Raw genomic sequence first — 144,179 nt, 5'->3', positions numbered from 1 at the left:
CAATGCTTCCTCCTCCCACGGCGAGGCCACCGCCTCGTCTGCTGCAGAGACGGATATTCTGTGCGTGCCCTCTGTGCTCGCTGCAGAAACAAAACTATTTTGACTCGCTGACAAAGCGTGCATCCCGCACTTGTCCTCCTCTTCCTCCTTGGCTGCTGAGTCATCCGACTTACGGCAGTCCTTCTCATCTGTTGCAATGGCGCCGGACCAGCGCTTGCCCTTCAAGAGTGGCTGGTCCGGGTGGTTAGTTCGTGCTCGTCTTTTTCATTCAGCACTGCAGTGCCCGACCAACGTCCATTGTCCACCATGCCAGTTGCAGCACCACCCCCTGACTTTACCCCGCTGGTTGCAGGGACTCAGAGCCAAGGTCTGCGGTCATCGTCCCCACTTCCCCTCTGGTCTAACCAATGTTACCCTCACCTTCCTGATTGATTATCAGAAGACACACATGTCCCTGGTTCCTGGTTGTCAATCAGTTTTATTTACCTTTGATCTACTGCCTCAACCCCGTTGGGGCGTCGTTATTTCTTCTCGTTGATACATACTTTTACCTGCACATTACCTCCTGTCTATGCATCTTGGCTTTACGTCACCAGCCGCTATGCACTTTGTATTGTATCTGTTGGTCAATTTAGAGTCTGTAACAGTGTCTCGTTGTGTTTGTTTTTCAGCTCTATGTCTTGCATCCAGGGAGGTCATGAAGAGCCGAACTCTCCATCAACTGTTAGAGGTGGTTCTAGCCTTCGGGAACTACATGAACAAAGGGCAGCGAGGAAATGCTTATGGATTTAAAGTCTCTAGTCTGAACAAGATTGCTGACACCAAGTCAAGTACTCACAAGTATGGTTCACATTTGAAAGCATGTGCCAATAATCAACTGACTAACTGATTAAATCCTGATATTGCTCATGCTAATGTTATTTGTTGAAACTGATCATTTAACTACCAAGTTGAATCGTGTATAGGTCAGGGCTATTAAACTGTCGGCCCTGGGGCCTAATCTGGCCTGGGAACTAAAACAGCCCGCAAGTTCAGTTCAACAAACTTTGGCGAGAGTATTATTTTTGCAGCAGATTCGTAAATACATGAGAGCGTTATGTTGTATTCCGTCAAGTGACTTTTGAACAGACGTAAACAACGTGGTGTGCCCATCCATCCATCCATCCATCCATCTTCTTCCGCTTATCCGAGGTCGGGTCGCGGGGGCAGCAGCCTAAGCAGGGAAGCCCAGACTTCCCTCTCCCCAGCCACTTCGTCCAGCTCCTCCCGGGGGATCCCGAGGCGTTCCCAGGCCAGCCGGGAGACATAGTCTTCCCAACGTGTCCTGGGTCTTCCCAGTGACCTCCTATCGGTCGGACGTGCCCTAAACACCTCCCTAGGGAGGCGCTCGGGTGGCATCCTGACCAGATGCCCGAACCACCTCATCTGGCTCCTTTCGATGTGGAGGAGCAGTGGCTTTACTTTCAGCTCCCCCCGGATGACAGAGCTTCTCACCCTATCTCTAAGGGAGAGCCCCGCCACCCGGCGGAGGAAACTCATTTCGGCCGCTTGTACCCGTGATCTTGTCCTTTCGGTCATAACCCAAAGCTCATGACCATAGGTGAGGATGGGAACGTAGATCGACCGGTAAATTGAGAGCTTTGCCTTCCGGCTCAGCTCCTTCTTCACCACAACGGATCGATACAGCGTCCGCATTACTGAAGACGCTGCACCGATCCGCCTGTCGATCTCACGATCCACTCTTCCCTCTCTCGTGAACAAGACTCCGAGGTACTTGAACTCCTCCACTTGGGGCAAGATCTCCTCCCCAACCCGGAGATGGCACTCCACCCTTTTCCGGGCGAGAACCATGGACTCGGACTTGGAGGTGCTGATTCTCATCCCAGTCGCTTCACACTCAGCTGCGAACCGATCCAGTGAGAGCTGAAGATCCTGGCCAGATGAAGCCATCAGGACCACATCATCTGCAAAAAGCAGAGACCTAATCCTGCATTCACCAAACCAGAGCCCCTCAACGCCTTGACTGCGCCTAGAAATTCTGTCCATAAAAGTTATGAACAGAATGGGTGACAAAGGGCAGCCTTGGCGGAGTCCAACCCTCACTGGAAACGTGTCTGACTTACTGCCGGCAATGCGAACCAAGCTCTGACACTGATCATACAGGGAGCGGACCGCCACAATCAGACAGTCCGAAACCCCATACTCTCTGAGCACTCCCCACAGGACTTCCCGAGGGACACGGTCGAATGCCTTCTCCAAGTCCACAAAGCACATGTAGACTGGTTGGGCAAACTCCCATGCACCCTCAAGGACCCTGCCCAGAGTATAGAGCTGGTCCACAGTTCCACGACCAGGACGAAAACCACACTGTTCCTCCTGAATCCGAGGTTCGACTATCCGGCGTAGCCTCTTCTCCAGTACACCTGAATAGACCTTACCGGGAAGGCTGAGGAGTGTGATCCCACGATAGTTAGAACACACCCTCCGGTTCCGGGTGTGCCACTAAACCAAATGGCTACTGTGCAGCTAACAGAGTTCGAACTATGTGAGTAAGCAAGGAGCCTAGATCTTACCACTAAAAACAGATACCATCAAAAAAAATCAAACTATGCACTGGAAACTATCGCTAAACCTTTTCTAAAAAGATTTGTCGAGCGATATCTTGGATTATCTGTTGGCCGCGTTCCCAGACATGTCGAACTATCTGGCGCTCCAGACATCATTCCGCACGACAAAACAGATAGGAACTTGGAAAAGCATGGAGGTCTACAACTTCTTTGTGAGTGGCTGGGTCAAGGACATTGGTATCAAGGCTCCCCCGGATAAATCATGCATTGTTTCTGCTCGGGTAAGGTTGCATTTCATGATTTAACTTCACGTCTGAAGTTTCCCCGTCTTTATCGAAATATAACAACAGGTCTCAACATTGTGTATGTGCTGAAATCTGGGATTTCTGTCTTTAGGTTTTGCTCACAGTTGATTTCTCTTATTTAGGCTCGCCCAGTTGGTGGTTTACAGAATACTCGTAGCAAAAATGCGTTTTAAGAACTTTTAAACAAGATAAAATATATCAAGATATCGGGCGTTCTTGTGCGTTCTTCGATCTGCTCCCTTGGATTGGAGTGCGTGACACTTTTCTTCTTGTTTTTCGTAAAATCTCGACATTTTTCGCCCTACTTGGTTACCTCTCAAGGAACTCTGAGGAAACATCGATTCTTTTCGCGATTTGAACGGTTCCAACTGCCTAAAACAATGCAAGCATAAGGCGTTTTTCTCCAAGAAAGGTCAAATCCCGCCCAGAACGCTACCTACCAGACGCTGGCTGACCCACCACTTCGAATCTCAAATATTAAATGAGACAGACGTGACATCACGTGAATATAAACTATATCATAAGAATAATCTGTGACTGATTTGATTGCAGTAGGACCTTTTGTTTTGTCTGACAAAATAAGTAAACTAAAATCAAATCCGAACAATACAGGTTCTCGGGAATTTACACAATAAAAATGTAAGTGAAGAAAGAAGTCCTTAGCTTTCTTGAAATGTGACCACCAAAACCATTTACTTGAATGGTGTTGATCGTTGTAATAAACATACTTGCCAACCCTCCCGGATTTTCCGGGAGACTCCCGAAATTCAGCGCCTCTCCCGAAAACCTCCCGGGACAAATTTTCTCCCGAAAATCTCCCGAAATTCAGGCGGACCTGAGTGACGTGTTGACAACACACAACAACAGTGTCTACCGTAAAGCAGTTCGTCTGCCGTAAACAGCAATGTTGTGACACTTTTAAACAGGACAATACTGCCATCTACTGTGCATGCATATGTGACCCACCCATAATGTGTCACATTTTTGTGTTGATTTATTTATTGTACTTTGTGGTTTGAATTCGTTTTTGGAGCTGTCATTACACATTTATCAGTATTCACATTGGTCAGTAGGGGGCAGTAGGGCGTTTCTTCCCAATTGAATGCTATCACCTGCAGACCGGAAGTGTCTTGTCATTCTGATGAGAGCGACCAGTCTGTGAACAATTGAAACGTCCTGTGTGCTTTTTCCTCCTGTATAACAGGTTAGTTTTGGTGAATCAACTCACTGAATAATATCCATGTGATCTTTATAAGTTTAAGTACACATTCTGATGGTGGAGCCTAACTCTAAAGTGTTTGTGAGTTGTAGTTTGTAAATGAACACTGAAATTCAAGTATTTATTTTATGTGTATATATATATATATATATATATATATATATATATATATATATATATATATATATATATATATATATATATATAGCTAGAATTCACTGAAAGTCAAGTATTTCTTATATATATATATATATATCTTAACCACGTCCCCACACCCACCCCCGACCACGCCCCCACACCCACCCCCCACCTCCCGAAATCGGAGGTCTCAAGGTTGGCAAGTATGGTAATAAATGTGTGTAACTGTGCTTTTGCAGAAACTTCAGTCTGCTCAACTATATTGTGAATGTTCTGGAGAGAGCCTTTCCCATGGTGGTGGACCTCAGTGAAGAGTTGCAAAATGTGCCCGAGGCTGCGAAAGTGAAGTAAGTACATACATCAATTGGTGCATGGTTGATTAGTGACCTTTAAATACAGCAAGTTTGTAATATTGTTTTAATTCCTTATATGTGTTTATCAAAAAAAGGCTGTACTATTCAATAGGGACCATCTACTACTCAAGTCTCATTATTAATTTGTTTTATTTGTTTTCGATATTTTAGTATATTAGATACATATTATCTTCTTCCGCTTATCCGAGGTCGGGTCGCGGGGGCAGCAGCCTAAGCAGGGAAGCCTGGACTTCCCTCTCCCCAGCCACTTCGTCCAGCTCTTCCCGTGGGACCCCGAGGCGTTCCCAGGCCAGCCGGGAGACATAGTCTTCCCAACGTGTCCTGGGTCTTCCCCGCGGCCTCCTACCGGTCGGACGTGCCCTAAACACCTCCCTAGTGAGGCGCTCGGGTGGCATCCTGACCAGATGCCCGAACCACCTCATCTGGCTCCTCTCCATGTGGAGGAGCAGCGGCTTTACTTTGAGCTCCCCCCGGATGGCAGAGCTTCTCACCCTATCTCTAAGGGAGAGCCCCGCCACCCGGCGGAGGAAACTCATTTCGGCCGCTTGTACCCGTGATCTTGTCCTTTCGGTCATAACCCAAAGCTCATGACCATAGGTGAGGATGGGAACGTAGATCGACCGGTAAATTGAGAGCTTTGCCTTCCGGCTCAGCTCCTTCTTCACCACAACGGATCGATACAGCGTCCGCATTACTGAAGACGCCGCACCAATCCGCCTGTCGATCTCACCATCCACTCTTTCCTCACTCGTGAACAAGACTCCGAGGTACTTGAACTCCTCCACTTGGGGAAAGATCTCCTTCCCAACCCGGAGATGGCACTCCACCCTTTTCCGGGCGAGAACCATGGACTCGGACTTGGAGGTGCTGATTCTCATCCCAGTCGCTTCACACTCGGCTGCAAACCGATCCAGTGAGAGCTGAAGATCCTGGCCAGATGAAGCCATCAGGACCACATCATCTGCAAAAAGCAGAGACCTAATCCTGCAGCCACCAAACCAGATCCCCTCAACGCCTTGACTGCGCCTAGAAATTCTGTCCATAAAAGTTATGAACAGAATGGGTGACAAAGGGCAGCCTTGGCGGAGTCCAACCCTCACTGGAAACGTGTCCGACTTACTGCCGGCAATGCAAACCAAGCTCTGACACTGATCATACAGGGAGCGGACTGCCACAATCAGACAGTCCGATACCCCATACTCCCCGAGCACTCCCCACAGGACTTCCCGAGGGACACGGTCGAATGCCTTCTCCAAGTCCACAAAACACATGTAGACTGGTTGGGCAAACTCCCATGCACCCTCAAGGACCCTGCCCAGAGTATAGAGCTGGTCCACAGTTCCACGACCAGGACGAAAACCACACTGTTCCTCCTGGATCCGAGGTTCGACTATCCGGCGTAGCCTCCTCTCCAGTACACCTGAATAGACCTTACCGGGAAGGCTGAGGAGTGTGATCCCAGGATAGTTAGAACACACCCTCCGGTTCCCCTTCCGTCAGTCTACCCCAGGGCAGCTGTGGCTATGAAAGTAGCTTACCACCACCAGGTGTGAATGAATGATGGGTTCTACATGTAAAGCGACTTTGGGTACTTAGAAAAGCGCTATATAAATCCTAGGTATTATTATTAGGGACCGCAATGTCCCTTTGGGACAGAGGACCCTATTGTAATTGTAAGGTTTTATTATTATTATTCCGCCGCCTCTTTGAGCTGTAATTTGACACCCTTAACATGTTTCAATACTCACCAAATTAGACACACCCATCAGGACTGGCGAAAATTGCGATCTAATCAAAAAACCAAACCCCAAAACTCAAAATTGTGCTCTCGCGCCCTCTAGGAAGAAAACACAGACAAAACTGCCAGTAACTCCCAGTAGGAATGTCGTAGAGACATGAAACAAAAACCTCTATGTAGGTCTCACTTAGACCTATATTTCATACACTGAGAACCCCCAGCAAAAATCAACAGGAAGTTTGCAATTCCCCCTTCAAAACACAAGTTGTGTAAAAACAGTCACCTTTTTCAAACATTATCTCCTCTGAGCGCGTTTGTCGTATAGGCTTCAAATTAGCACAGGAGAGAGATTGAACCCTTCTGATTAAAATTTGATGAAAGAGTTTTAATTACTACACACACACATCAGGACTGGCGGAAATTGCCATCTAATAAAAAAATCAAACCCTAAAACTCAAAATTGCGCTCTAGCGCCCTCTAGGAAAAAACACAGACAAAACTGCTTGTAACTTCCGTTAGGAACAAAAACCTCTATGTAGGTCTGACTTAGACCTAGATTTCATACACTGACATTCTTCAGCAAAAATCAACAGGAAGTTGGCAATTCCCCCTCCAAAACAAAAAAGTTAGTAAAAACAGTCACTTTTGCCTCTTTGAGCTGTAATTTTACCCCCTTAACATGTTTCAATATTCAGCATATTTGACACACACATCAGGACTGGCGGAAATTGCCATCTAATAAAAAAACCAAACCCTAAAACTCAAAATTGCGCTCTAGCGCCCTCTAGGAAAACAACACAGACAAAACTGCTTGTAACTTGTCGTAGAGACATGAAACAAAAACCTCTATGTAGGTCTGACTTAGACCTAGATTTCATACACTGACATCCTTCAGCAAAAATCAACAGGAAGTTGGCAATTCCCCCTCCAAAACAAAAAAGTTAGTCAAAACAGTCACTTTTGCCTCTTTGAGCTGTAATTTGACCCCCTTAACATGCTTCAAAACTCACCAAACTGGACACACACATCAGGACTGGCAAAAAATTGCGCTCTAGCGCCTCCTAGGAAGAAAACACAGACACAACTGCTCCTAGGAAGAAAACTCACACAAAACTGCCTGTAACTTCCAGTAGGAATGTCTTAGAGACATGAAACAAAAACATCTATGTTGGTCTTCCTTAGACCTACATGTCATAAATTGACAACCCCCAGCAAAAATCAACAGAAAGTTTACAATTCCCCCTTCAAAACAAAAGTTTTGTAAAAACCGGTCACCTTTTTTCAAACATTATCTCCTCTGAGCGCGTTTGTCGTGTCGGCTTCAAACTAGCACAGGAGAGAGATTGAACCCTTCTGATTAAAAGTTGACCAAAGAGTTTTAATTACTGCTCCGGTTTGGATTTTATGTGCCGTCAAAGTCGGTCCCGTCCATCGCTGCTTGCAGCTTTAATTATTATTATTATTATAATTACTGGACATTGTCATTGCTCTCTAGAAGGCTCAAATATCAAACATGATCAGATAAGATAATGACTTCATTGCCTCATTTTACTCTTCTGTTTATTTGACCTTGCCAGTATGATGGAATTGGAGAAAGACATCAACAATCTGCGATCTGGCATCCAAAGTGTTGAAGCTGTGAGTACATTTGTCATTCCCCCATCAAAAAAAACAAATTGTTGGTGTGCATAAGGTTTGATGCATACTGTCCACTCCTTCACAGGAGCTCCAGTACCAGCGAGCCCAGCCTTCCCTGGGTCCAGATGACAGATTTGTCCCTGTGGTCAGTCAGTTCATGACTGTGGCCTCCCTCAACTTGTCCCATGTCCTCGAGTCTTTCGGTGAGGCAAAGGAACTGGTGAGCAAAACCCGGGTTGCTGTTATTTATACCTACTCAGTGGCCTAGTGGTTAGAGTGTCCGCCCTGAGATCGGTAGGTTGTGAGTTCAAACCCCCGGCCAAGTCATACCAAAGACTATAAAACTGGGACCCATTACCTCCCTGCTGCTGGAATTGGGGGTTAAATCACCAAAAATCACCAAAAATGATTCCCGGGCGCGGCACTGCTGCTGCTCACTGCTCCCCAGAATAAACCCACTACGCCATGCCGCCCCAATAATAGAACTCTTGATCTCCTGACTGTGCAGCCGTGCTAACATGCTAACCACTCGGCCATTAGAGTTATGTTGATTCAAAATGTCATTCCATGCATTTCTTATTCTGGTTTCTGTTATTATGGGATACCTAGTTAGGGACAGAGGACCCTATTGTACTTCTAGCGTTTTATTATTATTACTGCCGCCTCTTTGAGCTGTAATTTGACCCCCTTAACATGCTCCAAAACTCACCAAATTAGACACACACATCAGGACTGGCGAAAATTGAGATCTAATCAAAAAACCAAACCCCAAAATTCAAAATTGTGCTCTAGCGCCCCCTAGGAAGAAAACACAGACAAAACTGCCTGTAACTCCTAGTAGGAATGTCGTAGAGCAGGGGTGCTCACACTTTTTCTGCAGGCGAGCTACTTTTCAATTGATCAAGTCTTGGGGATCTACCTTATTCATATATATAATTTATATTTACTTATTTATTAAATATATGTTTTTGTTAACAAGTTAAAGGTGTTTAATGATAATGCAAGCATGTTTAACACATATAGTTAATATTGTTAATACATTAAAGGTGTTTAATGATAATACAAGTATGTTTAATACATATAGTTAATATTGTTAACAACTTAAAGGTGTTTAAAGATAATTCAAGCATGTTTAACACATATAGTTAATATTGTTAACAAGTTAAAGGTGGTTAAAAATAATACAAGCATGTTTAACACAAATAGTTAATATTGTTAACAACTTAAAGGTGGTTAAAGATAAAACAAGCATGTTTAACACATATAGTTAATATTGTTAACAAGTTAAAGGTGTTTAAAGATAATACAAGCATGTTTAACAAATATATATTCCTTTCTTTCATGAAGACAAGAATATAAGTTGGTGTATTACCTGATTCTGATGACTTGCATTGATTGGAATCAGACAGTGGTGATGATAACGTCCGCATTTTCGAATGGAGGAGAAAAAATTTTTTTTTAATATTTTAAATGTTTTAAATATTTTTAACTTTTTTTTAACTTTTTAAACTTTTTTTTAAAAAATTTTAAACTTTTTTTTAACTTTTTTAAAACTTTTTAAAGCTTTTTTTAAACATTTTTTTAACTGTTTTTTAACTTTTTTTTAACTTTTTAAAAAAAAATTTACCCTAACCCTAATCTTAACCCTAACCCTAACCCTAACCCTAATCTTAACCCTAACCCAACCCTAACCCTAATCTTAACCCTAACCCTAACCCTAACCCTAAAAAAAATGTTAATTGTTAAAATTGTTTAAAAAAATTAAAAACATTTAAAATTGTTTTAAATTGTTTTAAAAAAAATTACAAATTAAAAAAAAGTTGAAAACATTTTACAAATTAAAAAAAATAAAAGAAATAAAACAATTTAAAAACATTTTTTTTAAATTAAAAAACTTTGAAAATCATTTTTTACCTTGAAAAAAAAATTTTACCTTGAAAATTTTTTTGTACCTTGAAAATAATGTTTTACCTTGAAAAACAAATTTTACCTTGAAAAAAAAATTTTACCTTGAAAATTTTTTTGTACCTTGAAAATCATTTTTTACCTTGAAAAAAAATTTTTACCTTGAAAAAAAAATTTTACCTTGAAAATTTTTTTGTACCTTGAAAATCATTTTTTACCTTGAAAAAAAATTTTACCTTGAAAAAAAAATTGTACCTTGAAAAATTTTTTGTACCTTGAAAATCATTTTTTAGCTTGAAAAAAAAATTTTACCTTGAAAAAAAAATTTTACCTTGAAAATTTTTTTGTACCTTGAAAATCATTTTTTACCTTGAAAAAAAATTTTTACCTTGAAAAAAAAATTGTACCTTGAAAATTTTTTTGTACCTTGAAAATCATTTTTTACCTTGAAAAAAATTTTTTACCTTGAAAAAAAAATTGTACCTTGAAAATTTTTTTGTACCTTGAAAATCATTTTTTACCTTGAAAAAAAAATTGTACCTTGAAAATTTTTTTTACCTTGAAAATTATTTTTTACCTTGAAAATCATGTTTTAATTTAAACATATTTTTTTAATTTTTTAATTTTTTTTAATTTTTTTTAATTTTTTTTAATTTCTTTTAAAAATTTTTAATTTTTTTTAATTTTTTTTTAATTTTTTCAATTGTTTTTAATTTTTTTTAATTTTTTTTAATTTTTTTTTATTTATTTTTTATTTTTTTTAATTTTTTTTAATTTTTTTTAATTTTTTTAAATTTTTTTTAATTTTTTTAAATTTTTTTTAATTTTTTTAAAAAAAAATTTATTTTTTGTAAAAAAATTTAAAAAAATTTAATTTTTTAATTTTTTTTTAAATGTTTTAAAAAATTTTAATTTTTTTTAAATTTTTTAAATTTTTTAAATTTTTTAAATTTTTTAAATTTTTTAAATTTTTTAAATTTAAAAAATTTAAAAAATTAAAAAACTTTCTGTCCAATACCACATGAAAGTGGTTGGTTTTTGGCATCTTATTTGTCCAGCTTCCGTACTCCTTTGTAGACACTTTACAAGAAAAACATTGTCGGCAAACTCCGTAGATTGCTAGCTTGTGCACGCCAGCTTTCTGAGACTCTTATTTTGGTAGCGCAGGCAGGATGAAGCAGAGCTTTTATTGTGCAACTGTGCAGTCGGTCTTTGGAGTTTTGACGACAGGTACGGCGCCAGAGTCTGTTGAAATAAAGTGTTTCTCGCCTTCCAGTCGGTCATTTTAATGAGCTGGCAGCAGCCAGCGTCATCTCAGAAGACCCTCGGGTGCCGTGAATGTCAATCAAGTGACGAAAGTGACGTCATAGTGAAGATTTATGATCGCTCATTTTTAGGACTATTTTTTTAATGCCTGGCTAGTGATCGACTGACACACCCTCCGAGATCGACCGGTAGATCGCGATCGACGTAATGAGCACCCCTGTTGTAGAGACATGAAACAAAAACCTCCATGTAGGTCTCACTTAGACCTATATTTCATACACGGACAACCCCCAGCAAAAATCAACAGGAAGTTTGCAATTCCCCCTTCAAAACAAAAGTTGTGTAAAAACAGTCACCTTTTTTTCAAACATTATCTCCTCTGAGCGCGTTTGTCGCGTCGGCTTCAAATTAGCACAGGAGAGAGATTGAACCCTTCTGATTAAAATTTGATGAACGAGTTTTAATTACTACTCCGGTTTGGATTTTATGAGCCCTCAAAGTCGGGCCGCGTCCATCGCTGCTTGCAGCTTTAATTTCTTCTTGCTTTTACTCTGACATTTTTCCAAACAATTATTTTTTCTTTCTCCATTCTGGATCAGGAGTCAAACTCCAGTTCCGCACTGAAAAACGCCATCCTATGTTTTCAGTGCACCCTAACCTTTGCACTATGTGTCCATCCTTAATCTAATCCCTCTAGGGGAGACCGGATGCAATGGACGTCGAGTGGTTCTAGCATAATATTGTGAAAGCCCAGTCCATAGTGGATCTAACATAATAGTGAGAGTCCAGTCCATAGTGGATCTAACATATTAGTGAAAGTCCAGTCCATAGTGGATCTAACATAATAGTGTGAGAGTCCAGTCCATAGTGGATCTAACATAATAGTGTGAGAGTCCAGTCCATAGTGGATCTAACATAATAGTGAGAGTCCAGTCCATAGTGGATCTAACATAATAGTGAGAGTCCAGTCCATCAAATCAAATCAAATCAACTTTATTTATAAAGCACATTTAAAATTTACCACAGGGGTAGCCAAAGTGCTGTACAATGAGCAGGTTAAAAGATAAAACGAGTACCGAGCAAACACAACACAACACAAACAGAACATGATAAAAAATAAATAATTAAAATAGAATTAATAAAAACATAAAAACATAAAAACAGGATCACAGCAGGTGTATTATGGGGCGCCATTGCAGGATGGATATCACTCAGTGTTAAAAGCCATGGAATAAAAGTATGTTTTTAAGAGAGATTTAAAAACAGGAAGAGAGGAGGCTTGTCTAACACTCAGGGGTAGGTCGTTCCAGAGCTTGGGAGCAGCAACGGCGAAAGCTCTGTCACCTCTAAGCTTCAGCCTTGTGTCAGGGACCGTCAACAGCAGCTGATCGGCTGATCTTAAGGATCGGGTGGGGCAGTAAGGCTGAAGGAGGTCGGAGAGATAGGTTGGCGCGAGGTTGTTTAGACATTTAAAAACAAATAAAAGGAGTTTAAAATGTATTCGGTAACGCACAGGGAGCCAGTGAAGGGACGCTAAAATAGGGGTGATGTGCTCACGTCTGCGGGTCTGTGTTAGCAGACGAGCAGCAGAGTTCTGCACGAGCTGCAGGCGGGCGAGGGAGGCCTGGCTAATGCCAACATACAGGGCATTACAGTAATCAAGACGAGTCGAGATAAAAGCGTGGATTAATTTCTCAAGATCATGTCTTGATAAAAGCGGTTTCACTTTCGCTATTTGGCGTAATTGATAAAAGCTTTTTTGAACGACACTGCTGATTTGTTTTTCGAATTTAAAATCTGAGTCAAACTTTACCCCCAGGTTTGTGACACAGTCGCTGAGATACGGGGTCAGAGTGCCGAGGTCAACGTTGGGGGAGGGAGAGCGACTTGGACCGAACAACATAACTTCTGTTTTGTCTTCATTTAGGCTCAGGAAGTTAGCTGAAAGCCAGACTTTGATGTCGTGCAGGCAGTCAATAAGACTTTGAACCGTGTTATTTTGTGCCATGGGAAAATAAATCTGGCAATCATCGGCATAAAAATGAAATGCAATACTGTACTTCCTAAAAATAGAACCAAGGGGGAGAAGGTAAAGCGCAAATAAAATTGGGGCAAGGATTGAACCCTGGGGGACCCCATGTGGTAAAGGAGCTGTGGACGACATAAAACTGTCTACTTTTACACAAAAACTCCTGTCGGTTAGGTAGTCCATAGTGGATATAGCATAATAGTTAGAGTCCAGTCCATAGTGGATCTAACATAATAGTGTGAGAGTCCAGTCCATAGTGGATCTAACATAACAGTGAGAGTCCAGTCCATAGTGGATCTAACATAATAGTGTGAGAGTCCAGTCCATAGTGGATCTAACATAATAGTGAGAGTCCAGTCCATAGTGGATCTAACATAATAGTGAGAGTCCAGTCCATAGTGGATCTAACATAATAGTGTGAGAGTCCAGTCCATAGTGGATCTAACATAATAGTGAGAGTCCAGTCCATAGTGGATCTAACATATTAGTGAAAGTCCAGTCCATAGTGGATCTAACATAATAGTGTGAGAGTCCAGTCCATAGTGGATCTAACATAATAGTGTGAGAGTCCAGTCCATAGTGGATCTAACATAATAGTGAGAGTCCAGTCCATAGTGGATCTAACATAATAGTGAGAGTCCAGTCCATAGTGGATATAGCATAATAGTTAGAGTCCAGTCCATAGTGGATCTAACATATGAGTGAAAGTCCAGTCCATAGTGGATCTAACATAATAGTGTGAGAGTCCAGTCCATAGTGGATCTAACATAATAGTGAGAGTCCAGTCCATAGTGGATCTAGCATAATAGTGAGAGTCCAGTCCATAGTGGATCTAACATATTAGTGAAAGTCCAGTCCATAGTGGATCTAACATAATAGTGTGAGAGTCCAGTCCATAGTGGATCTAACATAATAGTGAGAGTCCAGTCCATAGTGGATCTAGCATAATAGTGAGAGTCCAGTCCATAGTGGATCTAACATAATAGTGAAAGTCCAGTCCGTAGTGGATCTAGCATAATAGTGAGAGTCCAGTCCATAGTGGATCTAACATATTAGTGAAAGTCCAGTCCATAGTGGATCTAACATATTAGTGAAAGTCCAGTCCATAGTGGGGCCAGCAGGAGACCATCCCGAGCGGAGACGGGTCAGCAGTGCAGAGATGTCCCTTGGGCAAGATGACCGCTTGCACAGGCAAGCGGTCCACCCCGAGTCCCGACTCTGGACAGCCAGCACTTCATCCATGGCCACTGGACCTGTGCCCCCCCTTCCACAAGGGAGAGGGGGGCAGAGCGGAAAAGAAAAGAAACGGCAGATCAACTGGTCTAAAAAGGGGGTGTATTTAAAGGCTAGAGTATACAAATGAGTTTTAAGATGGGACTTAAATACTTCTACTGAGGTAGCCTCTCTAACTGTTACCGGGAGGGCATTCCATAGTACTGGAGCCCCAATAGAAAACGCTCTATAGCCCGCAGACTTTTTTGGGGGGAGAAGAAACCACATAACTGAAACACAAAGGACATTAATGGTTTGACCGCCCAACGTGTCACGATAGCGTTCATGGAAGATATATTTCGCTACTTGGAGTTGTAGTCTTCAAGGCCCAAGATAACAGTGGTGGAGCAACTGCATTTGCATGTTCTTCTCCACAAAATCTGCTGCCTGTGCTAAGTTTTCAAACGTCTGGAGCAAAGATGGCTTATTTCCGAGCCACCATCAGGGTAATGTCGAGATCCTCTTGCCCATGTAAGAAAGCCGGCAAGCTTCACCAGCTCGGCATAGAAAATGGTTCAGGATTTGAAATAGATTAACCCGAACGACAAGTGGACAAGGCAGTTTGCCATTTTTTAGGCATAGCATGCGAAGGGCGGTAGGCGCAGTCCAAAAGGAGTTGGTCATGAAGTCATTGGGACGAGGGCCCTCAAAGCCCTGGAAGACCCTTACCAAACTAATATTGTTCCATCTTGAGCAGCTCTTTAGTTCCTCACATTTCTTCAAGAGGCAATCTGCAGTTACAGTTAGCTTGATAACGTTAGCACAGGGATCAGTTAGCTCACTATCACTAGTATCGTCTCACCATGACACACAAGTTGGGTTTTTAATGGCTCCAGAGCAACGGCTTTCTCCCTTTTAACTCTGTCGCAGATAATGAACTTGCATTGACTGATAATGTCCGTGCACATTTCTTATCCATCCATCCATCCATCTTCTTCCGCTTATCCGAGGTCGGGTCGCGAGGGCAGCAGCCTAAGCAGGGAAGCCCAGACTTTCCTCTCCCCAGCCACTTCGTCCAGCTCCTCCCGGGGGATCCCGAGGCGTTCCCAGGCCAGCCGGGAGACATAGTCTTCCCAACGTGTCCTGGGTCTTCCCCGTGGCCTCCTACCGGTTGGACGTGCCCTAAACACCTCCCTAGGGAGGCGTTCGGGTGGCATCCTGACCAGATGCCCGAACCACCTCATCTGGCTCCTCTCGATGTGGAGGAGCAGCGGCTTTACTTTGAGCTCCCCCCGGATGACAGAGCTTCTCACCCTATCTCTAAGGGAGAGCCCCGCCACCCGGCGGAGGAAACTCATTTCGGCCGCTTGTACCCGTGATCTTGTTAGGGTTAGGGTTAGGGTTAGGGTAAAAAAAAATTTTTAAAGTTTAAAAAAGTTAAAAAACTTACAAATATTTTAAAAAAAAGTCAAAAATATTTAAAAAATTTAAAAAAATTAAAAAAATTTTAAAAAAATTTAAAATTTAAAAAAAATTTAATTTTTTTTTTTTAAATTTAAAAAAAGTTACAATTTTTACAAAAATTAAAAAAAAATTAAAAAAATTAAAAAAAATTAAAGAAAATTAAAAAAAATTAAAAAAAATTAAAAAAAATAAAAAAAATAAAAAAAATTTAAAAAAGAAATAAATAAAAAATAAATAAAAAAAAAAAAAATTTAAAAAAAAAAAAAAAAAAATTTAAAAAAATTAAAAAAAATTAAAAAAAATTAAAAAAAATTAAAAAAATTTTAAAAATTAAAAAAAATTAAAAAAATTAAAACAAAAAAATGTTTTAAGTTAAAACATGATTTTCAAGGTAAAAAAAAATTTTCAAGGTAAAAAAAAATTTTCAAGGTACAATTTTTTTTTCAAGGTAAAAAATGATTTTCAAGGTACAAAAAAATTTTCAAGGTACAATTTTTTTTTCAAGGTAAAAAAATGTTTTCAAGGTAAAAAATGATTTTCAAGGTACAAAAAAATGTTCAAGGTAACATTTTTTTTTCAAGGTAAAAAATGATTTTCAAATTTTTTTAATTTTTAAAAAAAAATTTTTAATTTTTTTATTTCTTTTATTTTTTTTAATTTGTAAAATGTTTTCAACTTTTTTTTAATTTGTAAAATTTTTTAAAACAATTTTAAATGTTTTTAATTTTTTTAAACAATTTTAACAATTAACATTTTTTTAGGGTTAGGGTTAGGGTTAGGGTTAAGATTAGGGTTAGGGTTAGGGTTGGGTTAGGGTTAAGATTAGGGTTAGGGTTAGGGTTAGGATTAGGGTTAGGGTTAGGGTAAAAAAAAAATGTAAAAGTTAAAAAAAGTTAAAAAAAAAAGTTTAAAAAAGTTTAAAAAAAGTTTTTAAAAAAGTTAAAAAAAAGTTTTAAAAAAGTTTTAAAAAAGTTTTAAAAAAGTTTTAAAAAAGTTAAAAAAAAGTTAAAAATATTAAAAAAATTTAAAAAATTTAAAAAAAATTTACATTTTAAAAAAATTTAAAAAATTTAAAAAATTTAAAAAAGGTTAAAATTTTTACAAAAATTAAAAAAAAATTTAAAAAACTTAAAAAAAAATTAAAAATTAAAAAAAAATGTTTTAAGTTAAAACATGATTTTCAAGGTAAAAAAATAATTTTCAAGGTAAAAAAAAATTTTCAAGGTACAATTATTTTTCAAGGTAAAAAATGATTTTCAAGGTACAAAAAAATTTTCAAGGTAAAATTTTTTTTTCAAGGTAAAAAATTTTTTTCAAGGTAAAAAATGATTTTCAAGGTACAAAAAAATTTTCAAGGTAAAATTTTTTTTTCAAGGTAAAAAATGATTTTCAAGGTACAAACAAATTTTCAACGTAAAAATTTTTTTTCAAGGTGAAAAAATTTTTCAAGGTAAAAAATGATTTTCAAGGTACAAAAAAATTTTCAAGGTCAAATTTTTTTTTCAAGGTAAAAAATGATTTTCAAATTTTTTTAATTTTTAAAAAAAAAATTTAAATTTTTTATTTATTTTATTTTTTTTAATTTGTAAAATGTTTTCAACTTTTTTTTAATTTGTAATTTTTTTTAAAACAATTTAAAACAATTTTAAATGTTTTTAATTTTTTTAAACAATTTTAACAATTAACATTTTTTTTAGGGTTAGGGTTAGGGTTAGGGTTAAGATTAGGGTTAGGGTAAGGGTTAGGGTTAGGGTTAAGATTAGGGTTAGGGTTAGGGTAAAGATTAGGGTTAGGGTTAGGGTTAGGGTTAGGGTTAAGATTAGGGTTAGGGTTAGGGTAAACATTTTTTTAAAAAAGTTAAAAAAAGTTAAAAAAATGTTAAAAAACTTAAAAAAATTAAAAAAAATTAAAAATATTTAAAAATATTTAAAAATTAAAAAAAATTAAAAAAAATTAAAAAAAATTAAAAAAAATTAAAAAAAATTAAAAAAAATTAAAAAAAATTAAAAAAAATTAAAAAAAATTAAAATTTTTACAAAAATTAAAAAAAAAATAAAAAAAATTAAAAAAAATTAAAAAATTAAAAAAAAATGTTTTAAGTTAAAACATGATTTTCAAGGTAAAAAATAATTTTCAAGGTAAAAAAAAATTTTCAAGGTACAATTTTTTTTTCAAGGTAAAAAATGATTTTCAAGGTCCAAAAAAATTTTCAAGGTAAATTTTTTTTTTCAAGGTAAAAAGCTCATGACCATAGGTGAGGATGGGAACGTAGATCGACCGGTAAATTGAGAGCTTTGCCTTCCGGCTCAGCTCCTTCTTCACCACAACGGATTGATAAGGCGTCCGCATTACTGAAGATGCCGCACCGATCCGCCTGTCGATCTCACGATCCACTCTTCCCCCACTCGTGAACAAGACTCCTAGGTACTTGAACTCCTCCACTTGGGGCAGGGTCTCCTCCCCAACCCGGAGATGGCACTCCACCCTTTTCCGGGCGAGAACCATGGACTCGGACTTGGAGGTGCTGATTCTCATCCCAGTCGCTTCACACTCGGCTGCGAACCGATCCAGCGAGAGCTGAAGATCCTGGCCCGATGAAGCCATCAGGACCACATCATCCGCAAAAAGCAGAGACCTAATCCTGCAGCCACCAAACCGGATCCCCTCAACGCCTTGACATTTCTTATGTTCAGCAGTAAAGTTCAAAGTTTCTGGAGTGTCCGGAATTGTTGGTGACGAACCCCAAGATGCAGAGATGGCGGGCTTGATGCAGGAAAACATGACTTTTACTATCAAAAATAAAATGCAGGAAAACAGGAATCAGGAACCAGGAAACAGGCAAACTGGAAACAGCTAACAGCATACAGCAAACAGGAACCAGGAAACAGCTAACAATACTCCAGCCCTGACTGGAGGGCGAGGCAGGTATAAATAGTAGCTGGCTGATTGACACCAGGTGTGGCCAGGCTGCCATTCAGCCGCAGGTGAGGGGAAACAGCGCTCAGGGAGACTAGCAGGAAACTGAACCAAAATAAAAGCGCTGACAGGAATAAAACACAAACATAGAGGAAAAACTAAAACATAACCAACCTGTCAGTGACAAGCCTGACATGTCCCGGCCAAACCAGAATTGTCCATTCTTTGAAATGTTAAATAATCCTACTGTTTTCCTTGCCATCGTCTCACTTGTTCTCCTATTTCATTTCTCAAGCTTGGCAAAGCATTGCGGTACTTTGGTGAAGACGTGTCCACACTTCAACCGGACGACTTCTTCGGGGTCTTCGACGCGTTCCTCTCTGCATTCTCAGAGGCCAAACGGGCCAATGAAGACGTTGCCAGGCGTAAAGAAGAGGAGGAAAAACGGGCGCTGGTGCAAGAGAAGGTGAGAGGACACTCCCACTTCACCTGAGAACAGAACAATACCAAAGGTGCATGAACCCAGATCATGGTGATGATTAGTTGATGTATATTATTTGACACAGTACATACATAACAAATTGGATGCTTTTGTACTTACCTTTGAAACCCAGCATGACTAATACTTTCACAGATTCAATTGCTTGAATCCACATAAATAACGTCGAGAAAAGGACCGCACGCCATGGGTGCCAATGGTACTGAGTACCAGAAGAAATGTCCCCTTCAAGATCCATAGTGATACTAATCTGTTACCCCCAGTTTGTCTCCATAAGGTGACAAACATCACTGGTAAAACAGAGTAAGACGTAAGCATTTAGTACGCCACCAGTATGTGGAATTAATTGAGGAATGGTTTAAACCAGGGGTCCTGGAACTACGAATCCAGCCCGCCCGCAGTAGGTTTCCAAATTAAAATGAACTGCCTTCTTACTTCCTTCATTCGTATGAGACAGCTAGGCCATGTCGCTCAGCCGCTGTAGCCAGTTCACTGTGTCAGGGCTCAGATTATCGAGGTCCGGGTCATTGGGTGGGGGAAAGGTGGGGCACTCGTGGGTGATGTGGTGGGCGGTCTGTTCCTCGGCTCCGCATGGGCAGGCTGCTGATGGGCGCAGACCCCAGCGGTGCATGTTGGCGTTGAATTGGCCATGCGGATCCGGTTTAGTGTTGACCAGTTCTTGCGAGGAAGGTCAGCGCCCGGTGGTAGGCTTGTATTTGGGTTGACTAAGAGTTGGAAGGTCGGGGGGGTCTCCTGCCAGCTGGTTCTCCGTGCTTCAAGTGTGTTGAATTTGGGCCCACCAAGAGTTGCTGGGTGGCGGGAGGTTAGGCGTTGGCGACCAAGGTCTTGGGAGTCTGCTACAAGTTTGTGCAGGAGATGGGTTGGATCCTGTGAGGCCTTACTCACAAGTCTGTGTGTATGGTTTTCTCTGCTGGTGGATGCCAGATAGTACCGGGAGAAACTCCGTTGGGGTGGGTTTCAGGCAGCCGGTGACAATCCTCATGGTTTCGTTGAGGGTGATGTCGAGTTTCTTGGCATGTGTGCTGCGGAGGCATATTCTGCCACGCTGTACAACAGGGCAAGGGCGCCGGTTCTTAAGGTGGAGGCGCTTTCTCCCCAAGATGAGCCTGCTAGTCGGCGTAGGAGGTTATTCTTGAAGGAGACCGGCACGCAACGATTGAAGGTGTTGTTTGTACGTCAGCTGCCTATCCAGTTTCACTCCGAGGTATGTGGGAGTTGGGTCGTGCGGCAGGGGTGTCCCGTTGACGTTAACTGTGAGTTGGCGGTGGGCCTCCTTGCTGTGGAGGTTGTTTTCGCAACACTCAGTTTAAGAATTTACGTTTTCAGGTACCCTGCTACTTGTGACATGTCTGAGGTTAGGGTCTCCTCTACTGTTGACCAGTTTCTGTCTGAATGTAAGTATCCGTACTGCCTTGATGTTGTAGAGGGTAGATCGCTGATATGTAGGTTGAAGAGCAATGCTTGGGGGACCCCGTTTTTGAGGCGCCGTGGGCGGCTGGCCTGTCCATCGCAGTATGAAGCGCAGTTCCCCTTTAGATACAACTATTTGTTGCTCAACTTCTGGTTGGTTGTTGGTGTTGGCTGGTGGACAACAAGCCGGTCAAGGTTTCCACCGGTTTCCACGTCACACCATCCACCATCATGGGCAATAGAAATTTGCACTTTTTAGACACGATTGCTCACCTTTTCCACAAATTTTGTATTTCGAGAAACGCACGTCTTAAATCATGGATGTTTTGTCATCCCTCTACCCTCCAGATGAAGAAAGACAGGGAGCAGAAGGCAAGGAAAGCTCAAATAAACGTGGAAGGCGATGAGGACGGCGACTTTGACGACTTGGTGTCGGCACTTCGCTCTGGTAAAGTGTTTGACAAGGACCGCAAAAGAACTTTGGCGGTACGAAACCTTTGACCGGCAACAAGACTGACCGTAGCACCTCGATGGGACACTTGGTGTAAACAGTACAATACTACACAACAGCCCTTTTCTACCAACCATCCCAGAAACGTTTACCACCAGTATCTGTTTACCTAGGTAGTCATTTGGGTTTTCACTGGACCACACAATTCCGAGTCATTTATTGAAACCCGGGGAATGTGCACCTACAGCAAACATGTATCTAGATCAATTTGAGCTTCTCCTATTTGTCTCGTTCTGTGATCATTGAGACAAAGTTGAGTTGCGATAACCATTCGAGCAATATTTGAGAAGTGAGGAGCGATCAAATGCGTGTGCTACTGATCTCGATTATGTCTCACTTATTTTGAAGGAGTATTAAAGTAAAGAAAATGACATGTTTGAGACCAATTTTAAGAAATATCACCACTAAAATATACATATTTATCGTATGTCTTTCTCATGTCTTGATTATTTCTCTTAAATGTCTTACCAAAGCTCTCGTAGCTCAAATTTGGGAAATATGAGAACAAATTGAGAATGTAATTTCAATATTTGTTAACTGACTTTAGTAATTAGAAATAACAGTAAAAAAAATACTCCAATATTGAAAGGTGTATCACTTTATTTGGTTAAACATGATGTAAAATATACTATACTCTGGGCAGGGTCCTTGAGGGTGCATGGGAGTTTGCTCAACCAGTCTACATGTGCTTTGTGGACTTGGAGAAGGCATTCGACCGTGTCCCCCGGGAAATCCTGTGGGGAGTGCTCAGAGAGTATGGGGTAACGGACTGTCTTATTGTGGCGGTTCGCTCCCTGTATGATCAGTGCCAGAGCTTGGTCCGCATTGCCGGCAGTAAGTCGGACACGTTTCCAGTGAGGGTTGGACTCCGCCAAGGCTGCCCTTTGTCACCCATTCTGTTCATAACCTTTATGGACAGAATTTCTAGGCGCAGTCAGGGCGTTGAGGGTATCTGGTTTGGTGGCTGCAGGATTAGGTCTCTGCTTTTTGCAGATGATGTGGTCCTGATGGCTTCATCTGGCCAAGATCTTCAGCTCTCACTGGATCGGTTCGCAGCCGAGTGTGAAGCGACTGGGATGGGAATCAGCACCTCCAAATCCGAGTCCATGGTTCTCGCCCGGAAAAGGGTGGAGTGCCATCTCCGGGTTGGGGAGGAGATCTTGCCCCAAGTGGAGGAGTTCAAGTACCTGAGAGTCTTGTTCACGAGTGAGGGAAGAGTGGATGGTGAGATCGACAGGCGGATTGGTGCGGCGTCTTCAGTAATGCGGACGCTGTATCGATCAGTTGTGGTGAAGAAGGAGCTTAGCCAGAAGGCAAAGCTCTCGATTTACCGGTCGATCTACGTTCCCATCCTCACCTATGGTCATGAGCTTTGGGTCATGACCAAAAGGATAAGATCACGGGTACAAGCGGCCGAAATGAGTTTCCTCCGCCGGGTGGCGGGTCTCTCCCTTAGAGATAGGGTGAGAAGCTCTGTCATCCGGGAGGAACTCAAAGTAAAGCCGCTGCTCCTCCACATGGAGAGGAGCCAGATGAGGTGGTTCGGGCATCTGGTCAGGATGCCACCCGAACGCCTCCCTCGGGAGGTGTTTCGGACACGTCCGACCGGTAGGAAGCCACGGGGAAGACCCAGGACACGTTGGGAAGACTATGTCTCTCGGCTGGCCTGGGAACACCTCGGGATCCCCCGGGAGGAGCTGGATGAAGTGGCTGGGGAGAGGGAAGTCTGGGCTTCCCTGCTTAGGCTGCTGCCCCCGCGACCCGACCTCGGATAAGCGGAAGAAGATGGATGGATGATGTAAAATAGATTAAATACAATGTAGTTCTTAATTAGTACAGACATTCTGTACATATTGACATTAAAATGATAAAAACTAAATACAAATGCAGCCTTTGAAGAAGCTGTGAAGAAGTCAGGTGTAGTTTTTAGCTTATAATCGTGTTCTTTGGAACTGGTCTACATACAGACAATAAACACACATTGTAAACCAGGAACCTTTTTGACCTTGGGGCCCACTCAAATACTAACACTGAATTAGTCATCTTATCTCTTGATTTTAACGGCATTCAATAATTATATTTATCCTATTTACAGTTCATCAGTATAAACCTTGTCAAATGATACAACTGTTAATCAAATATTATTACTAAGGCTTAGGTCAGGCTGATTACCAAATAAATACTAATCAAATATACCGCTAAAGCATACTTGCCAACCTTGAGACCTCCGATTTCGGGAGGTGGGGGGAGGGGGGAACGGGTGGGCGTGGTCGAGTGGGACGGGGGCGTGGTTGGGAGCGTGGCTAAAAGGGGAGGAGTATATTTACAGCTAGAATTCACCAAGTCAAGTATTTCATATATATATATATATATATATATATATATATAGATATAGATATATATAGATATAGATATAGATATATATAGATATATATATAAGAAATACTTGACGTTCAGTGAATTCTAGCTATATATATATATATATATATATATATAAAATAAATACTTGAATTTCAGTGTTCATTTATTTACACATCTACACACACATAACACTCATCTACTCATTGTTGAGTTAAGGGTTGAATTGTCCATCCTTGTTCTATTCTCTGTCACTATTTTTCGAACCATGCTGAACACCCTCTCTGATGATGCATTGCTGTGTGGCACGCACAACAGTGCTTTCATCAAATGCACTAGATGGCAGTATTGTCCTGTTTAAGAGTATCACAACATTGCTGTTTACGGCAGACGAACTGCTTTACGGTATACAAAAACGTGACTGCTGCTGTTGTTGTGTGTTGTTGCCGCGCTGGGAGGACGTTAATGAAACTGCCTAACAATAAACCCACATAAGAAACCAAGAACTCGCCCTCCATCATTCTACAGTTATAACGTGATTGGGCAGGTATTCTGTTTATATTCTGGGTTAGCGGAGTCCGCCTGAATTTCGGCAGAAAATCTGTCCCGGGAGGTTTTCGGGAGAGGCGCTGAATTTCGGGAGTCTCCCGGAAAATCCGGGAGGGTTGGCAAGTATGCGCTAAAGAATACTTAGTCCTACTTTTTGCACTTAAACTTTTAAGACTTTAGCTCGAGACTTCTTCTGCTTGTTCGATGTGGTCATTACTGCCACAAGTGGTGGTAAAGTGTGTTACAACTGAGTACCACAGCTGAAAAACAGATGTTTTTCGGCGGCCCTCACGGCCGAACAGTCGGCCCCAGCCCTATGTTTTCTGGGGCGTGGTAACCTAGCACATTGATTAATGCCATGTAAACAGACAAGAATAGGTCAGACTTGATATTAGGTAAAAAAAAATAATTAAATAGAAAGCCAGGGAGATGAAAAAATATAAATTTTGAAGAAACCTTTGGGAATTTGCTAGGAAAATAGTGAAAGTGAAGTGTGTAAAAAGTCTAGTGTCCAGGGTGTATTCTACCTCTTGCTATTCAGCTCAAAAGGGCATTAGCTTGTGAAAAAGTCCTCCCAAGCTATTGTATATTTTTTTAGAGAACATTAGGGGTGTGGCGAATGTTTCTGATTTTAGCAGGAAAACAGGTTTTCAAAATTCCACTTAAATAAGAAAATGGGAATCTAGTTTTTGCATTGTCAGTACACCCAGCCGGACGTACAGTATGTCTTAAAGGGGAACATTATCACCAGACCTATGTAAGCGTCAATATATACCTTGTAGAGATGCGCGGATAGGCAATTATTTCATCCGCAACCGCATCACAAAAGTCGTCAACCATCCGCATCCACCCGAACTAACATTTAATCAAAACCGCACCCGCCCGTTGTTATATATCTAATATAGACGATGCAAGGCATTAGTGAGGTTATAAAGCTTTTGCCTGTTAAAGAAAGGAGACTGATCCAATGTAGCAGAGACATTCAATGCGTGCCACGCTGTCACGGCCCAGACGCACACCAGTGCGCAATCATCTGGGAGCCGCGCTGAGCGCACCTCCAAGCGCGCTCGCGCCACTCAAACTGCTGCGTTCTATCTTGTTTTAACATCCTGTGGCACTCTTCTGGGATCACGGCGGACGAAACTGCTCATGCTCAGGGTGTTTGTGGAGGTTCGGGGATTTGCACAAATGTGATGCACCATGTTAGATGTCCCGGTTTTGTGACTGTCGTAGACATAAACAGCGTCGCGGCTCTTGCAAATCACGTAGCCAGCATTACTATCATCCTGATTTACAACCTCATAAAAACGAGTCCACGCTGAACTTTTCTGGCCTTTTTTTCCCCTGGTCTTTAGTATTCCTTTTTTAGTTTGTCGCGTACCACGTTTGCTGCCGGCGTTGCCATCTCTTTTTTTTTCTTCTTCTTCTGTTGTGGCATATGCTGCAGGTGCCTGCTCGTTTTTCGTATGTGGGTAACAACATTTAACTATGTATATATATTGGTTTAACTGCCACCCGCCTGAATCTATTTAAAATCTAATTTTTTTTTATTTCAACCGCCCGACCCGACCCGACCCGACCCGACCCGCGGATAAAATCTTTTTTTATTTTTTTATTTCAACCGCCCGACCCGCGGACTCCGCAGTTGTGTCCGCAAACCGCGCATCTCTAATACCTTGATGTTGCAGAAAAAAGACCATATATTTTTTTAACCGATTTCCGAACTCTAAATGGGTGAATTTTGGCGAATTAAACGCCTTTTTAATATTCGCTCTCGGAGTGATGACGTCACAACGTGAACAGGGACGGATTCAAGTTGCACCAGTGGCCCAAAGATGCGAAAGTGGCAAGAAATTGGACGAAATGTGTTCAAAATACGAGGGTGTGGGGAAAGCCGACGAAATGGTCAGTCGTTTGTTCCGCACACTTTACCGACGAAAGCTATGCTACGACAGAGATGGCAACCGTCCCTTATGCCACCGAAGATGATCAAGAGAAGAATATCGACCCTAGCTTCCCTGGCCTGCTGACATCAACTCCAAAACTGGACAAATCAGCTTTCAGGAAAAGAGAACGGATGAGGGTGTGTCTACAGAATATATTAATTGATGAAAACTTTATTCATTACTCGCGGTTTTACGTAAATTATTATACATAAACTGTGTTTACCAATAATTTAGCTTAAAAAACTTTTTTTTTTTTCAATCATTCGAGTACATTCGGGTAGTCTTGTGTAATGCAGTATGTTGTGTCTATTTAGGTATGGTTAACCTGAGTGCTGAAATCGTGGAAAAAATATATGTTCTTAGCGCGCCTGAAATGGGCTGTCTGCACTCTCAAAGTGCACGTTGTTGCCAAATGTATTTCATATGCTGTAAACCTAGTTCATAGTTGTTAGTTTCAGGAAAAGAGCGCGGATGAGGGTATGTCTACAGAATATATTAATTGATGAAAATTGGGCTGTCTGCACTCTCAAAGTGCATGTTGTTGCCAAATGTATTTCATATGCTGTAAACCTAGTTCATAGTTGTTAGTTTCAGGAAAAGAGCGCGGATGAGGGTATGTCTACAGAATATATTAATTGATGAAAATTGGGCTGTCTGCACTCTCAAAGTGCATGTTGTTGCCAAATGTATTTCATATGCTGTAAACCTAGTTCATAGTTGTTAGTTTCCTTTAATGCCAAACAAACACATACCAATCGTTGGTTAGAAGGCGATCGCCCAATTCGTCCTCGCTTTCTCCCGTGTCGCTGGCTGTCGTGTCGTTTTCGTGGGTTTCGCTTGCATACGGTTCAAACCGATATGGCTCAATAGCTTCAGTTTCTTCTTCAATTTGGTTTTCGCTACCTGCCTCCACACTACAACCATCCGTTTCAATACATGCGTAATCTGTTGAATCGCTTAAGCCGCTGAAATCCGAGTCTGAATCCGAGCTAATGTCGCTATAGCTTGCTGTTCTATGCGCCATGTTTGTTTGTGTTGGCATCACTATGTGACGTCACAGGAAAATGGACGGGTGTATATAACGATGGTTAAAATCAGGCACTTTGAAGCTTTTTTTAGGGGTATTGCGTGATGGGTAAAATTTTGAAAAAAAACTTCGAAAAATAAAATAAGCCACTGGGAACTGATTTTTAATGGTTTTAACCCTTCTGAAATTGTGATAATGTTCCCCTTTAACAGTAAAAAAAATGCAGTGTTTAAAGAATTGTAATGTGATTTGAAATGTTATTATGTTATTGTGAACTCACCCCGATTGTTAGTGTAGATTGATGTGCTTATAACAAGCTAAATACAACAAATAAAAAATGGTGCTTCACACTAAGCTATTTCCACATACATGAAGTTGTGTAACCAATGTGTTAATAAAAAAAATGTTTGTTCCAAATATGTAAACATTATATGTATTGTATGAGCATTCTTTATTTTACAAACCCCATTTCCATATGAGTTGGGAATTTGTGTTAAATGTAAATATAAACGGAATACAATGATTTGCAAATCATTTTCAACCCATATTCAGTTGAATATGCTACAAAGACAACATATTTGATGTTCAAACTCATAAACTTTATTTATTTTTTTTTGCAAATAATCATTAACTTTAGAATTTGATGCCAGCAACACGTGACAAAGAAGTTGGGAAAGGTGGCAATAAATACTGATAAAGTTGAGGAATGCTCATCAAACACTAATTTGGAACATCCCACAGGTGTGCAGGCTAATTGGGAACAGGTGGGTGCCATCATTGGGTATAAAAACAGCTTCCCAAAAAATGCTCAGTCTTTCACAAGAAAGGATGGGGTGAGGGTCACCGCTTTGTCAACAAATGCCTGAGCAAATTGTTGAACAGTTTAAGAAAAACCTTTCTCAACCAGCTATTGCAAGGAATTTAGGGATTTCACCATCTACGCTCCGTAATATCATCAAAGGGTTCAGAGAATCTGGAGAAATCACTGCACGTAAGCAGCTAAGCCCGTGACCTTCCATCCCTCAGGCCGTACTGCACCAACAAGCGACATCAGTGTGTAAAGGATATCACCACATAGGCTTAGGAACACTTCAGAAACCCACTGTCAGTAACTACAGTCGGTCGCTACATCTGTAAGTGCAAGTTAAAACTCTCCTATGCAAGGCGGAAAACGTTTATCAACAACACCCAGAAACGCCGTCGGCTTCGCTGGGCCTGAGCTCATCTAAGATGGACTGATGCAAAGTGGAAAAGTGTTCTGTGGTCTGACGAGTCCACATTTCAAATTGTTTCTGAAAACTGTAGACGTTGTGTCCTCCGGACCAAAGAGGAAAAGAACCATCCGGACCGTTCTAGGGTCAAAGTGTAAAAGGCAGCATGTGTGATGGAATGGGGGTGTATTAGTGCCCAAGACATGGGTAACTTACACATCTGTGAAGGCACCATTTATGCTGAAAGGTACATACAGGTTTTGGAGCAACATCCAAGCAACGTTATCATGGACGCCCCTGCTTATTTCAGCAAGACAATGCCAAGCCACGTGTTACAACAGTGTGGCTTCATAGTAAAAGAGTGGGGGTACTAGACTGGCCTGCCTGTAGTCCAAACATTGAAAATGTGTGAAGGCTAAAATATGAGAAGGGAGACTGTTGAACAACTTAAGCTGTACATCAAGCAAGAATGGGAAAGAATTCCACTTCAAAAATGTGTCTCCTCAGTTCCCAAACCTTTACTGAGTGTTGGTAAAAGGAAAGGCCATGAAACACAGTTGTAAAAATGCTCCTGTGACAACTATTTTGCAATGAGTTGCTGCCATTACATTCTAAGTTCATCCATCCATCCATCCATCTTCTTCCGCTTATCCGAGGTCGGGTCGCGGGGGCAGCAGCTTAAGCAGGGAAGTCTGGGCTTCCCTCTCCCCAGCCACTTCGTCCAGCTCCTCCCGGGGGATCCCGAGGCGTTTCCAGGCCAGCCGGGAGACATAGTCTTCCCAACGTGTCCTGGGTCTTCCCCGTGGCCTCCTACCGGTCGGACGTGCCCGAAACACCTTCCTAGGAAGGCGTTCGGGTGGCATCCTGACCAGATGCCCGAACCACCTCATCTGGCTCCTCTCCATGTGGAGGAGCAGCAGCTTTACTTTGAGCTCCCCCCGGATGACAGAGCTTCTCACCCTATCTCTAAGGGAGAGCCCCGCCACTCGGCGGAGGAAACTCATTTCGGCCGCTTGTACCCGTGATCTTGTCCTTTCGGTCATGACCCAAACCTCATGACCATAGGTGAGGATGGGAACGTAGATCGACCAGTAAATCGAGAGCTTTGCCGTCCGGCTCAGCTCCTTCTTCACCACAACGGATCGATAGAGCGTCCGCATTACTGAAGACGCCGCACCGATCCGCCTGTCGATCTCACGATCCACTCTTCCCTCACTCGTGAACAAGACTCCGAGGTACTTGAACTCCTCCACTTGGGGCAAGATCTCCTCCCCAACCCGGAGATGGAACTCCACCCTTTTCCGGGAGAGAACCATGGACTCGGACTTGGAGGTGCTGATTCCCATCCCAGTCGCTTCACACTCGGCTGCGAACCGATCCAGTGAGAGCTGAAGATCTTGGCCGGAGGAAGCCATCAGGACCACATCATCTGCAAATAGCAGAGACCTAATCCTGCAGCCACCAAACCAGATACCCTCAACGCCTTGACTGCGCCTAGAAACTCTGTCTGTCATCTAAGTTCATGATTATTATTAAATGTCTTGTCTTTGCAGTCTATTCAATTGAATATAAGTTGAAAAGGATTTGTTGTATTCTCTTTTTATTTACCATTTACACAACGTGACAACTTCACTGCTTTTGGGTTTTGTATATAAGACAGATATCGGTCTATGGATGTTCTAACATGGAGAGGTATAGATAATAAAAACACAAAAACAATAGTAAAACTTTTTGAAGTTTTAGACAGTTGGCAGGATGGCAAAGCTCACTGACTTGTTTCCTCCCCATGCATCCATCTTCACTTTCCAATTGTGATGTCACGACCCGTCTGAGGCCATATGACCCCCAGCATGCATGAGCATTGTGACTCACTACAATCAAGGGAGTCAGCTTGAAAGCCCAAAGTCCGTTGGGGCCGGAGACATCTGGAGAAGCAGTCAAAACACCGCGGAGGGCACCATTGTTTTCTAGCCACAAACGGAAATAGTCAGCGGAGCAGAAAAGAAAGGAGCCATAACTGCAGCTAAACATTGTCCCAAACAGGATACAGCAACACGAACGGTACTTTCAGAGCCCCGCCAGCACAAAGGAACTCCAAACATTGCTCCCAGTCCACATGAAAACTCTCAGGACTCGTCAGTTTGAATTGCCGTGGTGAGTGCGACAATGCGGCCGACTGTTCTAGCCCTGCTGCTCATCGCCCGCTTTGGAGGATTTCTTGCCATTGGATATGAAACAATGTGCACTTCCGACGCCTGCTTCACGCTACACACGCAGAAGGTGAGCTTCGACAAGGCCAATCGAAGCTGTTTCGATAATGGAGGCTACCTGATGACAGTCAAAGACAAAGAAGAGGACCATCATCTCCTCTCTCTCCTCTCATTGATCCGGCAGGACAAGCATTTCAAGTTCTGGATCGGGTTGAAGCTGCATAAAGGGGATTGTGTGTTAGCCGACCAGCCGCTCAGAGGCTTCAAGTGGATCTCTGGGGGGGAAGACTCGCACTTCTCCAACTGGGAGAAAGAGCCCGTGGACACGTGCACTGAGCGATGTGTGCGGGTTAGCTACAATCCCACAGGTGAGAACCCTTTGAAATGGACCGCCGGACCTTGCAAAACTCCCGCCTTTTATGTGTGTAAGTTTTACTTCAAAGGAATGTGCGACGCGCTGCTTCTGTCGGGCTCCGGACGTATATCGTACACGGCTCCTTTCTCCGAGGAACCCCTGCGAGCTGAGATCAAATCCCTGCCGCTCGGAACATACGCCAAGGTCACGTGCGGTGCTCAGGAGTCACACTTTTCTGTGTGCATGCGGAGCAACGATGAGTATCAGTGGACTGTGCAAGGTCCGTTTTGTGAGACCGAGAAGGGGGAATGTGCGGTCAACAACGGCGGGTGTGAACATCTGTGCCTGCAGGACTCGGATCAGGTCCGATGCCTCTGTAACCAAGGTTTCACCATTGAGGAGGATGGACGTTCTTGTAAGAAACAAGACGTGTGCGCCGCGGACGCTTGTGAATACGAGTGCTCTGTGGGGGAGTCTGGACCGGTCTGCAAGTGTCCGGACGGGTTCAAACTGGAGGCAAACCTACGTAACTGCTCTGACTCTGATGAGTGCCAAGAACCGCACGCATGCCCTGATCATTCGTGTGTCAACACACATGGCAGCTACGTGTGTGCATGTAAGGATGGCTTCCATATGCTTCATGGCAAATGTCTGGATTTAGACGAGTGTGCACACTCCAAATGTGAACACAGCTGCTTGAACACACTCGGATCCTTCTTCTGCTACTGCCAAGATGGCTTCACATTGTCAGAGGACGGCTACTCGTGCACGGACGTCGACGAATGCACCGCCGAGCGCTGTCTCTTCGAATGCGTCAACACCGAAGGGAGTTTCAGGTGCGTATGCCCCAAGGGATTGCGTGCGGACACCACCGGAACAGACTGTGTTCCGGACATGACCGATGAGTTAAAGGGGCAGGCGACACATGCGACCGTCACCGAGACCGTGTCTACGATGGCAGTGGAGCTCCAGAGATCCACTCCCGCGGATGTTTCTCTCCCGCACGTGCCGACTGTCACGCCGAGCAACGCGTCCCTGGCCGCCAGCGCCAAGGCGGCCAGCTCCAGAGTGCTGATCTGTGTGCTGGGCTCAGTCGTTCCTTTGCTGCTTTTGGTCCTGGCAACAATGACCGTCGCCATTGTCCGCTGCAGTCGGGCTAGGAAGGAAGCAAAGAAAACAGCGACGGACGGTTATTGTTGGGTTTCCTCGGGTTTAGACCCACGCCTCGAGAAACTCTATGAGTCCATTTTAACTGATGACCTATGACCTCATGGAGGGAACTGCCGTCGTTGTCTGTATAATTTATCTTCATGCATTTTTATGTTCTCTTTCTTTCTGATTCCTTGCACACTCCCATGCACTCACAGTCAACTCTAGGGTTGACCTGTTGTTGATTGCCAGCACAAGAATATGACAATGATATCCATCCATCCATCCATCCATCTTCTTCCGCTTATCCGAGGTCGCAGCCTAAGCAGGAAAGCCCAGACTTTCCTTTCCCCAGCCACTTCATCCAGCTCTTCCCGGGGGGGTCCAGAGGCGTTCCCAGGCCAGCCGGGAGACGTAGTCTTCCCAATGATTCCTGAGTCTTCACCGTGGCCTCCTACCGGTCGGACGTGCCCTAAACACCTCCCTAGGGAGGCGTTCGGGTGGCATCCTGACCAGATGATGACTCATCTGGCTCCTCTCCATGTGGAGGAGCAGCGGCTTTACTTTGAGCTCCCCCCGGATGGCAGAGCTTCTCACCCTATCTCTAAGGGAGAGACCCGCCACTCGGCGGAGGAAACTCATTTGGGCCGCTTGTACCCGTGATCTTGTCCTTTCGGTCATAACCCAAAGCTCATGACCATAGGTGAGGATGGGAACGTGGATCGACCGGTAAATTGAGAGCTTTGGCTTCCGGCTCAGCTCCTTCTTCACCACAACGGATCGATACAGCGTCCGCATTACTGAAGACGCCGCACCGATCCGCCTGTCGATCTCACCATCCACTCTTCCCTCACTCGTGAACAAGACTCTGAGGTACTTGAACTCCTCCACTTGGGGCAAGATCTCCTCCCCAACCCGGAGATGGCACTCCACCCTTTTCCGGGCGAGAACCGGAATAATAGTGGTCTTAAAGTATTTTTTTTTGTTTTTTTGGACTGTAAAATGTAAATTCTTGTACAGAGAAATGTTTTTATGTGGGTCAAAGCAACTATTGGCAGTCTGGCTATGACTGCTTTGTTGACAAAGTTGTTTGTACAGTGAAACCTATCGAGTATTAAAAAAGTGCCATTGTTGACCGCTTTTGTCGACAACATTTAGCCCGAAGGATTAATTACTATCAAAAATCAGTTTGTGTTGTGGACAAACTTGCTTCTTTTATGAATTTATTATGGGTCTACTGAAAATGTGAGGGTCAAAAGTATACATACAGCAATGTTAATATTTGCTTACATGTCCCTTGGCAAGTTTACCTGCAATAAGGCGCTTTTGGTAGCCATCCACAAGCTTCTGCTTGACCACTTGACCACAAAATTGCTGTAGTTCAGCTAAATGTGTTGCTTTTCTGACATGGACTTGTTTCTTCAGCATTGTCCACACCTTTAAGTCAGGACTTTGGGAAGGCCATTCTAAAACCTTCATTCTAGCCTGATTCCTTTACCACTTTTGAGGTGTGTTTGGGGGTCATTGTTCTGTTGGAACACCCAACTGCGCCCAACTGATGATTTTAGCTTGCTCTGAAGAATTTGGAGCTAATCCTCCTTTTTCATTGTCCCATTTAAAGCAGCAGTTCCATTGGCAGCAAAACAGGCCCAGAGCATAATACTACCTTCACCATGCTTGACGGTAGGAATTGGTGTTCCTGGGATTAAAGGCCTCACCTTTTCTCCTCCAAACATATTGCTGGGTATTGTGGCCAAACAGCTCCATTTTTTGTTTCATCTGACATCACATGGACAAAGATAACCCTTCTAGAACAGTGGTTCTCCCCTGGGGGTACTTGAAGGTGTACCAAGGGGTACGTGAGATTTTTTTTTTTAAATATTCTAAAAAGAGCAACAATTTAAAAATCCTTTATAAATATAAATAAATCTTTTTTTCCAAATAGTTCAAGAAAGACCACTACAAATGAGCAATATTTTGCGCTGTTATACAATTTAATAAATCAGAAACTGATGACATAGTGCTGTATTTTACTTCTTTATCTCTTTTTTTTTCAACCAAAAATGCTTTGCTCAGATTAGGGGATACCTGAATTAAAAAAAAAAAATTCAACAGGGGGTACATCACTGAAAAAAGGTTGAGAACCACTGTTCTAGAGGAAAAGTTCTGTGGTCAGATGAAACAAAAATGGAGCTGTTTGGCCACAATACCCCGCAATATGTTTGGAGGAGAAAAGGTGAGGCCTTTTTTTTTTTTTTTGTGTCCTGTCCAGCTTCTCAGGCAAATCATATAGTTGATGTAGATGCCCATGTCGGCTGTTCAGATTTACTTTACAAAAGAGAAAGGTAGGATACTTCTCTTGTTACCTTATTTGTATTTGACTTTATTAAATGTATTTATATTATCATTTAGTGCAGCCGGGCCAGAGCAGGAGGGGATAGAAAGAGGAAAAAAAAGAAGACAGAGGGGGAAATTGTGGGGACAAGAGGGGGATTAGACAGAGAGACAAAAACAACAACAGCAAACAACAACAACAACAACAATAGAGCAACATCAGCAAATACGACATGTACAAACATGATGGTAAAAGTAATAGCAAATAAGCAGTTAGCGAAAAATAAAAAATAATACAGAAATGACAATGAGCAAGGTGAGGCCTTTAATCCCAGGAACACCATGCCTACCGTCAAGCACGGTGGTGGTAGTATTATGCTCTGGGCCTGTTTTGCTGCCAATGGAACTGCTGCTTTACAGAGAGTTAATGGGACAATGAAAAAGCAGGATTACCTCAGAATTCAGTAATAAAAGAAAGATAGAAGTTAGTTTATCCATGAACAATGTGAAAATTGAGAAGGTGTATAAGAAACAAAAAACAATGAAAGTGTCAACTGTACGTGGCTTGTATATATGCTTTTTCATGAAAGGAACAAAAAGAAATGATGATGATGATGAATTGTTCAGGACAGGCTAAAATCATCAGTTGGGTCTTGGGCGCAGTTGGGTGTTCCAACAGGACAATGACCCCAAACACACCTCAAAAGTGGTAAAGGAATCAGGCTAGAACAGGGGTCGGCAACTTTTACCAGTCAAAGAGCCATTTTGACCAGTTTCACAAATTAAAGAAAACAATGGGAGCCACAAAAATGGTGTGTGAGGGAGCAGGGTTGGGGTAGGGGCGGGGTTTGGTGGTAGCAGGGGTGTATAATGTAGCCCGGAAGAGTCAGGGCTGCATGGGATTCTGGGTATTTGTTCTGTTGTGTTTATGTTGTGTTAAGGTGCAGATGTTCTCCCGAAATGGGTTTGTCATTCTTGTTTGGTTTTGATTCAAAGTGTGGCATGATGTTCTTTACACGTGTATGTACACTTTTGACCACCACTGTATTATCAGAAATAGAGAAAAAAAGTATGTCAGCAAAGAGCCGTTGGTCAAAACAGTCTACTGATGACACTCACAGTTGGAGACAGTGCACTCCCATATTATGAGGGGCCGTTAGGGACATTATTCAGAATTACCTCTTACATACACTACTGAAATGCTCTCACACAAACAACTGAAATCTTTTTGAAACACTCTTATAAACACTACTGAAATGCTCTTACATGCACTACTGAAATGCTCTTATAAACACTACTGAAATGCTCTTACATGCACTACTGAAATGCTCTTATAAACACTACTGAAATGCTCTTACATGCACTACTGAAATGCTCTTATAAACACTACTGAAATGCTCTTACATACACTACTGAAATGCTCTTACATACACTACTGAAATGCTTTTATAAACACTACTGAAATGCTCTTACATACACTACTGAAATGCTCTTACATACACTACTGAAATGCTCTTATAAACACTACTGAAATGCTCTTACATGCACTACTGAAATGCTCTTATAAACACTACTGAAATGCTCTTACATACACTACTGAAATGCTCTTACATACACTACTGAAATGCTCTTACATACACTACTGAAATGCTCTTATAAACACTACTGAAATGCTCTTTCATACACTACTGAAATGCTCTTATAAACACTACTGAAATGCTCTTACATACACTACTGAAATGCTCTTACATACACTACTGAAATGCTCTTATAAACACTACTGAAATGCTCTTACATACACTACTGAAATGCTCTTACATACACTACTGAAATGCTCTTATAAACACTACTGAAATGCTCTTACATACACTACTGAAATGCTCTTATAAACACTACTGAAATGCTCTTACATACACTACTGAAATGCTCTTACATACACTACTGAAATGCTCTTACATACACTACTGAAATGCTCTTACATACACTACTGAAATGCTCTTATAAACACTACTGAAATGCTCTTACATACACTACTGAAACACTCTTATAAACACTAATGAAATGCTCTTACATACACTACTGAAACGCTCTTATAAACACTACTGAAATGCTCTTACATACACTACTGAAATGCTCTTATAAACACTACTGAAATGCTCTTACATACACTACTGAAACACTCTTATAAACACTACTGAAATGCTCTTACATACACTACTGAAATGCTCTTATAAACACTACTGAAATGCTCTTACATACACTACTGAAACACTCTTATAAACACTACTAAAATGCTCTTACATACACTACTGAAATGCTCTTATAAACACTACTGAAATGCTCTTACATACACTACTGAAATGCTCTTATAAACACTACTGAAATGCTCTTACATACACTACTGAAATGCTCTTACATACACTACTGAAATGCTCTTATAAACACTACTGAAATGCTCTTTCATACACTACTGAAATGCTCTTATAAACACTACTGAAATGCTCTTACATACACTACTGAAATGCTCTTACATACACTACTGAAATGCTCTTATAAACACTACTGAAATGCTCTTACATACACTACTGAAATGCTCTTACATACACTACTGAAATGCTCTTATAAACACTACTGAAATGCTCTTACATACACTACTGAAATGCTCTTATAAACACTACTGAAATGCTCTTACATACACTACTGAAATGCTCTTACATACACTACTGAAATGCTCTTACATACACTACTGAAATGCTCTTACATACACTACTGAAATGCTCTTATAAACACTACTGAAATGCTCTTACATACACTACTGAAACACTCTTATAAACACTAATGAAATGCTCTTACATACACTACTGAAACGCTCTTATAAACACTACTGAAATGCTCTTACATACACTACTGAAATGCTCTTATAAACACTACTGAAATGCTCTTACATACACTACTGAAACACTCTTATAAACACTACTGAAATGCTCTTACATACACTACTGAAATGCTCTTATAAACACTACTGAAATGCTCTTACATACACTACTGAAACACTCTTATAAACACTACTAAAATGCTCTTACATACACTACTGAAATGCTCTTATAAACACTACTGAAATGCTCTTACATACACTACTGAAATGCTCTTATAAACACTACTGAAATGCTCTTACATACACTACTGAAATGCTCTTACATACACTACTGAAATGCTCTTATAAACACTACTGAAATGCTCTTACATACACTACTGAAATGCTCTTACATACACTACTGAAACACTCTTATAAACACTACTGAAATGCTCTTACATACACTACTGAAATGCTCTTATAAACACTACTGAAATGCTCTTACATACACAATGAAACACTCTTATAAACACTACTGAAATGCTCTTACATACACTACTGAAACACTCTTATAAACACTACTGAAATGCTCTTACATGCACTACTGAAACACCCTTATAAACACTACTGAAATGCTCTTACATACACTACTGAAATGCTCTTACATACACTACTGAAATGCTCTTATAAACACTACTGAAATGTTCTTACATACACTACTGAAATGCTCTTACATACACTACTGAAATGCTCTTATAAACACTACTGAAATGCTCTTACATACACTACTGAAATGCTCTTACATACACTACTGAAACACTCTTATAAACACTACTGAAATGCTCTTACATGCACTACTGAAATGCTCTTATAAACACTACTGAAATGCTCTTACATACACTACTGAAACACTCTTATAAACACTACTGAAATGCTCTTACATACACTACTGAAACACTCTTATAAACACTACTGAAATGCTCTTACATGCACTACTGAAACACTCTTATAAACACTACTGAAATGCTCTTACATACACTACTGAAATGCTCTTATAAACACTACTGAAATGCTCTTACATACACTACTGAAACACTCTTATAAACACTACTGAAATGCTCTTACATACACTACTGAAATGCTCTTATAAACACTACTGAAATGCTCTTACATACACTACTGAAATGCTCTCACATAAACATGAATAATGTCCCTAACGGCCCCTCATACCATATAACGCCATGTTCTAAATAACGCCATTGTGTTTACATTGCGGCCTATTTTTCTTACCAAACATTATTAATTTCGGGTCGGCAACCCGCGGCTTTAAAACCGTCCTAATTGTTAGAAATCCCAGTGTTTATATTCAACATGCTACACCAGGGGTGTCAAACGAGGGCCGGATCAGAGCCGTGAACAGGTTTTATCCGGGCCGCCAGATGAGTTGGGTAAGTATAAAAAATGAATTTTTGAATTTAAAAAAACTGCAGTTTTAAATGTGTCCACTGGATGTCGCAATAGCAATTCTTTGTATCTTTGTAGATGATGTCACATATGTACAAAATAAATGACATGTTAGTGCACCAGTCGAGGAAAATGCTACATAAATAACATCCGGTAAGTTTTTTGTCTTTATAGATTGAAAATTACATTATCACATAATTTATTCAGAAAATATAAACAGGGACAAATAAAGATAGAATACTATTAACCGCAACAGGTAATTTAAAAAGAAAAACAACAACATTATGATTTGTACCAGGGGTGTCAACTCATTTTAGATGGGGGAACCACATGGAGAAAAATCTACTCCTAAGTAGATTTGGTAAAATCACGGCACGATAACTTAAAAATAAAGACAACTTCAGATTGTTTTGTTTAAAAATAGAACAAGCACATTCTGAAAATGTACAAATCATAATGTTGATTTTGTATTTATTTTTTTACAATTACCTGTTGCAGTTACTAGTATACAGGTAAAAGCCAGTAAATTAGAATATTTTGAAAAACTTGATTTATTTCAGTAATTGCATTCAAAAGGTGTAACTTGTACATTATATTTATTCATTGCACACAGACTGATGCATTCAAATGTTTATTTCATTTAATTTTGATGATTTGAAGTGGCAACAAATGACAATCCAAAATTCCGTGTGTCACAAAATTAGAATATTACTTAAGGCTAATACAAAAAAGTATGAAAATGAAAAATATGAGCATGTACAATACTCAATACTTGGTTGGAGCTCCTTTTGCCTCAATTACTGCGTTAATGCGGCGTGGCATGGAGTCGATGAGTTTCTGGCACTGCTCAGGTGTTATGAGAGCCCAGGTTGCTCTGATAGTGGCCTTCAACTCTTCTGCGTTTTTGGGTCTGGCATTCTGCATCTTCCTTTTCACAATACCCCACAGATTTTCTATGGGGCTAAGGTCAGGGGAGTTGGCGGGCCAATTTAGAACAGAAATACCATGGTCCGTAAACCAGGCACGGGTAGATTTTGCGCTGTGTGCAGGCGCCAAGTCCTGTTGGAACTTGAAATCTCCATCTCCATAGAGCAGGTCAGCAGCAGGAAGCATGAAGTGCTCTAAAACTTGCTGGTAGACGGCTGTGTTGACCCTGGATCTCAGGAAACAGAGTGGACCGACACCAGCAGATGACATGGCACCCCAAACCATCACTGATGGTGGAAACTTTACACTAGACTTCAGGCAACGTGGATCCTGTGCCTCTCCTGTCTTCCTCCAGACTCTGGGACCTCGATTTCCAAAGGAAATGCAAAATTTGCATGGTTGGGTGAGGGTTTGGGGTGCCATGTCATCTGCTGGTGTCGGTCCACTCTGTTTCCTGAGATCCAGGGTCAACGCAGCCGTCTACCAGCAAGTTTTAGAGCACTTCATGCTTCCTGCTGCTGACCTGCTCTATGGAGATGGAGATTTCAAGTTCCAACAGGACTTGGCGCCTGCACACAGCGCAAAATCTACCCGTGCCTGGTTTACGGACCATGGTATTTCTGTTCTAAATTGGCCCGCCAACTCCCCTGACCTTAGCCCCATAGAAAATCTGTGGGGTATTGTGAAAAGGAAGATGCAGAATGCCAGACCCAAAAACGCAGAAGAGTTGAAGGCCACTATCAGAGCAACCTGGGCTCTCATAACACCTGAGCAGTGCCAGAAACTCATGGACTCCATGCCACGCCGCATTAACGCAGTAATTGAGGCAAAAGGAGCTCCAACCAAGTATTGAGTATTGTACATGCTCATATTTTTCATTTTCATACTTTTCAGTTGGCCAACATTTCTAAAAATCCCTTTTTTGTATTAGCCTTAAGTAATATTCTAATTTTGTGACACACGGAATTTGGGATTTTCATTTGTTGCCACTTCAAATCATCAAAATTAAATGAAATAAACATTTGAATGCATCAGTCTGTGTGCAATGAATAAATATAATGTACAAGTTACACCTTTTGAATGCAATTACTGAAATAAATCAAGTTTTTCAAAATATTCCAATTTACTGGCTTTTACCTGTATATACTTTATTTGTCCTTATTTATATTTTCTGAATACATTATGTGATAATGTTGATTTTCAATCCATCCATCCATCCATCCATCTTCTTCCGCTTATCCGAGGTCGGGTCGCGGGGGCAGCAGCCTAAGCAGGGAAGCCCAGACTTCCCTCTCCCCAGCCACTTCGTCCAGCTCCTCCCGGGGGATCCCGAGGCGTTCCCAGGCCAGCCGGGAGACATAGTCTTCCCAACGTGTCCTGGGTCTTCCTCGTGGCCTCCTACCGGTCGGACATGCCCTAAACACCTCCTTAGGGAGGCGCTCGGGTGGCATCCTGACCAGATGCCCGAACCACCTCATCTGGCTCCTCTCCATGTGGAGGAGCAGCGGCTTTACTTTGAGCTCCCCCCGGATGACAGAGCTTCTCACCCTATCTCTAAGGGAGAGCCCCGCCACCCGGCGGAGGAAACTCATTTCGGCCGCTTGTACCCGTGATCTTGTCCTTTCGGTCATAACCCAAAGCTCATGACCATAGGTGAGGATGGGAACGTAGATCGACCGGTAAATTGAGAGCTTTGCCTTCCGGCTCAGCTCCTTCTTCACCACAACGGATCGATACAGCGTCCGCATTACTGAAGACGCCGCACCGATCCGCCTGTCGATCTCACGATCCACTCTTCCCTCACTCGTGAACAAGACTCCGAGGTACTTGAACTCCTCCACTTGGGGCAAGATCTCCTCCCCAACCCGGAGATGGCACTCCACCCTTTTCCGGGCGAGAACCATGGACTCGGACTTGGAGGTGCTGATTCTCATCCCAGTCGCTTCACACTCAGCTGCGAACCGATCCAGTGAGAGCTGAAGATCCTGGCCAGATGAAGCCATCAGGACCAAATCATCTGCAAAAAGCAGAGACCTAATCCTGCAGCCACCAAACCGGATCCCGTCAACGCCTTGACTGCGCCTAGAAATTCTGTCCATAAAAGTTATGAACAGAATCGGTGACAAAGGGCAGCCTTGGCGGAGTCCAACCCTCACCGGAAACGTGTCCGACTTACTGCCGGCAATGCGAACCAAGCTCTGACACTGATCATACAGGGAGCGGACCGCCACAATCAGACAGTCCGAAACCCCATACTCTCTGAGCACTCCCCACAGGACTTCCCGAGGGACACGGTCGAATGCCTTCTCCAAGTCCACAAAGCACATGTAGACTGGTTGGGCAAACTCCCATGCACCCTCAAGGACCCTGCCGAGAGTATAGAGCTGGTCCACAGTTCCACGACCAGGACGAAAACCACACTGTTCCTCCTGAATCCGAGGTTCGACTATCCGGCGTAGCCTCCTCTCCAGTACACCTGAATAGACCTTACCGGGAAGGCTGAGGAGTGTGATCCCACGATAGTTAGAACACACCCTCCGGTTCCCCTTTTTAAAGAGAGGAACCACCACCCCGGTCTGCCAATCCAGAGGTACTGCCCCCGATGTCCACGCGATGCTGCAGAGTCTTGTCAACCAAGACAGCCCTACAGCATCCAGAGCCTTAAGGAACTCCGGGCGGATCTCATCCACCCCCGGGGCCTTGCCACCGAGGAGCTTTTTAACTACCTCAGCAACCTCAGCCCCAGAAATAGGAGAGCCCACCACAGATTCCTCAGGCACTGCTTCCTCATAGGAAGACGTGTTGGTGGGATTGAGGAGGTCTTCGAAGTATTCCCTCCACCGATCCACAACTTCCGCAGTCGAGGTCAGCAGAACACCATCCGCACCATACACGGTGTTGGTAGTGCACTGCTTCCCCTTCCTGAGGCGGTGGATGGTGGTCCAGAATCGCTTCGAAGCCGTCCGGAAGTCGTTTTCCATGGCTTCCCCGAACTCCTCCCATGTCCGAGTTTTTGCCTCCGCGACCGCTGAAGCCGCACACCGCTTGGCCTGTCGGTACCTGTCCGCTGCCTCAGGAGTCCCATGAGCCAAAAGAACCCGATAGGACTCCTTCTTCAGCTTGACGGCATCCCTCACCGCCGGTGTCCACCAACGGGTTCTAGGATTACCGCCACGACAGGCACCAACTACCTTGCGGCCACAGCTCCAATCAGCCGCCTCGACAATAGAGGTGCGGAACATGGTCCACTCGGACTCAATGTCCAGCACCTCCCTCGTGACATGTTCAAAGTTCTTCCGGAGGTGGGAATTGAAACTCTCTCTGACAGGAGACTCTGCCAGACGTTCCCAGCAAACCCTCACAATGCGTTTGGGCCTGCCAGGTCTGTCCGGCATCCTCCCCCACCATCGCAGCCAACTCACCACCAGGTGGTGATCGGTAGAAAGCTCCGCCCCTCTCTTCACCCGAGTGTCCAAAACATGAGGCCGCAAATCCGATGACACAACTACAAAGTCGATCATAGAACTGCGGCCTAGGGTGTCCTGGTGCCAAGTGCACATATGGACACCCTTATGCTTGAACATGGTGTTCGTTATGGACAATCCGTGACGGGCACAAAAGTCCAATAACAAAACACCACTTGGGTTCAGATCCGGGCGGCCATTCTTCCCAATCACGCCTCTCCAGGTTTCACTGTCGTTGCCAATATGAGCGTTGAAGTCCCCCAGTAGAACGAGGGAATCACTCGGGGGAGCACTCTCAAGTACTCCCTCGAGTGAATCCAAAAAGGGTGGGTACTCTGAGCTGCTGTTTGGCGCGTAAGCGCAAACAACAGTCAGGACCCGTCCCCCCACCCGAAGGCGGAGGGAAGCTACCCTCTCGTCCACCGGGTTGAACTCCAACATGCAGGCTCTGAGCCGGGGGGCAACAAGAATTGCCACCCCAGCCCGTCGCCTCTCACTGCTGGCAACGCCAGAGTGGAAGAGAGTCCATCCCCTCTCGAGAGAACTGGTTCCAGAGCCCTTGCTGTGCGTCGAGGTGAGTCCGACTATATCCAACCGGAACTTCTCTACCTCGCGCACTAGCTCAGGCTCCTTCCCCCCCAGCGAGGTGACGTTCCACGTCCCAAGAGCTAGCTTCTGTAGCCGAGGATCGGACCGCCAAGTGCCCTGCCTTCGGCTACCGCCCAGCTCACATTGCACCCGACCTCTATGGCCCCTGCTATGGGTGGTGAGCCCATTGGAGGGGGGACCCACGTTGCCTCTTCGGGCTGTGCCCGGCCGGGCCCCATGGGGACAGGCCCGGCCACCAGGCGCTCGCCATCGTGCCCCAACTCCGGGCCTGGCTCCGGAGGGGGGCCCCGGTGACCCGCGTCCGGGCGAGGGAAATCTGAGTCTCGGTTCTTGCATTTCCATAGAAGTCTTCGAGCTGCTCTTTGTCTGATCCCTCACCTAGGACCTGTTTGTCTTGGGAGACCCTACCAGGGGGCATGGAAGCCCCCGGACAACATAGCTCCTAGGATCATTGGGACACGCAAACTCCTCTACCACGTTAAGGTGGCAGCTCAGAGAGGAGGATTTCAATCTATCAAAATAAAACAATTATATCAAAATGAAATTCCAGAATGTTAATTATGTAGTCTGATCATTTCCCTGGACTGATTGTGACATCTAGTGGACACATTTAAAACAGCTGTTTCATTCAAAAATGTCATTTTTTTTTAATTAGCAAACTCATCCCACGGACCGGATAAAACCTGTCCTGGCCCTTGGGCCGTACTTTTGACACCCCTATTTTTTTTTTTTTAAACTAAGAAAACAATCTGAAGTTGTCTTTATTTTTAAGTTATCGTGCCGTGATCGTACCAGTCCGGCCCACTCGGGAGTAGATTGTTCTCCATGTGGCCCAGTTTGACACCCCTGTGCTACACTGGTGAGAGTATTTGGCGAGCGCCATGTTGTCCTACTAATTTCGGCGGACATTGAACTCGCCGTAGTCTGTTTACATGTACAACTTTCTACGACGCTGCCACAGAAAGACGTGTTTTATGCCACTCCTCCTTTGTCTCATTTTGTCCACCAAAGGTTTTATGCTGTGCGTGAATGCACAAAGGTGAGCTTTGTTGGTGTTATTGACTTGTTGGAGTGCTAATCAGTGCTAACATGCTATTTAGGCTAGCTGTATGTACATATTGCATCATTATGCCTCGTTTGTAGGTATTTTTGAACTCATTTAATTTATTTTACTTTTATCCTCTTTGTATATAATTTATAGACACATTATCTGCATTACTCATAGTTGTTTTTGTGCCATGTTGTTCCAGACCACAGCCAACGTTACCCAGCTTGCAAAGATTGTAATAAATCTATTAAAACAAGACAGCCTGCCATTTCCTTTAACGTGAACACACCATTTCCAGGAGTTATCTCACCTTCTGAGAAGTTTTACTAATGTTTTCCATTGTTGCAAAAATGTGTAGAATAAAAATCACATTTCAACATTTCTGTTAATGACACGTAGTCATTTTAATAGTAGGCTAATATAGCTAATATAGACACTTACATCATGTGTTGCCTTCATTATAACACTTATATAAGACTTTTAAAGTCATTTTGATAGTAGGCTAATATAGACACTTACATCATGTGTTGCCTTCATTATAACACTTATATAAGACATTTAAAGTCATTTTGATAGTAGGCTAATATAACTAATATAGACACTTACATCATGTGTTGCCTTCATTATAACACTTATATAAGACTTTTAAAGTCATTTTGATAGTAGGCTAATATAACTAATATAGACACTTACATCATTTGTTGTCTTCATTATAAGACTTATATAAGACTTTTAAAGTCATTTTGATAGTAGGCTAATATAGCTAATATAGACACTTACATCATGTGTTGTCTTCATTATAACACTTATATGAGACTTTTAAAGTCGTTTTGATAGTAGGCTAATATAGACACTTACATCATATGTTGCCTTCATTATAGGACTTATATAAGACTTTTAAAGTCGTTTTGATAGTAGGCTAATACAGACACTTACATCATGCGTTGCCTTCATTATAACACTTATATAAGACTTTTAAAGTAATTTTGATAGGAGGCTAATATAACTAATATAGACACTTACATCATGTGTTGCCTTCACTATAACACTTATATAAGACTTCTAAAGTCATTTTCATAGTAGGCTAATATAGCTAATATAGACACTTACGTCATGTGTTGCCTTCATTATAACACTTATATAAGACTTTTAAAGTCGTTTTGATAGTAGGCTAATACAGACACTTACATCATGTGTTGCCTTCATTATAAGACTTATATAAGACTTCTAAAGTCATTTTGATAGTAGGCTAATATAGCTAATATAGACACTTACGTCATGTGTTGCCTTCATTATAACACTTATATAAGACTTTTAGTCATTTTGATAGTAGGCTAATATAGACACTTACATCATGTGTTGCCTTCATTTAAAGTCATTTTGATAGTAGGCTAATATAGACACTTACATCATGTGTTGTCTTCATTATAACACTTATATAAGACTTCTAAAGTCATTTTGATAGTAGGCTAATATAGCTAATATAGACACTTACGTCATGTGTTGCCTTCATTATAACACTTATATAAGACTTTTAGTCATTTTGATAGTAGGCTAATATAGACACTTACATCATGTGTTGCCTTCATTTAAAGTCATTTTGATAGTAGGCTAATATAGACACTTACATCATGTGTTGTCTTCATTATAACACTTATATAAGACTTTTAAAGTCATTTTCATAGTAGGCTAATATAGCTAATATAGACACTTACGTCATGTGTTGTCTTCATTATAACACTTATATAAGACTTTTAAAGTCATTTTCATAGTAGGCTAATATAGCTAATATAGACACTTACGTCATGTGTTGTCTTCATTATAACACTTATATGAGACTTTTAAAGTCGTTTTGATAGTAGGCTAATATAGCTAATATAGACACTTACATCATGAGTTGCCTTCATTATAACACTTATATAAGACTTTTAAAGTCATTTTGATAGTAGGCTAATATAACTAATATAGACACTTACATCATGTGTTGTCTTCATTATAACACTTATATAAGACTTTTAAAGTCATTTTCATAGTAGGCTAATATAGCTAATATAGACACTTACGTCATGTGTTGCCTTCATTACAACACTTATATAAGACTTTTAAAGTCATTTTCATAGTAGGCTAATATAACTAATATAGACACTTACGTCATGTGTTGCCTTCATTATAACACTTATATAAGACTTCTAAAGTCATTTTGATAGTAGGCTAATATAGCTAATATAGACACTTACGTCATGTGTTGCCTTCATTATAACACTTATATAAGACTTTTAAAGTCATTTTGATAGTAGGCTAATATAACTAATATAGACACGTACGTCATGTGTTGTCTTCATTATAACACTTATATAAGACTTTTAAAGTCATTTTCATAGTAGGCTAATATAGCTAATATAGACACTTACGTCATGTGTTGCCTTCATTACAACACTTATATAAGACTTTTAAAGTCATTTTCATAGTAGGCTAATATAACTAATATAGACACTTACGTCATGTGTTGCCTTCATTATAACACTTATATAAGACTTCTAAAGTCATTTTGATAGTAGGCTAATATAGCTAATATAGACACTTACGTCATGTGTTGCCTTCATTATAACACTTATATAAGACTTCTAAAGTCATTTTGATAGTAGGCTAATATAGCTAATATAGACACTTACGTCATGTGTTGCCTTCATTATAACACTTATATAAGACTTTTAGTCATTTTGATAGTAGGCTAATATAGACACTTACATCATGTGTTGCCTTCATTTAAAGTCATTTTGATAGTAGGCTAATATAGACACTTACATCATGTGTCGTCTTCATTATAACACTTATATAAGACTTTTAAAGTCATTTTGATAGTAGGCTAATATAGCTAATATAGACACTTACATCATGTGTTGCCTTCATTTAAAGTCATTTTGATAGTAGGCTAATATAGACACTTACATCATGTGTTGTCTTCATTATAACACTTGTATAAGACTTTTAAAGTCATTTTGATAGTAGGCTAATATAGACACTTACATCATGTGTTGCCTTCATTTAAAGTCATTTTGATAGTAGGCTAATATAGACACTTACATCATGTGTTGTCTTCATTATAACACTTATATAAGACTTTTAAAGTCATTTTGATAGTAGGCTAATATAGACACTTACATCATGTGTTGTCTTCATTATAACACTTATATAAGACTTTTAAAGTCATTTTGATAGTAGGCTAATATAGACACTTACATCATGTGTTGCCTTCATTTAAAGTCATTTTGATAGTAGGCTAATATAGCTAATATAGACACTTACGGCATGTGTTGTCTTCATTATATCACTTATATAAGACTTTTAAAGCCATTTTGATAGTAGGCTAATATAGACACTTACATCATGTGTTGTCTTCATTATAACACTTATATAAGACTTCTAAAGTCATTTTGATAGTAGGCTAATATAGCTAATATAGACACTTACGTCATGTGTCGCCTTCACTATAACACTTATATAAGACTTTTAGTCATTTTGATAGTAGGCTAATATAGCTAATATAGACACTTACATCATGTGTTGTCTTCATTATAACACTTATATAAGACTTTTAAAGTCATTTTAATAGTAGGCTAATATAGCTATTATTGACACTTACATCATGTGTTGCCTTCATTATAACATTTATATAAGACTTTTAAAGTAATTTTGATAGTAGGCTAATATAACTAATATAGACACTTGCATCATGTGTTGCCTTCATTATAACACTTATATAAGACTTTTAAAGTCATTTTGATAGTAGGCTAATATAGACACTTACATCATAAGTTGCCTTCATTATAACACTTATATAAGACTTTTAAAGTAATTTTGATAGTAGGCTAATATAGCTAATATAGACACTTACATCATGTGTTGTCTTCATTATAACACTTATATAAGACTTTTAAAGTTGTTTTGATAGTAGGCTAATATAACTAATATAGACACTTACATCATGTGTTGCCTTCATTATAACACTTATATAAGACTTTTAAAGTCATTTTGATAGTAGGCTAATATAGACACTTACATCATGTGTTGTCTTCACTATAACACTTATATAAGACTTCTAAAGTCATTTTCATAGTAGGCTAATATAGCTAATATAGACACTTACGTCATGTGTTGTCGTCATTATAACACTTATATGAGACTTTTAAAGTCGTTTTGATAGTAGGCTAATACAGCTATTATTGACACTTACATCATGTGTTGTCTTCATTATAACACTTATATAAGACTTTTAAAGTCATTTTGATAGTAGGCTAATATAGACACTTACATCATGTGTTGTTTTCATTATAACACTTATATAAGACTTTTAAAGTCATTTTGATAGTAGGCTAATATAGCTAATATAGACACTTACATCATGTGTTGCCTTCACTATAACACTTATATAAGACTTCTAAAGTCATTTTCATAGTAGGCTAATATAGCTAATATAGACACTTACATCATGTGTTGTCTTCATTATAACACTTATATAAGACTTTTAGTCATTTTGATAGTAGGCTAATATAACTAATATAGACACTTACATCATGTGTTGTCTTCATTATAAGACTTAAATGAGACTTTTAAAGTCATTTTGATAGTAGGCTAATATAGACACTTACATCATGTGTTGTTTTCATTATAACACTTATATAAGACTTTTAAAGTCATTTTGATAGTAGGCTAATATAGCTAATATAGACACTTACATCATGTGTTGCCTTCACTATAACACTTATATAAGACTTCTAAAGTCATTTTCATAGTAGGCTAATATAGCTAATATAGACACTTACATCATGTGTTGTCTTCATTATAACACTTATATAAGACTTTTAGTCATTTTGATAGTAGGCTAATATAACTAATATAGACACTTACATCATGTGTTGTCTTCATTATAACACTTATATAAGACTTTTGAAGTCATTTTGATAGTAGGCTAATATAGCTAATATGGACACTTACGCCATGTGTTGCCTTCATTATAACACTTATATACTGTGCATCGGTTGGGGACATCTCTGCGCTGCTGACCCGTCTCCACTCGGGATGGTCTCCTGCTGGCTCCACTATGGACTGGACTCTCACTATTATGTTAGATCCACTATGGACTGGACTCTCACACTATTATGTTAGATCCACTATGGACTGGACTCTCACACTATTATGTTAGATCCACTATGGACTGGACTCTCACACTATTATGTTAGATCCACTATGAACTGGACTCTCACTATTATGTTAGATCCACTTTGGACTGGACTCTCACACTATTATGTTACATTCACTATGGACTGGACTCTCACTATTATGTTAGATCCACTATGGACTGGACTCTCACACTATTATGCTAGATCCACTATGGACTGGACTCTCACACTATTATGTTAGATCCACTATGGACTGGACTCTCACTATTATGTTAGATCCACTATGGACTGGACTCTCACACTATTATGTTAGATCCACTATGGACTGGACTCTCACTATTATGTTAGATCCACTATGGACTGGACTCTCACACTATTATGTTAGATCCACTATGGACTGGACTCTCACACTATTATGCTAGATCCACTATGGACTGGACTCTCACACTATAATGTTAGATCCACTATGGACTGGACTGTCACTATTATGTTAGATCCACTATGGACTCGACTCTCACAATATTATGTTAGATCCACTATGGACTGGACTCTCACTATTATGTTAGATCCACTATGGACTGGACTCTCACACTATTATGTTAGATCCACTATGGACTGGACTCTCACTATTATGTTAGATCCACTATGGACTGGACTCTCACACTATTATGTTAGATCCACTATGGACTGGACTCTCACACTATTATGCTAGATCCACTATGGACTGGACTCTCACACTATAATGTTAGATCCACTATGGACTGGACTGTCACTATTATGTTAGATCCACTATGGACTCGACTCTCACAATATTATGTTAGATCCACTATGGACTAGACTCTCACTATTATGTTAGATCCACTATGGACTGGAATCTCACACTATTATGTTAGATCCACTATGGACTGGACTCTCACAATATTATGTTACATCCACTATGGACTGGATTCTCACACTATTATGTTAGATCCACTATGGACTGGACTCTCACTATTATGTTAGATCCACTATGGACTGGACTCTCACTATTATGCTAGATCCACTATAGACTGAACTCTCACACTATTATGTTAGATCCACTATGGACTGGACTCTTACACTATTATGTTAGATCCACTATGGACTGGACTCTCACTATTATGTTAGATCCACTATGGACTGGACTCTCACTATTATGCTAGATCCACTATGGACTGGACTCTCACTATTATGTTAGATCCACTATGGACTGGACTCTCACACTATTATGCTAGATCCACTATGGACTGGACTCTCACTATTATGTTAGATCCACTATGGACTGGACTCTCACACTATTATGTTAGATCCACTATGGACTGGACTCTCACACTATTATGTTAGATCCACTATGGACTGGACTCTCACACTATTATGTTAGATCCACTATGGACTGGACTCACACTATTATGTTAGATCCACTATGAACTGGACTCTCACTATTATGTTAGATCCACTTTGGACTGGACTCTCACACTATTATGTTACATTCACTATGGACTGGACTCTCACTATTATGTTAGATCCACTATGGACTGGACTCTCACACTATTATGCTAGATCCACTATGGACTGGACTCTCACACTATTATGTTAGATCCACTATGGACTGGACTCTCACTATTATGTTAGATCCACTATGGACTGGACTCTCACACTATTATGTTAGATCCACTATGGACTGGACTCTCACTATTATGTTAGATCCACTATGGACTGGACTCTCACACTATTATGTTAGATCCACTATGGACTGGACTCTCACACTATTATGCTAGATCCACTATGGACTGGACTCTCACACTATAATGTTAGATCCACTATGGACTGGACTGTCACTATTATGTTAGATCCACTATGGACTCGACTCTCACAATATTATGTTAGATCCACTATGGACTAGACTCTCACTATTATGTTAGATCCACTATGGACTGGAATCTCACACTATTATGTTAGATCCACTATGGACTGGACTCTCACAATATTATGTTACATCCACTATGGACTGGATTCTCACACTATTATGTTAGATCCACTATGGACTGGACTCTCACTATTATGTTAGATCCACTATGGACTGGACTCTCACTATTATGCTAGATCCACTATAGACTGAACTCTCACACTATTATGTTAGATCCACTATGGACTGGACTCTTACACTATTATGTTAGATCCACTATGGACTGGACTCTCACTATTATGTTAGATCCACTATGGACTGGACTCTCACTATTATGCTAGATCCACTATGGACTGGACTCTCACTATTATGTTAGATCCACTATGGACTGGACTCTCACACTATTATGCTAGATCCACTATGGACTGGACTCTCACTATTATGTTAGATCCACTATGAACTGGACTCTCACACTATTATGCTAGATCCACTATGAACTGGACTCTCACAATATTATGTTAGATCCACTATGGACTGGACTCTCACTATTATGTTAGATCCACTATGGACTGGAATCTCACACTATTATGTTAGATCCACTATGGACTGGACTCTCACAATATTATGTTAGATCCACTATGGACTGGATTCTCACACTATTATGTTAGATCCACTATGGACTGGACTCTCACACTATTATGTTAGATCCACTATGGACTGGACTCTCACTATTATGTTAAATCCACTATGGACTGGACTCTCACACTATTATGTTAGATCCACTATGGACTGGACTCTCACTATTATGTTAAATCCACTATGGACTGGACTCTCACTCTATTATGTTAGATCCACTATGGACTGGACTCTCCACTATTATGTTAAATCCACTATGGACTGGACTCTCACACTATTATGTTAGATCCACTATGGACTGGACTCTCACTATTATGTTAAATCCACTATGGACTGGACTCTCACTCTATTATGTTAGATCCACTATGGACTGGACTCTCCACTATTATGTTAGATCCACTATGGACTGGACTCTTTACAAGTGTATGTACACTTTTGATGGCGACCGTATGTCTCAGTCACACACTTTCACGTCTGTCTTCAAACAATGGCTGTTTCCAGTTATGTTGACAACCGATTATGTCAGCGTGAGTCAGCCAAGTTCCATTGTAGTATTGAGATGGACCAGCTGATATGAGACTAGAAATGTTCGAAGGATGTCTAAGAGTTAGACAAAAACAGCAGTGAGGTGGAGAGTGCTTTGATTTTGGGATAATCCATCCATCCATTTTCTATGAACAAACTCATAAATACATATCTGTATTTGCTCTTATTGACCAAGTTTTCTGTAGAGTCAATTATGTTTTGTGTAAATATAAGTAGTGTAGTTTGTTTTAAGTGCCATGGTCCCTGGGCCTCACACTGGAAAAACACAGCAGTTAAGTCTTTATCTCATTTCCTTCCCGCCTTGAACGTTCCTTCCGCAGCATCCTGCCGGACTCCCGAGCTGGCCACGAACAAGCCAACATTTTAAAGATGAACTAGAGCACGGCGACATGGCCTGCTTGCGTATCCAAACGCTCATGGCGTTGCCTCTGATGTGCTCCATCCGAGTCGGCCTTTGTTGGGAATCGACCGCCACTTGCAGACCTTTTTGCATCGGGAGCGACTGCTTGGTCGTCAGCCGAGACCGGGTGGATTTCACGACGGCCGAGCAGAGATGCCGAGCCGGGAAAGGAGAGCTAATGGCGTTTCAATCAGCGGGAGATGAGAGATTACTCGATGTTGTGAGGCAAGAACTGGGCGGAAGCTTCTGGATTGGACTGTACTTACCGACCGACGCCTGCAGCAGCCTCTCGGCTCCCATGAGAGGCTACGAGTGGACCTCTGGTGGCAGACACAGCCACTTCCTCCCATCTCTCGTCACCTGGAAAGACTCTGTCAGGGTCTGTTCGCCGCGCTGCGTGTCGCTTTCGGACGACCAGAAGCTCACGGAAAGGCCGTGCTCGGAGAGAATCGACGGCTTCCTGTGCAGAACCCACCACAAAGACGCATGCCAGGCGCAAGAACTGTCCGATGGGGATTTTTTCCGGAGCTCCAAGGGCTGCTCGGATGGCCCGTGTGAGCAAAACTGCACCGACGTCACCGGCGGCTTCAAATGCTCCTGCTTCAGAGGATTTGCCCCCGACCGCACGGACCCCAGGAGGTGTAAGATCCACTGTGCCCGGGAGAGATGCCCCGCCGTCTGCGAGAGAAACTCCAACACTGCTTGCTTCTGCCCCGACGGCTTCATCTTAAACGGCAAAATCTGCGAGGACATCAACGAATGCCTGATGGACGCATGTGAACAAGAGTGTAAAAACACATTTGGAGGTTTTTACTGCGCCTGTAAGGACGGCTACGTGCTCAAAGACCTGGTGGACTGCGTCGAAGCAACGGAGAGGCATTTTGTCCTCACCACTCCGTCCGTCAAAGGCTACGCTAAACCCGACAACCACACCAAAGGTTCCTCCGCGCCGACGGGCACTTTTATCTGGCTGTGGATCTTTGCCGCTTTGTGCGTGGTGGTGTTTACATGCGTGGTGAGGGTTTGTGTTGTTAGGCGCCAGAAGCGCAGAGAGCAAAGTTCCAACCAAATGTCAGGTACTGCAGTGGGAAATTCTTAGTGCTGAAAATACCAACACTGGTTCCAGCTTGTGCCTTGACTCACTCAATTGGTTGGATTTGATGTTATTATTAACAAGTAATCCAGCATTATATGCATTTTCTAGTGGATGGAAGTTTTCACCCTAACTCAATTAAATACCAGGATTGTAACCTTTGGAAACTGTTGCGTTTGGACCAGTTGTTCCTCCCAGGGAATTCAAGTCGCAGTTCGCTCCCAAGCTCTTTACGACACTTAAAGCTGAGTAGAAGAACCACCAGAGACAGAATAGGTATTTTGTAATATATTTGCAAAGCTTTGTAAATATTGTTGCGTTTTGGACCAGTTGTTCCTCCCAGGGAATTCAAGTCACAATTCGCTCCCGAGCTCTTTACGACACTTAAAGCTGAGTTGAAAAACCACCAGAGACAGAATAGGTATTTTGTTGTATATTTTCAAAGCTTTGCAAATATACTTTTTGAGACCAGTCTAACCACAGAACATTCTATCGCGCCACCCAAAATGGTCCGTCTTCCCGATCCCACCACCCTCTCTCTCGTTCCCTCTCTGTAGACAAAACAAATGCTAGTCAAAACACATTCCAAAGAACTCAAGGTTAACACACACAGTTTACTTGCAGACAGAGCAGCAAGGGAAGAAATGGAAAACACGAGCTGTTTTCAAATATGACTATGAAATAAAAGAAGTACAACTTAAATTCGGATATATGTAAATATCTGCCTCCGACAATATACTGAGACCAGTCCAGCATAGAACATTCAATCGCGCCGCTAAGATGGTCTGCCCCCCTTCCAATGAAAAACCCTCTCCTCTATCAAGTCTCTCTCCCTCCCACCCTCGCAGTCTTGTCCCTCCAGCCCAAACACAAAACCCATTGTCCTCCGCACCTGGACATAAGGATAGATAAGAGGAAGGAGTATCTCTCTTTCTTACCTTCCACACTCAAGGTTTAGCACACAGTATTTGCAGACAACCAAAAGACCACAATTGGAAGAAAAACACTAGCTGTTTTGTAATATGATTATGAAATAAAAGAAGTAACACTTAAATTCGGATATATGTAAATATCCGAGCTACGGGAGCTATTGCACACGAGCCAGCTGCTATAAGATAACTACAAGTCCCACATGTCAACGTTCATGCCGGCTTAGCTTATTAGCCAGAGGAAATCGAAATACCGTATTTTTCGGACTATAAGTCGCAGTTTTTTTCGTAGTTTGACCTGGGGTGCGACTTATACTCAGGAGCAGTGACGTGCAGTCACTAGAGGCAGGTGAGGCCATCATAGAAAGAAAAAAAATGTAAAAAGAAAAAAATATACATTAAATTGTTAAATGTATCCAGTGATTATACTATAAAGTTATTTTCCATTTAACTTCACCAGTTTTAGATTATTTTTATTCAAAATCGCTGAATTTTCACATTTGCCGTTCAAATACTGAGAAGAGACGGTGCGGTGATCAGCAGCCAGTTGAGGCACGTCACTCAGTGCCTCAACATGGATTGCGCAATGACTCGGCTAACTGCTGGCCTGCTGTGCAGTGAGACTGTATTGCTATATGAGTTATATTATACATTTCCATAGTTTAGTTAGCTGAGGTATATAATGTACAGTGTATTTTGTCAACAACTGTATGTGTGTAACGTATTTCTTGTGCTGAGCGATCATAAAAGGGCTGCAAAAGACGCACTGGCTGAGGCTCGCCTCCTGCACCCCCGCCGTAGAATTGTTATATCAATTAAAGCCCACACTTAAACTTTCCACGTGCAAGATTGAATCTATTTAAAAAAGTTATTTCATAAGAAGCCAAAAAGTGCAAGAACAATAATGTTGGTGTTGGAGGAGTTGTGAATGACTGCAGGGCCACAACATTAGGTACACCTGCAGACTGCAGGTGTACCTAATTCACAACTCCTCCAACACGAACATGATTGTTTTTGCACTTTTTGGCTTCTTATTAAATAAACTTTTGTTACCTATTTTCATGGGCTTTCCTCTTTGTGATGTTAAGTTCCTGTTATGCGCTGTTATACAGTATATGCCTCGAGCTCTTATTTTGAAGGCGCTAAGAGCGGAAGTGGCGTCACGTTGCGGAGGTTTTTGAAAGAACGGTAAATAAAGTGGACCTCATTGTCCACACCTTTAAGTAAGGCCATTCTAAAACCTTCATTCTAGCCTGATTTAGCCATTCCTTTACAACTTTTGAGGTGTGTTTGGGGGTCATTGTCCTGTTGGAACACCCAACTGCGCCCAAGACCCAACTGATGATTTTAGCTTGTCCTGAAGAATTTGGAGGTAATTCTGGGCGGTAGGCATGGTATTCCTGGAATTTAAGGCCTCACCTTTTCTCCTCCAAACATATTGCTGGGTATTGTGGCCAAACAGCTCCATTTTTGTTTCATCTGACATCACATGGACAAAGATAAGACCTTCTGGAGGAAAGTTCTGTGGTCTATAGAAATGATTGGAAACTCCCCCAAAAAATGGACTTGTTTCTTCAGCATTGTCCACACCTTTAAGTAAGGCCATTGTAAAACCTTCATTCTAGCCTGATTTAGCCATTCCTTTACAACTTTTGAGGTGTGTTTGGGGTCATTGTCCTGTTGGAACACCCAACTGCGCCCAAGACCCAACCTCCATGCTGATGATTTTAGCTTGTCCTGAAGAATTTGGAGGTAATTCTGGGCGGTGGGCGTGGTATTCCTGGGATTTAAGGCCTCACCTTTTCTCCTCCAAACATATTGCTGGGTATTGTGGCCAAACAGTTCCATTTTTGTTTCATCTGACATCACATGGACAAAGATAAGACCTTCTGGAGGAAAGCTCTGTGGTCTATAGAAATGATTGGAAACTCCCCCCAAAAATTGACTTGTTTCTTCAGCATTGTCCACACCTTTAAGTAAGGCCATTCTAAAACCTTCATTCTAGCCTGATTCCTTTACAACTTTTGAGGTGTGTTTGGGGTCATTGTCCTGTTGGAACAAACCAACTGCGCCCAAGACCCAACTGATGATTTTAGCTTGTCCTGAAGAATTTGGAGGTAATTCTGGGCGGTAGGCGTGGTATTCCTGGGATTAAAGGCCTCACCTTTTCTCCTCCAAACATATTGCTGGGTATTGTGGCCAAACAGCTCCATTTTTGTTTCATCTGACATCACATGGACAAAGATAAGACCTTCTGGAGGAAAGTTCTGTGGTCTATAGAAATGATTGGAAACTCCCCCCAAAAATGGACTTGTTTCTTCAGCATTGTCCACACCTTTAAGTAAGGCCATTCTAAAACCTTCATTCTAGCCTGATTCCTTTACAACTTTTGGAGTGTGTTTGGGATCATTGTCCTGTTGGAACACCCATCTGCGCCCAAGACCCAACCTCCGTGCTGATGATTTTAGCTTGTCCTGAACAATTTGGAGGTAATTCTGGGCGGTAGGCATGGTATTCCTGGAATTTAAGGCCTCACCTTTTCTCCTCCAAACATATTGCTGGGTATTGTGGCCAAACAGCTCCATTTTTTGTTTCATCTGACATCACATGGACAAAGATAAGACCTTCTGGAGGAAAGCTCTGTGGTCTATAGAAATGATTGGAAACTCCCCCAAAAAATTGACTTGTTTCTTCAGCATTGTCCACACCTTTAAGTAAGGCCATTCTAAAACCTTCATTCTAGCCTGATTCCTTTACAACTTTTGAGGTGTGTTTGGGGTCATTGTCCTGTTGGAACAAACCAACTGCGCCCAAGACCCAACTGATGATTTTAGCTTGTCCTGAAGAATTTGGAGGTAATTCTGGGCGGTAGGCGTGGTATTCCTGGGATTAAAGGCCTCACCTTTTCTCCTCCAAACATATTGCTGGGTATTGTGGCCAAACAGCTCCATTTTTGTTTCATCTGACATCACATGGACAAAGATAAGACCTTCTGGAGGAAAGTTCTGTGGTCTATAGAAATGATTGGAAACTCCCCCAAAAAATGGACTTGTTTCTTCAGCATTGTCCACACCTTTAAGTAAGGCCATTCTAAAACCTTCATTCTAGCCTGATTTAGCCATTCCTTTACAACTTTTGAGGTGTGTTTGGGGTCATTGTCCTGTTGGAACACCCAACTGCGCCCAAGACTAGCTTGTCCTGAAGAATTTGGAGGTAATTCTGGGCGGTAGGCGTGGTATTCCTGGGATTTAAGGCCTCACCTTTTCTCCTCCAAACATATTGCTGGGTATTGTGGCCAAACAGCTCCATTTTTGTTTCATTTGACATCACATGGACAAAGATAAGACCTTCTGGAGGAAAGTTCTGTGGTCTATAGAAATGATTGGAAACTCCCCCAAAAAATTGACTTGTTTCTTCAGCATTGTCCACACTTTTAAGTAAGGCCATTCTAAAACCTTCATTCTAGCCTGATTCCTTTACAACTTTTGAGGTGTGTTTGGGGTCATTGTCCTGTTGGAACAAACCAACTGCGCCCAAGACCCAACTGATGATTTTAGCTTGTCCTGAAGAATTTGGAGGTAATTCTGGGCGGTAGGCGTGGTATTCCTGGGATTAAAGGCCTCACCTTTTCTCCTCCAAACATATTGCTGGGTATTGTGGCCAAACAGCTCCATTTTTGTTTCATCTGACATCACATGGACAAAGATAAGACCTTCTGGAGGAAAGTTCTGTGGTCTATAGAAATGATTGGAAACTCCCCCCAAAATGGACTTGTTTCTTCAGCAGTGTCCACACCTTTAAGTAAGGCCATTCTAAAACCTTCATTCTAGCCTGATTTAGCCATTCCTTTACAACTTTTGAGGTGTGTTTGGGGTCATTGTCCTGTTGGAACACCCAACTGCGCCCAAGACCCAACCTCCGTGCTGATGATTTTAGCTTGTCCTGAAGAATTTGGAGGTAATTCTGGGCGGTAGGCGTGGTATTCCTGGGATTAAAGGCCTCACCTTTTCTCCTCCAAACATATTGCTGGGTATTGTGGCCAAACAGCTCCATTTTTGTTCCATCTGACATCACATGGACAAAGATAAGACCTTCTGGAGGAAAGTTCTGTGGTCTAAAGAAATGATTGGAAACTCCCCAAAAAATGGACAAAAATATTTTGCACTGTTATACAATTTAATAAATCAGAAACTGATGACATAGTGCTGTATTTTACTTCTTTATCTCTTTTTTTCAACCAAAAATGCTTTGCTCTGATTAGGGGATACCTGAATTAAAAAAAAAATTCAACAGGGGGTACATCACTGAAAAAAGGTTGAGAACCACTGTTCTAGAGGAAAGTTCTGTGGTCAGATGAAACAAAAATGGAGCTGTTTGGCCACAATACCCAGCAATATGTTTGGAGGAGAAAAGGTGAGGCCTTTAATCCCAGGAACACCACACCTACCGTCAAGCATGGTGGTGGTAGTCTTATGCTCTGGGCCTGTTTTGCTGCCAATGGAACTGCTGCTTTAAATGGGACAATGAAAAAGGAGGATTAGCTCCAAATTCTTCAGGACAAGCTGAAACTGGGCGCAGTTGGGTGTTCCAACAGGACAATGACCCCAAACACACCTCAAAAGTGGTAAAGGAATGGCTAAATCAGGCTAGAATGAAGGTTTTACAATGGCCGTCCCAAAGTCCTGACTTAAAGGTGTGGACAATACTGAAGAAACAAGTCCATGTCAGAAAAGCAACACATTTAGCTGAAGTGCAGCAATTTTGTGGTCAAGTGGTCAAGCAGAAGCTTGTGGATGGCTACCAAAAGCGCCTTATTGCAGGTAAACTTGCCAAGGGACAACTTTTGACCACCACTGTATGTGTATATGTTAGTGCTGTGAATCTGTGGGTACCACACGACTCGATTACATTTTTAGGGTGTAACTATTTTATCAGAATGGAGTCTCGATTCAAAATCAATAACATTGGGTGCCAGTTCTATGATGAACTACATTCCTCCATTAAATAGATAAACAGCTCTGATAAATTTCTATATTAATTAAAAGAAAACTTCTTCTTTTTTAATACACTTGTATTCAAACATTAATTAATAAAAAATAAAAAAATAAAATTAATAAAGTGGCTGGACAGGAGATATTTAAAAAAAACATTTTAAAAAAGATTTGAAATCGATTAAGAATTGCTACAAATAAGAATCACGATTAATTCAAAAATAGATTTTTTTTTTTTGGACAGCCCTATGGTAAATAACACTACGGTATCTTGATTTTTTTTACAGCACTGATATTAATATCAGTCCAATATCAGCAAAATAAGTATAACTATGTATAAGTACATCCATAACATAGATAACAGCTCTGATAAATGTATATATTACTTCAAATAAACTTGGTTTTGTTGAATAAAATTGCACATCAACAATATGATGAGCCTGAATGGCTGGATTACAATTAATACTTATTTTTAAATCCTTTTTTGATTTTTTTATCAATTGAGAATCGTTACAAGTAAGAATCCTGATTAATTCGAAAGTCGTATAATAAACTTAGACAAGCACGCCATCTCTATTGGATTTCTGAATATCAGTGCATAAGAATATAAAGGTGTTTTTTATACTTCCATCCATTTTCTACCACTTGTCTCTTTTGGAGTCACGGCGGGGGGTGCTATTTTAAAAACAGTTCTGTACTTATTTTTATTTTTTTATTTTTTATGTGTGACATTCAGTGTAATTATTATTTCTCTATAATAAAAAAAACAATGTTTGTCATGTCTGTGTAATCATGTTTTGTTTTAGTCATGTTTTGTTTAGTTATTGGACTCTTTAGTTTCGGGCTTTTCACTCCCTTGTCTTGTTTCCATGATTACCCCATTAGTTTTCACCTGTCACGTCACGCACCTGTTTCACGTTTTGAGTCACGCACCTGTTTTCGTTAATCATGTCTGTAGTATTTAAGTTCATTGTTTTCAGTTTGTCTTTCTGGTGACATCCCCTCATTTATGCTCTGCACATTTCTGACACTTTTTTCATGTCCATCGTTCACGCTGCTCCCGTTGTCCGTGCCAAGTAAGTTTTGTTTATTAATGCCACAGTTAGTTTTTTTGTTGTTCATAGTTTCTGCCTTTGTGCAAGTATTTGTTTTCATAGCCAAGTTGTTTCTCCGCCACTGTGCGCGCTTTTCGTTTGTACTTTTTTTGATAAGTTTAAATAAATATGTTCTCACATTCCCGTCTCGCCCGAACCAACTTTCCGTTGCCTTCTAGAAAAACTATACCCCAGGACCAAGTCATGACAATGTTAAAGGATATGAAATTGTAGAATTTTGTGGAAAAAATGAAAGAAATGTTGTGACTTGTTGAAAAATGTAACCTTTAAAGTCAGCAGAGGGTTCCGCCATGCTTGGAGTCGATTATGCTGATATCGGATATGAGCTTCTATTGGATATCTTTCGCTGCTACACGCCACTTGTATCGATGTACACATTTTCACACGTAACTCGAAGAATGTCAGTTAAGAAGCTTAGCAAAACCAATTTTAGGAATACAGAATTTAAGTCAATCATTTCAAAAAAACAATATACAAACTTTGCCCTGTCAGGCGTATGCAACTCACTGACCAGCTTTTTGCTCTTATCCAGTAACAAATTGTGTCCAATGTGTCAAAACAAACCTACAATAATCATCAAATCCTCCTTTTACTGAGATACTATGTACAACAGTCGGGTGGTTGCTATGCCAAGTGTTGGTATTGATTCCAATACCAGGTAAGTACAGTACCAGTATTGTCGATCCCGACACCGATACTGAGAACAGTATTTATATCATTACCATTGCGGACTTTTTACTTGAAAATGTTCAAAATTACTGAATTATTTGGGAATTTGTCCATTAGTCACATGTGAATAATGCTGTATAATAGACTGTATTTATATCATTCAAATGTGAATAATGCTGTATAATAGACTGTATTGATGTTATTCACATGTGATTTATACTCTTCACATGTGAATAATGCTGTATAATAGACTGCATTCATGTTATTCACATGTGAATAATGCTGTATAATAGACTGCATTCATGTTATTCACATGTGAATAATGCTGTATAATAGACTGTATTTATGTTATTCACATGTGAATAATGCTGTATAATAGACTGTATTGATGTTATTCACATGTGAATAATGCTGTATAGTAGACCCATCCATCCATCCATTTTCTACCACTTGTATTTATATTATTCACATGTGAATAATGCTGTATAATAGACTGTATTCATGTTATTCACATGTGAATAATGCTGTATAATAGACTGTACTTATGTTATTCACATGTGAATAATGCTGTATAATAGACTGTATTTATATTATTCACATGTGAATAATGCTGTATAATAGACTGTATTCATGTTATTCACATGTGAATAATGCTGTATAATAGACTGTATTTATGTTATTCACATGTGAATAATGCTGTATAATAGACTGTATTTATGTTATTCACATGTGAATAATGGAGTATAATAGACTCTATTTATGTTATTCACATGTGAATAATGCTGTATAATAGACTGTACTTATGTTATTCACATGTGAATAATGCTGTATTATAGACTGTATTTATATTATTCACATGTGAATAATGCTGTATAATAGACTGTATTCATGTTATTCACATGTGAATAATGCTGTATAATAGACTGTATTTATGTTATTCACATGTGAATAATGCTGTATAATAGACTGTATTTATGTTATTCACATGTGAATAATGGAGTATAATAGACTCTATTTATGTTATTCACATGTGAATAATGCTGTATAATAGACTCTATTTATGTTATTCACATGTGAATAATGCTGTATAATAGACTGTATTTATGTAATTCACATGTGAATAATGCTGTATAATAGGCTGTATTTATATTATTCACATGTGAATAATGCTGTATAATAGACTGTATTTATGTTATTCACATGTGAATAATGCTGTATAATAGACTGTACTTATGTTATTTACATGTGAATAATGCTGTATAATAGACTGTATTTATATTATTCACAAGTGAATAATGCTGTATAATAGACTGTATTTATGTTATTCACATGTGAATAATGCTGTATAATAGACTGTATTTATGTTATTCACATGTGAATAATGCTGTATAATAGACTGTATTTATGTAATTCACATGTGAATAATGCTGTATAATAGGCTGTATTTATATTATTCACATGTGAATAATGCTGTATAATAGACTGTATTTATATTATTCACATGTGAATAATGCTGTATAATAGACTGTATTTATGTTATTCACATGTGAATAATGGAGTTTAATAGACTCTATTTATGTTATTCACATGTGAATAATGCTGCATAATAGACTGTATTTATATTATTCACATGTGAATAATGCTGTATAATAGACTGTATTTATATTATTCACATGTGAATAATGCTGTATAATAAATAGACTGCATTTATATTATTCACATGTGAATAATGCTCTATAATGGACTGTATTTATGTTATTCACATGTGAATAATGCTGCATAATAGACTGTATTTATATTATTCACATGTGAATATTGCTGTATAATAGACTGTATTTATATTATTCACATGTGAATAATGCTATATAATAAATAGACTGCATTTATATTATTCACATGTGAATAATGCTGTATAATGGACTGTATTTATGTTATTCACATGTGAATAATGCTGTATAACAGACTGTATTTATGCTATTCACATGTGAATAATGCTTTATAATAGACTGTATTTATATTATTCACATGTGAATAATGCTGTATAATAGACTGTATTTATGTTATTCACATGTGAATAATGCTGTATAATAGACTCTATTTATGTTATTCACATGTGAATAATGGAGTTTAATAGACTCTATTTATGTTATTCACATGTGAATAATGCTGTATAATAGACTGTATTTGTATTATTGACATGTGAATAATGCTGTATAATAGACTGTATTTATGTTATTCACATGTGAATAATGCTGTATAATAGACTGTACTTATGTTATTCACATGTGAATAATGCTGTATAATAGACTGTATTTATATTATTCACATGTAAACAATGCTGTATAATAGACTGTATTTATATTATTCACATGTGAATAATGCTGTATAATAGACTGTGTTTATATTATTCACATGTGAATAATGCTGTATAATAGACTGTATTTATGTTATTCACATGTGAATAATGCTGTATAATAGACTGTACTTATGTTATTCACATGTGAATAATGCTGTATAATAGACTGTATTTATATTATTCACATGTAAACAATGCTGTATAATAGACTGTATTTATGTTATTCACATGTGAATAATGCTGTATAATAGACTGTGTTTATATTATTCACATGTGAATAATGCTGTATAATAGACTGTATTTATATTATTCACATGTCGAGCTAAAAGAGACGACTCTCAAACAAAAACTGAACTTCACATCACATCAAGTACTAGAATGAATGATATTATCTTTGTTAGAGCGCCATCTACTGTTGGTTATAGCAAAGGTCACTTCATGCAAGCACATGTCCTGATAAAATTGGGAACAATTTCTCATATTCTTTCTGTTTCTGTAATATTGCAATATTACAATATTTTCTTGCAAAAGTATAACTTTTTAAGGTACAATTATACATTTTTAATGCAAAATGGCAACTATTTTCATACAAAATTCTGACGTATCACAATATTGCCAATTTGTGTGTTGTTCTTGTAAAATAGTGACATTTTTGGAGTAAAATTATTACTTTTTTGTCATAATTTTGCCAAGTAAAATTCAGATTATTATAACATTGACAACATTTTTAAGTTCCTATAAATTTGTGACTTTTGTCGAGTAAAATTACGACTCTTTTCATAAAATTGCCAAAAATGTAAGCTTTTTCTTGTAAAATTGCAACTTTTATCGTAATATTGCACGAATGTTTTGTTTTTCTTGTAAAATTTTGACTTGCGTTGAGTAAAATGACTTTTATTATAATACTGCCAAAATTCTCAGTTTTTCTTGTGAAATTGTGACCTTTTTCTTGTGAAATTCCAACTCATTTTTCACAACAAGCTTTTTCATATTTGCATAGTATGTATATATTATTAATGTTGTAAATACACATCTTTATATATCTAGAAAGGCTGGTCCCAAAGGAGGGAGGCATTATTCTCAGGTCTCAAGAAGTTAAGAAATACAAAAATGTGTGTGTTTGTGTGTTCTTGTATTTCTACCCTTCTTGAGACATGAAGAAGGAAAAGTAACTTCCATATGAGGAGGTGTGAACAAGTGAGGACATAAATCATGGTCCCAATAACATTGCATATAATAGACAATGTCTCATTTGTGGTGATATCTATCAAAATGAGGGTGGTCCCAAAAAGGAGGGATTATTCACATTGACTGTGTGTCACTTTTAAAAGTGCTCCCCCTCTGGTCAACATATGAAATAACAAGTGTGTGTAAGAAATTGAAATGCGCCCCCTTTTGGCCAAAATTAATTAAAAAAGTAAACTAAATATGTATATAGAGACATACTGTAATAACTTGAAGTAAATAATGAAGTTTAAAAACCAATTACAAAAAAATAAATGACTAAAAGCAGTCTTTTTCTCACAATGTATCGACTTTTTTCTTATAAAATTGAGATCAATTTCTCACATTGTTTCTGTTTGTGTAATATTGCAATATTTTCTTGTAACGTTTTAATGTAAAATTATAATTTTTTAATGCAAAATGGCAACTTTTTTCATATAAAATTCTGACATATCACAATATTGGCAATTGTTTTGTTGTTCTTGCAAAATAGTGACATTTTTTGAGTAAAATTATGAGTTTGTCATAATTTTGCCAAGTAAAATTATTTTTTATAATATTGCCAAAATTGTAAAGTTTTCTTATGAAATTGTGACTTTTTGTCGAGTAAAATTGCCACTCTTTTCAGAAAATTGACAAAATTGTAAGCTTTTTCTTGTAAAATTGCGACTGGTATTGAGTAAAATTCCAACTTTTATCATAATGCTGCACAAATGTTCAGTTTTTCTTGTAAAATTTTGACTTGCGTTGAGTTTAAATTACGACTTTTATTATAAAACTAGAAGGAAGGCGTTTTTCGGTGGTCTCAAGAAGGTAACAAATACAATAAAGTGTGTGTGCGCGCGTGCGTGCGTGCGTGTGTGTGTGTGTGTGTGTGTTATATAAACCGTTATTGCACACACAGCTGTGTTTGCAGCATTGTTTTATTCTGATTGAGCAGCTGATGAAACACCAGTTTTAGTTTAGTTTCAGTTTCAAGATGAGCTACTGTATTTTATTTGACTTTAGCAACATAAAACTATCTAGAGCAGGACACAGAATTCCATTGCGGTTAAGGGTGTCCAAAGTCTGGCCAACGTTTTTTTTAACGACTCTTGGCATATTCTACAAATTAAATTAAATCATGGAAGGATTGAAAATGTACTACACTCATTTGCTCTTTCACCTACATATATACAGTATATATATATATATATATATATATATATATATATATATATATATATATATATATATATATATATATATATATATATACAGTATATATATATATATATATATATATATATATATATATATATATATATATATATATATATATATATATATATATATATATATATATATATTATATATATATTATATATATATATATACTGGCATATATATATATATATATATATATATATATATATATATATATATATATATATATATATATATATATATATATATATATACTGGCAGTGTGTCGCGCCTCGCCAAGGAGCAGCGAGAATACCAAGAAGCGCATATGCCAAATTTTCAAAGAGAACGGCCTACGGATCACGATTGAAGCCAACAAGCAAACCGTCAACCTCCTCGACGTCACTTTCAACCTGAGAAATAACAGCTACCAACCATTCACGAAACCCAACACAACACTCCAATACGTGCACCATGACAGCAACCACCCACCCACCACCACGAAAAGAATACCTACCGGAATTAATAAAAGGCTATCGATGCTGTCATCTAGCAAAGCTGAATTTGACCAAGCAACCCCCCCGTACCAAAAAGCCCTTGATGAAAGCGGTTACAATTTCACCCTCACCTATGAACCCACGCCAGGAAACCAACCAAAAAAGAACAGAAAACGAAACGACATCATCTGGTACAACCCCCCATACAGCAAAAACGTCTCAACTAACATTGGACACAAATTCCTCAATCTGATTGACAAACACTTCCCCAAAGACAACACCCTAAGAAAAGTATTCAACAAGAACAACATTAAATTGAGCTACAGCTGCATGAACAATATACGACAAATCATCTCAAACCACAACAAAACAATTGCAAATGAGCCGTCGGCCCCCGGACAGAGCGACTCCAAAACCAACAAAGGCTGCAACTGCCGAAAGAAACCTGATTGCCCTCTCAACGGGGGGTGCTTACAAACATCAGTTGTCTACCAATCTAAGGTAACACGCAAGGACATTAACACATCCGACACATATGTAGGATTAACCGAGGGAGAGTTCAAAACCAGATGGAACAATCACAAGGCTTCTTTCAGGAACCAAAACCTGCGGAATACCACAGAACTCAGCAAACACATTTGGGACCTCAAAGACAATAATGTTGAATATTCAATAACATGGCAAATTCTTGCATCCAGCACACCTTACAATAGTGGTAATAAAAGATGCAACCTATGCTTGAAAGAGAAACTGTTTATTATTTACCGTCCAGACCTGTCATCCCTCAACAAGCGCAGCGAAATTGTATCAGCATGCCGCCACAGACGGAAACACCTCCTAGGCAACACATGAGCCAATCACCACGCCCCTACTCCAGCCTGTACCCACCCACTCTGTGCCCTATATAAACCATGGTATGCGAATGCTCCCATTAAAATCTCCTGATGATTGAGGGAACCCCCCCCTCATGAAACAGGCCTGTAGAGATGAAATAGTCTTGTGATTTTTTTCCCCACACATACATATATATATATATATATATATATATATATATATATATATATATATATATATATATATATATATATATATATGTATATATGTGTATATATATATATATATATGTATTATATATATATATATATATATATATATATTTATATATATATATATACATACATTTATATATATATATATATATATAAATATATATATATATATATATATATATATATATATATATATATATATATATATATATATATATATATATATATATATATATATATATATGTCAAAACTGTGTATGTGTATGTCAGAAAAAAAGTTTGGACACGCCTGCTTTAGGTTCCTGTCAGATATTTTGTGAGTTGGAGAACAACATGTTTGATGTAATGTGGTCCCACCACGCACATGACCCAGATATACCACTTTGTGCTCGCAGTAATAAAAAGTCGAGGAACCTTTGAACTGAGCCCACGACTGCCTCCATCCAGTTATCGAAGCAGATAAGAATATATTTAGACACAAACTCCAACTTCAGCCGTAATCAGTAAAAAAAACAAAAAAAAACTGCACTCACGTAAAAGAGCGAACAGAAGAGAAAAGCCAAGGCCACAAATACAGCAATCATGTCCCAGGGAACTGGAACACATGTTGTTTTTTATTTTCTTTCTAGAGATGCATAAATACAGTATATATATATATATATATATATATATATATATATATATATATATATATATATATATATATATATATATATATATATATATATATATATATATATATATACATGATTGGCTATCAATAAATAAGACATACTTTACATTCCAGTAAAACATAATACAGTTAATTAACACATACATTATGAGTAGTCATCAGAAATGGAATAGGTTGTTTATTAACTGCTGTGAAGCGAGAAATTGGGCCGCCATCTTGAAGTGGTGATGCGGAGCCGGCTAGCAGCCTAAACTGACAGTTGACAGGTAGAAAACAAAGATGCTAAACTGACAGTTGACAGGTAGAAAACAAAGATACTAAACTGACAGTTGACGGGTAGAAAACAAAGATGCTAAACTGACAGTTGACGGGTAGAAAACAAAGATGCTAAACTGACAGTTGACGGGTATAAAACAAAGATGCTAAACTGCCAGTTGACGGGTAGAAAACAAAGATGCTAAAATGACAGTTGGCGGGTAGAAAACAAAGATGCTAAACTGACGGTTGACGGGTAGAAAACAAAGATGCTAAACTGACAGTTGACGGGTAGAAAACAAAGATGCTAAAATTACAGTTGACGGGTAGAAAAAAAAGATGCTAAACTGACAGTTGACGGGTAGAAAACAAAGATGCTAAAATGACAGTTGACAGGTAGAAAACAAAGATGCTAAACTGACAGTTGACAGGTAGAAAGCAAAGATGCTAAACTGACAGTTGACGGGTAGAAAACAAAGATGCTAAACTGACAGTTGACGGGTAGAAAACAAAGATGCTAAACTGACAGTTGACGGGTAGAAAACAAAGATGCTAAACTGACAGTTGACGGGTAGACAACAAAGATGCTAAACTGACAGTTGACGGGTAGAAAACAAAGATGCTAAACTGACAGTTGACGGGTAGAAAACAAAGATGCTAAACTGACAGTTGACGGGTAGAAAACAAAGATGCTAAACTGACAGTTGACGGGTAGAAAACAAAGATGCTAAACTGACAGTTGACGGGTAGAAAACAAAGATGCTAAACTGACAGTTGACGGGCAAAAAATAAAGATGCTAAACTGACAGTTGACGTGAAGAAAACAAAGATGCTAAACTGACAGTTGACGGGTAGAAAACAAAGACGCTAAACTGACAGTTGACGGGTAGAAAACAAAGATGCTAAACTGACAGTTGACAGGTAGAAAACAAAGATGCTAAACTGACAGTTGACGGGTAGAAAACAAATATGCTAAACTGACAGTTGACAGGTAGAAAACAAAGATGCTAAACTGACAGTTGACGGGTAGAAAACAAAGATGCTAAACTGACAGTTGACGGGTAGAAAACAAAGATGCTAAACTGACAGTTGACAGGTAGAAAACAAAGATGCTAAACTGACAGTTAACAGGTAGAAAACAAAGATGCTAAACTGACAGTTGACGGGTAGAAAAAAAAGATGCTAAACTGACAGTTGACGGGTAGAAAACAAAGATGCTAAACTCACAGTTGACGGGCAGAAAACAAAGATGCTAAACTGACAGTTGACGGGTAGAAAACAAAGATGCTAAACTGACAGTTGACGGGTAAAAAACAAAGATGCTAAACTGACAGTTGACAGGTAGAAAACAAAGATGCTAAACTGACAGTTGACGGGTAGAAAACAAAGATGCTAAACTGACAGTTGACGGGTAGAAAACAAAGATGCTAAACTTACAGTTGACGGGTAGACAACAAAGATGCTAAACTGACAGTTGACGGGTAGAAAACAAAGATGCTAAACTTACAGTTGACGGGTAGACAACAAAGATGCTAAACTGACAGTTGACGGGTAGAAAACAAAGATGCTAAACTGACAGTTGACGGGCAAAAAATAAAGATGCTAAACTGACAGTTGACGGGTAGAAAACAAAGATGCTAAACTGACAGTTGATGGGTAGAAAACAAAGATGCTAAACTGCCAGTTGACGGGTAGAAAACAAAGATGCTAAACTGCCAGTTGATGGGTAGAAAACAAAGATGCTAAAATGACAGTTGACGGGTAGAAAACAAAGATGCTTAACTGACAGTTGACGGGTAGAAAACAAAGATGCTAAACTGACAGTTGACGGGTAGAAAACAAAGATGCTAAACTGACAGTTGACGGGTAGAAAACAAAGATGCTAAACTGACAGTTGACGGGTAGAAAACAAAGATGCTAAACTGACAGTTGACGGGTAGAAAACAAAGATGCTAAACTGACAGTTGACGGGTAGAAAACAAAGATGCTAAACTGACAGTTGACGGGTAGAAAACAAAGATGCTAAACTGACAGTTGACAGGTAGAAAACAAAGATGCTAAACTGACAGTTGACAGGTAGAAAACAAAGATGCTACAATGACAGTTGACAGGTAGAAAACAAAGATGCTAAACATATGGAAAATTAGAGGGAACATTGTTTGGGGGTATCCATAATACGCCGACAGAGAGAAGTTTTTATTTACACGACGAGTCGGGCGTGTCTTGACCTCCGCGTCGGAGGCTCTGCCGAACCCCGAGGGTTCGATCGAACCCAGGTTAAGAACCACTGCCTTAGAACATGTCTATGGGTGACAGTACACCTACTTTGAGACAAGAGCTATATTGATGCATGCTTGGTTATGGTTTAAATTCATATCCAACAATTGCGATAACGACTTTTTATTGTCAATAAAGTGAGTTTCGTTTTCTAAATGATTCCTAAATGAAAAAATGTGCCTTGGCTCCAGGGCCGGCCCGTGGCATAGGCCGTATAGGCAAATGCTAAGGGCGCCGTCCATCAGGGGGCGCCACGCCAGTGCCACAAATGTTGGAGAAAAAAAAAAAAAAAAGTTGGTACTATTATTTCTAAATACAAAAAATAATCCCACGTTAATTAAAATGCAAAGTAAAGCCTATATAATAGAAATATTATTTGTTACAACATTACCCCTCCGCATGGTGCGCCCCCCCCCCCCCCCCCCCCCTTCCCGTATCATGACTCTTTTTGGACGTCACCACATCAAAAAATCAACACAAGATGTCAAAACGGCCAAAACTGTCAGGTGCCCAGGGAAGAAAAAAGAGAAAAGAAGAGGAGGAGAAACGAGAAAAAGACAAGAGGTAGCAGGTAGGTAACGTTAGCCTACATTAAATTATTTGTCTGTTACAGAATGTGATAGTAACCTGGCTTTTTAGCATTAAGCTAATGTTACATGATTCGGCAATTGCTAATCAATAAATAGCTAGTTCTGTTTTAACGTCGGGTTAATATTGTGGAGGGGGCTAAATTGTTATGGAAAATAATAATGTAACGTTAGGTAATTACAGTACTCCTACCTTACATTCCTCAGGGACATTTGTATTAGATCTTTTAAGCAGCTGTTTTTTGTTTACATTGTTATTGCCTTCTGGTTAGCTAATGTTTGCCCTGCAGGTAATAGTCACTTTTCCACCCCTTTATATATTAGTTATAGTTGTAAGCCTAGTTGTTAAAGTGCACATCATTATTGTAAATTAAGCAATATGTATGTAAAAAATATTGTATTTCATATATTCATTTTTTATTTTTTGCATTCATTTATTTATTCATATTTTTTTTTATCTTGTTAACTATTCTGATTGTTAATTTGCTTTCTTTAAGTAAAAAAAAAAGGTCAAAGACAAAGCTATTCGGTTTCTTGTGAGTATATACACTTCACTGCCGATGTGGGGGGGCCGCCACCTAAAATCTTGCCTAGGGCGCCAGATTGGTTAGGGCCGGGCCTGCTTGGCTCCAAAAAAAAGGTGGAAAAACACTATGATATCGGATCGATGACGACATTTCCAGCGCAGCCCTCCCATATAAGGAAGTGAAAGCGGAAATGACGCAAGTGTGACTTCAGCCAATCACAAAGTAGGCGTCCTCTCAAAGGAGCGCGTCATTGGCTTAAAAAGTTTCCTCGCCGCGTATAAAAAACAAGCAGGGTGGCGTGGCTGCAGCATGTGTGGAGAGTCGAAGGTGAGCAAAACAAACCAACCCGACCCCAGCAGCAGTATGTCGGTTGACAGCGTGTTCAGGACCCGCTCGCTCGGGGTGGCCGCCGAGGGTCTGCCCGACCAGTACGCCGACGGCAAGGCGGCCAAAGTGTGGCAGTTGTACATCGGCAACACGCAGAGCCGCACCGCGGAGTACAAGAGCTGGGTGGTGGCCCTGCTGAAGGAGCAGGGCGCCCGCACCGTGCTGGACGTCGCCTGCGGAACTGGGTGAGTAAAGCCGGGCTCTCTCTATGCTAATGTTTATTAGCACATAACTGGCTAAAGTTAACCAGACTCTCTATGATAATGTTTATTAGCACATAACTGGCTAAAGTTAGCCAGACTCTCTATGCTAATGTTTATTAGCCCAGAACTGGCTAAAGTTAGCCAGACTTTCTCTATACTAATGTTTATTAGCACAGAACTGGCTAAAGTTAGCCAGACTCTATGCTAATGTTTATTAGCACATAACTGGCTAAAGTTAACCAGACTCTCTATGCTAATGTTTATTAGCACAGAACTGGCTAAAGTTAGCCAGACTCTCTATGCTAATGTTTATTAGCTCAGAACTGGCTAAAGTTAGCCAGACTCTCTATGCTAATGTTTATTAGCAAATAACTGGCTAAAGTTAGCCAGACTCTCTATGCTAATGTTTATTAGCACAGAACTGGCTAAAGTTAACCAGACTCTCTATGCTAATGTTTATTAGCACATAACTGGCTAAAGTTAGCCAGACTCTATGCTAATGTTTATTAGCACATAACTGGATAACGTTAGCCAGACTCTCTATGATAATGTTTATTAGCACATAACTGGCTAAAGTTAGTCAGACTCTCTATGCTAATGTTTATTAGCACATAACTGGCTAAAGTTAACCAGACACTCTATGCTAATGTTTATTAGCACATAACTGGCTAAAGTTAGCCAGATGCTAATGTTTATTAGCACATAACTGGCTAAAGTTAACCAGACTCTCTATGCTAATGTTTATTAGCACATAACTGGCTAAAGTTAACCAGACTCTCTATGCTAATGTTTATTAGCACATAACTGGTTAAAGTTAGCCAGACTTTCTCTATACTATTGTTTATTAGCACATAACTGGCTAAAGTTAGTCAGACTCTATGCTAATGTTTATTAGCACATAACTGGCTAAAGTTAACCAGACTCTCTATGCTAATGTTTATTAGCACATACCTGGCTAAAGTTAACCAGACTCTCTATGCTAATGTTTATTAGCACATACCTGGCTAAAGTTAGCCAGACTTTCTCTATACTAATGTTTATTAGCACATAACTGGCTAAAGTTAACCAGACTCTTTATGCTAATGTTTATTAGCACAGAACTGGCTAAAGTTAGCCAGATTCTCTATACTAATGTTTATTAGCCCAGAACTGGCTAAAGTTAGCCAGACTCTCTATGCTAATGTTTATTAGCACATAACTGGCTAAAGTTAACCAGACTCTTTATGCTAATGTTTATTAGCACAGAACTGGCTAAAGTTAGCCAGACTCTCTATGCTAATGTTTATTAGCTCAGAACTGGCTAAAGTTAGCCAGATGCTAATGTTTATTAGCACATAACTGGCTAAAGTTAGCCAGACTCTCTATGCTAATGTTTATTAGCACATAACTGGCTAATGTTAACCAGACTCTATGCTAATGTTTATTAGCACATAACTGGCTAAAGTTAGCCAGACTCTCTATGCTAATTTTTTATTAGCCCAGAGCTGGCTAAAGTTAGCCAGACTCTCTATGCTAATGTTTATTAGCACATAACTGGATAAAGTTAACCAGACTCTCTATGCTAATGTTTATTAGCACATAACTGGCTAAAGTTAACCAGACTCTCTATGCTAATGTTTATTAGCACATAACTGGCTAAAGTTAACCAGACTCTCTATGCTAATGTTTATTAGCACATAACTGGCTAAAGTTAACCAGATTCTCTATGCTAATGTTTATTAGCACATAACTGGTTAAAGTTAGCCAAACTCTCTATGCTAATGTTTATTAGCTCAGAACTGGCTAAAGTTAGCCAGACTCTCTATGCTAATGTTTATTAGCACATAACTGGCTAAAGTTAGTCAGACTCTCTATGCTAATGTTTGTTAGCACATAACTAGCTAAAGTTAGCTAGACTCTCTCTATGCTAATGTTTATAACTGGCTAAAGTTAGCCAGACTCTCTATGCTAATGTTTATTAGCACACAACTGGCTAAAGTTAGCCAGACTCTCTATGCTAATGTTTATTAGCACATAAATGGCTAAAGTTAGTCAGACTCTATGCTAATGTTTATTAGCTCAGAACTGCCTAAAGTTAGCCAGACTCTCTATGTTAATGTGTATTAGCACATAACTGGCTAAAGTTAACCAGACTTTCTATGCTAATGTTTATTAGCACATAACTGGCTAAAGTTAGCCAGAGTCTATGCTAATGTTTATAACTGGCTAAAGTTAGCCAGACTCTCTATGTTAATGTTTATTAGCAAATAACTGGCTAAAGTTAGCCAGACTCTCTATGCTAATGTTTATTAGCACATAACTGGCTAAAGTTAGCCAGAGTCTATGCTAATGTTTATAACTGGCTAAAGTTAGCCAGACTCTATGCTAATGTTTATTAGCACATAACTGGCTAAAGTTAACCAGACTCTCTATGCTAATGTTTATTAGCACAGAACTGGCTAAAGTTAGCCAGACTCTCTATGCTAATGTTTATTAGCACATAACTGGCTAAAGTTAGTCAGACTCTCTATGCTAATGTTTATTAGCACATAACTGGATAAAGTTAACCAGACTATCTATGCTAATGTTTATTAGCACATAACTGGCTAAAGTTAACCAGACTATCTATGCTAATGTTTATTAGCACATAACTGGCTAAAGTTAGCCAGGCTCTCTCTATGCTAATGTTTATTAGCCCAGAACTGGCTAAAGTTAACCAGACTCTCTATGCTAATGTTTATTAGCACATAACTGGCTAAAGTTAGCCAGACTCTCTCTATGCTAATGTTTATTAGCACATAACTGGCTAAAGTTAACCAGACTCTCTATGCTAATGTTTATTAGCACATAACTGGCTAAAGTTAGCCAGACTCTCTATGCTAATGTTTATTAGCCCGCAACTGGCTAAAGTTAACCAGACTCTCAATGCTAATGTTTATTAGCACATAACTGGAAAAGTTAGCCAGACTCTCTATGCTAATGTTTATTAGCACATAACTGGCTTAAGTTAACCGGACTCTCTATGCTAATGATTATTAGCACATAACTGGCTAAAGTTAGCCAGACTCTATGCTAATGTTTATTAGCACATAACTGGCTAAAGTTAGCCAGACTCTCTATGCTAATGTTTATTAGCACAGAACTGGCTAAAGTTAGCCAGACTCTCTATGCTAATGTTTATTAGCACATAACTGGCTAAAGTTAACCAGACTCTATGCTTATGTTTATTAGCACATAACTGGCTAAAGTTAGCCAGACTCTCTATGCTAATGTTTATTAGCCCAGAACTGGCTAAAGTTAGCCAGACTCTCTATGTTAATGTTTATTAGTACATAATTGGATAAAGTTAGCTAGACTCTATGCTAATGTTTATTAGCACATAACTGGCTAAAGTTAACCAGACACTCTATGCTAATGTTTATTAGCACATAACTGGCTAAAGTTAGCCAGACTCTCTATGCTAATGTTTATTAGCACATAACTGGTTAAAGTTAACCAGACTCTCTATGCTAATGTTTATTAGCACATAACTGGCTAAAGTTAGCCAGACTCTCTCTATGCTAATGTTTATTAGCACATAACTGGCTAAAGTTAGCCAGACTCTCTCTATGCTAATGTTTATTAGCACATAACTGGCTAAAGTTAGCCAGACTCTCTATGCTAATGTTTATTAGCTCAGAACTGGCTAAAGTTAGCCAGACTCTCTATGCTAATGTTTATTAGCACATAACTGGCTAAAGTTAGCCAGACTCTCTATGCTAATGTTTATTAGCTCAGAACTGGCTAAAGTTAGCCAGACTCTCTATGCTAATGTTTATTAGCACATAACTGGCTAAAGTTAACCACACTCTCTATGCTAATGTTTATTAGCACATAACTGGCTAAAGTTAGCCATACTCTCTATGCTAATGTTTATTAGCCCAGAACTGGCTAAAGTTAGCCAGACTCTCTATGCTAATGTTTATTAGCACAGAACTGGCTAAAGTTAGCCAGACTCTCTATGCTAATTTTTTATTAGCCCAGAACTGCAGACTCTCTATACCAGGGGTTGGCAACCTTTACCACTCAAAGAGCCATTTTGACCAGTTTCATAAATTAAAGAAAACAATGGGAGCCACAAAACTCTTTTGAAATTTAAAATGAAATAACACTGCATACAATGTTTTGTTTTTTTGCATTTTGGGAGAACATCTGCACCGTAACACAACATAAACACAACAGAACAAATACCCAGAATCCCATGCAGCCCTAACTCTTCCGGGCTACATTATACACCCCCGCTACCAAACCCCGCCCACCTCAATCAACGCACGGGTGGGGGAGCAGGGTTGGGGTGGGGGCGGGGTTTGGTGGTGGCAGGGGTGTATAATGTAGCCCGGAAGAGTCAGGGCTGCATGGGATTCTGGGTATTTGTTCTGTTGTGTTTATGTTGTGTTAAGGTGCAGATGTTCTCCCGAAATGTGTTTGTTGTGTGGCTGTTGACCAAGTATGCCTTGCTGTCACTTACGTGTGCAAGTAGAAGATGCATATAACAAGAGGCTGGGCTGGCACGCTGTTTATACAGATTGTAGAGGGCGCTAAATGCTGTACCATCATGGCACGCCCTTATTGTTATTGTTAAGGTGAAATTCGGTGAATATTAATCCCGGGAGTTTTCTGCGAGAGACACCGTAATCCAGAAATCTCCCGGGGAAATCGGGAGGGTCGGCAAGTATGCAGCTGAGCCGCATCAGAGTGATCAAAGAGCCGCGGGTTGCTGACCCCTGCTCTATGCCAATGTTTATTAGATGGTTTTTGTACTTGTAAATTGTTTTTAACTTGATGAAAATAGTTTTTCTACATTTTTTTTTTTGTTTGTGAAACATTTTTGTGTGTTTGTGGAGTGTTGGCAGGAATCTGACTCCTTACAGTTACTGTAGCTCGTCAAGATTGAAGCAGGACTAAACCCATGTTCCGCTACAGTAGTCCAACAGAGAAACTGTAGAAGTTTCAGTGGATAAAGAACCTTCAGGACTTTCATTCTCTTTTGTATATCAGTTTTGTTTTGACATGTAAGCAGAGCATAGAACTTGATGCGCCTGCACGGTTTCTTCTTCTATAGTTTTGGTGGTTCTGGGGTCTGTTTCCTACCAGCGCCACTTTTTGGCGAGGTACTGTAATACATCATTCTCACCCAGGAAACGTTTCCGCCTCACTACTCACTATTGGTACGACACTGTGGGGATAAAGCCACTTTAGCACAGGTGTAAGATAGTGACATGATATTTACAACATGTCAAATGGCCCTCAACAACGTCTGGAAACGATGTGTGTCAATAAAGCACTTCATCGAGGTATTTTAATTTTGACAGTTGTGATTTCCCTCTCTGCATGAAAGTTTAAAAGTACCGTATTTTCCGCACTATAAGGCGCACCTAAAAACCACAAATTTTCTCAAAAGCTGACAGTGCGCGTTATAACCCGGTGCGCTTTATATATGGATAAATATTAAGATTCATTTTCATAAAGTTTAGGTCTCGCAACTACGGTAAACAGCCGCCATCTTTTTTCCCCGTAGAAGAAGCGCGCGGTGCATGCTGGGATATGTGACGTTTCATTTCCATTTGTGTGTTTTTGTAAAGACCCCAAAATGGCTCCTATTAAGTGTGTTGTCTGTCTAATTATAAATAATGCAGACGAGGCGTGTTAACTGAGTTCTCAACGTTTACTCACAGCGTGCTCATAACCACATTCTAACTGCCAGCATACAACAACGCTTCTCAGGGCTACCGCGCATGCTTGTAACTATCGTTGCATGCTGGGTAGTGTAGTTGTTATATTTGCTAGCTCATAACATCACATTGAGACACGCTTACGCGCTTAATTCAATACTCGCCGTCATTCCGGGTGGATTGACAAAAGACCTCCAGCCGCTAGATATTGGTGTCAACAGGGCATTCGAAGCTAGACTGCTAACTGCGTGGGAACAATGGATGACAGAAGGCGAACACACCTTCACTAAGACGAGGAGGCAGCGCCAGACGACGCCAACATCTGCCAGTGGATCGTAAATTTGCCCAACTTTTCACTTCGGACACCGAAGACGAAGGATTTACGAATGAAGAATAACTTCAGAAAGTGAGCGCTATGTTTATTTTGTGTGTTGTGACATTAACGTTCGAGCAACATTATGTTGCTATTGCTCTGCACTATTTTGAATTTTACTATGTTTGTGATTGCACATTTGCGTACATTTTGGGAGTGAACAGAGTTGTTAGAACGCTGGTTTTTAATATATTATTAAAGTTTGACTGACCTATCTGACTGTTTTTTTGACATTCCCTTTAGCGCAGCGTAGGCGCGGCTTATAGTCCGGGGCGGCTTATTGGTGGACAAAGTTATGAAATATGCCATTCATTGAAGGTGCGGCTAATAATCCGGTGCGCCTTATAGTGCGGAAAATACGGTAGCATATATTAATGCAGTATGAAGAAGAATGTTTTAATGTAGACACGTAGAATCATCATACTGCTGTCATTATATGCATCAAGTGTTCATTCCAGGCTAAGGCAAAATATCCACATATACAGGTAAAAGCCAGTAAATTAGAATATTTTGAAAAACTTGATTTATTTCAGTAATTGCATTCAAAAGGTGTAACTTGTACATTATATTTATTCATTGCACACAGACTGATGCATTCAAATGTTTATTTCATTTAATTTTGATGATTTGAAGTGGCAACAAATGAAAATCCAAAATTCCGTGTGTCACAAAATTAGAATATTACTTAAGGCTAATACAAAAAAGGGATTTTTAGAAATGTTGGCCAACTGAAAAGAATGAAAAATATGAGCATGTACAATACTCAATACTTGGTTGGAGCTCCTTTTGCCTCAATTACTGCGTTAATGCGGCGTGGCATGGAGTCCATGAGTTTCTGGCACTGCTCAGGTGTTATGAGAGCCCAGGTTGCTCTGATAGTGGCCTTCAACTCTTCTGCGTTTTTGGGTCTGGCATTCTGCATCTTCCTTTTCACAATACCCCACAGATTTTCTATGGGGCTAAGGTCAGGGGAGTTGGCGGGCCAATTTAGAACAGAAATACCATGGTCCGTAAACCAGGCACGGGTAGATTTTGAGCTGTGTGCAGGCGCCAAGTCCTGTTGGAACTTGAAATCTCCATCTCCATAGAGCAGGTCAGCAGCAGGAAGCATGAAGTGCTCTAAAACTTGCTGGTAGACGGCTGCGTTGACCCTGGATCTCAGGAAACAGAGTGGACCGACACCAGCAGATGACATGGCACCCCAAACCATCACTGATGGTGGAAACTTTACACTAGACTTCAGGCAACGTGGATCCTGTGCCTCTCCTGTCTTCCTCCAGACTCTGGGACCTCGATTTCCAAAGGAAATGCAAAATTTGCATGGTTGGGTGATGGTTTGGGGTGCCATGTCATCTGCTGGTGTCGGTCCACTCTGTTTCCTGAGATCCAGGGTCAACGCAGCCGTCTACCAGCAAGTTTTAGAGCACTTCATGCTTCCTGCTGCTGACCTGCTCTATGGAGATGGAGATTTCAAGTTCCAACAGGACTTGGCGCCTGCACACAGCGCAAAATCTACCCGTGCCTGGTTTACGGACCATGGTATTTCTGTTCTAAATTGGCCCGCCAACTCCCCTGACCTTAGCCCCATAGAAAATCTGTGGGGTATTGTGAAAAGGAAGATGCAGAATGCCAGACCCAAAAACGCAGAAGAGTTGAAGGCCACTATCAGAGCAACCTGGGCTCTCATAACACCTGAGCAGTGCCAGAAACTCATCGACTCTATGCCACGCCGCATTAACGTAGTAATTGAGGCAAAAGGAGCTCCAACCAAGTATTGAGTATTGTACATGCTCATATTTTTCATTTTCATACTTTTCAGTTGGCCAACATTTCTAAAAATCCCTTTTTTGTATTAGCCTTAAGTAATATTCTAATTTTGTGACACACGGAATTTTGGATTTTCATTTGTTGCCACTTCAAATCATCAAAATTAAATGAAATAAACATTTGAATGCATCAGTCTGTGTGCAATGAATAAATATAATGTACAAGTTACACCTTTTGAATGCAATTACTGAAATAAATCAAGTTTTTCAAAATATTCTAATTTACTGGCTTTTACCTGTATATGTTTTTTCCTTCTTTATTATGCATTTTTGGCCGGTGCAACTTATACTCCGGTGCAACTTATACTTAGAAAAATACGGTAATTTGTTTCCATGTAAAAAAAACAACTATTTTTAAGGTGTGGCAGCTATGATTTTGCTGTGGCGATCAGTTACATCAGGGGTGCTCATTACGTCGATCGCGAGCTACCGGTCGATCTCGGAGGGTGTGTCAGCCGATCACCAGCCAGGCATTAAAAAAATAGTCCTAAAAATTAGCGATCATAAATCTTCACTATGACGTCACTTTCGTCACTTGATTGACATTCACGGCACCCGAGGGTCTTCTGAGATGACGCTGGCTGCTGCCAGCTCATTAAAATGACCGACTGGAAGGCGAGAAACACTTTATTTCAACAGACTCTGGCGCCGTACCTGTCGTCAAAACTCCAACGACCGACTGCACAGTTGCGCTACCAAAATAAGAGTCTCAGAAAGCTGGCGTGCACAAGCTAGCAAGCTACGGAGTTTGCCGACAATGTATTTCTTGTAAAGTGTATACAAAGGAGTACGGAAGCTGGACAAATAAGATGCCAAAAACCAACCACTTTCATGTGGTATTGGACAGCAAGGAGGACTTTTTTTCTCCTCCATTCAAAAATGCGGACCTTATCAGCACCACTGCATAATCAATGCAAGTCATCAGAATCAGGTAATACACCAACTTATATTCTTGTCTTCATGAAAGAAAGGAATCTATATGTGTTAAACATGATTGTATTATCTTTAACCACCTTTAATTTGTTAACAATATTAACTATATGTGTTAAACATGCTTGTATTATCTTTAAACACCTTTAACTTGTTAACAATAGTAACTATATGTATTAAACATTCTTGTATTATCATTAAACACCTTTAATTTTTTAACAATATTAACTATATGTGTTAAACATGCTTGTATTATCATTAAACACCTTTAACTTGTTAACAATAGTAACTATATGTATTAAACATGCTTGTATTATCATTAAACACCTTTAATTTTTTAACAATATTAACTATGTGTTAAACATGCTTGCATTATCTTTAAACACCTTTAAGTTGTTAACAATATTAACTGTGTTAAACATGCTTGTATTATCATTAAACACCTTTAACTTGTCAACAATATTAACTATATGTATTAAACATACTTGCATTATCATTAAACACCTTTAATTTTTTAACAATATTAACTATGTGTTAAACATGCTTGTATTATCATTAAACACCTTTAATTTTTTAACATTAACTATGTGTTAAACATGCTTGTATTATCATTAAACACCTTTAACTTGTTAACAATATTAACTATATGTGTTAAACATGCTTGTATTATCATTAAACACCTTTAATTTTTTAACAATATTAACTATATGTGTTAAACATGCTTGCATTATCTTTAAACACCTTTTACTTGTTAACAATATTAACTATATGTATTAAACATACTTGTATTATCATTAAACACCTTTAATTTTTTAACTATATGGGTTAAACATGCTTGCATTATCTTTAAACACCTTTTACTTGTTAACAATATTAACTATATGTATTAAACATACTTGTATTATCATTAAACACCTTTAATTTTTTAACAATGTTAACTATATGTGTTAAACATGCTTGCATTATCATTAAACACCTTCAACTTGTTAACAAAAACATATATTTCATAAATAAGTAAATGTAAATTATATATATGAATGAGGTAGATCCCCACGACTTGATCAATTGAAAAGTAGCTCGCCTGCAGAAAAAGTGTGAGCACCCCAGAGTTACATGAAGGAGAAACCCTGTACTGGTATCGGGCGATCTCGATCTCATGGATAATGGGAATCGGCAGCATAAAACCCTAATGGAAACATCGCTCCCTCGAAATTGTAAGTGCAGGACAACGCTAACGTGACTTGAGTGACATTTGACTGTATACTGAGTCATAAGTAGCTTCATGTTTGATTACTTACTTCACTGGAATACCAACCCTGCAATTTGCCAAACTCGAGTGATGTTGAACTTCCTGTCTAACGAGGCAATAGTTTGGATGCAGTTGGTGTTCTGACTTTGAGCCCATTCTGCTGTCATGGAGAACAGGCCATGTAAACACCATCAGAGGAGAGGGGAGAGGCGACTACTGGCCTCACTATTTTCAGCCCCCTAAAGTGCCTGTAAAGCTGTCTGTCGCATGTAATAGGAATTTATGCAAGAACTCCAGATCAGCAGTGAACTCGTGTTCCTCTAAATCAGATTGTTTTCCTATTGGAGTGTTTTCCACAGTCCACATCCGCCCCCCCCCCCCTGCTTTTGTAACCGAGTCGCTGTTAATCATTCCAGCGCAGTAACTTGTTTCAGGTCATTGTCCAGTTTGACTTGTTTGCAGCATAAGCGGATCGTGCGAGGTCATGTTCATGCTGAGTCAACATCGCCTCACTCCGCAATGGAACTTTAGTAGGAGGTACTTCTGTGGAATTCAATGCTACTGAGATCATTAGAGAGATAAATGCATCTGAAAGAATAAAATATTTATTTAAAAAACAAAACGACAGTTTAGCATGGGACATTGTATTTGTGCAAAATGAACCAGGACATCCTTGTCTTTGTTGGTTGTTTCCAACTATTTGACAGTTTTAAATGTGTCAAGTAGAAGTTAAAACCACGCAATAACAATATATAATGTAGACCAGGGGCGTCCATGATAACGTTGCTTGGATGGCAACATATGTTGCTCCAAAAGCTGTATGTACCTTGTCGGAGGCAGATATTTACATATATCCGAATTTTAGTGTTACCGTATTTTCCGCACTATTAGCCGCACCTAAAAACCACAAATTTACTCAAAAGCTGACAGTGCGGCTTATAACCCGGTGCGCTTTATATATGGATTAATATTAAGATTCATTTTCATAAAGTTTCGGTCTCGCAACTACGGTAAACAGCCGCCATCTTTTTTCCCCGTAGAAGAGGAAGTGCTTCTTCTTCTACGCAAGCAACCGCCAAGGTAAGCACCCTCCCCCATAGAAGAGGAAGCGCTTCTTCTTCTACTGTAAGCAACCACCCGCCCCCGTAGAAGAAGAAAAAGCGCGCGGATATTACGTTTCATTTCCTTTGTGTGTTTACATCTGTAAAGACCACAAAATGGCTCCTACTAAGCGACAGGTTTCCGGTTCATGAAAAGACGCAATCTCTCCATCCGCACACGGACTACTATTTCACAGCAACTGCCTAAAGACTTTCCAGAAAAGCTGGCTACTTTCCGTGCATATTGTAAAAACAAGATAGCTGAAAAAAAGATCCGGCCAGAGAACATTATCAACATGGACGAGGTTCCACTGACTTTTGATATTCCTGTGAACCGCACTGTGGATACAACGGGAGCATGTACGGTGAATATTCGCACCACAGGGAATGAGAAGTCATCCTTCACTGTGGTTCTAGCTTGCCATGCTAATGGCCAGAAACTTCCACCCATGGTGATATTCAAAAGGAAGACCTTGCCAAAAGAGACCTTTCCAGCCGGCGTCATCATAAAAGCTAACTCGAAGGGATGGATGAAGAAAAGGTGAGCGAGTGGTTAAGGGAAGTTTACGCGAAGAGGCCGGGTGGCTTTTTTCACGCAGCTCCGTCCATGTTGATATACGACTCCATGCGCGCCCACATCACGCTGGTTTTTAATATATTATTAAAGTTTGACTGACCTATCTGACTGTTTTTTTGACATTCCTTTAGCGCAGTTAGATGCGGCTTATAACACGGGGCGGCTTATAGGTGGACAAAGTTTTGAAATATGCCGTTCATTGAAGGCGCGGCTTATAACCCAGGGCGGCTTATGGTGCGGAAAATACGGTACTTATTTTCTTTCATAGTCATATTTGAAAACAGCTCGTGTTTTCCATGTATTCTCTTTCTGTTTCTCTGCAAGTAAACTGTGTGTGTTAACCTTGAATTCTTTGGAATGTGTTTTGACTAGCATGTGTTTTGACTAGAGAGAGGAGAGAGGGTTTTGGGGTCGGGAAGACAGACCATTTTGGCGGCGCGATAGAATGTTCTATGCTGGACTGGTCTCAAATGTATATCTGCAAAGCTTTGAAAATATACAACAAAAAATACCTATTCTGTCTCTGGTGGTTTTTCAACTCAGCTTTAAGTGTCGTAAAAAGCTTGGGAGCGACTTGTGACTTGAATTCCCTGGGAGGAACAACTGGTCCAAAACGCAACAACCTTTCAGCATTAATGGTGCCTTCACAGATGTGTAAGTTACCCATGTCTTGGGCACTAATACACCCCCATACCATCACACATGCTGCCTTTTACACTTTCACCCTAGAATAGTCAGAATCGTTCTTTTCCTCTTTGGTGCACAGTTTCCAAAAACAATTTGAAATGTAGACTCGTCAGACCACAGAACACTTTCCCACTTTGCATCAGTCCATCTGAAATGAGCTCGGGCCCAGCGAAGAGTTTCTGGGTGTTGTTGATAAATGGCTTTGGCTTTTGCATAGTAGAGTTTTAACTTGCACTCACAGATGTAGCGACCAACTGTACATTGCAAAAAGTCAGTGTTCAAAAACAAGAAAAAAAAATACAAAAATGAGGGGTATTTTATTTGAACTAAGCAAAATTATCTGCCAATAGAACAAGGAAATTTGGCTTGTCAAGACTTTCCAAAACAAGTAAAATTAGCTAACCTCAATGGACCCAAAATACCTTAAAATACCGTATTTTCTGCACCATAAGGCGCCCTGGGTTATAAGCCGCGCCTTCAATGAACGGCATATTTCAAAACTTTGTCCACCTATAAGCCGCCCCGTGTTATAAGCCGCATCTAACTGCGCTAAAGGAATGTCAAAAAAAACAGTCAGATAGGTCAGTCAAACTTTAATAATATATTAAAAACCAGCGTGATGTGGGCGCGCATGGAGTCGTATATCAACATGGACGGAGCTGCGTGAAAAAAGCCACCCGGCCTCTTCGCGTAAACTTCCCTTAACCACTCGCTCATCTTTTCTTCATCCATCCCTTCGAGTTAGCTTTTATGATGACGCCGGCTGGAAAGGTCTCTTTTGGCAAGGTCTTCCTTTTGAATATCACCATGGGTGGAAGTTTCTGGCCATTAGCATGGCAAGCTAGAACCACAGTGAAGGATGACTTCTCATTCCCTGTGGTGCGAATATTCACCGTACGTGCTCCCGTTGTATCCACAGTGCGGTTCACAGGAATATCAAAAGTCAGTGGAACCTCGTCCATGTTGATAATGTTCTCTGGCCGGATCTTTTTTTCAGCTATCTTGTTTTTACAATATGCACGGAAAGTAGCCAGCTTTTCTTGAAAGTCTTTAGGCAGTTGCTGTGAAATAGTAATCCGTGTGCGGGTGGAGAGATTGCGTCTTTTCATGAACCGGATCCCTGTCGCTTAGTAGGAGCCATTTTGTGGTCTTTACAGATGTAAACACACAAAGGAAATGAAACGTACGGTAATATCCGCGCGCTTTTTCTTCTTCTACGCGGGCGGGTGGTTGCTTACAGTAGAAGAAGAAGCGCTTCCTGTTCTATGGGGGCGGGTGCTTACCTTGGCGGTTGCTTGCGTAGAAGAAGAAGCACTTCCTCTTCTACGGGGAAAAAAGATGGCGGCTGTTTACCGTAGTTGCGAGACCGGAACTTTATGAAAATGAATCTTAATATTAATCCATATATAAAGCGCACCGGGTTAAAAGCCGCACTGTCAGCTTTTGAGTAAATTTGTGGTTTTTAGGTGCGGCTAATAGTGCGGAAAATACGGTACTTTAAAAAAGTAGTTTTCTACTTGTGAGTGTTGATGACACAGCTTTACAACAGTTGATATTCTAGTTTCAAGCATGTTTTACTCAATATAGGTCATCAAATCTCAGCAACAAGCTGTAATATCTTACTGACATCATTTAGGACCAAAACCCTTTAAAATAAGTAAAACACTAACATAAAAATCTGCTTAGTGAGAAGAATTATCTTATCAGACAGAAAATAAGCAAATATCACCCTTATTTGAGATATTTCATCTTACTTGGATTTCAGTTTTTGCAGCGTAGTTACTGACAGTGGTTTTCTGAAGTGTTCCTGAGCCCATGTGGTGATGTCCTTTACACACCGATGTGGCTTTTTGATGCAGGGATCCAAGGTCACAGGCTTTTAATGTTGGTTTTCAGCCTTGCCGCTTACGTGCAGTGATTTCTCCAGATTCTCTGAACCTTTTGATGATCTTACGGAACGTAGATGGTGAAATCCCTAAATTCCTTGCAATAGCTGGTTGAGAAATGTTGTTCTCAAACAGTTTGCTCAGGCATTTGTTGACATAGTAGTGACCCTCGCCCTGACCTTGTTTGTGAATGACTGAGCATTTCATGGAAGCTGCTTTTATACCCAATCATGGCACCCACTTGTTCCCAGTGTTGGGTTGGTTACTAAAAACCAGTAACTAGTTACAGTTACTAGTTACTTTATTTCAAAAGTAACTCAGTTACTAACTCAGTTACTTAAAGTTAAAAGTTAAAGTACCAATGATTGTCACACACACACTAGGTGTGGCGAGATTATTCTCTGCATTTGACCCATCACCCTTGATCACCCCCTGGGAGGTGAGGGGAGCAGTGGGCAGCAGCGGTGGCCGTGCCCGGGAATCATTTTTGGTGATTTAACCCCCAATTCCAACCCTTGATGCTGAGTGCCAAGCAGGGAGGTAATGGGTCCCATTTTTGTAGTCTTTGGTATGACTCGGCCGGGGTTTGAACTCACAACCTACCGATCTCAGGGCGGACACTCTAACCACTAGGCCACTGAGTAGGTTTGGTTACACCAAAAAGTAATGCGTTACTGTGAAAAGTAACTATTTAGTTACTTCTTTTTTTCTTCTTTTTTTTTTAAAGCTCCCATTAATGCCCTTTTAGCCTTCGTTTCAGTACTGTTATTGCACTGGAGAATAATACAATCTGTTGATCAACTTGACATACATTTTTATTTTCCTTTTAACATAATTAATGAAAAACAGTGCAACATAAAAAGGCATTCCTCCTTTCTTTAAACTTGGACCAATGACCATGAATAAAAAACAAGTTAAAGTGCAACATAAGAAGGCACATCATCTTCCTTGAAACATAGGTAGTGAAATAAAGCCTGACATCTGGAGTGATGCTGCTGTCTTCCACACTTGGAGCCATGGATTGTAGAATACTTGTTTTCAGTGGCAGGATCATTGACACAGATGGTGAAGTTTCAGTGCTCAGTAGAGATGGAACACTTTTGAGGGGTTTAAGCACCTGGAGGACCTCACCTGCCACTCTCACATCATCATCAGACAGGGTGACATTTGTCTTCAGGGTGTTGTGGGTCAATGCAGAGTATATAGCTGCCTGCTGCTCCAACATATCATAAGTGGAGTTCCACCTTGTTGGGACATCATGTATGAGCAGGCAGCTTTAGCATTTCTTGCTTTGTCTTAAGCACATGAGCAGCTGTTGTGCTTGGGTGGAAGTAAGAAACCTTCCTGATCCTCCCAAAGAGGCGCTCCATCCTATTGACTGAGATTCCCTTCTGTGATGCCAAATTCACTACATGCTCAAAGCACCTATCTGTGGTCCCAGTCCTGCCTCATTCTCTGTAATTATTTGATTTTTGGCATTATCACATGTGACTGGGATATCTTTATCTTCCAGTCCTCCACTGCTTGTCAGTACCTGCGCAAGGTGACTCTCGTAGAGGGGGCGTGCCTTCTCATCTCCCAGTCTGCTGTGATGAAGTGAGCGCTTATAGTTCCGCTGGACGTCCACCCGTCTGTCATGAGCGCAACAGATGATGCTCGGGATAGTTCATCCACAACTTTTTTCTTCTCCTGCTCATAAAGATCTGGCACAATCTTATTGCTGAAGTGGGTGCGCGACGGGATGTCGTAACGTGGTTCAAGCACATTCAGCATGTGTTTAAAACCCTCGTTTTGCACAACCGAGTCTGCACTTATAAACACACCGATTCAATGGCGCTGGGCGTTCAAGCTCCTCCGTTACTCCGCTCGCCATGACCACGCTGTGTGTGGACTGAACGTGCCAACAACTTTTTTCCCCACACCCACACACATAGACCGCGCCTCTTTTCTTCTCTCCGGCTTGTGACAGAGGAAGATTCAGAAGAACGACACCGCAGCGCTTCTGTTTCTAGCCGATACTACATCAAAAGTAACGTAAAATAACGCAGTAACGCATCATGTAGTTACGGTAACTAAATTACTGAATAAAAAAAAATAACGCGTTAGATTACTAGTTACCGCCGAAACTAACGGCGTTACAGTAAGGCGTTACAGTAACGCGTTACAAAGTAACGCGTTAGTCCCAACACTGCTTGTTCCCATTTAGCCTGTTCACCTGTGGGATGTTCCAAATAAGTCTTTAAAGAGCATTCCTCAACTTTCTCACTCTTTTTTTTGCCACTTGTGCACGCAAATAACGCGAACAAGAATGTTTGTACCCAAAACATTAATTTCCACAAACGTATTTCCGGTCGTGTTCCACTTCAGTTGACTGTGAGTAATTTCTCTCGTTAATGAGTCATATGACATTACTTACAGTTGTGCACCATAAACAAGTTTTGTGGCTCTGCCAAGATGAAGTTGCAGCTCAGTGTCTCCACATACAGATAGCCAAACAAGTATACAGCTGTAAAAGCTGCGAACACATTCACAGCAGGACGAAACAAGCGTTTTTGCTCGAAATAAAAAAAATCCCCGCCTTTGTAGTCTGGAGTTGGCAAACACACAGAAAACCCATTTTTGCTCAGTTTGTTTTTTTTTTATTCCGCAGCGTGGACTCAATCATGTTGGTGGAGGAGGGCTTCAATGTGATGAGTGTGGATGCCAGCGACAAAATGCTCAAGTATGCGCTGAAGACCAGATGGGAGAGAAGAAAAGAACAAGCCTTTGACCAGTGGGGTAAGACCTTTTCATGGCATTGCTGATGCCCTACATCAGGGGTCGGCAACCCGCGGCTCCGGAGCCGCATGCGGCTCTTTGATCACTCTGATGCGGCTCAGCAGCTTACTTGCTGAACCCCCCAATTTTCCCGTGAGACTTCCGGATTTCAGTGCCTCTCGCAGAAAACTCCCGGGATTAATATTCACCGATTTTCACCCTTACAGCTATAATAAGGGCGTGCCATGATGGTACAACCTTTGGTGCCGTCTACAATCTGTATTAACAGCGTGCCAGCCCAACAATTGTTATACAATATACATCTTCTGTTTGCACACGTACGTGACAGCAAGGCATACTTGGTCAACAGCCACACAGGTTACACTGACGGTGACCATATAAAACAACTTTAACACTCTTACTAATAATGCGCCACACTTTGAACCAAAACCAAACAAGAATGACAAACACATTTCGGGAGAACATCTGCACCGTAACACAACATAAACACAACAAGACAAATACCCAGAATCCCATGCAGCCCTAACTCTTCCGGGCTACATTATACACCCCTGCTACCCACCCCAACCCTGCTCCCTCACACATCAACACCCCCCCCTCCCCTCTGTGCGTTGGTTGAGGTGGGCGGGGGTGTATAATGTATCCCGGAAGAGTTGGTGCTGCATGGGATTCTGGGTATTTGTCCTGTTGTGTTTATGTTGTGTTACGGTGCAGATGTTCTCCCGAAATGTGTTTGTCATTCTTGTTTGGTGTGGGTTCACAGTGTGGCGCATTATTAGTAAGAGTGTTAAAGTTTTTTTTATACCGCCACTGTCAGTGTAACCTGTGTGGTTGTTGAGCAAGTATGCCTTGCTGTCACCTACTTGAACAAGCGAAAGCCCCATTCAACATGTGGCTGATCAGGCACGCTGGTTGTAGTGGGCGCTAAATGCTGAACCATCACAGCACGCATGACGCTGACAAGCGCTTTTCATTTAAAACCCGCGTGCCGCACCAGCTTAAAAATTCCATATAAAGGTGTGGGCAGCGTGTCTGAGACAACTGGTTTATACATAGCACAAAGCAAAAAAAAATATTTGTATGCAGTGTTATTTCATTTAAAATTCAAAAAAATTTGCGGCTCCCATTGTTTTCTATAATTTGTGAAACTGGTCAAAATGGCTCTTTGACTGGTAAAGGTTGCCGACCCCTGCCCTACATGAATATATGTACAGTGTTCCCTCGTGCAACGCTGGGGTTATCTTCCAAAAAATACCCGCTTTAAGTGAAATCCGTTGAGTAGAAGTTGATTTTAATTGTTTTGTCTGAAACCAAGCCAATAGATTGACATATGTGAATGGATGACTAATAATTACCACTGTACTTCATAAATAAGTACCGTATTTTTCGGAGAATAAGTCGCTCCGGAGTATAAGTCGCACCCCCGGCCAAACTATTTAAAAAAAAATTGCGACTTATAGTCCGAAAAATACGGTACTTGTGTTGTGCCAGTGGCACCAAATGTTTTACTGTGTTTATATTTATGTGATCATTCAGTCTTTGACTGAGGATTGTTCACCGTCAAATATGATTTGCTATATTTTGCTCTGAGTTGACTGATCGTGGAACGTCGAATCGACGACTTGGACTCTACAAAATCGATCAAACTTCATAATCAAGTTCAGGGGTTCCCAAACTTTCTGCCTCCAAGGGCTAAAGTGAAAGTGTGCCAAAGATAGTGGAGGTTGTCAGATAACGATAGATTAGCCTTGCAGACATTCCATCAGTGATTGTGCTTGAAAGCTGTCAGCATGAATATATATATACGGTATTTTCCGGACTATAAAGCGCACCGGTACATAGGCCGCACCCACTACATTTTAGGGAAAAAATATTTATTTATATATTAGCCGCAGTTATGTATGATGAGATTATGTAAATGTACATACCTTAATTGTTTCCAAACGGTGTCGGGTGCCGGTGTTTCTTCGTAAAAGTATCGGGTGCCGGTGTTTCTTCGTAAAAGTATCGGGTACCGGTGTTTCTTCGTAAAAGTATCGGGTACCGGTGTTTCTTCGTAAAAGTGTCGGGTACCGGTGTTTCTTCGTAAAAGTATCGGGTGCCGGTGTTTCTTCGTAAAAGTGTCGGGTGCCGGTGTTTCTTCGTCAAAGTATCGGGTGCCGGTGTTTCTTCGTCAAAGTGTCGGGTGCCGGTGTTTCTTCGTCAAAGTGTCGGGTGCCGGTGTTTCTTCGTCAAAGTGTCGGGTGCCGGTGTTTCTTCGTCAAAGTGTCGGGTGCCGGTGTTTCTTCGTCAAAGTGTCGGGTGCCGGTGTTTCTTCGTAAAAGTGTCGGGTGCCGGTGTTTCTTCGTAAAAGTGTCGGGTGCCGGTGTTTCTTCGTTAAAGTGTCGGGTGCCGGTGTTTCTTCGTAAAAGTGTCGGGTGCCGGTGTTTCTTCGTAAAAGTATCGGGTGCCGGTGTTTCTTCGTCAAAGTATCGGGTGCCGGTGTTTCTTCGTCAAAGTATCGGGTGCCGGTGTTGCTTCGTCAAAGTATCGGGTGCCGGTGTTGCTTCGTCAAAGTATCGGGTGCCGGTGTTTCTTCGTCAAAGTATCGGGTGCCGGTGTTTCTTCGTCAAAGTATCGGGTGCCGGTGTTTCTTCGTCAAAGTGTCGGGTGCCGGTGTTTCTTCGTAAAAGTGTCGGGTGCCGGTGTTTCTTCGTAAAAGTGTCGGGTGCCGGTGTTTCTTCGTAAAAGTGTCGGGTGCCGGTGTTTCTTCGTAAAAGTGTCGGGTGCCGGTGTTTCTTCGTAAAAGTGTCGGGTGCCGGTGTTTCTTCGTAAAAGTGTCGGGTGCCGGTGTTTCTTCGTAAAAGTGTCGGGTACCGGTGTTTCTCTGTAAAAGTGTCGGGTGCCGGTGTTTCTACGTAAAAGTGTCGGGTGCCGGTGTTTCTTCGTAAAAGTGTCGGGTGCCGGTGTTTCTTCGTTAAAGTGTCGGGTGCCGGTGTTTCTTCGTTAAAGTGTCGGGTGCCGGTGTTTCTTCGTAAAAGTGTCGGGTGCCGGTGTTTCTTCGTAAAAGTGTCGGGGACCGGTGTTTCTTCGTAAAAGTGTCGGGTACCGGTGTTTCTTCGTAAAAGTGTCGGGTACCGGTGTTTCTTCGTAAAAGTGTCGGGTACCGGTGTTTCTTTGTAAAAGTGTCGGGTACCGGTGTTTCTTTGTAAAAGTGTCGGGTACCGGTGTTTCTTTGTAAAAGTGTCGGGTACCGGTGTTTCTTCGTAAAAGTGTCGGGTACCGGTGTTTCTTTGTAAAAGTGTCGGGTACCGGTGTTTCTTTGTAAAAGTGTCGGGTACCGGTGTTTCTTCGTAAAAGTGTCGGGTACCGGTGTTTCTTCGTAAAAGTGTCTGGTAGTTTTTTTGACAATAACAATTGACAATGTTTAACATTTTGTGACATATTGAATTACCGTATTTTCCGGACTGTAAAACGCACCGTGATATAAGCCACACCCACTATATTTTAGTGAAAAAAAATATGTTTCCATATATTAGTCGCACTGGACTATAAGTGGCAGATATATACTTGTTGTGAAATAAGTTACTTACACTGAAATATTCTGTAAATGTTTATTTACCTACCTTTTAATTGTTGCCAAACGTTGTCTGTACCACGGCAGTAAAAGTATCAGGTACCAGTGTTTCTTCATAAAAGTATCGGGTACCGGTGTTTCTTCGTAAAAGTATCGGGTACCGGTGTTTCTTCGTAAAAGTATCAGGTACCGGTGTTTCTTCGTAAAAGTAACAGGTACCGGTGTTTCTTCGTAAAAGTAACAGGTACCGATGTTTCTTCGTAAAAGTAACAGGTACCGGTGTTTCTTCGTAAAAGTAACAGGTACCGGTGTTTCTTCGTAAAAGTGTCAGGTACCTGTGTTTTTTCGTAAAAGTATCGGGTAGTTTTTTTGACAATAATAATTGACAATGTTTAACATTTTGTGACATACTGAATTACCGTATTTTCCGGACTATAAAACGCACCGTGATATAAGCCACACCCACTATATTTTAGTGAAAAAAAATGTTTCCATATATTAGTCGCACTGGACTATAAGTGGCAAATATATACTTGTTGTGAAATAAGTTATTTACACTGAAATATTCTGTAAATGTTTATTTACCTACCTTTAATTGTTGCCAAACGTTGTCTGTACCACGGCAGTAAAAGTATCAGGTACCAGTGTTTCTTCATAAAAGTGTCAGGTACCGGTGTTTCTTCATAAAAGTATCAGGTACCAGTGTTTCTTCGTAAAAGTGTCAGGTACCGGTGTTTCTTCGTAAAAGTGTCAGGTACCAGTGTTTCTTCGTAAAAGTATCAGGTACCGGTGTTTCTTCGTAAAAGTATCGGGTGCCGGTGTTTCTTCGTAAAAGTATCAGGTGCCAATGTTGCTTCGTAAAAGTATCAGGTTGTTTTTTTGACAATAACAATTGACAATGTTTAACATTTTGTGACATACTGAATTACCGTATTTTCCGGACTATAAAACGCACCGTGATATAAGCCACACCCACTATATTTTAGTGAAATTTTTTTTTTTCCATATATTAGTAGCACTGGACTATAAGTGGCATAAAATGAAATGAAATAAGTTATTTACACTGAAATATTCTGTAAATGTTTATTTACCTACTTTTAATTGTTGCCAAACGTTGTCTGTACCACGGCAGTAAAAGTATCAGGTACCAGTGTTTCTTCATAAAAGTATCAGGTACCAGTGTTTCTTCTTAAAAGTAACAGGTACCGGTGTTTCTTCATAAAAGTATCAGGTACCAGTGTTTCTTCATAAAAGTATCAGGTACCAGTGTTTCTTCATAAAAGTATCAGGTACCAGTGTTTCTTCATAAAAGTATCAGGTACCAGTGTTTCTTCATAAAAGTATCAGGTACCAGTGTTTCTTCTTAAAAGTAACAGGTACCGGTGTTTCTTCATAAAAGTATCAGGTACCAGTGTTTCTTCATAAAAGTATCAGGTACCAGTGTTTCTTCATAAAAGTATCAGGTACCAGTGTTTCTTCATAAAAGTATCAGGTACCAGTGTTTCTTCATAAAAGTATCAGGTACCGGTGTTTCTTCGTAAAAGTGTCAGGTACCGGTGTTTCTTCGTAAAAGTGTCTGGTACCGGTGTTTCTTCTTAAAAGTGTCGGGTACCGGTGTTTCTTCGTAAAAGTGTCGGGTAGTTTTTTTGACAATAAGAATTGACAATGTTTAACATTTTGTGACATACTGAATTACCGTATTATCCGGACTATAAAACGCACCGTGATATAAGCCACACCCACTATATTTTAGTGAAAAAAATATGTTTCCATATATTAGTCTCACTGGACTATAAGTGGCAGATACATACTTGTTGTGAAATAAGTTATTTATACTGAAATATTCTGTAAATGTTTATTTACCTACCTTTAATTGTTGCCAAACGTTGTCTGTACCACGGCAGTAAAAGTATCAGGTACCGGTGTTTCTTCGTAAAAGTATCAGGTACCAGTGTTTCTTCGTAAAAGTAACAGGTACCGGTGTTTCTTCGTAAAAGTAACAGGTACCGGTGTTTCTTCGTAAAAGTATCAGGTACCGGTGTTTCTTCGTAAAAGTAACAGGTACCGGTGTAACTTCGTAAAAGTATCAGGTACCTGTGTTTCTTCGTAAAAGTATCAGGCACCTGTGTTTCTTCGTAAAAGTATCAGGCACCTGTGTTTCTTCGTAAAAGTATCAGGTACCGGTGTTTCTTCGTAAAAGTATCAGGTACCGGTGTTTCTTCGTAAAAGTAACAGGTACCGGTGTTTCTTCGTAAAAGTATCAGGTACCGGTGTTTCTTCGTAAAAGTATCAGGTACCGGTGTTTCTTCGTAAAAGTATCAGGTACCGGTGTAACTTCGTAAAAGTATCAGGTACCTGTGTTTCTTCGTAAAAGTATCAGGTACCTGTGTTTCTTCGTAAAAGTATCAGGCACCTGTGTTTCTTCGTAAAAGTATCAGGTACCGGTGTTTCTTCGTAAAAGTATCAGGTACCGGTGTAACTTCGTAAAAGTATCAGGTACCGGTGTTTCTTCGTAAAAGTATCAGGTACCGGTGTTTCTTCGTAAAAGTATCAGGTACCGGTGTTTCTTCGTAAAAGTATCAGGTAGTTTTTTTGACTAACAATTGGCAATGTTTAACATTTTGTGACATACTGAATTACCGTATTTTCCGGACTATAAAACACACCGGGATGTAAGCCACACCCACTAAATTTTAGTGAAGAAAATATGTTTCCATATATGAGTCGCAGATATAAACTTGTTGTGAAATGAGTTATTTACACTGAAATATTCTGTAAATGTTTATTTACGTACCTTAATTGTTGCCAAACGTTGGCTGTAACACGGCAGAAAAACGGCTGATCAAACAAAACAGAAGTCATGGTCATGGACCCACTAGCTGCGCAAGCTAGCTCTCCAATCAGCTAAACGGACTCAATAACTCCACGGTGACGTTCTTGGTGAATTTACTGAGGAATTTGTGAAACTGAAACAATACAAAAAGAATGCCGTTGTAAGTTAATAATACTAACACAGACACTTGTAAATGTGCATATTAGCTAATGCTAGCAACATTGCAGTACGAAAGCACATACAAATATACATGAAAACACTCCGACAGACATCACACATGGGACGCTTTAGTAAGTATGAATTGTTGTAGTTATATTGTAAAACTTACAAACGTTGCCTGGAGTGATGAATGAAGAATCCATTCAAGTAGAGACGCTATGGACGGCTAGAAGACTGAACGGCACCTTACTTCCGGTTGTAAGCACTAAATGGAAGGACACTGCAGCACCTGCAGTTGGAGAACTCGTCCAAAAGATGGCGCCATAGCACAAACAATAAAACATCTCAATACATTTGCTTGTTTAAAAAAACAAAACATTTTTTTTATGGCCGTCAGCGAAGGGGTTCAAAACGTAGGAAAAAGGTAGCGGCTTATAGTCCGGAATTTACGGTGATTTCATTTTTGACCCAATTTGGGCACTTCTGATACAGAGGAAGTCACAAGTCCAAACCCGGCGAACCTGCAGATGGAACCATTGCCAGGGGCTCGCAAGGCAAACTGGTCGAAGCTTGAGCCGTTGGTCCAATTTCTGCCAGGGCAGCATCCCGACTGACCCCCGTGTCCCTAATCTCGAATATACCCCTAAAACTGTACTCATTCCTATACTCTGGGCAGGGTCCTTGAGGGTGCATGGGAGTTTGCCAGTCTACATGTGCTTATTGGACTTGGAGAAGGCATTTGACCGTGTCCCTCGGGAAGTCCCGTGGAGAGTGCTCAGAGAGTATGGGGTATCGGACTGTCTGATTGTGGCGGTCCGCTCCCTGTATGATCAGTGTCAGAGCTTGGTCCGCATTGCCGGCAGAAAGTCGGACCCGTTTCCAGTGAGGGTTGGACTCCGCCAAGGCTGCCCTTTGTCACCCATTCTGTTCATTCCTCCATCTTCCTCGGGTTGTAAACCGGACAATTTGACTGTGAGGCTGATAATCGAATCGGACTTCTCTGAATCGATTCGCCGACTTCAAAGACACCCCGAGTGATTCTAACATTTGGTTGTGTTTGTCTTCCCAGAGATCGAAGAAGCCAACTGGTTGAACCCCGAGTAATTCTAACATTTGGTTGTGTGTTTGTCTTTCCAGAGATCGAAGAAGCCAACTGGTTGAACCCTGAGTAATTCTAACATTTGGTTGTGTGTTTGTCTTCCCAGAGATCGAAGAAGCCAACTGGTTGACACTACCAGAAGACATCCAGAAACCAGGAAAGGGTTTTGATGCCGTTATTTGCCTGGGCAACTCCTTTGCCCACTTACCAGACTTCAAAGGTATGATCCGGGTTTTTAGTGGCTGGACTTTGGAGAAGTTTTTCCAAAGCTAAGATATTCAAAAATAGAAACTTTGATCTTTCATTATCCAAATAAGTGTGCCTTTGTTACTCTGAGTGTTCTGTCTCAGTAAAATCCAGTATTTTGACTGCCGACAATCTCTTGTGGGTTTTCTCTGAGTTGGGTTAAATGGAAGATTAGTTTTTATAAGTTACCTGTGACTAACTGGCAGCCTGTCCAAGGTCAGTTGAGACAGCCTCCAGCTCTAAGTTGAGCCTGAACAAGATCATTGATTAAAAAAAATCAATGACTAATTGCTAAATGCTACTGTGCGGACTTTGTATCGATCCGTTGTGAAGAAGGCAAAGTTCTCAATTTACCGGTCGATCTATGTTCCCATCCTCACCTATGGTCATGATCTTTGGGTTATGACCGAAAGGACAAGATCACGGGTACAAGCGGCCCAAATGAGTTTCCTCCGCCGGGTGATGGGGCTCTCCCTTAGAGATAGGGTGAGAGGCTCTGTCATCCGAGAGGAGCTCAGAGTAAAGCCGCTGGTTCGGGCATCTGGTCATAATGTCTCCCAAACGCCTCCCTAGGGAGGTGTTTAGGGCACGTCCAAGCGGTAGGAAACCACGGGGAAGACCCAGGACATGTTGAGAAGACTGTCTCCTGGCTGGCCTGGGAACACCTCGGGACCCCCCGGGAGGAGCTGGACGAAGTAGCTGGGGAGAGGGAAGTCTGGGCTTCTCTGCTTAGGCTGCTATCCTCGCGACCCGACCTCGGATAAGCGGAAGAAGATGGATGGGTGGCAACGATTAACCGAATGTGTTTCTGTTTGTCATTTTCTAACACTCAGGGGATCAGAGTGACCACAAGTTGGCTCTCCAGAACATTGCGAGTATGGTCAAACCAGGTGGGATCCTCATCATTGACCACCGTAACTACGACTACATCTTGGAGACTGGCCGAGCTCCACAAGGCAAAAATATTTACTACCAGGTAGGGAGGGAATGTTGCATTTGGTCAGTTTGTTACCTCAGGGTCAGTCTTTTGGAGCACTGGTTGACTTGAGGTTTCTCTGAATAATTTTCTCTGTAATACCTTTTTATGGTGAGTATTTGAAAAGTGTGTTTGACTGCATCCATACACAGACGTGGTTCTCAAAGGAGATCTTCAAACTTCCCAAAAGGGAACTCCATCCTAACAAACTTTCTTATTCTTGAAGTTTGCAACTGTCTCTGTGAAACCACTAATAGAAACATCAACTCTTCCTGGTGTTTTTGTTATTTTTTTTATGTCAGGGCTATCCAATCTTTTTGACTTTGGGGCCGTAATGAGCTTAATAAAATTTGGCCGAGGGCTGAAAGCCGACAGGACTTTCCAGAAGGTCTTATCTTTGTTCATGTGATGTCAGATGAAACATAAATGTAACTGTTTGGCCACGATACCCAGAGAAAAGGTGAGGCCTCTAATCCCAGGAACACCACACCTACCGTCAAGCATGTTGTGCGTGTGTGTGTGTACATATTATAATGGATATATAATTAAATATTGATCGTATGTGAAAATTTGACTCCTATATTGTTTACTTCTGTGACGACCTCCTTAAAGTTGTGTAATCAATCATGCTTTGTAATGGATTTACATTAATTTAGATTTTTTTTATGGTGCATGGAGGATTTTTATAATGTCCACAAAGTTTAGTGAGCAGATTGTTATGTGTGTTGACTTTTTGTGTTAGTTGCATTTTTTTTTCTTTCATTTTTTTGCACCATGACTAGGGAAGGTTGTTTGCATTGCCATATAAGTGAATGCTGCGCTTACACCTGTTCAGTGCATAATTAAAGGTCATTGACCTGAATTACTCACATTGTCCACTAAATGGTAGCATCAACATTTTTTAACAGACTGATTGTAGCTGAGATAGGCTCCAGCGCCCCCCGCGACCCCGAAGGGAATAAGCGGTAGAAAATGGATGGATGGATGTTGTAATGAAGACAATCTCCCTGCGGCTAAGATTCCTTATGACTCATGACGTCTCGCCGGCCAAATGACATGTAATGATAGCTAACGTTAGAAGCTACATTTATTTGACTAAATCGCTATCATTAGCTAAGCTAATGCGTGTGTCGTGTACAGGCCTAGTTCACGCCATTGGGTGCTAAAAAGCCAAAAGAGGGTGGGGCATATGGCTGACCACACCCTGGAACATTAGTGGCACCCCCTAGGCATCCACGTGAAGGTTGCACACCGCTCCTTTTTGGAAATCCAGGCAACCTGGAGACGATACAGTCCATACCAGTATTTCTGGGTGTTGTTGATAAATCAATCAATCAATCAATGTTTATTTATAAAGCCCTAAATCACAAGTGTCTCAAAGAGCTGCACAAGCCACAATGACATTCTCGGTAGAGAGCCCACATAAGGGCAAGGAAAAACTCACCCCAGTGGGACGTCGATGTGAATGACTATGAGAAACCTTGGAGAGGACCGCATATGTGGGTAACCCCCCCCCCCCCCTCTAGGGGAGACCGAATGCAATGGATGTCGAGTGGGTCTGACATAATATTGTGAGAGTCCAGTCCATAGTGGATCCAACATAATAGTAAGAGTCCAGTCCATAGTGGGGCCAGTAGGACACCATCCCGAGCGGAGATGTTCCCAACCTCATACCTCATAGTAAGCACCTCAAACGATTTGTATTTATTATTTAGGTTAGGGGTAAGGTTAAAGTTTTCATTGTATATTAGTGCGACGCCCCCACCCCTTTTGAGGGGACGGGCAATATGTGCATTTGTATAGTTAGGAGGAGATGCTTCATTCACCGTAAAAAAATCGTCTGGTTTGAGCCAGGTTTCGCTGAGACCAATGACGTTAAGATTGTTGTCTCTAATGACCTCATTAACTAATGTTTTGGGAGACAATGATCTTATGTTTAAAAAGCCCATATTATAAGTATTGGGCTGTTTTGACGAGTTTTTGTTGAAATTATCCGTAGTAGTAATATTAATAATGTTGCGTCTATTATGCGTAGTGCACTTTAAATAGTTTCGACCACATCTAGGAATTGATATGACGGGAATTTTCAGATTGTTTGCTTGATGCTGCGATAAACTGAACGCATCATAATTTGCCACCTCAGTAGAATGCATATCTACAACAGAAAAAACATTATGTGAGTTGTGTATTATTCTAAGAGAATTGCCATGCGTACAGGGATTATCCAGCCTGGCGCTGGCTAGTTCTAGCTTAAGTGACTCCTCACCCGGTCTAGCAGGCTCTGTAATTGTCTGTGACCGGACTTGCTCTAGTGTAGTTAGTCAAATGTGACTTAAACAGTAGTCTATGTTTTTAGACATGATGATGGCGCCTTCCTGGTTAGGGTGAAGGCCGTCTCATCAGCAAACATGGTTTGCCCCAGAAAGAGGGCCAATTATCAATAAACGTTAGTCCCTGTTGTCTACAGAAGCTAGCCAGCCACTTCTTAAGCGAGACTAATCTGCTATATCTCTCATCATTGCCTCTCGCAGGCAGGCGGCCAGAGACAATTACTCGATGCCTGGACATCTTTCAGATAAATGGCTTTCTTCATCCCACAATGATTGACGGAAGAAGTGTGTTTGTTGTGTGTTGCAGAGCGATCTCACACAGGACATATCCACCTCTGTGCTGTGGGTCAACAGTAAGCCCCACATGATCACCCTGGACTACACCCTCCAAGTGCCCCAGGCCGGCCCCCAGACCCCGCCAGAGGTCAGGTAGGTGGTTACCATGAGAGTACCGACTCTTAAAGTCATGCGTTCCGATTCAAGAACCTGGATCAGGTGGCACCCAAACAAGGCCAGACTTTGCTCAGACCACAATGGGAGATATTTTCTGTCTGATTCTGCATAACGCAGGTTTAATTAAAGTATCAGGTACCAGTGTTTCTTCATAAAAGTATCAGGTACCAGTGTTTCTTCATAAAAGTATCAGGTACCAGTGTTTCTTCATAAAAGTATCAGGTACCAGTGTTTCTTCATAAAAGTATCAGGTACCAGTGTTTCTTCATAAAAGTATCAGGTACCAGTGTTTCTTCATAAAAGTATCGGGTACCGGTGTTTCTTCATAAAAGTATCAGGTACTGGTGTTTCGTCGTAAAGGTATCAGGTACCAGTGTTTCTTCATAAAAGTATCAGGTACCGGTGTTTCGTCGTAAAAGTATCAGGTACCAGTGTTTCTTCATAAAAGTATCAGGTACCAGTGTTTCTTCGTAAAAGTGTCAGGTACCGGTGTTTCGTCGTAAAAGTATCGGGTACCGGTGTTTAACGACAAAACACCGGCACCCGATACTTTAGCGACAAAACACCGGTACCCGATACTTTAGCGACAAAACACCGGTACCCGATACTTTAGCGACAAAACACCGGTACCCGATACTTTAGCGACAAAACACCGGTACCTGATACTTTAGCGACAAAACACCGGTACCCGATACTTTAACGACAAAACACCGGTACCCGATACTTTAACGACAAAACACCGGTACCCGATACTTTAACGACAAAACACCGGTACCCGATACTTTAACGACAAAACACCGGTACCCGATACTTTAACGACAAAACACCGGTGCGGGTGCCGGTGTGTTTCTTTGTGAAAGTATCGGGTGCCGGTGTGTTTCTTTGTGAAAGTATCGGGTGCCGGTGTGTTTCTTCGTGAAAGTATCGGGGGCCGGTGTGTTTCTTTGTTAAAGTATCGGGTGCCGGTGTGTTTCTTTGTTAAAGTATCGGGGGCCGGTGTGTTTCTTTGTTAAAGTATCGGGGGCCGGAGTGTTTCTTTGTTAAAGTATCGGGGGCCGGTGTGTTTCTTTGTTAAAGTATCGGGTGCCGGTGTGTTTCTTTGTTAAAGTATCGGGTGCCGGTGTGTTTCTTTGTTAAAGTATCGGGTGCCGGTGTGTTTCTTTGTTAAAGTATCGGGTGCCGGTGTGTTTCTTTGTTAAAGTATCGGGTGCCGGTGTGTTTCTTTGTTAAAGTATCGGGGGCCGGTGTGTTTCTTTGTTAAAGTATCGGGGGCCGGTGTGTTTCTTTGTTAAAGAATCGGGTGCCGGTGTGTTTCTTTGTTAAAGTATCGGGGGCCGGTGTGTTTCTTTGTTAAAGTATCGGGTGCCGGTGTGTTTCTTTGTTAAAGTATCGGGGGCCGGTGTGTTTCTTTGTTAAAGTATCGGGGGCCGGTGTGTTTCTTTGTTAAAGTATCGGGTGCCGGTGTGTTTCTTTGTTAAAGTATCGGGTGCCGGTGTGTTTCTTTGTTAAAGTATCGGGGGCCGGTGTGTTTCTTTGTTAAAGTATCGGGGGCCGGTGTGTTTCTTTGTTAAAGTATCGGGTGCCGGTGTGTTTCTTTGTGAAAGTATCGGGTGCCGGTGTGTTTCTTTGTGAAAGTATCGGGTGCCGGTGTGTTTCTTTGTTAAAGTATCGGGGGCCGGTGTGTTTCTTTGTTAAAGTATCGGGGGCCGGTGTGTTTCTTTGTTAAAGTATCGGGTGCCGGTGAGTTTCTTTGTTAAAGTATCGGGTGCCGGTGTGTTTCTTTGTTAAAGTATCGGGTACCGGTGTGTTTTGTCGAAAGTATCGGGTGCCGGTGTGTTTTGTCGTTAAAGTATCGGGTGCCGGTGTTCGGGTGCCGGTGTTTCTTTGTTAAAGTATCGGGTGCCGGTGTGTTTCTTTGTTAAAGTATCGGGTGCCGGTGTGTTTCTTTGTTAAAGTATCGGGGGCCGGTGTGTTTCTTTGTTAAAGTATCGGGGGCCGGAGTGTTTCTTTGTTAAAGTATCGGGGGCCGGTGTGTTTCTTTGTTAAAGTATCGGGTGCCGGTGTGTTTCTTTGTTAAAGTATCGGGTGCCGGTGTGTTTCTTTGTTAAAGTATCGGGTGCTGGTGTTTCTTCGTTAAAGTATCGGGTGCTGGTGTTTCGTCGTTAAAGTATCGGGTACCGGTGTTTCGTCGTTAAAGTATCGGGTGCTGGTGTTTCGTCAAAGTATCGGGTACGGGTGTTTCGTCGTTAAAGTATCGGGTACCGGTGTTTCGTCGTTAAAGTATCGGGTACCGGTGTTTCGTCGTTAAAGTATCGGGTACCGATGTTTTGTCGTCAAAGTATCGGGTCCCGGTGTTTTGTCGTCAAAGTATCGGGTACCGGTGTTTTGTCGTCAAAGTATCGGGTCCCGGTGTTTTGTCGTCAAAGTATCGGGTACCGGTGTTTTGTCGTCAAAGTATCGGGTACCGGTGTTTTGTCGTCAAAGTATCGGGTACCGGTGTTTCGTCGTTAAAGTATCGGGTACCGGTGTTTCGTCGTTAAAGTATCGGGTACCGATGTTTTGTCGTCAAAGTATCGGGTCCCGGTGTTTTGTCGTCAAAGTATCGGGTACCGGTGTTTTGTCGTCAAAGTATCGGGTACCGGTGTTTTGTCGTCAAAGTATCGGGTACCGGTGTTTCGTCGTCAAAGTATCGGGTACCGGTGTTTTGTCGTCAAAGTATCGGGTACCGGTGTTTTGTCGTCAAAGTATCGGGTACCGGTGTTTTGTCGTCAAAGTATCGGGTACCGGTGTTTCGTCGTCAAAGTATCGGGTACCGGTGTTTTGTCGTCAAAGTATCGGGTACCGGTGTTTTGTCGTCAAAGTATCGGGTACCGGTGTTTTGTCGTCAAAGTATCGGGTACCGGTGTTTCGTCGTCAAAGTATCGGGTGCCGGTGTTTACAAACGTCACAAACATTTGAGTTATATTGTGAAACTTCCAAACGTTACAAACTTACAAACATTTTAGTTATATTGTGAAACTTCCAAACGTTGCTTGGCGTGATCACAGGTAGAAACGTTATGGACGGCTAGAAGACTGAATGGTACTCTGGTTAAAAGTGCTAAATGGAAGCAGACCAAACAATTCAACACCTATGTGCTTGTTTTTTTCAACTATTTTTAGTATGGCCGTCTGCAAAGAAAACAATCCATAAATTAGCCGCACAGTAGCTGCTTATAGTCAGTTTTTTTACTGAGTTCTAGACTTTATACATCGAAATGATTGATCAATTAAAATTGGCATTTTTTTCCCTCCGCATCCTGAAAGTTTGAACCAGGGAGTGATTTAGCGACATTATTTTCATGGTTATTCACGGGAAACCAGGTCTGCGCTTCGCTCCGACGGCATGGAAGTCGTCGGCCGGCCGTGTCCGAGCATCACGACACGAGTGTGAGGTTGTGTTGTGTGTTTCCAGCAAGTTCCGCCTGTCCTACTACCCTCACCGCCTGGGCCGCTTCAAGGAGCTGCTGCAGGCGGCCTTCCAGGGCCAAGTGGAGCACCAGGTCTACGGAGACTTCCTGGCCTACGTCCCCGGTCAGACCAAAGCTCCCTGCTACTTTGTCCACGTTTGCAAGAAGAAGGCCTGAAACCAGTTCCAGTCCAGTCCCCCAAATTGTCTTTAATTCCATAATTTGGATGACATTTTTATTTTCATGACTTTTTAGAGTAATATATGGGAAGACCTCAGCAACAATGTCTCTAAACACGGATTAGTGTTTTCAACTGAAGACAAGAATCATATTTTGTTTAGCTCGGTGGCGTTTGGTCTGGGAAGTTCTTGCGGTGTTCCACAGGGTCGGACTCTATCAAGGCTAAAAGGGGTCTAAAGCACGCTTAAGTCCAAATGCTCAAACCTTGGTGATTGTTTACCTCCTAATCCTCTGACTTCAGTTAATGATACATCATTTCTTATCTTTCTTTGCACTTCACTTGATCTTAAACCAGAAGATGCTGATGAATGCCTTATATAAGACCGAGGGAACATGCATCAAAGGCTCGGACGCCCACCGGCTACGTTGAACGTTGAGCCTGAGTCACGTGATCCTCCTCAAACATGCTGTCAACCAAAGATGTTCTCATTCAGCCTGTACTTTGCACATTGCACAATGATTGAAGGGTGAAATTAATAAACGCCGGATGGACACCGAGGAGTGCGTGGCGGGGTAATCCCACATCCTCACGTCCGGTGGTGCTGCGGACTTCACGGTGCATTCAAGTGTTCTGCCGGTGCTACCTGTTTTTGTTTTTGTTTTGTACCAAAAGTGCACTGACCTGCTCTGGTTGTCCACGTTTCCATGGAACATTTCACCACAGTCTTATGTTCTTCTAATGTCTGTTGGATTTTTAACTGTAGCTTGGAAATCAATTAAAGATGATATACTTTGTTTTCATTTGGTGTGTTTTTTTTAGAACCACAACACAAACATACATACAGGTAAAAGCCAGTAAATTAGAATATTTTGAAAAACTTGATTTATTTCAGTAATTGCATTCAAAAGGTGTAACTTGTACATTATATTTATTCATTGCACACAGACTGATGCATTCAAATGTTTATTTCATTTAATTTTGATGATTTGAAGTGGCAACAAATGAAAATCCAAAATTCCGTGTGTCACAAAATTAGAATATTACTTAAGGCTAATACAAAAAAGGGATTTTTAGAAATGTTGGCCAACTGAAAAGTATGAAAATGAAAAATATGAGCATGTACAATACTCAATACTTGGTTGGAGCTCCTTTTGCCTCAATTACTGCGTTAATGCGGCGTGGCATGGAGTCGATGAGTTTCTGGCACTGCTCAGGTGTTATGAGAGCCCAGGTTGCTCTGATAGTGGCCTTCAACTCTTCTGCGTTTTTGGGTCTGGCATTCTGCATCTTCCTTATAGATTTTCTATGGGGCTAAGGTCAGGGGAGTTGGCGGGCCAATTTAGAACAGAAATACCATGGTCCGTAAACCAGGCACGGGTAGATTTTGCGCTGTGTGCAGGCGCCAAGTCCTGTTGGAACTTGAAATCTCCATCTCCATAGAGCAGGTCAGCAGCAGGAAGCATGAAGTGCTCTAAAACTTGCTGGTAGACGGCTGCGTTGACCCTGGATCTCAGGAAACAGAGTGGACCGACACCAGCAGATGACATGGCACCCCAAACCATCACCCAACCATGCAAATTTTGCATTTCCTTTGGAAATCGAGGTCCCAGAGTCTGGAGGAAGACAGGAGAGGCACAGGATCCACGTTGCCTGAAGTCTAGTGTAAAGTTTCCACCATCAGTGATGGTTTGGGGTGCCATGTCATCTGCTGGTGTCGGTCCACTCTGTTTCCTGAGATCCAGGGTCAAAGCAGCCGTCTACCAGCAAGTTTTAGAGCACTTCATGCTTCCTGCTGCTGACCTGCTCTATGGAGATGGAGATTTCAAGTTCCAACAGGACTTGGCGCCTGCACACAGCGCAAAATCTACCCGTGCCTGGTTTACGGACCATGGTATTTCTGTTCTAAATTGGCCCGCCAACTCCCCTGACCTTAGCCCCATAGAAAATCTGTGGGGTATTGTGAAAAGGAAGATGCAGAATGCCAGACCCAAAAACGCAGAAGAGTTGAAGGCCACTATCAGAGCAACCTGGGCTCTCATAACACCTGAGCAGTGCCAGAAACTCATGGACTCCATGCCACGCCGCATTAACGCAGTAATTGAGGCAAAAGGAGCTCCAACCAAGTATTGAGTATTGTACATGCTCATATTTTTCATTTTCATACTTTTCAGTTGGCCAACATTTCTAAAAATCCCTTTTTTGTATTAGCCTTAAGTAATATTCTAATTTTGTGACACACGGAATTTTGGATTTTCATTTGTTGCCACTTCAAATCATCAAAATTAAATGAAATAAACATTTGAATGCATCAGTCTGTGTGCAATGAATAAATATAATGTACAAGTTACACCTTTTGAATGCAATTACTGAAATAAATCAAGTTTTTCAAAATATTCTAATTTACTGGCTTTTACCTGTATACATACATGTACATAAACATTCACTGTACAAACATACATATACATTCACTGTACACATACTTGCCAACCCTCCCGGATTTTCTGGGAGACTCCCGAAATTCAGCGCCTCTCCCGGGACACATTTTCTCCCGAAATTCAGGCGGAGCTGGAGGCCACGCCCCCTCCAGCTCCATGCGGACCTGAGTGACGTGTTGACAGCCTGTTGTACATGCATATGTGACCCACCCATAATGTGTCACATTTTTGTGTTGATTTATTTAGTTTATTTTGTGGTTTGAATTCGTTTTTTGGAGCTGTCATTACACATTTATCAGTATTCACATTGGTCAGTAGGGGGCAGTAGGGCGTTTCTTCCCAATTGAATGCTATCACCTGCAGACTGGAAGTGTCTTGTCATTCTGATGAGCGCGACCAGTCTGTGAACAATTGAAACGTCCTGTGTGCTTTTTCCTCCTGTATAACAGGTTAGTTTTGGTGAATCAACTCGCTGAATAATATCCATGTGATCTTTGTAAGTTTAAGTACACATTCTGATGGTGGAGCCTAACTCTAAAGTGTTTGTGAGTTGTAGTTTGTATTTGTGAATGAATCCAGTGTACAGCTGCAGTAATTAATACAAAATGGCGACGTGAGTACGCAATGTTTATATAGGAACTTCTGATCCTAATTCAGACTCCCAAAATTAGAGCTCCCGTTTTCTTATTGATTTTATAATGTATATTTGTATAATGTGTGTGTTCCGAAATGGTGACAGAGAATAGAACAAGGATGGACAATTCAACCCTTAACTCAACAATGAGTAGATGAGTGTTATGTGTGTGTATATGTGTAAATAAATGAACACTGAAATTCAAGTATTTATTTTATTTATTTATATATATATATATATATATATATATATATATATATATATATATAGCTAGAATTCACTGAAAGTCAAGTATTTCTTATATATATATATATATATATATCTTAACCACGCCCCCGACCACGTCCCACGCCCCCCACCCGCCACCTCCCGAAATCGGAGGTCTCAAGGTTGGCAAGTATGACTGTACAAACATACATATACACATACATGTACATATACATTCACTGTACAAACATACATATACACATACATGTACATATACATTCACTACAAATATACATGTACATATACATTCACTGTACAAACATACATATACACATACATGTACACATACATTCACTGTACAAATATACACGTACATATACATTCACTGTTCAAACATACATATATACATACTGTACATATACATGGCCTCCATGTCAACAAATAAAGTAAGTTTCTTACATGTAGCAATATCACTGGAGGACGAGGAATAGCAAAACATGCTTCACTACACACCCTAGGACAGGGGGTCGGCAACCCGCGGCTCTAGAGCCGCATGCGGCTCTTTAGCGCCGCCCTAGTGGCTCTGTGGAGCTTTTTCAAAAAATGTATGAAAAATGGAAAAAGATGAGGGGGAAAAATATATATTTTTGTTTTAATATGGTTTCTGTAGGAGGACAAACATGACACAAACGTTCCTAATTGTTGCAAAGCACACTGTTTATATTAAACATGCTTCACTGATTCGAGTATTTGGCGAGCGCCGTTTTGTCCTACTAATTTTGGCGGTCCTTGAACTCACCGTAGTTTGTTTACATGTATAACTTTCTCCCGACTTTCTAGGACGTGTTTTATGCCACTTCTTTTTCTGTCTCATTTTGTCCACCAAACTTTTAAGGTTGTGCATGAAAGGTGAGTTTTGTTGATGTTATTGACTTGTGTGGAGTGCTAATCAGACATATTTGGTCACTGCGTGACTGCAAGCTAATCGATGCTAACAGGCTAGCTATATGTACATATTGCATCATTATGCCTCATTTGTAGCTATATTTGAGCTCATTTAGTTTCCTTTAAGTCCTCTTACATTTTTTGTGATCCCTTTTATTTAAAAAAGTATCAAAATAAATGTTGGTACCGGTATACCAACATTGGTATCGGGACAACACTAATATATATACATATAGGACGATATAATATCACATGATAACCTGTTAATGAGTCTTTTAAGTGTTCTAAAAACACGCACGCCGTCATGACCACTTTGACACGACAATGAATGAGTGACGTCATCAAGGGTCGCGGTTCGATGCCGCGGCACGTCAAAGCCCGTCCAAAAAGCGTCATGAAATAGAACGCGATGACAACAGTCACCGGTCGTTTGAGTCACTGATGTCCGTCCATCCATTTTTCCTACCGCTTGTCCCTTTCGGTACCGCTATTAATTGCGAAGGCAACGATGACTGGTGGGCGTGTGTAGCAGCGTACGCAAATAGGTCGGTGAATTATTATTATTATTATTATTATTATTGTTAATAATAATAGTAGTAATATTGTTATTATTATTATTGTTAATGTAACCTATTTTTATGGGCTTTCCTCTTGGTGATGTTAAGTTCCTGTTATACGCTGTCATTGAGCTCTTATTTTGAAGGCGCTAAGAGCGGAAGTGAGGTCACGTTGTTGGAGTGGAGCGAAGGTTTTGAAAAGAAGGTAAATAAAGTGTTCCTCGTGTAAACTGGAGATTCCGTGTTTATTATTTTGTAGTTTCATACCGTATAGGCGACATATATAAACCCTCGGTTACATTAATAATATTATTGTTATTATTATTATTATTATTATTATTAACAGGCTGTTCGCCAACGACTTTGGCTGGGGGGCGGGACTTCCGGGGAGAGATAGGGAAGTGACGTCGATTACAGGAAGTAAAGCGTTCGAATTTGGTTTGTTTTGTTTTTTTTGTGCGGTTTTAACGCATTTTGTCCATTAAAGACAAGACCAGCCGAGAAGTTGTAGGAGCCTACATTACTGGAATATTACAAGATTGACAAAAATGTTGTCTTTATTCGCCTAAAATCTTTCTATGTTTCGGAGAGAACTTATATCGATCCTGTCACGATATTGACCCAATATGTGTATTGTTTCTCGGATACTTGAACATTATTTGTATTTCACGTACCATAACCATGTTTTAATTACTGTTGAATATACTTTAAAATATACGTATTTTACCTATATGTATCCCCAACTTTCCAGAAACTGCGCATGCGCTGATTTTTTGTTGTCATAGCAACCGGAGTAGTGGATCAACATGGCGGTGAGTGCTTGTTTTCTAATGTGTCCATAGCACATTTAGACATTTATTTCCATTAAAAACGTTATTTTTTTTTAATGTTTGTGGTTCTGCAGTAAGTCAAATAATAATAATAATAATAATAATGATATGTTGTTTGTCCCGTGTGCAGGCTAAAGGAACAACAGTAAAAGATGCACTGGCCAAATGGGTATATATAATAATATAGTATATAAAATGCAAAGTACATATTTATAAATCTGCTGAAGGCAACTTGTGTGTCTGCGTCCAGGAGGAGAAGACCGGGGAGAAGTGCGCCGAGGCCACGGTGGTCAAGTTGTACAATCAGATCCCCCCCATCGAGAAGCTGGACAACACTCTCAACAAAATACCCAAATGCGAGTGAGTCCATTTCCAGCGGACGTTTATCATCATCACACCTTTTTCAATTCGGGGAAACAAAGCGGAACTTGGTCCGTTGTAGCTATTTCCGGAACACTCGGGGTTCTTTGGATGAATTAGTCATGTTATGTAAAGGCGTTTTAATACATAACATTACTAAAAAGTTTCCATTGTGTATTTTACATCAATAAAATAGAAGGTTTCGTGTCAAAATATTCACACAAACGACACAGCAAACAATGCGCACAATTAAACCTAAGGTGCAGCGTTTTTGCCATATAGTGGTCAAATTTAGCGCTACATGTATTAAACAAGTATTAAACGCCTTTACATAACGCCACTAAATAAAGTTCATTGTGTATTTTACATAAATAAAATAGAAGGTTTCGTGTCAAAACATTCACACAATAAACGACACAGCAAACATTGCACACAATTAAACATAAGGTGCGGTGTTTTTGCCATATAGTGGTCAAATTTAACACTACATGTATTAAACGCCTTTACATAACATTACTAAATAGTGTCCATTGTGTGTTTTACATCAATAGAATAGAAGGTTTTGTGTCAACACATTCACACAATAAACGACACAGCAAACATTGCACACAATTAAACCTAAAGTGCAGCGTTTTTGCCATATAGTGGTCAAATCTAGCGCTACATATATTAAACACGTATTAAACGCCTTGACATAAAGCTACTAAATAACGTTCCTTGTGTATTTTACATCAATAAAATAGAAGGTTTCTTGTCAACACATTCACACAATAAACGACACAGCAAACATTGCACACAATTAAACCTAAGGTGTAGCATTGTTGCCATATAGTGGTCAAATTAAGCGGTACATGTATTAAACAAGTATTAAACGCCTTTACATAACGCTACTAAAAAAAGTTCATTGTGTATTTTACATAAATAAAATAGAAGGTTTCGTGTCAAAACATTCACACAATAAACGACACAGCAAACATTGCACACAATTAAACATAAGGTGCAGTGTTTTTGCCATATAGTGGTCAAATTTAACGCTACATGTATTAAACACATATCAAACGCCTTTACATAAAGCTACTAAATAATGTTCCTTGTGTATTTTACATCAATAAAATAGAAGGTTTCTTGTCAACACATTCACACAATAAACGACACAGCAAACATTGCACACAATTAAACCTAAGGTGTAGCATTGTTGCCATATAGTGGTCAAATTAAGCGGTACATGTATTAAACAAGTATTAAACGCCTTTACATAACGCTACTAAAAAAAGTTCATTGTGTATTTTACATAAATAAAATAGAAGGTTTCGTGTCAAAACATTCACACAATAAACGACACAGCAAACATTGCACACAATTAAACATAAGGTGCAGTGTTTTTGCCATATAGTGGTCAAATTTAACGCTACATGTATTAAACACATATCAAACGCCTTTACATAAAGCTACTAAATAATGTTCCTTGTGTATTTTACATCAATAAAATAGAAGGTTTCTTGTCAACACATTCACACAATAAACAACACAGCAAACACTGCACACAATTAAACCTAAGGTGCAGTGTTTTTTTCCATATAGTGGTCAAATTTAACGCTACATATATTAAAAACGTATTAAACACCTTTACATAATGTTACTAAATAATGTTCATTGTGTATTTTACATAAATAAAATAGAAAGTTTTGTGTCAACACAGTCACACAATAAACGACACAGCAAACATTGCACACAATTAAACCTAAAGTGCAGCGTTTTTGCCATATAGTGGTCAAATCTAGAGCTACGTGTATTAAACACATATTAAACGCCTTTACATAACGCTACTAAATAATGTTCCTTGTGTATTTTACATCAATAAAATAGAAGGTTTCTTGTCAACACATTCACACAATAAACAACACAGCAAACACTGCACACAATTAAACATAAGGTGCAGTGTTTTTGCCATATAGTGGTCAAATTTAACACTACATCTATTAAACACATATTAAACGCCTTTACATAATGTTACTAAATAGTGTCCATTGTGTGTTTTACATCAATAAGATAGAAGGTTTCGTGTTAATACATTCACACAATAAACTACAGATGTTTACGCATACCCACAGCAAACATTGCACACAATTAAACCTAAGGTGCAGCGTTGTTGCCATATAGTGGTCAAATTTAGCGTTACATGTATTAAACAAGTATTAAACGCCTTTACATAACGCTACTAAATAAAGTTCATTGTGTATTTTACATAAATGAAATAGAAGGTTTTGTGTCAAAACATTCACACAATAAACGACACAGCAAACATTGCACACAATTATACCTAAAGTGCAGCGTTTTTGCCATATAGTGGTCAAATCTAGCGCTACGTTTATTAAACACATATTAAACGCCTTTACATAACGCTACTAAATAATGTTCCTTGTGTATTTTACATAAATAAAATAGAAAGTTTCTTGTCAAAACATTCACACAAGAAACGATACAGCAAACATTGCACACAATTAAACATAAAGTGCAGTGTTTTTGCCATATAGTGGTCAAATTTAACACTACATGTATTAAACACATATCAAACGCCTTTACATAACATTACTAAATAGTGTCCATTGTGTGTTTTACATCAATAGAATAGAAGGTTTCATGTCAAAACATTCACAATAAACGATACAGCAAACATTGCACACAATTAAACCTAAAGTGCAGCGTTTTTGCCATATAGTGGTCAAATCTAGAGCTACGTGTATTAAACACATTAAACGCCTTTACATAACGCTACTAAATAATGTTCCTTGTGTATTTTACATCAATAAAATAGAAGGTTTCTTGTCAACACAGTCACACAATAAACGACACAGCAAACATTGCACACAATTAAACATAAGGTGCAGTGTTTTTGCCATATAGTGGTCAAATTTAACGCTACATGTATTAAACACATATCAAACGCCTTTACATAACATTACTAAATAGTGTCCATTGTGTGTTTAACATCAATAGAATAGGTTTCGTGTTGATACATTCACACAATAAACTACAGACGTTTACGCATATCCACAGCAAACATTGCACCCAATTAAACCTAAGGTGCAGCGTTGTTGCCATATAGTGGTCAAATTTAGCGCTACATTTATTAAACAAGTATTAAACGCCTTTACATAACATTACTAAATAGTGTCCATTGTGTGTTTTACATCAATAGAATAGAAGGTTTCATGTCAAAACATTCACAATAAACGATACAGCAAACATTGCACACAATTAAACATAAAGTGCAGCGTTTTTGCCATAGAGTGGTCAAATCTAGCGCTACGTGTATTAAACACATATTAAACGCCTTTACATAACGCTACTAAATAATGTTCCTTGTGTATTTTACATCAATAAAATAGAAGGTTTCTTGTCAACACATTCACACAATAAACAACACAGCAAACATTGCACACAATTAAACCTAAAGTGCAGCGTTTTTGCCATATAGTGGTCAAATCTTGCACTACGTGTATTAAACACATATTAAACGCCTTTACATAACGCTACTAAATAATGTTCCTCGTGTATTTTACATCAATAAAATAGAAGGTTTCTTGTCAACATATTCACACAATAAACGACACAGCAAACATTGCACACAATTAAACCTAAGGTGCAGCGTTTTTGCCATATAGTGGTCAAATCTAGCACTACATCTATTAAACACGTATTAAACGCCTTTACATAATGTTACTAAATAGTGTCCATTGTGTACTTTACATCAATAAGATAGAAGGTTTCGTGTTAATACATTCACACAATAAACTACAGATGTTTACGCATACCCACAGCAAACATTGCACACAATTAAACCTAAGGTGTAGCATTGTTGCCATATAGTGGTCAAATTTAGCGCTACATGTATTAAACAAGTATTAAACGCCTTTACATAACGCCACTAAATAAGGTTCATTGTGTATTTTACATAAATAAAATAGAAGGTTTCGTGTCAAAACATTCACACAATAAACGACACAGCAAACATTGCACACAATTAAACATAAGGTGCAGTGTTTTTGCCATATAGTGGTCAAATTTAACACTGCATGTATTAAACACATATTAAACGCCTTTACATAATGTTAGTAAATAGTGTCCATTGTGTGTTTTACATCAATAGAATAGAAGGTTTCATGTCAAAACATTCACAATAAACGATACAGCAAACATTGCACACAATTAAACCTAAAGTGCAGTGTTTTTGCCATATAGTGGTCAACTCTTGCGCTACGTGTATTAAACACATATTAAACGCCTTTAATAACGCTACTAAATAATGTTCCTTGTGTATTTTACATCAATAAAATAGAAGGTTTCTTGTCAACACAGTCACACAATAAACGACACAGCAAACATTGCACACAATTAAACCTAAGGTGCAGTGTTTTTTTCCATATAGTGGTCAAATTTAACGCTACATATATTAAAAACGTATTAAACACCTTTACATAAGGTTACTAAATAATGTTCATTGTGTATTTTACATAAATAAAATAGAAGGTTTCGTGTCAAAACATTCACACAATAAACGACACAGCAAACATTGCACACAATTAAACATAAGGTGCAGTGTTTTTCCCATATAGTGGTCAAATTTAACACTACATGTAGTAAACACATATTAAACGCCTTTACATAACATTACTAAATAGTGTCCATTGTGTGTTTTACATCAATAGAATAGAAGGTTTCGTGTCAAAACATTCACACAATAAACGACACAGCAAACATTGCACACAATTAAACCTAAAGTGCAGCGTTTTTGCCATATAGTGGTCAAATCTTGCGCTACGTGTATTAAACACATATTAAACGCCTTTACATAACGCTACTAAGTAATGTTCCTCGTGTATTTTACATCAATAAAATAGAAGGTTTCGTGTCAAAACATTCACACAATAAACGACACAGCAAACATTGCACACAATTAAACCTAAGGTGCAGCGTTGTTGCCATATAGTGGTCAAATTTAGCGCTACATGTATTAAACAAGTATTAAACGCCTTCACATAACGCTACTAAATAATGTTCATTGTGTATTTTACATAAATAAAATAGAAGTTTTTGTGTCAAAACATTCACACAATAAACGACACAGCAAACATTGCGCACAATTAAACATAAGGTGCAGCGTTTTTGCCATATAGTGGTCAAATCTAGCACTACATCTATTAAACACATATTAAACGCCTTTACATAATGTTACTAAATAGTGTCCATTGTGTACTTTACATCAATAAGATAGAAGGTTTCGTGTTAATACATTCACACAATAAACTACAGATGTTTACGCATACCCACAGCAAACATTGCACACAATTAAACCTAAGGTGTAGCATTGTTGCCATATAGTGGTCAAATTTAGCGCTACATGTATTAAACAAGTGTTAAACGCCTTTACATAATGCCACTAAATAAAGTTAATTGTGTATTTTACATAAATAAAATAGAAGGTTTCTTGTCAAAACATTCACACAATAAACGACACAGCAAACATTGCACACAATTAAACCTAAGGTGCAGTGTTTTTGCCATATAATGGTCAAATTTAACACTACATGTATTAAACACATATTAAACGCCTTTACATAATATTACTAAATAGTGTCCATTGTGTGTTTTACATCAATAGAATAGAAGGTTTCATGTCAAATCATTCACAATAAACGACACAGCAAACATTGCACACAATTAAACCTAAAGTGCAGCGTTTTTGCCATATAGTGGTCAAATCTAGAGCTACGTGTATTAAACACATTAAACGCCTTTACATAACGCTACTAAATAATGTTCCTCGTGTATTTTACATCAATAAAATAGAAGGTTTCTTGTCAACAGTCACACAATAAACAACACAGCAAACATTGCACACAATTAAACCTAAAGTGCAGCGTTTTTGCCATATAGTGGTCAAATCTAGCGCTACGTGTATTAAACACATATTAAACGCCTTCACATAACGCTACTAAATAATGTTCCTTGTGTATTTTACATCAATAAAATAGAAGGTTTCTTGTCAACACAGTCACACAATAAACGACACGGCAAACATTGCACACAATTAAACATAAGGTGCAGTGTTTTTTCCATATAGTGGTCAAATTTAACACTACATGTATTAAACACATATTAAACGCCTTTACATAACATTACTAAATAGTGTCCATTGTGTGTTTTACATCAATAGAATAGAAGGTTTCATGTCAAAACATTCACACAATAAACGATACAGCAAACATTGCACACAATTAAACCTAAAGTGCAGCGTTTTTGCCATATAGTGGTCAAATCTAGCGTTACATGTATTAAACACATATTAAACGCCTTTACATAACGCTACTAAATAAAGTTCATTGTGTATTTTACATCAATAAAATAGAAGGTTTCGTGTCAAAACATTCACACAATAAACGACACAGCAAACACTGCACACAATTAAACCTAAAGTGCAGCGTTTTTGCCATACAGTGGTCAAATCTTGCGCTACGTTTATTAAACACATATTAAACGCCTTTACATAACGCTACTAAATAATGTTCCGCGTGTATTTTACATCAATAAAATAGAAGGTTTCTTGTCAAAACATTCACACAATAAACGACACAGCAAACATTGTGCACAATTAAACCTAAGGTGCAGCGTTTTTGCCATATAGTGGTCAAATTTAGCGCTACATGTATTAAACAAGTATTAAACGCCTTTACATAACGCTACTAAATAAAGTTCATTGTGTATTTTACATAAATAAAATAGAAGTTTTTGTGTCAAAACATTCACACAATAAACGACACAGCAAACATTGCACACAATTAAACATAAGGTGCAGTGTTTTTGCCATATAGTGGTCAAATTTAACACTACATGTATTAAACGCCTTTACATAACATTACTAAATAGTGTCCATTGTGTGTTTTACATCAATAGAATAGAAGGTTTTGTGTCAAAACATTCACACAATAAACGATACAGCAAACATTCCACACAATTAAACCTAAAGTGCAGCTTTTTTGCCATATAGTGGTCAAATCTAGAGCTACGTGTATTAAACACATTAAACGCCTTTACATAACGCTACTAAATAATGTTCCTTGTGTATTTTACATCAATAAAATAGAAGGTTTCTTGTCAACACATTCACACAATAAACGACACAGCAAACATTGCACACAATTAAACCTAAAGTGCAGCGTTGTTGCCATATAGTGGTCAAATCTTGCGCTACGTGTATTAAACACATATTAAACACCTTTACATAACGCTACTAAATAATGTTCCTCGTGTATTTTACATCAATAAAATAGAAGGTTTCTTGTCAACACATTCACACAATAAACGACACAGCAAACATTGCACACAATTAAACCTAAGTGCAGCGTTGTTGCCATATAGTGGTCAAATTTAGCTCTACATGTATTAAACAAGTATTAAACGCCTTTACATAACGCTACTAAATAAAGTTCATTGTGTATTTTACATAAATAAAATAGAAGGCTTTGTGTCAAAACATTCACACAATAAACGACACAGCAAACATGGCACACAATTAAACATAAGGTGCAGTGTTTTTTCCATATAGTGGTCAAATTTAACGCTACATGTATTAAACGCCTTTACATAATGTTACTAAATAGTGTCCATTGTGTGTTTTACATCAATAAAATAGGTTTTGTGTTAATACATTCACACAATAAACTACAGACGTTTACGCATACCCATATGGTCATCTCATGAGTTACTAATTAGTTACTATGCTAATCCAATGAGTTACTATGGTCACCCAATTAGTTACTATGGTCATCTAATTAATTACTATGGTAATCTAATTAATTACTATGGTCATATGTTGTCAATATTCAGTGTTTTATCCTTTATAGGAAAATGTAAAATTCCATACCCAAAATGTGGGTATCTATCAGTATTGGCAATGGCCATGTATTAGTTAGTATATGGTATCTATAACTCAATGGCCATGTATTAGTTAGTATATGGTATCTATAACTCAATGGCCATGTATTAGTTAGTATATGGTATCTATAGCTCAATGGCCATGTATTAGTTAGTATATGGTATCTATAGATCAATGGCCATGTATTAGTTAGTATATGGTATCTATAACTCAATGGCCATGTATTAGTTAGTATATGGTATCTATAACTCAATGGCCATGTATTAGTTAGTATATGGTATCTATAGATCAATGGCCATGTATTAGTTAGTATATGGTATCTATAACTCAATGGCCATGTATTAGTTAGTATATGGTATCTATAACTCAATGGCCATGTATTAGTTAGTATATGGTATCTATAGCTCAATGGCCATGTATTAGTTAGTATATGGTATCTATAACTCAATGGCCATGTATTAGTTAGTATATGGTATCTATAGCTCAATGGCCATGTATTAGTTAGTATATGGTATCTATAACTCAATGGCCATGTATTAGTTAGTATATGGTATCTATAACTCAATGGCCATGTATTAGTTAGTATATGGTATCTATAACTCAATGGCCATGTATTAGTTAGTATATGGTATCTATAACTCAATGCCTGCCGTATCCTTGACAGAAAGCTGTGTTTGTCCACAAACTGCATCGACAAAATAACCAACCTGGGAGAACTGAGTAAGTTCTTCACCATAAAGACATTCATGCACACATTTTTACGCTTAACAACGTTGTTTCCTTCCACCCACTTCCAGAAAACCTGAGAGTTTTGTCATTAGGGAGAAATAACATCAAGGCCTTCACTGGCCTGGTGAGTACGTCCACCTGGAAGGACGTTTTTATTGGTATTTGATGCTCAAATTGTGGGGTTGTTCAGGACGCAGTTGGGGGCACGTTAGAAGAGTTGTGGATCTCCTACAACCTCATCGAGAAGATGAAGGGAGTTCACCTGATGAAGAAACTTCGCGTTCTCTACATGTCCAACAACCTGGTGAAAGATTGGGGTGAGAACGAGTTCTTTTTCTCAACACAGCACGAAGCATCCGTTTAGCCGGACAGCGGAGAAGATCATGGGCGATACTGCAATGTTGCTATTGATCCCATACCAAGTAGAAACAGTATAGGGCCAGTGTCGCCCATGCCCATGTCGATCTTAAATGATTTCATGATTAATTATTTTGTTGTTTTTCTATTTATTTGTGGATTGTAAGTGCCTGCCGTTGTGTCCTTGGGTAAGACACTTCAACCATTTGGATCCAAGTTTCTGGACAACAGTCTAGAAACTTGAAGGTTCCTAGTTCAATTCCAGATAAGTCCCTGCTGTTGTGTCCTTGGGTAAGACACTTCACCCACCTTTATCCAAGTTTATGGACAGTTATCCTGAAACTTGAGGATTCCTGGTTAGATTCCAGATAAGTCCCTGCCGTTGTGTCCTTGGGTAAGACACTTCACCCACCTGGATCCAAGTTTCTGGACAATAGTCTACAAACTTGAGGGTTCCTGGTTAGATTCCAGATCATTCCTGCCGTTGTGTCCTTGGGTAAGACACTTCACCCACCTGGATCCAAGTTTCTGGAAAGTTATCCAGAAATGTGAGGGTTCTTTGTTCAAGTCCAGATAAGTGCCTGCTGTTGTGTCCTTGAGTAAGACACTTCACCCACCTGGATCCAAGTTTCTGGACAATAGTCTACAAACTTGAGGGTTCTTGGTTAGATTCCAGATCATTCCTGCCGTTGTGTCCTTGGGTAAGACACTTCACCCACCTGGATAAAGGTTTCTGGAAAGTTATCCAGAAATGTGAGGGTTCTTTGTTCAAATCCAGATAAGTGCCTGCCGTTGTGTCCTTGGGTAAGACACTTCACCCACCTGGATCCAAGTTTCTGGACAATAGTCTACAAACTTGAGGGTTCTTGGTTAGATTCCAGATCATTCCTGCCGTTGTGTCCTTGGGTAAGACACTTCACCCACCTGGATCCAGGTTTCTGGAAAGATATCCAGAAATGTGAGGGTTCTTTGTTCAAATCCAGATAAGTGCCTGCCGTTGTGTCCTTGGGTAAGACACTTCACCCACCTGGATCCAAGTTTCTGGACAATAGTCTACAAACTTGAGGGTTCTTGGTTAGATTCCAGATCATTCCTGCCTTTGTGTCCTTGGGTAAGACACTTCACCCACCTGGATCCAGGTTTCTGGAAAGTTATCCAGAAATGTGAGGGTTCTTTGTTCAAATCCAGATAAGTGCCTGCCGTTGTGTCCTTGGGTAAGACACTTCACCCACCTGGATCCAAGTTTCTGGACAATAGTCTACAAACTTGAGGGTTCCTGGTTAGATTCCAGATCATTCCTGCCGTTGTGTCCTTGGGTAAGACACTTCACCCACCTGGATCCAAGTTTCTGGAAAGTTATCCAGAAATGTGAGGGTTCCTTGTTCAAATCCAGATAAGTGCCTGCCGTTGTGTCCTTGGGTAAGACACTTCACACACCTGGATTCAAGTTTCTGGACAGCAGTCTAGAAACTTGAGGGTTCCTGGTTCAATTCCAGATAATGCCTGCCTTTGTTTTCTTGGGTAAGACACTTCACCCACCTGGATCCAAGTTTCTGGAAAGTTATCCAGAAACGTGAAGGTTCCTGGTTAGATTCCAGATAAGTGCCTGCCGTTGTGTCCTTTGGTAAGACACTTCCACCATTTGGATCCAAGTTTCTAGACAACAGTCTAGAAACTTGAAGGTTCCTGGTTCAATTCCAGATAAGTCCCTGCTGTTGTGTCCTTGGGTAAGACACTTCACCCACCTGGATCCAAGTTTCTGGACCACAGTCTAGAAACTTGAGGGTTCCTGGTTAGATTCCAGATAATTCCTGCCTCCTGCCGTTGTGTCCTTGGGTAAGACACTTCACCCACCTGGATCCAAGTTTCTGGACAACAGTCTAGAAACTTGAGTTTTCCTGGTTAGATTCCAGATAATTCCTGCCCACTTCACCCACTTGGATCCAATTTCTGGACAACAGTCTAGAAAGTTGAAGGTTCCTAGTTCAATTCCAGATAAGTCCCTGCTGTTGTGTCCTTGGGTAAGACAATTCACCCACCTGGATCCAAGTTTATGGACAGTTATCCTGAAACTTGAGGATTCCTGGTTAGATTCCAGATAAGTCCCTGCCGTTGTGTCCTTGGGTAAGACACTTCACCCACCTGGATCCCAGTTTCTGGACAATAGTCTACAAACTTGAGGGTTCCTGGTTAGATTCCAGATCATTCCTGCCGTTGTGTCCTTGGGTAAGACACTTCACCCACCTGGATCCAAGTTTCTGGACAACAGTCTAGAAACTTGAGGGTTCCTGGTTAGATTCCAGATAATTCCTGCCGTTGTGTCCTTGGGTAAGACACTTCACCCACCTGGATCCAAGTTTCTGGACCACAGTCTACAAACTTGAGGGTTCCTGGTTAGAGTCCAGATAATTCCTACCGTTGTGTCCTTGGCTAAGACACTTCACCCACCTGGATCCAAGTTTCTGGACAACAGTCTAGAAACTTGAGGTTTCCTGGTTAGATTCCAGATAATTCCTGCCTATTTCACTCACTTGGATCCAATTTCTGGACAACAGTCTAGAAACTTGAAGGTTCATGGTTCAATTGCAGATAAATCCCTGCTGTTGTGTCCTTGGGTAAGACACTTCACCCACCTTTATCCACGTTTATGGACAGTTATCCTGAAACTTGAGGATTCCTGGTTAGATTCCAGATAAGTCCCTGCCGTTGTGTCCTTGGGTAAGACACTTCACCCACTTGGATCCAAGTTTCTGGAAAGTTATCTAGAAACTTGAGGGTTCCTGGTTTAATTCCAGATAAGTCCCTCCCGTTGTGTCCTTGGGTAAGACACTTCACCCACCTGGATCCAAGTTTCTGGACCACAGTCTACAAACTTGAGGGTTCCTGGTTGGATTCCAGATAATTCCTTCCGTTGTGTCCTTGGGTAAGACACTTCACCCACCTGGATCCAAGTTTCTGGACCACAGTCTACAAACTTGAGGGTTCCTGGTTGGATTACAGATAATTCCTTCCGTTGTGTCCTTGGGTAAGAAACTTCACCCACCTGGATTCAAGTTTCTGGACCACAGTCTAGAAACTTGAGGGTTCCTGGTTAGATTCCAGATAATTCCTGCCTCCTGCCGTTGTGTCCTTGGGTAAGACACTTCACCCACCTGGATCCAAGTTTCTGGACAACAGTCTAGAAACTTGAGGTTTCCTGGTTAGATTCCAGATAATTCCTGCCCACTTCACCCACTTGGATCCAATTTCTGGACAACAGTCTAGAAACTTGAAGGTTCCTAGTTCAATTCCAGATAAGTACCTGCTGTTGTGTCCTTGGGTAAGACACTTCACCCACCTTTATCCAAGTTTATGGACAGTTATCCTGAAACTTGAGGATTCCTGGTTAGATTCCAGATAAGTCCCTGCTGTTGTGTCCTTGGGTAAGAAACTTCACCCACCTGGATCCAAGTTTCTGGACAATAGTCTACAAACTTGAGGGTTCCTGGTTGGATTCCAGATCATTCCTGCCGTTGTGTCCTTGGGTAAGACACTTCACCCACCTGGATCCAAGTTTCTGGACAACAGTATAGAAACTTGAGGTTTCCTGGTTAGATTCCAGATAATTCCTGCCCACTTCACCCACTTGGATCCAATTTCTGGACAACAGTCTAGAAACTTGAAGGTTCTTAGTTCAATTCCAGATAAGTCCCTGCTGTTGTGTCCTTGGGTAAGACAATTCACCCACCTGGATCCAAGTTTATGGACAGTTATCCTGAAACTTGAGGATTCCTGGTTAGATTCCAGATAAGTCCCTGCCGTTGTGTCCTTGGGTAAGACACTTCACCCACCTGGATCCAAGTTTCTGGACAATAGTCTACAAACTTGAGGGTTCCTGGTTAGATTCCAGATCATTCCTTCCGTTGTGTCCTTGGGTAAGACACTTCACCCACCTGGATCAAAGTTTCTGGACAACAGTCTAGAAACTTGAGGGTTCCTGGTTAGATTCCAGATAATTCTTGCCGTTGTGTCGTTGGGTAAGACACTTCACCCACCTGGATTCAAGTTTCTGGAAAGTTATCCAGAAACGTGAGGGTTTCTTGTTCAAATCCAGATAAGTGCCTGCCATTGTGTCCTTGAGTAAGACACTTCACCCACCTGGATCCAAGTTTCTGGACAAGAGTCTAGAAACTTGAGGGTTCCTGGTTAGATTCCAGATAATTCCTGCCGTTGTGTCCTTGGGTAAGACACTTCACCCACCTGGATCCAAGTTTCTGGACAATAGTCTACAAACTTGAGGGTTCTTGGTTAGATTCCAGATCATTCCTGCCGTTGTGTCCTTGGGTAAGACACTTCACCCACCTGGATCCAGGTTTCTGGAAAGATATCCAGAAATGTGAGGGTTCTTTGTTCAAATCCAGATAAGTGCCTGCCGTTGTGTCCTTGGGTAAGACACTTCACCCACCTGGATCCAAGTTTCTGGACAGCAGTCTAGAAACTTGAGGGTTCCTGGTTCAATTCCAGATAATTCCTGCCTTTGTTTTCTTGGGCAAGACACTTCACCCACCTGGATCCAAGTTTCTGGACCACAGTCTACAAACTTGAGGGTTCCTGGTTGGATTCCAGATAATTCCTTCCGTTGTGTCCTTGGGTAAGAAACTTCACCCACCTGGATCCAAGTTTCTGGACCACAGTCTAGAAACTTGAGGGTTCCTGGTTGGATTCCAGATAATTCCTGCCATTGTGTCCTTGGGTAAGACACTTCACCCACCTGGATCCAAGTTTCTGGACAACAGTCTAGAAACTTGAGTTTTCCTGGTTAGATTCCAGATAATTCCTGCCCACTTCACCCACTTGGATCCAATTTCTGGACAATAGTCTAGAAACTTGAAGGTTCCTAGTTCAATTCCAGATAAGTCCCTGCTGTTGTGTCCTTGGGTAAGATAATTCACCCACCTTTATCCAAGTTTCTGGAAAGTTATCCAGAAACGTGAGGGTTTCTTGTTCAAATCCAGATAAGTCCCTGCTGTTGTGTCCTTGAGTAAGACACTTCACCCACCTGGATCCAAGTTTCTGGACAATAGTCTAGAAACTTAAGGGTTCCTGGTTAGATTCCAGATAATTCCTGCCGTTGTGTCCTTGGGTAAGACACTTTACCCTCCTGGATCCAAATTTCTGGAAAGTTATCCAGAAACGTGAGGGTTCCTGGTTAGATCCAAGATAAGTGTCTGCCGTTGTGTCCGTCGGTAAGATACTTCAACTACTTGGATCCAAGTTTCTGGACAACAGTCTAGAAACTTCAAGGTTCCTGGTTCAATTGCAGATAAATCCCTGCTTTTGTGTCCTTGGGTAAGACACTTCACCCACCTTTATCCAAGTTTATGGACAGTTATCCTGAAACTTGAGGATTCCTGGTTATATTCCAGATAAGTCCCTGCTGTTGTGTCCTTGGGTAAGACACTTCACCCACCTGGATCCAAGTTTCTGGAAAGTTATCCAGAAACGTGAAGGTTCCTGGTTAGATTCCAGATCATTCCTGCCGTTGTGTCCTTGGGTAAGACACTTCACCCACCTGGATCCAAGTTTCTGGAAAGTTATCCAGAAATGTGAGGGTTCCTTGTTCAAATCCAGATAAGTGCCTGCCGTTGTGTCCTTGGGTAAGACACTTCACCCACCTGGATCCAAGTTTCTGGACAGCAGTCTAGAAACTTGAGGGTTCCTGGTTCAATTCCAGATAATTCCTGCCTTTGTTTTCTTGGGTAAGACACTTCACCCACTTGGATCCAAGTTTCTGGACAAATGTCCAGAAATTTGAGGGTTCCTGGTTCAATTCCAAAATAAAGTCAGTGCAAAATAACTATGGTCTGCAAAAATGACTATTGGCTCGCCAGTGTCCAATGACTGATTCCCTGAGTTTGTCAACAATATAACATATGAACATATGTAACAATATTAACAACACAACAACAGAAGAGAAGTGAAAATATCAATCGTCATGTTAGTATTGATCCGATACTAACACTGTTTGGATCAATCATCCAGCCCACTGCACAGTTTGGGTTTTTCCACACTTCCTGAGAACATTTCATGTAAAAATTGCTGTTTTGCAGGAGAGTTTTCCAAGCTGGCCGACCTACCATGTCTCGTAGACCTGTTGTTTGTGGGGAACCCTCTGGAAGACAAGAACACCGCTGAAGGGATATGGGTCGACGAAGCTACCAAAAGATTACCCGGTCTGAAAAAACTGGATGGTAGGAATTTCTGCATCATTATGTTGTGCTATGTAAATGGTATATACCAGTACTTTGCCATACTAATGAATCATATTCGGTACTATACCGCCTCTAAAAAGTACCGGTTCCCGTGACATTGCTGGTTTTAGGAGCAGAGGAGCATGTTGGGTGGCGCACACACACAGAGTACTTACAAGCAGACACAGTGTGTAGACAGAAAAGATAGGTCGCCACATGGCGCCCCAAAAAAGGTGAGAAAAGGTGGACAAGGGGGGGGAAAAAAGTGGATCTCAGACTGGGCACCTGAAAAAAAAACTTGTTGACATAGAAACCACAAGACTTGCAACAAGAAGGGAGGGACCGCTGATCCGTATGTCGTCGTTATGTGTCATTGTGATAACACAGCCAGTCAGTCCAACAAAAGTCAACCAACAACAGGCGTGTCCATGAGAGACAGGGAAGGGGTTTGTTGTGCCCTCGCTGCACTGTCCTCAAGGGAAATCTTCGAAGTAACAGCCTTGCCAGGTCGCTTACAGCCAGGGAAACAATCCAATCCAGATGAGAATGCCTATTTCTGCTCCTCAAATGTATCATACTTTCGCTATGCAGAGTAGACGGTGTCGTCAAGATGTTGTCAAGTTTGCGATTTAGTCCAAAATCACAAAACTCTTGAGTGGCCGGAACGGATGTCCGCATCCCCAGGTTATTTCTGGCAGGGTACTTTTGAACGGCTGCCGGCGTCTTCCGGTTTGTCGATAGACCGGAGCAACGCTTACCCCAATCAGCAGATGTCCTGTTATCATGGTTCCAAAAAGGTAGATAACTTCAACGTCCCGGACTAAAAGGGTCGCCAGGCACCTGGCACTCCCCTCCTCCCAAGAGTCCGTCAAGTGTCCAGCAACAACCAATCTGACAGGACAAGCAGGTTCCCCTGAACCCGAATTCTTGTCAATTTTGTTGGGAGGCCAGTTGATCAATTCCATTGTTTAGATTTTGCAGGGCAAAGCAAAAATAGGCGACAAGAAAGTTAAGTCTTTTATTTGGACTTTCCCTGATTACATGGCAACAGACAAGACAAGAAAGAAGCGAGCAGGTGAGTTAAGGGAACAAGACAAGAAGCAAGGAATTAAACAGAATTAAATTTAGCTCAATGAGGAGAAATGCGTAGACACTGTACCCTTGTATAGTGTCTCAACACGCTCTGGCGAAAGATTGTACGCCTCCTCTTTTATTTGGACTTTCCCTGATTACATGGCAACCGCTGTTTCTAAGGGACGGGGGTCGTAAACAGCCATCGCCTTTGATTACAAAGAGTTCAAAGAAAAGGTTGTAAAAGAGTTCAAAGAAGAGGTTCCCGGAGGGGAGTCAGGTCCTGCTTCCTCTTCACTTTGTAGATCTCGGATCAAGACAATATCTTTCTGTTGATTACAATACATGAAAGAAACAGAACACCTTCATGTTGCTTCCCATCCTACACAGTGGAGTTTTACAAGCCTTTTGCTTGGTAGGATCAAAGACAGCTTTTGTCTTCTCGCCGGGAACTCATTGAAACACAAAGTTTAGTGATAACTTAGATCCAATTATTCTAACAGAAATGATGGCTCCTGTCTTGTTGTGGTCTGTCCAGGCACCCCGGTCATCAAACAAGTCGGGGATGAAGACGAAGACGGCTGAGGGGCTTTAAGACTGTAATGCAGCAGAACTACCGACCTTTAAATCCACGCAAGATTAAATACTGTAATCCACTTAGTATCGGACTGATACCAACGCCTGCTGCTGTTTGTGAGACTCGAACCACCTTCCAGAATGATATTTTTTTTAAAGCGTAGCTATCAATGCAAAGAAAAAATGTTGATTTGACATTGAAATTTGGTCATTTACCCAACCAATATTCTACAACACAAATACAACGTTGAAACAACATGCTTTTATGTAACTTAGATTCAACATTTTGTTCCACCTCAATCACAGTTTACTGCGACAGGTGTCACGATTACATTAGTGAATGAGCAAGAATACACTGACAACAAGACTGAGGGTAGCTTAATGGTTAAGACTGCTACATCTTGCTCAGTAAAGTATGATAGAGGTGGAACAAAATACTGTTAAAATCGTGTCTCAACAAGAATCAGGATAGCTCAATGGTTAAGACTGCTGCCTCTCATGCAGTACGACTGGGTTCAAATCCATAACTTGGTATAACAATTTTTTTGTTTCACCTATCATAGTTTAATGATTGCATTTGTATATGAGCCAAAATCATGTCTTAACGGGACCCAGGATAGCTCAATGGTCAACACTGGGCTCCCGATACGGAGGGTACTGAGTTCAAACCAGGATTCGAACCCAGCACCCTTCAGTCTGAGTCAACAGTCTTAATCACTGGGCTATCCTGGGTTTTGGGGTGACATTTTTTTTTTTTCATACACAAATGTAATCGTAAAGTATGATGAGGTAGAACAAAATACCATCAACCAGACTGGGGTTTGAACCCAGTACCTCTCATTCCAAGCCAGCAGTCTTAACCACTGAGCTACCCTTGGCCTTGTGAAGACTAGATTTCTTTCCATACACAAATGTTATCCTCGAACCCCGAGCTCACTAAAGTATGATGAGGTTGAACAAAACATTGCCACCCGGAGTAGGGTTTGAACCCGGTACCTTTCGTTCGAAGTCAGCAGTCTTAAACACTGAGCTACCCTTGGCCTTGTGAAGAGTAGATTTCTTTCCATACACAAATGTTATCCTCGACCCCGAGCTCACTAAAGTATGATGAGGTTGAACAAAATATTGCCACCTGGAGTAGGGTTTGAACCCAGTATCTTTTGTTCGAAGTCAGCAGTCTTAACCACTGAGCTATCCTTGGTCTTGTGAAGAGTAGATTTATTTCCATACACAAATGTTATCTACGACCCCTAGCTCACTAAAGTATGATGAGGTTGAACAAAATATTGCCACCTGGAGTGGGGTTCGAACCCATTACCTTTCGTTCGAAGTCAGCAGTCTTAAACACTGAGCTATCCTTGGTCTTGTGAAGAGTAGATTTCTTTCCATACACAAATGTTATCTACGACCACTGGCTCACTAAAGTATGATGAGGTTGAACAAAATATTGCCACCTGGAGTAGGGTTTGAACCCAGTATCTTTTGTTCGAAGTCAGCAGTCTTAATCACTGAGCTATCCTTGGTCTTGTGAAGAGTAGATTTATTTCCATACACAAATGTTATCTACGACCCCTAGCTCACTAAAGTATGATGAGGTTGAACAAAATATTGCCACCTGGAGTGGGGTTTGAACCCGGTACCTTTCATTCGAAGTCAGCAGTCTTAAACACTGAGCTATCCTTGGTCTTGTGAAGAGTAGATTTCTTTCCATACACAAATGTTATCTACGACAACTGGCTCACTAAAGTATGATGAGGTTGAACAAAATATTGCCACCTGGAGTGGGGTTCGAACCCAGTACCTTTCGTTCGAAGTCAGCAGTCTTAAACACTGAGCTATCCTTGGTCTTGTGAAGAGTAGATTTCTTTCCATACAGAAATGTTATCTACGACCACTGGCTCACTAAAGTATGATGAGGTTGAACAAAATACTGCCATCGGAGTGGGGTTTGAACCCAGTACCTTTCGTACTAATTCAACAGTCTTAACCACTGGTCTATGCTCAGTATTGTGATGCTAAGATTTTTTTCCATACACAAATGTAATCGAGGACTCCTGGCTCAGTAAAATCTGATGGAGGTGGAATAAAATTCTGATAACCAGAGTGGGGTTTGATGAGGTTGAACAAAATATTGCCACCTGGAGTGGGGTTCGATCCAAGTACCTTTCGTTCGAAGTCAGCAGTTTTAACCACTGAGCTAACCTTGGCCTTGTGAAGAGTAGATTTCTTTCCATACACAAATGTTATCCTCGACCCCTAGCTCACTAAAGTATGATGAGGTTGAACAAAATATTGCCACCAAGAGTGGGGTTCGAACCCAGTACCTTTCGTTCGAAGTCAGCAGTCTTAAACACTGAGCTATCCTTAGTCTTGTGAAGAGTAGATTTCTTTCCATACAAAAATGTTATCTACGACCACTGGCTCACTAAAGTATGATGAGGTTGAACAAAATACTGCCATCGGAGTAGGGTTTGAACTCAGTACCTCTCCTTCCAAGTCAGCAGTCTTAACCACTGAGCTACCCTTGGCCTTGTGAAGAGTAGATTTCTTTCCATACACAAATGTTATCTACGACCACTGGCTCACTAAAGTATGATGAGGTTGAACAAAATACTGCCATCGGAGTGGGGTTTGAACCCAGTACCTTTCGTACCAATTCAACAGTCTTAACCACTGGTCTATGCTCAGTATTGTGATGCTAAGATTTTGTTCCATACACAAATGTAATCGAGGACTCCTGGCTCAGTAAAATCTGATGGAGGTGGAATAAAATTCTGATAACCAGAGTGGGGTTTGATGAGGTTGAACAAAATATTGCCACCTGGAGTGGGGTTCGATCCAAGTACCTTTCGTTCAAAGTCAGCAGTTTTAACCACTGAGCTATCCTTGGTCTTGTGAAGAGTAGATTTCTTTCCATACACAAATGTTATCCTCGACCCCGAGCTCACTAAAGTATGATGAGGTTGAACAAAATATTGCCACCTGGAGTAGGGTTTGAACCCGGTACCTATCGTTCGAAGTCAGCAGTCTTAACCACTGAGCTATCCTTGGTCTTGTGAAGAGTAGATTTCTTTCCATACACAAATGTTATCCTCGACCCCGAGCTCACTAAAGTATGATGAGGTTGAACAAAATATTGCCACCTGGAGTAGGGTTTGAACACAGTATCTTTTGTTTGAAGTCAGCAGTCTTAACCACTGAGATATCCTTGGCCTTGTGAAGAGTAGATTTCTTTCCATACACAAATGTTATCCTCGACCCCGAGCTCACTAAAGTATGATGAGGTTGAACAAAATATTGCCACCCGGAGTAGGGTTTGAACCCAGTACCTTTCGTTCGAAGTCAGCAGTCTTAAACACTGAGCTATCCTTGGTCTTGTGAAGAGTAGATTTCTTTCCATACACAAATGTTATCCTCGACCCCGAGCTCACTAAAGTATGATGAGGTTGAACAAAATATTGCCACCTGGAGTAGGGTTTGAAACCAGTATCTTTTGTTCGAAGTCAGCAGTCTTAACCACTGAGCTATCCTTGGTCTTGTGAAGAGTAGATTTCTTTCCATACAGAAATGTTATCTACGACCACTGGCTCACTAAAGTATGATAAGGTTGAACAAAATATTGCCACCTGGAGTGGGGTTTGAACCCGGTACCTTTCATTCGAAGTCAGCAGTCTTAAACACTGAGCTATCCTTGGTCTTGTGAAGAGTAGATTTCTTTCCATACACAAATGTTATCTACGACAACTGGCTCACTAAAGTATGATGAGGTTGAACAAAATATTGCCACCTGGAGTGGGGTTCGAACCCAGTACCTTTCGTTCGAAGTCAGCAGTCTTAAACACTGAGCTATCCTTGGTCTTGTGAAGAGTAGATTTCTTTCCATACAGAAATGTTATCTACGACCACTGGCTCACTAAAGTATGATGAGGTTGAACAAAATACTGCCATCGGAGTGGGGTTCGAACACAGTACCTGTCGTCCTAATTCAGTAGTCTTAACCACTGGTCTATCCTCAGTATTGTGATGCTAAGAATTTGTTCCATACACAAATGTAATGAAGGACTCCTTGCTCAGTAAAATCTGATGGAGGTGGAATAAGTGTCTACATTAGCCTACTATCAAAATGACTTTAAAAGTCTTATACAAGTGTTATAATGAAGACAACACATAATGTAAGTGTCTATATTAGCCTACTATTAAAATGACTTTAAAAGCCCTATATTAGTGTTATAATGAAGACAAAACAAGATGTAAGTGTCTATTAGCTATATTAGCCTACTATCAAAATGACTTTAAAAGTCTTGTATAAGTGTTATAATGAAGACAACACATAATGTAAGTGTCTGTATTAGCTATATTAGCCTACTATCAAAATGATTTTAGAAGTGACTACACTAACAGCAAGACAAGATAGCTTGATGGTTAAGACTGCTACCTCTCGGTCAGTAAAAGTGGGTTCAGATCCATAACTTGGTTTAACTAGTTTTTTGTTTCACCTATCATAGTTTAATGATTGCATTTGTATATGAGCGAAAATCATGTTTTGATGTGACCCAGGTTAGCTCAATGGTCAACACTGTCGGCTCCCAATGCAGGGGTACTGGGCTTGAATCCCATTTGGTTTGATATGTAACTTAGGTTCAACATTTTTGTTTCACCTCAATCGTAGTTTACTGCGACAGATGTCACGATTACATTAGTGAATGAGCCAGAACACACTAACAACAAGACTGAGGATAGCTTAATGGTTAAGACTGTTGCCTCCCAGTCAGTAAAAGTGGGTTCATATCCATAACTTTGTATAACTAGTTTTTTGTTTCACCTCTATCATAATTTAATGATTGCATTTGAAGATAAGCGAAAATCATGGGTTAATGGGACCCACGGTAGCTCAATGTGACAGGTGTCATGATTACATTAGTGAATGAGCCAAACTACGTATACAGCGAGATTGAGTATAGCTCAATGGTTAAGACTGCTGCCTCTCAGTCAGTAAAACTGGTTTCAAATCCATAATTTGGAATAGCTAGTTTTTCACTTCACCTATCACAGTTAAATGATTGCATTTGTATATTATGAAAAATCATGTCATAACAAAACCCAGGATAGGTCAATGGTTAAGACTGCTGCCTCTCACGCAGTACTACGTGGTTCAAATCCATAACTTGGACTAACTATTTTTTTGTTTCACTTATCATAGTTTAATGATTGCATTTGTTTATGAGCGAAAATCACATGATGGCACTCAGGCTAGCTCAGTTGTTAAGACCGCTGCCTTACACTCTATGTTTCTGGGATCAAATCCATTTCTTGGTATAGCTAGTTTTTTGTTTCACCTATCATAGTTTAATGATTGCATTTGTATATTATGAAAAATCTTAGTAGAAAAGATCCAGGATCGCTTAATAGTTAAGACTGCTGCCTCACGCAGTACTACTGGGTTCAAATCCAGTACTTGGAAGATCTTGTTTTATGTTACGCCTCGATCATAGTTTAATGATTGCATTTGTATATGAGCGAAAATCACGACATGATGGAACTCAGGATAGCTCAATTGTTAAGACTGCTGCCTTTCACTCTGTATTACTTGGATCAAATCCATTACTTGGTATAGCTAATTTTTTGTTTCACCTATCATAGTTTAATGATTGCATTTGTATATTATGAAAAATCGCTTTCAAAAAGATCCAGGATAGCTTAATAGTTAAGGCTGCTGCCTCTCACGCAGTACTACCGGGTTCAAATCCAGTACTTGGAAGATCTTGTTTTATGTTACGCCTCGATCATAGTTTAATGATTGCATTTGTATATGAGTAAAAATCATGTGATGATGGCACTCAGGATAGCTCAATTGTTAAGACTGCTGCCTTTCACTCTGTATTACTGGGATCAAATCCATTACTTGGTATAGCTAATTTTTTGTTTCACCTATCATAGTTTAATGATTGCATTTGTATATTATGAAAAATCATTGTCAAAAAGATCCAGGATAGCTTAATAGTTAAGACTGCAGCCTCTCACGCAGTACTACTGTGTTCAAACCCAATACTTGGAAGATCTTGTTTTATGTTACGCCTCGATCATAGTTTAATGATTGCATTTGTATATGAGCAAAAATCAAGTCATGATGGCACTCAGGATAGCTCAATTGTTAAGACTGCTGCCTTTCTCTCTGTGTTCCTGGGATCAAATCCATTACTTGGTATAGCTAATTTTTTGTTTCACCTATCATAGTTTAATGATTGCCTTTGTATATTATGAAAAATCTTTGTCGAAAAGATCCAGGATAGCTTAATAGTTAAGACTGCTGCCTCTCACGCAGTACTACTGGGTTCAAATCCAGTACTTGGAAGATCTTGTTTTATGTTACCCCTCGATCATAGTTTAATGATTGCATTTGTATATGAGCAAAAATCATGTCTTGATGGGACCCAGGATAGCTCAATGGTCAACACTGTGGGCTCCTAATACAGGGGTACTGAGTTCAAACCCCGCACATGGAATCAGTAATTTGGCTGTATGGCGTCAAAACGACATACATTGTGGGATGTTTCTTCTCCCCCACACAGAGTAATGTTATGTGCTAGTTGTTTGACTAACATATAGTTGAAACATTAAGTCAACACTAAAGATAATAATAATCAAAAATAAATTGTCAAATAGTCAATGATGACACCTCAGGGGTTACCTGTGTGTGTGTGTGAGAATGAATGAGTGTGTGTGTGTGTGTGCACGAGTGAGTGTAATTCCTGAGGTGGGTGGGAATAGAAGTATAAAGTTAATAATAAAGAGCGTTGACCAAAGACCTCTCCTGGGTACAATTAAAAGAAAATAGGTTAATTGTAATTGGATAAAAAAAAAAAGTAAATTAAATAATTATTTTAACATTACATGTGAGAGATGACACAGTCACAATATATGTCACCTTGAAGACTCCAGACAGTTTTGTAAATTACATGTCAACCCAACCAGGATTCGAACCCAGCACCCTTCAATCTGAGTCAACAGTCTTAACCACTGGACTATGCTGGGTCTTGGGGGGGAAACGATTTTTTTTCATACTCAAATGTAATCGAGGACTCCTGGCTCAGTAAAGTATGATGAGGTAGAACAAAATACCACCAACCAGAGTGGGGTTTGAACCCAGTACCTTTCATTCCAAGTCAGCAGTCTTAACCACTGAGCTACCCATGGCCTTGAGAAGACTAGATTTCTTCCCATACACAAATGTTATCTACAACCCCTAGCTCACTAAAGTATGATGAGGTTGAACAAAATATTGCCACCTGGAGTGGGGTTCGAACCCAGGACCTTTCTTTCGAAGTCAGCAGTCTTAACCACTGAGCTATCCTTGGTCTTGTGAAGACTAGATTTCTTTCCATACACAAATGTTATCTACGACCACTGGCTCACTAAAGTATGATGAGGTTGAACAAAATACTGCAATCGGAGTGGGGTTTGAACCTAGTACCTTTCGTACTAATTCAACAGTCTTAACCACTGGTCTATGCTCAGTATTGTGATGCTAAGATTTTGTTCCATACACAAATGTAATTGAGGACTCCTGGCTCAGTAAAATCTGATGGAGGTGGAATAAAATTCTGATAACCAGAGTGGGGTTTGAACCCAGCACCATACTTTGCTAGACAACAGTCTTAACCACTAAAGTATCCTGGGTCATGTCCATATTAAATGTTGTTCCATCCACAAATGTAATCAAGGATTCCTGGTTTAGTAAAGTGGGGTTCAAACCAAGCACCGTCTTAACCACTGGTCTATCCTGGGTCTTGTGAAGACCAGATTTCCTTCCATTCACAAATGTAATCGAAATGTAGTCATTTTTCCAACTAATATTCTACGACACAAATTAGAGATGTCCGAAAATATGGCTGTTCAATTCATGGCTGAATTAATCAAGAATAAAAACTATGATTATTATTGTTATTATTATTATTATTATTATGGGCAAGCCACTTGAAAATGTAGTAAGATAAAACATTGCTGATTAAATGTAGCTAAGTTAGCTCCAGTCAATTGTAGCAAAACAGTCCATCTTATTAAATTAACACTCCACAGACCCCCCATTTGAAAATATACCCCCGTAAGAGAAGATTGACATATAAGTGTCTATATTAGCCTACTATCAAAATGACTTTAAAAGTCTTGTATAAGTGTTATAATGAAGACAACACATAATGTAAGTGTAGCTATATTAGCCTACTATCAAAATGATTTTAAAAGTGACTACACTTACAGCAAGACAGGATAGCTTGATGGTTAAGACTGCTGCCTCTCGGTCAGTAAAAGTGGGTTCAAATCCATAACTTGGTTTAGCTAGTTTTTTGTTTCACCTATCATAGTTTAATGATTGCATTTGTATACGAGCGAAAATCAGGTTTTGATGTGACCCAGGATAGCTCAATGGTCAACACTGTAGGCTCCCAATGCAGGGGTACTGGGTTTGAATCCCAATTGGTTTGATATGTAACTTAGGTTCAGCATTTTTGTTTCACCTCAATCGTAGTTTACTGCGACAGATGTCACGATTACATTAGTGAATGAGCCAGAACACACTTACAACAAGACTGAGGATAGCTTAATGGTTAAGACTGCTGCCTCCCAGTCAGTAAAAGTGGGTTCATATCCATAACTTTGTATAACTATTTTTTTGTTTCACCTCTATCATAATTTAATGATTGCATTTGAAGATGAGCGAAAATCATGGGTTAATGGGACCCAGGGTAGCTCAATGTGACAGGTGTCATGATTACATTAGTGAATGAGCCAAACTACATATACAGCGAGATTGAGTATTGCTCAATGGTTAAAACTGCTGCCTCTCAGTCAGTGAAACTGGTTTCAAATCCATAATTTGGAATAGCTAGTTTTTCGCTTCACCTATCATAGTTAAATGATTGCATTTGTATATTATGAAAAATCATGTCATAACAAAACCCAGGATAGGTCAATGGTTAAGACTGCTGCCTCTCACGCAGCACTACGTGGTTCAAATCCATAACTTGGACTACCTATTTTTTTGTTTCACTTATCATAGTTTAATGATTGCATTTGTTTATGAGCGAAAATCACATGATGGCACTCAGGCTAGCTCAATTGTTAAGACCGCTGCCTTACACTCTGTTTCTGGGATCAAATCCATTTCTTGGTATAGCTAGTTTTTTGTTTCACCTATCATAGTTTAATGATTGCATTTGTATATTATGAAAAATCTTAGTAGAAAAGATCCAGGATCGCTTAATAGTTAAGACTGCTGCCTCACGCAGTACTACTGGGTTCAAATCCAGTACTTGGAAGATCTTGTTTTATGTTACGCCTCGATCATAGTTTAATGATTGCATTTGTATATGAGCAAAAATCACATCAGGATAGCTCAATTGTTAAGACTGTTGCCTTTCACTTTGTATTACTGGGATCAAATCCATTTCTTGGTATAGCTAATTTTTTGTTTCACCTATCATAGTTTAATGATTGCATTTGTATATTATAAAAAATCTTTTCAAAAAGATCCAGGGTAGCTTAATGGTCAACACTGTGGGCTCCCAATGCAGGGGTACTGGGTTTGAATCCCAATTTAATATGTAACTTAGGTTCAAAATTGTGTTCCACCTCAAGTGTAGTTAACTGCGACAGGTGTCATGATTTTTAATTGTTTTATTTTCCTGAGGGAACTCTCCTGAAGGAATCAATAAAGTACTATCTATCTGTCTATTACATGAGTGAATGAGCCAGACTGCACGCAGTACTACGAGGTTCATCCTTCTACTATCAAGGTGGGAGGCCTTATTTATGATATAAAAGAGGGGTGCCCAAACTTGTTTTACTGAGGACTGAAACAAAAGAATGTGGCGGCCATTTTGATATTTTTCATTTTCAAAACTAATATATATTGGAAACATTCAGACCCCCCATATTAATATATATATTGTTTTACTTTCAACACTTCAGATCTATCAGTTACCATAAAGTTTAATGATGCCTTTTTTTTTTCTTCTTTTTTTTTTTTAAAGTGAACCCTGTTATTTATGGCAAAATAACCAAAATGTGCAATATTTTCACCAAAACATTTTTCAAAATGGACAATTTAATGTGAAGTAATTGGAGCCTCAAATAGGTAAATAATGCTTAACAACATTGCTTTCATTTCATTATTTTTTTTTTGAACAAAAACAAACTGGGCGATCCAAATAGTCCCGACTCGTAAAAGTGTTCCAAATAAGTCACATATTAATATAAATTATTTTAAGTCTCTAGATCAGATCTATGTGTATATATATATATATATATATATGTATATATGTGTATACCGTATTTTCCGCACCATAAGCCGCCCTGGGTTATAAGCCGCGCCTTCAATGAACGGCATATTTCAAAACTTTGTCCACCTATAAGCCGCCCCGTGTTATAAGCCGCATCTAACTGCGCTAAAGGAATGTCAAAAAAACAGTCAGATAGGTCAGTCAAACTTTAATAATATATTAAAACCAGCGTGATGTGGGCGCGCATGGAGTCGTATATCAACATGGACGGAGCTGCGTGAAAAAAGCCACCCGGCCTCTTCGCGTAAACTTACCTTAACCACTCGCTCATCTTTTCTTCATCCATCCCTTCGAGTTAGCTTTTATGATGACGCCGGCTGGAAAGGTCTCTTTTGGCAAGGTCTTCCTTTTGAATATCACCATGGGTGGAAGTTTCTGGCCATTAGCATGGCAAGCTAGAACCACAGTGAAGGATGACTTCTCATTCCCTGTGGTGCAAATATTCACCGTACGTGCTCCCGTTGTATCCACAGTGCGGTTCACAGGAATATCAAAAGTCAGTGGAACCTCGTCCATGTTGATAATGTTCTCTGGCCGGATCTTTTTTTCAGCTATCTTGTTTTTACAATATGCACGGAAAGTAGCCAGCTTTTCTTGAAAGACTTTAGGCAGTTGCTGTGAAATAGTAGTCCGTGTGCGGATGGAGAGATTGCGTCTTTTCATGAACCGGAAACCTGTCGCTTAGTAGGAGCCATTTTGTGGTCTTTACAGATGTAAACACACAAAGGAAATGAAACGTAATATCCGCACGCTTCTTCTTCTTCTTCTACGCGGGCGGGTGGTTGCTTACAGTAGAAGAAGAAGCGCTTCCTGTTCTATGGGGGCGGGTGCTTACCTTGGCGGTTGCTTGCGTAGAAGAAGAAGCACTTCCTCTTCTACGGGGAAAAAAGATGGCGGCTGTTTACCGTAGTTGCGAGACCGAAACTTTATGAAAATGAATCTTAATATTAATCCATATATAAAGCGCACCGGGTTATAAGCCGCACTGTCAGCTTTTGAGTAAATTTGTGGTTTTTAGGTGCGGCTAATAGTGCGGAAAATACGGTATATATATATATATATATATATATATATATATATATATATATATATATATATATATATATATATATATATATATATATATATATATATATATATACATATATATATATATATATATACATTGTGTTTTCATTCGTTTTAGAGCAAAAAAACTGCATTGTTTTATCACTGTCAATATTGCAACATTTGTCATTACATTTCACCTGTCTGCTCTTTTCTTCCACTTTTTAGGATTTTTTCTTTGTTGTAATAATAATATTGAATGTACCACAGGACACCCTTGATCGCTAAATAAACTTTCACGGACTCCGAGGGGAGACAACAGCTCACCAGCTGTTATTATAGCAGCACAAGCTAAAAGTAGTCCGTCTGCGTCAGCACTTATAATAACAATATCACTAATGACGAAATGTAAATGGAGCATTATTGGTGATTTTTATTGTGTTTTATGGGCATAATAGCGAACCTCTCATTGACTACATTCAATGGTCTTTTATTTACGTGTTACATTGCATAAAAACAAACAGACATCTTGTCTCTCATAAGGATTGTGAACGACAAGCACCAATTCCAGTTCCCCTGAAGTTGTGACGGCATTTACCAGTAGATGAGACTTTCTTCCGCTTCCCGATTGTCTGGAATGTTTTTCAAGTTGCTGAGAGTGGGAGGTCGAGGGGGCGGACCTGTGGGGCAGGTGCGGACTGAAGGCTTGTCTGATTGGTCGGCGGGGTGGTAGATGAAGCCCTGGTTCTTCACGGCCAGGGCCAGCTCCGTGTTGGCCGGGGACCGAAGGACACCGTCCACGTGGACGCTGAGTATGTAGGAGTCTGTGGCAGAGATGAGGACAGACCATAATAAGACAAGAAGGGACTTTGTCGTCACAAGTGAGGAAAATGACTGATTATGTAGTGATGTGCCATCCCAACATCCAGTAAGATTCAGGCTGATATCGCCGATACCGACCCGATACTTTGTGTCTGCTAAAACAGTTACATATAATAGCTTAAAAAAGTTGTGTATTTCAAATAACATAGCATAAAGAATACAGTTATTTATTATTATTTATTATATAGTGTGTATTGTATTTTTTTTTTTTTACAATTTATTATATAGTATTTATGATATTTGTTATTATTTATTTGTTAAACCATTATATATAATGTATTGTCATGCCCTATATATTATAGTATTTATTGTATTATTTGTATTATATTTATATAATTTATTATATATTACAGTATTTATTGTATTATTATTTATCATAATACTAATTATATTTTTATTACATATGTATTATTATTATTTACTATATAGTATAGTATAGTATTTATTATTCATTACAATATTATTAAATATCATTTATTGTTATGTACTACCTCTGATAGTATTTGTTATATTATTTTTATTTCAAATAACAGCATAAAGAATACAGGTATTATTATTATTATTCATTATATAGTATTTATTGTGTTATTTATTACATATTTATTATTATTTACTATATATTATATAGTATTTACTATATTAATTATTTATTAAACTATTATATATAATTTATTGTTATGTACTATATAATATATTATTTATTATATAATTTGCATTCATTATATTTATATAATTTATTATATATTACAGTATTGTATTAATATTATACATCATGTATTATTATTATTTATTTATATATTTATCACATGTATTATTTATTATATATTATATAGTATTTATTATATTATTTATGTATTAAATTATTATTAAAAACTGAACTATAAACTATAAAAAGGAAGTCTAAGTCTAAGTCTAGTCTATTATATATCATTTATTGTTATGTACTATATATTAAAGTATTTGTTGTATTAATTTTATTTCAAATAACAGAATAAAGAATACAGTTATTTATTATTATTATATCGTATGTATTGTATTATTTATTATATTTTTATTACAAATGTATTATTATTATTTACTATATATTATATAGTATTTATTATATGAATTATTATTTATTTATTAAACGATTATGTATCATGTATTGGCGTGTAGTATATAATATAGTATTTATTATATAATTTGCATTTATTATATTTATATCATTTATTAAATATTACAGTATTTTATTATTATAATATTTATTATTATACATCATGTATTTTTATTTATTTAAATGTTTATCACATATGTATTATTTACTATATATTATATATTATTTATTGATTAAAATATTATATATCATTTGTTGCTATGTACTACATATTATAGTATTTGTTATATTATTTTTTATTTCAAATAACATAGCATAAAGAATACAGTGATTTATTATTATTATTCATTATATAGTATGTATTGTATTATTTAATTCTATTTTTTATTACATATTTATTATTATTTACTATATATTAAATTAATTATTATTTATTTATTGAACTATTATACATAATGTATTGTTATGTACTATGTAATATAATTTTTATTATATAATTTGTATTCATTATATTTATATTACAGTATTTACTGTATTATATTTATTACAATATTTATTATTATACATCATGTATTATTATTATTTATGTATATTTTTATCACACATGTATTATTATTTACTATGTATTATATAGTATTTATTAAACTATTATATATCATTTGTTGCTATGTACTACATATTATAGTATTTGTTATATTATTTATATTTCAAATAACAGCATAAAGAATACAGTGATTTATTATTATTATTCATTATATAGTATGTAATAATAATAATAATGGATTACATTTTATATCGTGCTTTTCTATTATTAGACACTCAAAGCGCTCACAGAAAAGTGGGAACCCATCATTCATTCACACATGGTGGTGGTAAGCTACTTTTGTAGCCACAGCTGCCCTGGGGTAGACTGACCTATCACTCATTCATCATTCATTCACCAGTGTGAGCGGCGGCACCGGGGGCAAGGGTGAAGTGTCCTGCCCAAGGACACAACGGCAGCGATTTGGATGTCAAGGAGCGAACCTGCAACCCTCAGGTTTCTGGCACGGCCGCTCTACCCACTACGCCATGCCACACCGTTAGTATGTATTGTATTATTTATTATATTTTTATTACATATTTATTATTATTTACTATATATTATATAGTATTTATTATATTAATTATGATTTATTTATTGAACTATTATATATCATTTATTGTTACGTACTATATAATATAGTACATAATAACAGTATTTATTGTATTGCTATTATAATATTTATTATTATACATCATGTATTATTTATTTATATTTTTATAACATATGTATTATTATTATTTACCAGAGGTGGGACCAAGTCATTGTTTTGCAAGTCACAAGTAAGTCTCAAGTCTTTGCCCTCAAGTCCGAGTCAAGTCCCGAGTCAAGACAGGCAAGCCCCGAGTCAAGTCCAAAGTCAAGACTGGAAAGTCTCAAGTCAAGTCCTAAGTCCTGCATTTTGAGTTTCGAGTCCTTTCAAGTCCTTTTAACCACAGACTAATATATTAACACAGATTGTGTATGCTTTTCAAACGCTGTATTTATTTATTAAAACAAGTGCATTTTAAATTGCAGGAAAGAAAATTGTGCTGACATTGCACTTTATAATAGCACTATTAACCAGTCATTTTAAACATTAACTCATTCCTTTACAGAACAAACACATTGAAAAATAAAGTGCAAATGTACTTATTTGTACAAAAGTGTTAACATTGAAAAAACATGACATATACGTGAACATAACAAAAAAGTTGTACTTTTTATATGTCAGGGCCCTATGCTGCATTGCATTTGCAAAAGACCAAATTAGCCAAGAGTCTGTCAGTCATTTGTGCACGATGGGGGCGTAGTATGATGCCACCATGGCTGAAAACTCGCTCCACTGGAGCACCGGAGGCAGGCACTGCCAAGACTCTCATGGCCACTCGGAACAGTGAAGGAAGAGTCTTCATGTTCAATGCCCAGAACAAAAGGGGGGAGAGAGTTGTTTTGGGTTGGTGCACTACTTGTAAGTGTATCTTGTGTTTTTTATGTTGATTTAATAAAAAAATAAAAAAATAAAAATAAAATAATTTCTTGTGCGGCCCGATACCAAACGATCCACGGACCAGTACCGGGCCGCGGCCCGGTG

General features: G+C 39.9%; 6 protein-coding genes across 7 annotated transcripts in view; 5 read left to right on the top strand and 1 right to left on the bottom strand.

The window, feature by feature from the left end:
* LOC133623652 (disheveled-associated activator of morphogenesis 1-like) overlaps positions 1-21,948 on the top strand; it is an 89,701-nt gene extending 67,753 nt beyond the window's left edge. The window contains exons 22-27 of the mRNA XM_061986905.2: positions 672-840; positions 4,469-4,576; positions 7,919-7,979; positions 8,065-8,199; positions 19,067-19,237; positions 21,050-21,948. Coding sequence (XP_061842889.1) covers positions 672-840; positions 4,469-4,576; positions 7,919-7,979; positions 8,065-8,199; positions 19,067-19,237; positions 21,050-21,202 — 797 coding nt within the window. The 3' untranslated portion in view covers positions 21,203-21,948. The remainder of the gene's footprint in view (positions 1-671; positions 841-4,468; positions 4,577-7,918; positions 7,980-8,064; positions 8,200-19,066; positions 19,238-21,049) is intronic.
* Positions 21,949-30,225: 8,277 nt separating this feature from the next.
* LOC133623502 (complement component C1q receptor-like) lies at positions 30,226-32,326 on the top strand. The gene has a single exon (XM_061986713.2). The coding sequence runs from the start codon at positions 30,470-30,472 to the stop codon at positions 32,132-32,134; it is 1,665 nt and encodes a 554-aa protein (XP_061842697.1). The 5' UTR covers positions 30,226-30,469; the 3' UTR covers positions 32,135-32,326.
* Positions 32,327-53,367: 21,041 nt separating this feature from the next.
* Positions 53,368-55,742, top strand: LOC133623503 (thrombomodulin). Its single transcript, XM_061986714.1, has one exon. The coding sequence runs from the start codon at positions 53,393-53,395 to the stop codon at positions 54,500-54,502; it is 1,110 nt and encodes a 369-aa protein (XP_061842698.1). The 5' UTR covers positions 53,368-53,392; the 3' UTR covers positions 54,503-55,742.
* A 17,383-nt stretch (positions 55,743-73,125) lies between these two features.
* On the top strand, positions 73,126-106,597 carry gnmt (glycine N-methyltransferase). The gene is made up of 6 exons (XM_061986917.2): positions 73,126-73,402; positions 90,389-90,516; positions 98,270-98,383; positions 99,243-99,385; positions 102,023-102,144; positions 105,622-106,597. The coding sequence occupies exons 1-6, from the start codon at positions 73,140-73,142 to the stop codon at positions 105,791-105,793; spliced, it is 942 nt and encodes a 313-aa protein (XP_061842901.1). The 5' UTR covers positions 73,126-73,139; the 3' UTR covers positions 105,794-106,597.
* A 4,119-nt stretch (positions 106,598-110,716) lies between these two features.
* On the top strand, positions 110,717-128,859 carry dnal1 (dynein, axonemal, light chain 1). Of its 2 annotated transcripts, none has more exons than XM_061986918.2 (9): positions 110,717-110,780; positions 111,327-111,387; positions 111,536-111,574; positions 111,656-111,765; positions 120,366-120,421; positions 120,499-120,554; positions 120,621-120,747; positions 126,877-127,017; positions 128,627-128,859. In XM_061986918.2, exons 2-9 carry the CDS (start codon positions 111,382-111,384, stop codon positions 128,671-128,673), a joined length of 582 nt encoding a protein of 193 aa, XP_061842902.1. In that variant the 5' UTR covers positions 110,717-110,780; positions 111,327-111,381; the 3' UTR covers positions 128,674-128,859. The 2 variants fall into 2 exon arrangements, with proteins under 2 accessions (XP_061842902.1, XP_061842903.1); XM_061986919.2 differs by having other exon boundaries at positions 110,721-110,780; positions 111,361-111,387.
* Positions 128,860-140,522: 11,663 nt separating this feature from the next.
* The window catches only part of rin3 (Ras and Rab interactor 3), a 61,856-nt gene continuing 58,199 nt past the window's right edge, over positions 140,523-144,179 (bottom strand). The window contains exon 14 of the mRNA XM_061986920.1: positions 140,523-140,872. Coding sequence (XP_061842904.1) covers positions 140,643-140,872 — 230 coding nt within the window. The 3' untranslated portion in view covers positions 140,523-140,642. The remainder of the gene's footprint in view (positions 140,873-144,179) is intronic.

Source organism: Nerophis lumbriciformis, linkage group LG26, assembly GCF_033978685.3.
Source record: "Nerophis lumbriciformis linkage group LG26, RoL_Nlum_v2.1, whole genome shotgun sequence".
NCBI classification, from domain to species: Eukaryota; Metazoa; Chordata; class Actinopteri; order Syngnathiformes; family Syngnathidae; genus Nerophis; species Nerophis lumbriciformis.
Note: the sequence above shows the minus strand (reverse complement) of the source record. Positions and strands in the feature narration are given on the sequence as shown.

Excerpts from the sequence above, each read along its gene's own strand:
- dnal1 (XM_061986918.2), top strand. Across the intron at positions 120,748-126,876 it reads CAACCTGGTGAAAGATTGGG|GAGAGTTTTCCAAGCTGGCC; the intron begins GTGAGAACGAGT and ends GCTGTTTTGCAG. Across the intron at positions 127,018-128,626 it reads CGGTCTGAAAAAACTGGATG|GCACCCCGGTCATCAAACAA; the intron begins GTAGGAATTTCT and ends TGGTCTGTCCAG.
- gnmt (XM_061986917.2), top strand. The coding sequence starts at position 73,140 with ATGTGTGGAGAGTCGAAGGTGAGCAAAACAAACCAACCCGACCCCAGC. Across the intron at positions 73,403-90,388 it reads GACGTCGCCTGCGGAACTGG|CGTGGACTCAATCATGTTGG; the intron begins GTGAGTAAAGCC and ends TTTATTCCGCAG. Across the intron at positions 98,384-99,242 it reads CCACTTACCAGACTTCAAAG|GGGATCAGAGTGACCACAAG; the intron begins GTATGATCCGGG and ends TCTAACACTCAG.
- LOC133623503 (XM_061986714.1), top strand. The coding sequence starts at position 53,393 with ATGGCCTGCTTGCGTATCCAAACGCTCATGGCGTTGCCTCTGATGTGC.
- LOC133623502 (XM_061986713.2), top strand. The coding sequence starts at position 30,470 with ATGCGGCCGACTGTTCTAGCCCTGCTGCTCATCGCCCGCTTTGGAGGA.